The sequence below is a fragment of the Glycine max genome, chromosome 3 (assembly GCF_000004515.6).
Source record: "Glycine max cultivar Williams 82 chromosome 3, Glycine_max_v4.0, whole genome shotgun sequence".
In the NCBI taxonomy this organism is placed as follows: domain Eukaryota; kingdom Viridiplantae; phylum Streptophyta; class Magnoliopsida; order Fabales; family Fabaceae; genus Glycine; species Glycine max.
Window position 1 is genome coordinate 32,001,696 of NC_016090.4, and position 144,179 is coordinate 32,145,874.

General features: G+C 33.8%; 10 protein-coding genes and 1 pseudogene across 16 annotated transcripts in view; 5 read left to right on the plus strand and 6 right to left on the minus strand.

The window, feature by feature from the left end:
* The first annotated feature begins 13,809 nt into the window (after positions 1-13,809).
* On the plus strand, positions 13,810-19,406 carry LOC100779340 (nucleolin). 2 transcript variants are annotated; one of them, XM_003520367.5, is made up of 12 exons: positions 13,810-14,467; positions 15,491-16,050; positions 16,137-16,226; positions 16,357-16,596; positions 17,058-17,279; positions 17,356-17,638; positions 17,738-18,072; positions 18,177-18,286; positions 18,377-18,483; positions 18,561-18,637; positions 18,735-18,831; positions 19,006-19,406. In XM_003520367.5, exons 1-11 carry the CDS (start codon positions 14,137-14,139, stop codon positions 18,828-18,830), a joined length of 2,451 nt encoding a protein of 816 aa, XP_003520415.1. In that variant the 5' UTR covers positions 13,810-14,136; the 3' UTR covers position 18,831; positions 19,006-19,406. The 2 variants fall into 2 exon arrangements, with proteins under 2 accessions (XP_003520415.1, XP_006576704.1); XM_006576641.4 differs by having other exon boundaries at positions 19,034-19,406.
* Positions 19,407-25,785: 6,379 nt separating this feature from the next.
* LOC100305689 (cyclin box fold protein binding domain-containing protein) lies at positions 25,786-28,059 on the minus strand. The gene is made up of 2 exons (NM_001248402.3): positions 27,682-28,059; positions 25,786-26,234 (listed from the first exon to the last, which is right to left on the minus strand). The coding sequence occupies exons 1-2, from the start codon at positions 28,023-28,025 to the stop codon at positions 25,949-25,951; spliced, it is 630 nt and encodes a 209-aa protein (NP_001235331.2). The 5' UTR covers positions 28,026-28,059; the 3' UTR covers positions 25,786-25,948.
* Positions 28,060-33,690: 5,631 nt separating this feature from the next.
* Positions 33,691-34,973, minus strand: LOC100785599 (uncharacterized). Of its 3 annotated transcripts, none has more exons than XM_003521007.5 (3): positions 34,705-34,973; positions 34,396-34,518; positions 33,691-34,113 (listed from the first exon to the last, which is right to left on the minus strand). In XM_003521007.5, exons 1-3 carry the CDS (start codon positions 34,726-34,728, stop codon positions 33,805-33,807), a joined length of 456 nt encoding a protein of 151 aa, XP_003521055.1. In that variant the 5' UTR covers positions 34,729-34,973; the 3' UTR covers positions 33,691-33,804. The 3 variants fall into 3 exon arrangements, with proteins under 3 accessions (XP_003521055.1, XP_006576705.1, XP_040869915.1); XM_006576642.3 differs by having other exon boundaries at positions 34,396-34,473; positions 34,705-34,912; XM_041013981.1 differs by lacking the exon at positions 34,705-34,973 and having other exon boundaries at positions 34,396-34,698.
* A 121-nt stretch (positions 34,974-35,094) lies between these two features.
* Positions 35,095-52,465, plus strand: LOC100779874 (uncharacterized). The gene is made up of 6 exons (XM_006576643.4): positions 35,095-35,548; positions 35,641-35,732; positions 40,957-41,025; positions 42,798-42,878; positions 50,057-50,107; positions 51,695-52,465. The coding sequence occupies exons 1-6, from the start codon at positions 35,236-35,238 to the stop codon at positions 52,334-52,336; spliced, it is 1,248 nt and encodes a 415-aa protein (XP_006576706.1). The 5' UTR covers positions 35,095-35,235; the 3' UTR covers positions 52,337-52,465.
* Positions 52,466-54,825: 2,360 nt separating this feature from the next.
* LOC100780408 (pentatricopeptide repeat-containing protein At1g02150) lies at positions 54,826-58,922 on the minus strand. The gene is made up of 2 exons (XM_003520369.5): positions 58,439-58,922; positions 54,826-56,262 (listed from the first exon to the last, which is right to left on the minus strand). Exons 1-2 carry the CDS (start codon positions 58,835-58,837, stop codon positions 54,994-54,996), a joined length of 1,668 nt encoding a protein of 555 aa, XP_003520417.1. The 5' UTR covers positions 58,838-58,922; the 3' UTR covers positions 54,826-54,993.
* A 1,817-nt stretch (positions 58,923-60,739) lies between these two features.
* Positions 60,740-76,991, minus strand: LOC100786127 (dol-P-Man:Man(7)GlcNAc(2)-PP-Dol alpha-1,6-mannosyltransferase). Of its 3 annotated transcripts, XM_003521008.5 has the most exons (19): positions 76,666-76,972; positions 76,532-76,573; positions 76,390-76,435; positions 75,565-75,651; positions 74,881-74,936; positions 74,037-74,154; positions 73,849-73,907; positions 72,273-72,344; positions 70,328-70,391; positions 70,102-70,205; positions 68,606-68,677; positions 66,463-66,549; positions 66,303-66,370; positions 64,945-65,013; positions 64,787-64,869; positions 63,295-63,391; positions 62,324-62,389; positions 61,184-61,277; positions 60,740-61,091 (listed from the first exon to the last, which is right to left on the minus strand). In XM_003521008.5, exons 1-19 carry the CDS (start codon positions 76,888-76,890, stop codon positions 61,011-61,013), a joined length of 1,590 nt encoding a protein of 529 aa, XP_003521056.4. In that variant the 5' UTR covers positions 76,891-76,972; the 3' UTR covers positions 60,740-61,010. The 3 variants fall into 3 exon arrangements, with proteins under 3 accessions (XP_003521056.4, XP_040869916.1, XP_040869917.1); XM_041013982.1 differs by lacking the exon at positions 60,740-61,091 and having other exon boundaries at positions 61,202-61,277; positions 63,311-63,391; positions 76,666-76,991; XM_041013983.1 differs by lacking the exons at positions 60,740-61,091; positions 61,184-61,277; positions 62,324-62,389 and adding an exon at positions 62,785-62,924 and having other exon boundaries at positions 76,666-76,989.
* Positions 76,992-86,307: 9,316 nt separating this feature from the next.
* LOC100780947 (pentatricopeptide repeat-containing protein At1g71460, chloroplastic) lies at positions 86,308-90,833 on the plus strand. Of its 2 annotated transcripts, none has more exons than XM_041013984.1 (3): positions 86,308-88,954; positions 89,057-89,144; positions 89,243-90,833. In XM_041013984.1, exon 1 carries the CDS (start codon positions 86,373-86,375, stop codon positions 87,879-87,881), a length of 1,509 nt encoding a protein of 502 aa, XP_040869918.1. In that variant the 5' UTR covers positions 86,308-86,372; the 3' UTR covers positions 87,882-88,954; positions 89,057-89,144; positions 89,243-90,833. The 2 variants fall into 2 exon arrangements, with proteins under 2 accessions (XP_040869918.1, XP_014629172.2); XM_014773686.3 differs by having other exon boundaries at positions 86,326-87,897.
* Positions 90,834-105,383: 14,550 nt separating this feature from the next.
* Positions 105,384-106,307, minus strand: LOC100781482 (uncharacterized). The gene is made up of 2 exons (XM_006577567.1): positions 106,138-106,307; positions 105,384-106,071 (listed from the first exon to the last, which is right to left on the minus strand). Exons 1-2 carry the CDS (start codon positions 106,305-106,307, stop codon positions 105,384-105,386), a joined length of 858 nt encoding a protein of 285 aa, XP_006577630.1.
* A 16,429-nt stretch (positions 106,308-122,736) lies between these two features.
* LOC100782031 (pentatricopeptide repeat-containing protein At4g21065) lies at positions 122,737-125,142 on the plus strand. Its single transcript, XM_003520371.3, has one exon. The coding sequence runs from the start codon at positions 122,737-122,739 to the stop codon at positions 125,140-125,142; it is 2,406 nt and encodes an 801-aa protein (XP_003520419.1).
* Positions 125,143-125,807: 665 nt separating this feature from the next.
* On the plus strand, positions 125,808-131,051 carry LOC100786640 (elongator complex protein 4-like; annotated as a pseudogene).
* A 7,029-nt stretch (positions 131,052-138,080) lies between these two features.
* Positions 138,081-144,179, minus strand: part of LOC100787194 (tryptophan--tRNA ligase, cytoplasmic) — a 7,064-nt gene continuing 965 nt past the window's right edge. Inside the window, exons 3-11 of the mRNA XM_003521010.4 lie at positions 143,210-143,395; positions 142,722-142,839; positions 142,249-142,335; positions 141,800-141,892; positions 140,379-140,459; positions 139,673-139,744; positions 139,322-139,390; positions 139,122-139,232; positions 138,081-138,455 (exon numbers count right to left, since the gene is read on the minus strand). Coding sequence (XP_003521058.1) covers positions 138,405-138,455; positions 139,122-139,232; positions 139,322-139,390; positions 139,673-139,744; positions 140,379-140,459; positions 141,800-141,892; positions 142,249-142,335; positions 142,722-142,839; positions 143,210-143,395 — 868 coding nt within the window. The 3' untranslated portion in view covers positions 138,081-138,404. The remainder of the gene's footprint in view (positions 138,456-139,121; positions 139,233-139,321; positions 139,391-139,672; positions 139,745-140,378; positions 140,460-141,799; positions 141,893-142,248; positions 142,336-142,721; positions 142,840-143,209; positions 143,396-144,179) is intronic.

Consider the following 144,179-nt stretch of genomic DNA (forward strand, 5'->3'; position numbering starts at 1 on the left):
ACAGTTTTTAGTTAAAAACCGACTTAGAAATGTAGCCTTTTAAAACGATTTTTAGCTAAAAACCGTCTTTGAAGGATATCTTTTTCTAAGACGGTACTCTATGGAACTATTATAAAAAGTTCAGACTTTCTACGACATTGACTATGATGACGGTTAATAACCGACATAGAATGCGCAAATTAATAGACATAGAAAATGTTTTTCATAGTAGTGAATGATAATTTTGTTAAAAATATTGGCATTAAGTTGCAGACTTTGTTTATGATAGAGGGGAGTCCTGGTTTTCCAAACTTTTTGAAAATTTACAAAATATACATTATATAACATATACTTAAAGTGATAAAAAGTTTTGATTAAATGTTATTTTTTATCTATTATGTTTTCCGGTTGTTTCACTTTGTTATATTAAATTTTAAAAATTTTATTTTGGTCCTTTATATTTTTAAAATATATCATTTTTGTCTTTTTTTAAATTTTTTTGCTAGAAACGATAGTATTCTATTAACTTTAAAGTTTTAAAAAATGATCAAAATGATAGATTTTGAAAATATAAAAGATTAGAAAATTTTTTTTTAAAACTTAATATATCAAAATGAATCAATTGGGAAATATATTAAACCAAAAGTGAAATTAAGTTTTTTAAAGTAAGTAACTTTACAGGGTGACAACTAAAAATCACCACTATCTTTCTTTTATATTTTTAAAAAATAAAAAACTAAAAAAAAATCATCTTCTCTTACAATAGGGTTGGACAAAGACCAATAGCGCAAAGAGGGGTCGAATGGTGTGTTTCATTAGAAGATGATTCTGAGTGGCGTGACCGGTCAAACCTCAATCATAACTTGGTGTTGTTAGTCTTCTTCGCCTTCATCAATGCGTTGTTGCCGATGAGACAATTGTTGTCGTTAGGTGATACGACAATTTCAACCGTGTAGGGAGGTTGCAGTGGAGACGAAAGCGAGGGTGGACATCGATGTTTTTGGATAGATGGTGAGAGGTAAAGCGAGAAAGGAAAAATACTCTTATCCATTGTGATTGTAAATAATTGGTGAATGAAATTATTATCGTTATTAAAAGAATAATAATAATGATAATAATAATAGTATAATAATGAGAGTGAAAGTTGTTATTATTGGTGGTTTCAAATCCATCTTTTCTTTATTTACTTAGTGATTTTAATTTTTTAAATAAAAAATATATTGACATTTTTAGTCGTCACTATGTTAACTTACTATTTTAAAATTTTAGAAAAACTAATGAAATTTAAAAAAAAACTAAAGTGGTACATTTCAAAAATATAAAGGACAACAACTTTTAAAATATAATGTACTGAAGTAAAACAAATGTGAAACATAATGAACTAAAAATAACATTAAATTATTTTAAAATTTAAAAGTTAATAACACTAATATTTCTAACAAAAAATTAAACAAAATTGACCATAATAATGCATTTCAAAAACATAAAAAAAATCAAAATAAAACTTTTAAAGCTTAATATACCAAAATAAAATAACTAGAAAATATAATTAAACAAAAGTGACATTAATATAAAAGTTTGTAATTATATAATTTTATACTCTCCATTATATAACATTGATGCATTTGTAAAATGTATAACTTTCCGTTAGCTTTGGTCGATCGCCGCATGTTTTGGTAATTCGGGCTTGGAGGCTGGTAGGGGGATTTCATTGTTTTGTTTAGTATATATGTAAGTATATATGTTGCACTGGCTTTTATTTGATATTTTATATATATATATATATATATATATATATATAAGATAATTTATTAACAAAAAGAGTAATGGAAACATATTCTCTTTCATCTTTAATTTATATTTTACTAAGCACACTAGTACAAAAAGTATCTTTTACGACGGTTGAATTAGGTTTTTAACGACGGTTGAAAACCGTTGTTATAACTAATGTCGTTAAAAGTAAATTTCATTTAACGACGGTTCTAAAATAGAATGTTTTTGAAAATGTAAGTTTTCTAAGACGGTTAATATGTAACAGTTGTCTTAGAAAGCTCACATTCAAAGACGGTTACGACAACACAACCGTCTTAAAAAGTCTTTCAAACCCTATTTTCTAAGACAGTTCTTAGAATATCAACTTTCTAAGACAATTATTACATCATAACCGTCTTAGAAAATAAGGACAGAAAGACTTTTTAAGACGGTTGTGATGTAGTAACTGTCTTAGAAAACAATATTTTTTAATATTTTAATTTTTTCTCTTTTAATCATTTTATCTTTAAGCTGATAGAAACCATAATTAAAAAAAATACAAACTTAGAAGAAGAATTACTACAATTAAAAAAACACAGACTTATAAGACAAAATAAATTAAAAAAAGCTTACAATAATAATGAGTAGGAGAAATGCCTTAAAAAAGTTTCGAGTTTCTGTGTAATGCAATAGTTCATTAGTTGTTGCATAGTCACATAAAAGTTAATTAAGAAATGTCAAGGAAGCTCAAGGTTACTATTCTGCATAGAAACTCATCAAACAATTGCAACTTGCAAGTAGAAGAAAATACAATCTATTTCAGAAAAAAAAAAAAATTACCCAACATTTCTAGCAGTGGAGAACTGTAGCATACATCACAGTTCAGCAAGAAGATATGTGACTGTCATACAAAACATAAGATCATTTATCATTATTATTTAAAAAATAATCACATGTAAACTAATTGTGTATACCCTTTTACAAGCAGAAATTGGATGATGAACCATGGGTTGTCGTGCTAATGGAAAAAGTGGCTTGGGTACGTTGAATGACAATGGTCGGAATCTAGTACCTGTAAATGTAAACATAACATCAAAATACATAAAATCATTATCAAGCATAAAATGAATCATTCTCCAAAAATCACGTTAAAATACTAGTTTACATGATTTTAAGTAAATGTTCACATGTTTAATTTCAAATTCAACATATTTCTATTTAGGTGGTTGAGATTAAATTTGAAAAAAATAAAAGGCAACACAAAGTGAGAAAAATATTAACTATTTTCTAAATAAAAGAAAAGAAAATAACCACTTCTAATTATTGGGAGAAGAAAACAAAAGATGGGGACATGTGCTTCATAAGGGAGTTTTAAAATGCCTATTTGTTACTACTTAACAATAAGAATTTATGAAAAACAAATAAGAAAAACTTAAGTATAATTTTTAGTTTTTTAAGTATTATTTATCAATTAAAATTAGAGTTTTATCTTAATAATTAACGTTAAGTTTGAATATCAGTTTTTGTTATATGAATTATCAAAATAAAATTACAATTGCAATAAAGAATATCACTACAAAAAATTAAAATTGAATTATTGAACAAATAAACAAAGGCCATTAATAATATCCCATGTTTACTTCCACAATTTTTCACTACTGTATTTATACGAAAGATCTAAAATTGACTAAATGATTTAAAAAAAAATGATAAAAAGAGAAAGCACACATTCAGAATTGAAATATGGAAAAGAGCTTCATTTTCCTGTGATTATTTTGTCAAGTAGATAGAAATAAACATGATTTGAGATGACATTTTCATGTGATATTTTGTCTTCTTAATTACAAGAAATGCTATATGAGATACCTCTTTTAATGCCAATAAATTATCGTCATCGGTGATTTAAAATAATACCCTTAAATCCCTTTCTACGCAGCTCAGCCCAATCAACATGCCTGCATTGCACTAGCCTGCAATCTACCATCTACGTTACAAAAGCATCATCAAAATAATTAATGTTATTTAATTTTGAATCAGAATTTTTAGGACATCTTTTATAATTTATTTTTTACTCTATAAATTTTTCTATTTCTCCTTTATACAACTAATGCTGTAAATTTCAAATAAAAATGTCTTTGCCATCTATCTCTCTCTCTCTCTCTCTCTCTTTATATATATATATATATAGTTATCTAAAGGCATTTGCAGCAAATAGCAATTGCAGCCACAACACTACAATTTCAAAAGCCTCAGTGTAATTGCTATAACCCAAACACAACCGTGACTTCAATCTAAAATCACAAACAAATATCAACACTAAATGCAATTTCACTTCCAAATACATACTTATAAGTCAATGGGAGCAAATTATATGTGTAACCTGTATGTCTTTTTTTTTTCATGGGAAAACTAGTAAATTAAAAGTCTAGTGAAATTTGAATCAATTTTAAACATTGAAAAAGGCACCTCATTAGTGAAAAGCAATGCATTCACGCAGCCTGCTTCAACTTCCACATGGAGCTTCGCATCACATTCATCACAGGCCCCACCACTGCACGCTCGCTTCCACCCTCGTTCTCCTTTTGCCTATAACCCAAGAGCCACGAGTGGCAAATGGCAGCCACCATCAACGACGTGCCTACACCACCACACAAAACTCAATCAATCACTCTCCAACATTCCCGCATCACAATAAAAGAAATTATTTTCACTAATTGTTGGAAGGCCCAGAAAGCACGATTTGCGCATTTACATGTAACTCTCCGCTCAAGATTTTCTTCAACAAAATCCTCTACTCTTTGAGGAAACCATTGAGGCTCGCTTCCTCTCCCTTTGCAAGAACATGCTTCCACCTCCACACTACAATTATTAGCAGTAGCAGTGAGGCTTGGGTTCTCCCACCACCACACAAACCAAACCCACCTCCACACTCCACCCTCACTCACTCGCTCACCCTCCCTCTCGGGTCAATGACCCAGACCCGCAAGCCCGCGAAGCCCAACAAAGCCCTTCTTCTTCATTCTCTAGCAGCGGCATGAAACTCATTGTCCCCCTCCAAGGCGTGGTGCAGGGACACAGAGGGCTTCTCCTCGGGACCCTCGTCCCCTGCACGCTTTTCTACTTCCTCCAGCAGCACTCGCGACTACATGACAAGGAAGGAATAGGAAGAAGAAGAGATTGTGTCTGTGAGCAAGAGAGTGTTACGGTTTTGTTCTTTCGAAAAGAGGAAAGAAGCATTGCATTGGGAAGAGGAAGGAAGCATTGGAAAAAAGAAGTCACTGAAGCGAGGATATCGAGGAATTCAAATTCAAAATTTCACAAGTTTAAAACGGTTTTTTCTTGAAACCGTATTTGAATAGTATAAAATAAAAGTGGTTTGGTGAAAACCGTCTTTAAAATATTTTCGCTATTTACAAAAATGCCATTACCCATAAACAAAAACGGTTTTGTGGAGCCGACTTTAAATGCGTGTCATGGAATATGCATTTTTTAATTGAAAAATGTAATGACAGTGTAATTAAGCAAATAAATTATTTTATTAAAATAATTTTAAAATTAAAAGGAATATAATTAAAATATTTAATTCACATACATTTTCAATGCTTTAAAATTTTTAAATCCTTTATCCAACCTCTTTATAAGGTAATTTCTAATTTACTTCAGTGTTATTTGTTTATCATTTGTGTTTATATTGGAATTTAAAATTTAGACATATATTATGGCATTACATATTTAATTTAGCCGTTAAAAATTTGATTTAATTGTATTTTATCCTCAAATTTTTTATTTTTTTTTAAATTTTATTCTCAATTTTTGTACTTATTAATAAAAAAATGGTTGGGATAAAATTAACAATTTTCTTAAAAGTTGAGGATAAAATGTGTCAAACTAAAAACTTAGGAATGAAATTCGTCAAAAATAAAAAAGAAAAAAAAAGATTTTGGACTGACAGTGTAAAAAGTTTGCAATATAAAGTCAATCTCAATTCATCATATATAATAAATTTATTAATTTTTAAAATAATTATATTTAAGTAATTCAAACAATTATTTATGAATAGACAATGATATAAACTCTTTTAGTACATAGATATTACCGTCGTTAAAAAATTGAAAATAAAAAATGTAATTAACCCTTAAATATTTTATAGTCCCCCGAAAGTTTTTATTCAAGCTCCACGACTGTCAGTACCGATAAAACAAATCAAGATGTACTCAAACAAGGTCAAAGTTAATTCTGTCAAGTTGGTTTTCTGGTATGCAGGCGCTATAGTAACTTATAATAATGAAGCCCCACCATGAAGTATTTCTTCTTATTCTAAGTCATTGCTTTCCTTTCAAAACTGTAGGCGCCAAATGCCATTTCTCAACAAAAAAATGTTTTGCTTGATAGGATATTACAAGAAACAATGAAATTTTGAAATGGAAGCATGAAGTTTCTTCGTGAATTTTGAGCTGGTTTGCTAATTTGATGATTATTATAGTTGCCAGTTTAGATACCCACCCAACCGTTTTATATTTTTTCATGTGATAAGATGTTATTTATTATTTATATTACTTGTGAAAGCAAAAAAAAACATAGTTGCCAATTTAACATTCCTCCAAGCAATGTGTTTTCGAGGACAAGATGCAATTGAACATAAGTGTCTATAACTAAAAAAAAAAAACTTTTCCAGTAGTTGAATGCATGAATGCATTGATGGTTCTAAATCTTCAGGAAATATAATTTTGTGAAATTTCACCATTGTTACCAAAGAAACAAAATTGAACCAGTTTGCCCAGCAGGATATTGAATCATTGGATACAATCGGCATACGAATAGAATTGAATTGAATCAATAATAACAATTATTTGAATTGAATCAATAATAACAATATAAGAAGTGGAAATATAAGATTCACTTGGTGGTAAAAAAAAAGATGAAAGTTGTAGATTTGAATCTCTTTCACTAACATGTTGATAAAAATTAATAACTAATATTTGCTGATAAAAAAATATAATTAATTTTACAAAGAAAGAACCAATCTCAACCTCTGTTATCATCACATCATTGACAAGATAAACAATTTTGGTAGCAATAACCATGATCAGAATCAAACACCTAGGCAATACCAACTACCAAGCACTGCAATCTTATCAAACTGTTAGAATTGAAGTTCCTTCACTTCAAAAACTTCTCGTATGACTATTTACACATTGTCACTGGAGTGGTGACAATATGTGAATGGTTGTACAATTGCTAACATTGTTATTTTTTTATTGTTGAAAAATGGTCTTGATAAAGTATTCAATATTAGTCTTTTAATAGATGATTTTAATTAAGTGTCAAAATATAGTCTTTTGACTAATTGTATACTGATAGAAGAAATGAAGATTTGAAAAGCATTAAGACACAACAGTGGAGATTGAAAATACAAGTCATTAAGGGTGAAGATCAAAAACAAAAGTCATCGACAGTGAAGATGATGACTGCAAGTTACTGGAAGTAATTTGGGAAGTTATGGGTAGCTATAAATTATTGTCTATAAATACTAGTTTGTACCATGGTAATATGATATGATTTAGCAAGGGTCCAACAACTTCAAATATCTTTTGCAATGGAAGAAAGGCCTAATGATCAAAGTAAGATCGAAAAGAACTAAGAAACCTTTCCAAAGCTTAGTCATGCAAGTGCCCAAACCAAGAATTATCTCATTTGTACAACTTAAAGATAAATTCAGCAAACTTAAAGATAATAATTTGAAGAGCACAATGAGCCCAAGAGTTTATACTCAAGATGTAACACCCTGATATTTTGCTAACTGTAAATTGATGCTTAATGTATTTCTCATGTTATTTGATTATGTGATTGATTTGGATGAGTTGAGGTATTGTGTGAATTAGCCATATGTGATTTGCTTGATGTGGATGTTGAGTTATGTGGAGTTTTATTGACTTAGGTTGAAATTATGAGATTTCAAGTTTTACCTAAACCTATCCCGAGAAAACTGTGATCCCAGACTCGTTAACCATTGGATCACCTTCACATATGTATTGTAGGTTTGTAACTTGCACCTTCATGTTTTGACCGTTGTGATTTGTAAAATAACACTTTTTGACATCTCGCTTAGCGCAAGAGGAATTGCGTTCAACGTAAGAGAAATTACGCTCAGCGCGTAATATCACGCTTAATGCAAATTCCAACCTGAGAGGAATTGTGTTCAACGCGAAAAGTAGTGCATAGTGCCAAAACTGGATTACCGCTTAGCGAGAAAAGCTCGTTAACCAAGATCTGCATATTATAAATACATTCTTCTACGTGAAAAACACGATTTTATGCCTCTCTCTCTCTCTCTCTCTCAAAACTTTGCCCAAACCACCCTAGAAACTCTTCTTCCACCACCCATGACCACTAGTGGCCACCACGAGTTGTCGTTACTTGTCGTCCGACCACTGCACGAAGAGGAACACTTTAATCGGAGTGAAATCCTCAGAATCCACCTCAAGGATTTGATGGAGAACAAGCTCCACATTCTTTCTTTCATAGTTTTTTGAGGTAATCTTGACTTCTATGACTTTCTTCTAGTTAACTTGATCTTTTCTTAGTGTCCCTTGTGTTTTGGGTACCGTAATAGAATATTTTTACACTTTCTTTGAAAATTCCTTGAAAATGAGATCTTGTAGAAGTTACCTTTTTGTAAAATTGATGTTACTTTTGTGATTTTTGTTGAATCTCGGTCACATTGGTGTGGTTAGAATTTCAAAATGACGTCTCTTTGTAGTAGAACTCGAAACACCCCTTAGCCCTTTTTGTTTTGACAAGGGTAATTGACCTTGAATGTTATTACTAACTGTGTTTTTGAAGTCTATACTAAATTCCCTTCAATTTGGTTTATAAAATTATATGTTTGGACCAATGAACGTGAAGTGAAAGACCTTTGAGCGACGCAGAGAGGAGCTAATGGAGAACTCACGATAGGTGAGGGGAGTTTATTATAATTTACGGCTTTTGATACTACAGTTGGGGTCAGGGAACCTAACTATGAAGATGTATGCATGTCCCTATTGCATGATGGTTTTTAAAAAAAAAAATTGTGTTTTTGACGAATGAGATGTGATATATTTGTTATTGTTGAATGAAATTATGAATGATGTTATTGTTGTAACAATTGGAATTTTTTAGAAATTTTTTAATTATAGAGGAGACTATGCCCAAAATTTTGATATTTGTTTTTCTATTTACTTATTTATTAAATTTTAAATGTGCATAAGAGTTTGTTTTGAAAAACATAATTCTCCTCTTTAATTTAGAATTTTCTCCTAAAATATCAGTCTCGTGATATTATGGATTGTGTTGTATGAGACTCATGTTGTCTGAAGACTTGGGGAGTGTGAACCCCATGCATGAAATTTATATGTATATGTATGGAATATGATTATTGATGTTGTTATTGATGATAATATTAATAAAGAACGATGTTGTTATTGTGATAATATTGATATGAGAATGATGTTGTTATTGATGATAATGTGACATGAGGTGATGTTGTTATGGATGATAATATTGAAATGAGATGATGTTGGTAATGTCATTGAGATGAGATTATGATAATGTCATTGAGATGATATGATATTGATGTTGAAAATGACATTGAGATGAGATCATGTTGACATTGATAATGACATTGAGATGAGATGTTATTGATGTTGAAAATATCATTATGATAATGTATATTGTGTATGTACATGGAGGGTACAATGACCATGATGGATATCCCTAGTGGGGGGAATATAATGATTAAAGAGTTTTAAACATCTCTAGAGGGGGATGACTTAGAATATTTAATTATCCATGGTCAGTGCATTGATGATGTTTATGTTTCATACTTCATATTGTATGGAAATAGTATAAACTTTGTCAATAAGTACTTATAGTTTTTCATGAGGGGAAATACTTGTACACCGGGACGTGTCACTCGATTTGAAACTTCCTTGAGACTCGAGCTGATCACCATGGGGGGAGGAGTTGCCTTTGCATGACAAGGTGACTGTCAATGGTTTGACAAGTGTACCAAATGTCCAAGTAGTAAAGACTCGAAAGTTAAGTGTCGATTTTGACATGGACTTTATTTTGTACTTGCGTTGGATAATTTCGAATTTATAAGAGGAAAAGATAAGATAAGGTAAAAGATGAGTAAAAAAAATAGTAACTAAATAATAGATACCAGTAGACAAAGGAAATAATATAAGACAAAAGAATTAATAGGGAATTTAATGAGATGATAATGTTAGGACCTAGCATGCGCCTAAGATGTATTATTTTTTTATTTTTCTTGATCAATCAGGTGAATTTATCCTATCCACATCTATTAGATTACTTGTCTCTCATGTCTCATGATGACAAGCTTATTTTACCTATCTATCTCCCAAATGTCTTTGCAAAGATTCAATAGATAAAACGCATGAAGTTCTAATTCTAGATGTTTGCTTTGATGCATGAACATAATGCAATCACTCTATGTCTAGTAATAATTTTATTAAGATACCACTTTTTTTTAGTTCTATTAGAAATTACCCTCTATCGAGTAACTAATTTCTAAAACTGATGCATGCAAAACCTTCCTTGTATTACCCTTTGCCGAGCACCTAACCCCTAAAGATGATGCAATGATGAATGATACAAAAAATTAAAAGTAAAAAATGATAATAGGAAAGAAAAAACTTGTTTGCATTGATAAATATGAAGTGTACAATACATCTTTTGGTTTTTTAGACCTGTCAGACCCTAACTAAGGATTTAGCCTCTCATAGGTATAAGGGACCTTATACAACTAGAAATGGGGTATAGGAACCAATGGAAGGAAAGGGATGGAAAAAAGGAATAGCAAATGATGAGAGAGAAGAAAGAATTCTCTAAGGGAGAGTTCTCAGACTTTAGGTGTCTATTAGAGTGCTTTGAGACTCAGTGTGTCTTTTATCCTTGACTTGACTCTTTTTTTATAGTTGTTGGAATGAACTTGGGCCTGATGACAACAATCTTCCTTATTCATATTTTTTATATTTTCTGTATCTTTTTGGCTTTTAATCCCTCCTTTTCATATCTGCAAATCATAAATAAGAAAAATATCAATTCCTAACATTTAAACAAAAAATAACTGCTAAATATATATATTTAAAGATATTTCAATTATATTTTCATTATAAAGAACAACTCATATTTAACAGTTATCAGTGACCGTGACACTTGTTGCCTAATTTTCCTAAGTGAAAGTGTCGCATGGACACGCTTAGGCTATTTCCTGACTAATGGTACCACATTACATTTGAGAGTCAAGGTCAGGTGCATGCATCATATCAAGCATGATTGATTCAAATTATGAAAAAGTTGATGAATAGTTATTAAGTATATGTTATATTGATTGATAATTGTGTATGAGCATGGTACTTGTTATTGTTTATCTTGCTAATTATGGTTTTTTTTTATAATTGTTGGTTTCTTTTGTAATAAACTCACCCTTGCAATTATGTACCATATGGTTGGTACCTTGATGATCATGAGCCTTCGTTTGTGGGAGCAGATGGACAACAGTAGATTACATGGAGTGAGATTCTTTTGTTGGAGCCGCCAAGTCGACATGATAACGTTGGGATTATTTTGGGAGAGAGTTGTGTTTTGTCAATCAAATCCTTTGTAGTTGGTTCTGTAGTTCTTTTGATTTGAGGATGCATATTACAAATTTAATTATATGTATGAACTAATTTACTTTCAGTCATGTAAATGATGTGTATTGAGTTACTACACACACACACACACACACACACACACACACACACACACACACACACACATATTCATGTAAGTATTTGTGCATTGTTTAATGAACGTATATCGTGAAAAATTTATTCTCATTTTTCATAAACAAATTAATGGAGTTTTCATTTAAAAATTGAAATTTACGCGATTTAGAGTAGTGATATCATAGCGACAAGGCGGATCGTTACATAAGATGCAAGTATGGTCTGGAGTTTATTTGGGTGAATTACATAGCTTTTGATCTAAAGAACTAATTAAGGCCTATTTTATAATTTTCCTTTAACTTTTGTATTTTATTTTCATGTAATAAGTTCAGACATCTATTGACATCTCTTTAGGTTAGTTTTTATGCTTTTAGGTTTCCCTAGTTATTATAGTGGTTAGTCGGGTTTTATTGCTAGTGGAAATTTAATTCTAAGTGAGAATTAATTCCTAATGGGATGTTTAGAAGGAAGCCTGGCCTATAAATAGTAGAAACTTTGTAGCTTTGAGGAAATTTGAGTCTAAATGAAAGTTTGAGTTTTCTCCTTTCTTGAGAGCTTCCCTTGATTCTTAGGTAAAGAACTAAATCTAATTTTATCAAGGCAACTTGTGACAATCAAATCTATGACTTATCACTTACATTCTCACCTATTTCTTGAGTATGACATCAACATCTTTCTCTAAAAGAAAACTAAGTCAACTTCTAAGTCTGGAAAGTTCAAGGCGATCTGCCCTATATCATAATAAAGGTTGAAACATGTAACTCTCTCATATCCTCTTAAGTCCACATGACCTTTACGGATTGACGGGTTAAGACAATGTTTTTAACTACCATTTCAATTCTAGCATTTTACTTTTTTCATCAAGTAACTTTATTTAATTTCACTTACCATTATTACACATCTTATTCTCATCTCTTTCTCATTTTTATATTACTTTTTCTTTTCGACAACATCTTCTCTTACTTAATATGTATCCATAGTTTGTTTGATTGTACTTGCAATCATATATTTTAAATTAAACTAAACATAAAAATTTAAAACATAGACCCATGGTAAAGGGCCTACCCGGAGGATAAAAGGTCTCCAAAGGAAGAATTGTCTCTTTCCTCAAATATACCTATAAGATTATGTTTGTTAATGAAAATAAACATAATTTTCATCGTTAACAATTGTAAGGGTAAAATTTGGAAAGAAAAAAAGTTTAAAATGCTAATTTCTTACCGTTACATTTTTTATGTAAAATTTGTCTAAGTTATGAAACTTATATAATTTTGATGAACTTGTCTCGAAAGAAAATGAAGATGACATTAAAGAATGGTCAATATTTGGAGTAAAATTTGAGAAATTGTATTCGTTGAAAGAATTCATTAACAAAAATTGATGTTTTTGATAACTCTATTAAAGCACACATGACATTTAAAAGTGTTCGGAAGTAAGAACATTTCAAAATTCGAATTGTCGATTGAAATAATTATAGAAGAAGTTACACAAAGTCATCAAATAAACACGGTTTGTGTATTTAGAAATAATATTGTATACGTGTCAAAATCATAGAATTTGAAGTATTAGAAATTTATAAATAAGACCCATGACTGTGAATTTTAAAATTGAATCATCATCACTTAACTCTTTAAATACTGACAACGCTGCACATCAAAATTGGTATGGTTCAGAGGTCATCATGTTTGTATTCATTCCCATTTTTAATGAATTTGTGTTTCTTTATTTTAGTGGATATTTCTAAATCCTTTATTTTTTTAATCTCCAACCTTCATTATTTCAATTTCTACTTTTGGTTACTATTAAAATTAGTATCAAAATCTAATGATTGCGGAAATTATATTTTAAATAAAAAATATTATTATAAAATCTATTTACAATCGATCTTACAAACCATTATATATAATATTACTATAATTATTTATGGATATTACTATCACTATATGTATTAAAAATTATGAAATTACTTGTTTGATAAAAAAAACTTACAATCAAAAATAGAATATGTTGCATCTTTAAATATTTATTTATTAATATAATCATTTAATGAAAATTATTTTTTTATCATAATAAATTATCTTCGAAGAACAAATTATGAATTTCACTTAACAAGTTTTTTGAATTTGATGAAAGGATTAGAATTTTGGATGTTAAAAGAAAACTGAAGAGCTAAATGTTTTTAATTTAAAATAGATGAATTGAAATTGGAAAATTTTAAAAAATAAAAACATTAGATATCTCTATTAAAAAAAACCAAAATAATATATTTAAAAAAATGGGAGATGAAAATTGGAAGTAAGCCAAAATTTAATAAAGTAGTGTCAAATTTTCAATGGTTAGGAGGATTATTCGGGATCTTCCATTCGGAGGCTCTAGCATCTCTCATCATCTCGCTCTTTAATTTCTTTCTGCCTCCTTCGTGGGGTTTCGTTTTGTTTCGATTCTCGTTCTGTAGGGTTTTGTCATCCCTTTTCGATCCCCAATTACCCTTTTCTTTGATCATTCAGTGTTTTCTTCTCTTTCACTTCCTATTTCGATTTCCTCGTTAGGTTTTTCCTTGGAACCCTTAATCTCGCAAAACCAGCGGTTCAATTCAGTGTTCCCTACAATCTAGGGTTTCGTTTCGAAAATGCCTCCGAAGACGGCGAAGCGAGGGTCCGCGTCGAGCGCCTCGAAGAGGGGTGGCAGAGGTGGCAGGGGAACCCCGAAGGCTGCACAGAACCAACAGCAGCATGAAACTGCGGAGGAGACAGTGAAGGTTGAAGAGAAACAACAACCCGTGGTTGTTGTTGCTGCTGAGGAGGAACAGCAGAAGGTGGTGGTGGAAAAAGAGATTCCTGCTGTTGAAGAGAACGAGTCCGCTGTGGTTATTGAGGATAAGGCTATTGACATGAATCAAATGGCTCCGGAGGCTGTGGAAGAAACGTCCCATGCGGCTAGTGGGTTGAGCTTGGTGAAAAGTAAGTTTCTTTTCTTCACTCTTAAGTGATTAAGATTGATTTTTAGGGTTTCTTTTAGTTAGGATTGGGGGGGGGGGGGGGGGGGGGGGGGGGGGAATTTTAGGGTTTGGTTGTGTTTCCGGGTTGAGATTAAAATTTGGTTGTACTTAAGGTTTTAAATTTCAATTGTGGTTATGGTTTCATTGTGATCCTTGATATTCCGGGAAATTGGAACAAATGCGGCCAGTGCGGTCACTTGCGGTTGCAGTTTTGCCACGATCATTATTGGTATTTTACGGGAAATTAGGACAAATGCAGCTGATGCGGTTGCAGTTTTGCCCCTGTCCTTGATATTGGGACAAATGCATCCACCAAAAATTGGAATAATATGGCTGCATCGGCCACTTCTGGTTGCAGTTTTGTCTCAATCCTTGATATTGGGGGAAATTAGGAGAAATGTGTGGCCACCCCAAAAACCTTGTAGTTGTCGCCAAAATTATGGCTAACCTTTTATTAAAACCTCGGTCATAATTATTTTTGGGTTCTTTTCATGTGAAATTTACATTGTTTTAGTTCCCTTAGGATATATTAATCTGATTTTTTGTTTTTTTTGAAAATGTTAGTGAATATATGATGTTTGATAGATCTGTTCTCTCCTCCTTGTGTTTGCTTTTATGTTTTGGTTTGAAGGAAATGTACTAGCTAATAGCAGGAAAGCTATTACATGATGGATTTCTCCATGAATGTTTAAATGATAATAGTTGTTCCTTTGCCTCTCTGCTAGATGTTGGAAATTGAGTTGGGAGGCTATTGATTGGCATGCAACCCATTCATGTTCTTTAGATATAAACTTTGCATTTATTTTTTGGTTAAAGTTCTATTTCAGTTCATTTGTGTGTTAGTGTGCTGTCATGGGAATAGTTTCAACTAGGAATGGTGAGATTGATTGTGGGGTGTGGACTACCCTAATTTAATGAACGCTATGATGCTGGAAAAGTTTGGTCTGTTTTGACGGGGATCATTTGAAATCTTTATTTTTGACAGATGATGAAGAGGAGGTTAAGGAGTCCATAGATGAATATGAGAAAGATGAACGCTTAGATTTGGAGGATAATGATCCTGAGTATGAACCTGAGGAGTATGGTGGAGTTGATTATGATGAGAAGGAAATTGAACAAGATGAGGGTCATGAGGTAGGAAATGAAGTAGAGGAAGAAGAGGCTGAAGATAATGTAGGTGAAGAAGAGGGTGATACAGGTGAGGAAGAAGTCGAAGATGTTCATGACGAACTTGAGGGTGAAGAGGAGCATGAGCATGCTGGTGAGGAGCGTGAGCATCCAGACTTTGCTGACGTTGAGGAAGAGGAACACCGAGAAGTCGTGAAGGAGAGGCAAAAGCGGAAAGAATTTGAAGTTTTTGTTGGGGGCTTGGACAAGGATGCTACTGAGAGTGATCTGAGGAAGGCTTTTGGTGAAGTTGGGGTGGTTACAGAGGTCAGGTTGATGATGAACCCTCAAACTAAAAAGAACAAGGGATTTGCATTCTTGCGTTTTGAAACTGTGGAACAAGCAAAACGAGCTGTAGCAGAGCTCAAAAATCCAGTGGTAATTTTTTTTATCTTCTCAATGTTAGTGTAGACTTAAAACTGAAGCCGTATTAAATTACGTGTTTTTCATCACCCCAATTTCAGATTAATGGCAAACAATGTGGTGTGACTCCTAGTCAGGACAGTGATACCCTCTATTTGGGAAACATATGCAAGACATGGACAAAGGAAGCTGTAAGTTAATTTTTCTGGGTCTAATTTTTGCACCTTCTGACCTCAAACACCTTGGTTGTGTTGGATAGTTTTTTTTTTCTACATTCAAGTCTGCTGAGTTTCTGATTATGAATGAAAATTCTGGTGGCAGTTAAAAGAGAAGTTGAAGCATTATGGAGTCACCAATGTTGAGGATTTAACTTTGGTAGAAGATACTAATGATGAAGGAAAGAACCGTGGATTTGCGTTTTTGGAATTTCCTTCTCGTTCTGAAGCTATGGATGCCTTTAAGCGACTGCAGAGGAGGGATGTTGTATTTGGAGTTGATAAGCCTGCAAAAGTTTCTTTTGCAGATTCCTTTATTGATCCGGGTGATGAAATTATGGCGCAGGTATTTTGTAAATCCAATTCCTTGGTTTAATGAGAGATTTTTAAATGGAACCCGCATATATGGTTCTCTGGCCTTGCTGAAGCTTGGGTTGCTGTAAACATTGCTGCTAGGTTCCAATACCAACAGTGGTTTAATTTTTGGTTGTCTATATTTTGGATATTGTATCACTTTGTTTTAAATTGTAGTTGCATTGGCTAGGAGCATTTTCCCACAATTTTCTGCAGTTTTGTTGGTAATCACAATGCGCTTGGTAACCTCAGTTTAAAACTAAGCTCATCATTTATATTAAAGAAACCTCTTATGGTTGATCATTAAATTACTATATTTTGCAATTTTTATTGAATTTACTTTTAAGTGTAGTCGGACACTTCAGTAGTGACCAGCTATCCTTGTAGCGCAGTCTTTGGTGTTTAGATACTAGTAGACCTCTAATTTACTGATAAAGTGTGTTTAAGTTGCAGGTTAAAACTGTGTTTATTGATGCATTGCCTCCTTCATGGGATGAAGATTATGTCCGGGATCTTCTCAGGAAATATGGTGAGATTGAAAAGATTGAGCTTGCCAGGAACATGCCAGCTGCTCGGAGGAAGGACTACGGGTTTGTGACATTTGGCTCACATGATGCTGCCGTAAAATGTGCTGATAGTATTACAGGCACAGAGTTGGGTGAGGGAGACAAGAAGGTCTGTCTTGGATATTAATAAACTGTATATGACCAACAGTTAATGGGGCATTGTATAACGCTTTTGCTTCTTTCAGGCAAAAGTTAGAGCAAGGTTGTCTAGACCACTCCAGAGAGGCCGCGGAAAACACATTAGTCGTGGGGACTATCGTTCTAGTCGGGGATCTGGAATGATGACGCGGCCTTCATGGAGCCGACCTGCACCTCGTTCTTTTCCTTCTCGTAGTGTAAGAGGAGTTGGAAGTCGTGCTCCACCTGTCAGACCAGTTAGTGTGAGAGATAGACGCCCTATGATGTCCATACCTGCAAGAAGTAGGCCAGTGCCTCCTCCATCTAGATCTTATGATAGGAGACCAGTTGGTATGTGGTATACAATTATTTTACCAAATAGACTGATTGGTTGTTACTATTGTTCATTCTTTTTTTATAACATTATAAACTATTGTATTATCTTGTTAGCTCCTGCATATCCAAAAAGTAGCATGAAGAGAGATTATGGTCGGCGTGAGGATATACCACCTCCAAGAAGTAGAGTTGCTGTAGATTATGGCTCAAGGGTTGCTTCTGAAAGACGAACATCTTACAGGGATTATCCTGCTCGTGGTCCTGGCTACACCGAGCTCCCTAGAAGCACATCTCGTGCTGCACCAAGGAGAGGCTATGTGGATGATGGGTATGGCCAGAGATTTGAGAGGGCTCCTCCTCCTCCTCCTCCTCCCCATCTAAGTTACCGTGAAGGACGTCCCCGAGATTATGATGCTCTGTCTGGCTCAAAACGTTCTTATGCTGCTATAGTTAGTATTATTTCTGTGTATTTATTATAATTGCTCTGTTTTTTGATACTTGATTTTGTTCTCTAATTAGTAAATGAAATTATTTGCTTTTCATTTTTAATCAGGATGATGTTCCTCCACGATATGCTGATACTGGTGCTCGCCAATCAAGAGCTCGACTGGACTATGACTATGGCGGTAGTGCTTCACAGTATGGAGATGCTTATGGTGATAGGTAAGTTTTGTCTAATATTTAAGGTTTTATGCATTTTTCTTCCCTAAGCCAATTATTGTGTGCAAATCATTCCATGCTTTTGATTGGTAGACTTGGAAGATCTAGTATGGGATATGGTGGTGGCAGCAGAAGTTCTATTTCCAGTCAAGATTCACATGGGTTGTATAGCAGTCGGCAGGGCATGAGTTATGGAGGAGGTGGATTTTTTGCTAATAATTTATTGTCGTCGGCATCAGAATCTTTGTTTCTTACATTTTGACCTGTTCCATGTCAGGTTCTTTTGGTAGTGGTGATGTTGGTGGCATGTATTCATCAAGTTATGGTGGTGATTACATTTCTCGTGGAAGTGATGTAATGATTCTGGTCTTTCTTAGTCGCTATAGGAAGTAGTGTTATACATGCATATATTTTTGGTTTATTCTTATTTATTGTTTTTCCTGTGCTGTAGGTTGGTGGCAGCTCATATTCATCAATGTATTCTGGAAGGGGTGTGGGTGGTGGTAGCAGTTATATGGGTGGTGGCGGATCAGGATCTTATTATTGAGGTAAGTCGTCTGATAACTTCTTGGGATTGCATTTTGTGGTGTAAATCAGGATGCATCCAATATAAGTGTATATTTTTGAGAGATTTCTCTATCCTCGAAATAGCATCTCTTATTTTTTTCACAAGTGCCGGCGAAGGTTGCACTCTGGTCACCAGTGCATTTGTCTGTGAACAGATCTGATATGATAAAGTGGCTGCTGTAGGATGACTGTTGAAGCATGATGCCTACAATTTGGAGACAAAGGATTGCTATTTATAGTTTGTTTTTTGGAAATTATCACAAAATCTAGCTTACATTTCTGGTGGTGCTTACATTTCTGGTGGTGCTTACATTTCTGGATGGGATGTATTATCAGTACTTGAATTTATGCTGTATGGACTCAAGTTAATTAAAGACGGAAAAAGTATTGAGCAGTGATGTGTAATTAATATCATACTTGGACGGATAATGTGAAAGATTTCCCACTGTTCTATCTTCCTTTTCATTTGGACAGAGATCAGGCTAGAGATGCTACTTGTTTGATTAAGGCTTCTTGGATTTTTACCTCCTGAATTTATCAGTAAGTTGGTTCTTTATTTTGAATCTCTAAGAGATGTTTAGTTACTTTGGATGGATTACTTGTTTTTTACAGTGATATGATCAGAACAGAAGTGAACTATTTAGCCCTTTGTTGAGATAGTATTAATAAGAGCACTACTTCAGCAATTAATAAAGTCAAATGATTAGTTTTTTGGGATTTATTTGACTTGGTGCCTTTCTAAGATGGTAAAAAGCACAATGCACTGGTAATATTTGTTGCTGGAATGATTTGATATTGCAATTCAATCATTTGTACACAATTGGTTGACCTCCGCTGACTTGGACCTTAGAAGATCAATTGCCTTTGCAATATCTTGGGGAAATGCAACAATCAAGTGATTAACAGATTAGCAGAAAAGGGTTGAGTATAATCTGTTACTGAAAGTTTCTGAATTGGAATTTAATTATTAAAAGTTGGTTCTTTTTGTGCCTGGTTTTACCACCGTCCCTGCTTAATATAGCGAATCCCTAACCCGAAGGCAAAGGTTGCCGAAGTTTATGCTTGTGTGGATTTGATATTGATTTCATGTTTAAGTGGGTGTCTCCTATTACCATACAATGTTTATTGAGTTTCAAATACATTACTATTTTCATTTGGCTCTAAAGGCACTGGAAGCTATTGCCTATGGAATGGGGTATCAATTATGTCTTGTTGGTGGGCTCGTTTAAGACTACAAAGCTTTTAGGATTTATGAATTTTGCTAAATTAGGTGCTTTTACATATCTAAATTTCTCATGCATATAACTCAGATTTTAGATTATTGTTGCATTAATATTCTCAGGTTCTTAGGCTTTTCAAATTGTTAATCTTACAAGTGATTAGGTGCCAACTTGTGTTTCGATTCTCATCGTTCCCGGGTTTCATTTAATTATTCTTCACTCGGTGAGGGTTATATACTAACTTAAGTTTTAGTTTCCAGTTTGTTCTCTCTTGGTGCAGGGTCTAAACTCTCATTAAGCCTTTTTTTTGTAACTCCCTTTATATACAATATGGAAGTTTACCTTATATTTTTTGGTATCTTGTTTTATTTAGTTAGATGCTGTCACAGGATTTTGTAAATCAATGTTTTGTGGATTGGTTCATGCATGACATTGTAAATACTGGGCAAAGTAGCATGTTGCTTCAGATTCCTATTTATTCCTCCTATGTTGTGCATGTATGCTGATAATGTATTGTATAACTACAGAAAACAAGGTTTTTGGAACGTTAAAATATTCTTAGCAATACTAGCTTTTAGTTTTTGACATGGTGAGCTAGGTGTCAACTGGTAAAATGTAGGAAAATTGGGTGATTAGATTTGGTTGCCCCCTACCATTGACTTGGGTTTGGGTGATTAATCTCAATATTACATTAACGTTCAAAACAGGAACTAATGGTAACTATTCGTGCCTAACGTTTTTAATATCATTCATCTGACGGAGATGGTCAATGCTTGACTATAGAGGTGAAACATGCAAACAGAAATGTGAACATACCTTACCTGGCCTCGTTGAACTAAATCAGGCTACAACCGAAATGAGAATCCGATGTTTAATCGATTCAATATATAATTATAACTTAATTCAAATTTAGCCATATCATTAGAAACTCCCCAAGAATGAAAGATAATAATATACTTGCATCACTTATTGTATAATCCAATGCACAAAAATTGTGATGTATACAAAAGGAGTATCATATGTATTAATGTAACATCAAGTAGTCTCGTGACGTCAACTATCTTTAACTTGTTGGTATCACTACAAGAAGTGCCATACATGGGCAAAATAAACAAAGTAATAAGAGAATGGTTATGACAAATCTTGAAGATTAATATATGGAAAGTAGCAATATGGTGAGGTCTTTCACACTACATAAAGGCATATCATCTCATAGCCAAGCCAATCGCGTTTAAGAAAATAAAAAGGAAGGGATTAAGGACTTTTCCAAAGATTAAGGACTATAGTTTATCCATAATTTCTTAACTTTGTAAGCCATCTCTCTACCTCTTGTTGGCCAAATTCTCAAGCTTAGAGTGAAAGATTAATGAAAGAAGGTTACGTGGTGAAGGTGATTAGGGTGAAGAAGAGAAATAGCTTAAAAAAAGATAGCTATCTTAGCTAGAATAAGTTGGGGGATCGTACTTCAATGCTTGAATAATCAAGAAGAGTTGTTTAAAGTGAAACAAAACCGAGAAGAGAAAGAGAGAGGAGTAACGGTGGTAAGAGTAAGAAAGAGTAGGATATAGTATAAGCATGAAAGATATTAGGAAAAGAAAAGAAAAGAATTAAAAGGAGTGAGAGGCTCAACTGCACAAAGATAAAAATGGAGAAAAAATTCTCTTAAAAGTGTTGGGTGTAATATGTGGTTAATATTCTGCAAGTACACAAATGAAGTCAAACATAATAAGTGATGATGTTTCCTAATTTGAAATTGTCGTGTAACTTCTCAAATAAGTATTTTTTTTAAGAATATATCTTTAGAGAAATACTAGCAACATATTATGTGATACATTTTTTTAACACTTCCTCTCAGGTTGGTTGAAAATTTTTAAAAATCACACAAAATTGTAGATTTCATATCTTATTTAATGACTTTTTCTTATAATTTTATAGTTTTTAATAAATTTTAATCAATAATAAAGTGTGTTAATAAATGTATTATTAACAATTCTCACATCTCTATGGTTTGAAAACAAATTTCGTGGCTATTTCCTAAGGAGAAGAAAGTAAATCTTATTTAACTTACAAAATTTACCGTTAGTCAATCTAGATCCAAGTTGGTGTTATCTAATAAAGAACTAACACATTTATATATTTGATAAAAAAAAGTGTGTATACATATAAAGCTAAACATCACTTTAAGAGATAAAAAAAGTACACTTTAAGAGACAAAATTGTAGATTTCATATCTTATTCAATGACTTTTTCTTATAATTTTATAGTTTTTAATAAATTTTAATCAATAATAAAGTGTGTTAATAAATATATTGTTAACAGTTCTCACATCTCTATGGTTTGAAAACAAATATTTCGTGGCTATTTCCTAAGGAGAAGGAAGTAAATCTTATTTAACTTACAAAATTTACAGTTAGTAATATAGATCCAAGTTGGTGTTATCTAATAAAGAACTAACACATTTATATATTTGATAAAAAAGTGTATATACATATAAAGCTAAACATCACTTTAAGAGATAAAAAAAAGTACATTCAAATTGATATTAGTACTTAAAAAATAACAAAAAACATTACCTCGTAAAATATTCTATTTAAAATATTAAGTATAATAAAAATATACAAACTAGCATCTATTTTTTTAATCGAATAATACTAAGGAAAAATGAGGAAATTACACCTCGACAAGTTCATTTCAATTTTCAAAGATGTTATTCTAGCTAGGTATGTTTATGATGTTGAATTTGCAATCTAAAAGGCAACTAGCCTCTATCTTCTAGAAACTTAGTCATTTTTTATCCAGCTTAAATCCAGAGTTATTTTCAAAACAATAAAATTGCTCTATCTAATGGCAACCACGAGACCAACTTCTTATCAATAATTATCCTCAAGTAGTTTGTGTAAAATATGGCGGCGACCTTTCAATTCATATTAAATTTACTTTGTTTTATATAATAATAAAAGGATCAAAAGATAAAAAAATTTCCAAATGCTAACCCGTTATTGTTTTATTTTAATTTTTTTTTTACAGAAATCCACACAAATATTAGAACAATTTTTTCAAAAAATATTCATGAAAAACGTCATTCAATTTGAATTAATTGCTTTGATTATATTTTAATGATTTACACGGATTGTGTCTTGCAAAAAGGGGGGTGGGGGTGGAGGGAGACACGTTTTAAGTTTTAAATAAAATTATGCTGCCACACATTATTTTGCATTAATTCAAATTAACATTTTCCTTTATTTTCGTAAACAATTAAACATAAATTACTATTAAATCCTTCATTTCATTATTCTTATGTATGATGCAATTATTTTCTAGAATTTTTATTCGTTCATGTAACTCACGGGTTTTTATCTAGTTTGTTATGAAATTTGAATATGAAATGTATTGTTTATTCTTCTAACTATACGTGTTGAAGAAAACAGAAAAAAATATTTGTCTTGTAACTGACTTAGGCAATTTTGCTGCAAAACTTTTCATACTAAACTAAACACGATTTTCTTATGGAGAGGAAATGCTGTCAAGTATTAACAGTTTGTTATAGAATTTGACGAATTCAAAACCTACCGACGAAATTGTTGCATAACCATGCATGAGAGAGAAGAGAAAGCTAATTGATATTGGCCGATTAAAAAAAAATGTAATTGATAATTGTCTTCCCTCAAATTTTGTAATAATTTGTATAACAAATTTTTCTTCAGAGAAATGTTATTTAGTACTAATCCTTTGTCACGTTGATCAATTAGAAATTGATGCATGAGGTTCTCGCATAAACATACAGGACAGAGTCGATAAAGAAAAACATTGTATTGTAATTGACTTTTGACAATTTTCGTTGAAAGATAATTCTATAAATGATTTCCGTATGGGAGAGGAGTTTGTGATTGTATATTATAGTGCATCAATCTAAACTTAGTTCGTGGCTTCTATTACATTAGTATTCATGTTATACACACAATCGATTATTTAGTGATGGTTGGATATTAATTCAGGGAACTCCTACCACATATGACAAATTGGGATTGGTTTCAAACTTTCTTGTCAATTTATGTCGGTGGTGTTCTTATGAGAAATAGACAAATATATAGTATTAACATGTTTTTTCTATTATGCTAAATATATTAATATGTTTAATTACACATTACCTTTGTCAAGAGAGTCTAGTCCAAGATGAACGAGTTATTATAAATTTGTTAACATGGTCTTTGATTTATATTTATATTTTTTTTTTACAAATTAGCTTCTTAATTTAAAATTATAATGCAAGTATTATCTCAAAAAATTCTATATATGAATATTGACCTAAGAACTTTTTTTTTTTTTTTTTACATTTAAAATTCTGAATCTGTCCATTTACATTGAGGTTAGCACGACTGTTAGTGCTGGATCAGTATCATGACATGTTCTTTTGATTTGAATGCTGCTCACTTGTCACTTAAAAGTATGGGGTACATGAATGAGACAGGAAAGATGCCTATGTTGACCAAAGGTGGCTTAATTACTAACCGATTAGAAATTTGTGATCCAAAATTCTTGTAACCCTATGTCCTAAGGGAAACAAAACTTATGCCAAGTTTTTTTGGGTTGGTGCTATTACAATTGAACTTCTTTAGGACACTCATACACACCCACTTCTCTCTCTCTTGAACCAACTTGTTATGGTTGTCTAATTATTGCACATGTTCCTTATTCACATTCTAAGAATTAGCACAACTGTCAAGTAGCACAAAGTGTCGTCTCTTCCAAATCATCAACCACATAAGAATAGTGCATTCTCTTCTCCTATATACCCCAATGTCAAACTGGCTCTACGGTCACAATTCATTATGGATCAAGAATTCAAGATCCTCTAGTGTTCTACAATAACTGCAGTGGGTGCAGTTCATAATCTCATGCACCTTTCATTTTCATTTGTAATATTTTTTTGACCAAATAACCTCAAGTACTGTTTTACAGTAGAGATCGAGTATTGTTTTGGTGAAATTGTAGATGTTGTCAATATTCTGCCACAAATTTTGTCTAAAAGGAATGCATTGGTATCTTTGATTGCTCTTAAATGACAATAGAATATGTTGCTAGAATCTAAAGGTGGATAAGAATGAGAAATGACAATTTATAAAAATAAAAAAGAAATTAAATAACTAGTATTTTATAGTCGCAACTCTGAAAAAGATTTTACTTAACAACCATTCCAACTTGAGGTGATAGTGACAAATTTAGAAATTTTAAGTTGTGAAAACAATACTTGTATATATAAATTTGTGGACACAATACTTAAATATTATAAATTGACTTTTTTTTTCCTTCTCTTGTATTTTAAATAATTAAATTACAGGGACAATTTGTAATTACGTGTATATAACTTAATAAAAAAAGGTATGTGAGAGTAACTATACCCTCAAATGTGACAACGTAGATCCGTCCCAATTTGGTGATATTTGGTTAAAGACAAAAAAATAAATAAATTAAGAACCTTAGTTCAAATGGAAACAAGTTGTTTCTATGATTGCTTGGTCCAATACCAAGGAGGATGGTTTTCCTTCAATTTAGCCTATCTTATCCATCTTAACAACCAGTACTTAGGGCTTCTTTATAACAAAAATTAAAAATTAAAAAATACCAGACTTTTCTTGTGAGACTTTATTGAGACAAGTATGTCTACACTACCAAATACTATAACCAAACTTAAGAAACTAAAGAAAAACCATAATATTTTTTTTAAAAAAATAGCAAAAGAAAAAGTAGAAAGAATTAGAATAAAAAAGGAGCAAGCGGATTGCACAAGGAAAAGTAGTTTACTTGCCAGTCTGTAATAGAATCACTACATTTACAACTAGTCAACCATACTACACATGCACTGAGAAAATGCAAGGAATCAAACAGCTAGCTGTTGTTGTTGTTTCTGCTTTTGATGAGAACATTCATCCTCATTGAAGCACAAGTGAGCCTTTAGTGATTGTCCTAAATTTAGGGTGGAATCTGAAAAATTTAGAGGTTGGATCAACAACATTTCTCTTTGGAGATGGACACAATAGGCTTGGAAGGTGCCTGGGGTCACATTTAAATGGAAACCCAAACCAAAGAGGAAATCCAACTCAAGAAAATTCATCTCTACTTTGGTGATTCCTCCAACTTTGGCATAGTGAGCATTGTTGTAGAACCTGAAAAATATCAGACCACATGCACAAAAAGAGAACATTAGGTGAATATCATGTAAAGTGTTTTTCTTACAGAAAATTAGTAAGTCAAACATCAACAATAGTTGGCATTTGTTTTTCTTTACAATTCAATGTTTCACAATTTTAGATATTCGGAGTAAGTGTACTAGTGAGTGTATAATATCTTGAGAGGCTTTAATCTTAACCACATAATTAAAAAATCTAAATGAAAGATGAAGATTGGGTTTAAATAAAACCAATGCCAACTATTTATATATATTTTTTATTACAATTGGACTTTTTTATTTGGTTACAGTCAACTATTTATATATAGTCATACTATCAAGATTGATTCTTCTCTTTTGTTACATTTTCATTAACTAGCTCGCTCTTTTTTTTTTTTTTAATGTATATAATATATTAATTAGAAGATATTTGCTGGATATGTGCATTAAACTCATGGGACCACATGGGTAGATTGTCTCTTCTCAATGGAAACTGGAAAGCCAGCCTGGCCATAGTATTTTTCACAAGCAATATTATAATTTTTAGATAAATATTGTTGTCATAAACACAGTTTATTACGTCAGAGAGAATTATAGAAGATTAAAAAAAAACATCCCAAAAGGAGAAAAAACAAAAAATAAAATCGGGTAAGCTACAATTCACAATTTGGAGTTTTAATACACTTAAATTTTCTACTGGTACTAGAATACTTCAAAATTCAGAACAAGAAAAGTTCATGGGGACAATTATAGATCTCCAAACGGAGGAAATGCAGAGCAACTGAACCATCATTTGACTTTTGTCAAACTAACTGCACCATACTACACAGAATTCATAAGAAAAAGAGAAGAGTTCAAAGAAAAAGAATAAAACACATAATTCATAATTGTTTAACTTAATTATTATATAACAAAGTTTCAGAACCCAGAAAACATGAATTTGAAAGCTTGTTAAGGGCAAGGTATATTTGATTTCTATTTTAGAAAACTATTTTTAGGTTTTTTAAAAATTAGACGCCTATGCCATATTGCCATGCTCATACCTTACTACACGAAATACATATCCAGATGATCCACACTCAAGTTAGGATTACAAAACAGAGAAAGAAGACGGAAAAACCTACCAATTGTTTTTTTTTTCGTAACAGTTTAAACCTAATAAATTTTGAATGAAAAATTGATTACTAGGCAGCATGAAATTAATTTTTAAGAAAAAAAAGTTAGAATGAAATCAAACAAGCTCTTTGTATTTTCAGCTTACTTAGAAGTTAGAACAACAAAAACATGATATTCTAACTTTCCAAGCATTTAAACCACCCACGATTCATAACTAGTTAACTCAATTATTGTTACATACTTACATATACATCAAAGTTTCACAATCAAGAAAACTCAGAATTTGAAAAATTTCTCAAGGGTACTAACTAATTTATTAAGCCACTTACATGTCATCCATGAACTTGGCAGCTACCATGACACTAGTGATCAGTAAACGGTGCACGTTGAAGGAGTTGATGGGCAAAGAGGGTTGTCTCTGAGTGAATCGATCGAGGTAGACGTAGGCGACGACGAAGCATGAAGGGCTGCAATTCGCGTACTTGAAGATTCTCTCAAGATAGCACTGAATTGAGATGTTTGGCCTTGTCAGGCCATGGAACACTGAGATCTTCTGGTGCTGTTGGAGGTGTTGGTTGTGATCATTTGACTCAGCCACCCTCTCAAGAAGAGAGCAGAGGAAAGTGATCACTTTTGGCATCACACTTGGACTCTCCTCCTCTGCTATGGACATTTTGCAAAAGGTTTGATGCAACAACAACAACAATGTTTGAAATTATCATGGTGTGGGATATTTATATGCCACTTTTTTATCCTATGCTCCAAGGAATTATCAAATGATTTCTTTTTATACTTTTTAATGTAATAAATGAGTTGTTTTTAAGAAATATTTTTCATTTTTGTCCTCTTAACCTAGGGCATTTGGTGCATATGTGATGGAAAAATCTACACGCACATGTATAGAAAAAAGATCAATTGACCTGAGTTGTCAAATTCAATAAAATGACACTTTTAGTAACTTTGTTAAATTTATTGAATTTGAACAGAAATATCTTATAAGTTGAAATGTATTAATTGATGTTAAAAGTTAGACTTAATTCCTACTTTCTCAATTTTGCAAATTTGGTTTTTCTATTATTTTTACAAAATTGATCTCTTATTATTTTAATTGTATGCTAACCTACCATGTAATAGTGTCACATTAACATTTCATTATATATCATATATAAATGAATAGAAAAAACAGGAGATACAATTTGTAAAATTAAAAAATATACAATTAGGCTAAAATATCATACATAAAGAAAAAGAGGGTGGGGGATAGAGAGATCGGTAAGAGTAGGTGCTTTTCTTTATGCAAAAATGACCCTTGTAATTTAAATAATGAATTGCAAGTTGGCACATCAGTGGTGCTATGTTTCCTTTTTCGGCTATAAAAGTTTTGGGGTTTGAGTTGGGTAATGATTTTGATTTTCTCTTTAATTACAAAACTTGACTTGTAAACGAGGGAAGGCTGGTGCGTTTATTGTGGATTAATGTCACTTTCTCGAAATTAAGTAGTGGTTTTGTAGTTGTGATTTATTTGTGACCATGGAGATGGCATTCCATACCCTTCATGTGATTACATGTGGGGAATTTGAGACTCTAGTGTAAAGGTTCCCCTGTTTGGAGACCCTAGCATGTGTTTTGATTCTGGTACAAGTGGGTGACATAACATCGATTTGCTATGTAGGTCCACAGTATTACCATACTTTGCTTTTTGTTCATATATACTTCCTTGCTCACACATAATAAAAACAAACAGCATAGAGGTGGTGTTTTTTGTTCAAGATTGGTTCATGTGACCCAAATAAATCCAAAGTTTGAATTATAGTGTTCTTTTTGTGATAATATTAAATGCTTTTAAGGCATCCAACTTTGATTAGATTTTAATTAGATTTCGTTTCTGAAAGGTCAAGATTAATGTGTTTAAAAATCAAGGAAACTACTTTTTTTAGAAATAAATAAATCTCAATATGTTCGAGACACAGCCATACATCAAATATGAACATATCTTGAGGGGCGGATTCATGAGTGTAAGTATTAAAGTGGGGGATTTTTTTATATAATTTTTAAATATTTAATTACTAATAAATAATTATTTAATAAATAATATATTTTAAAAAATAATTTAGTATTAATTTTATGTATAAAACTAGAAATATGATCTATTACTAAAAGAAAATTAAACAAATATTAACTCATCAAAAACTTGTTTTTCTTATACATTTTTTTATTAGTATTTGTTTCCTCATGTATACATAAAAGATTCTAAGGGAGAAGAGAGTCAAGGCTCCTGCTTGGTCCCCCTTGAATTCGTTCCTACATATCTCTAATGGTTTGTCACATCATAACAGATTAGTTTTTTCTACTAAATTTAACTCTTATTTAAATTCTTGTTATGTTTTTGTTTTATCGATTAGAATGTTACTTTTTGTTAGTAAGAGGATTTGAATCCACCACTTTTTCTTCTTTTTCCTTTTTCACCGTTAGACCAACGGTATATTTCCTTTGTATTCTTGTTACGTTGATTGTTACATAGCATCCATCTTGATTTTGAGATAACATGCAGAAGAAGGATACCAATGATTTTGTCTTAAATCCAATATAAATTGAGACTTTAAATGAAAATTTGATACTTTGAAGATCGACAGTGCTGCAATCCCTTCAGTCAATGTGCCATTAATAGGAAGCAACTTTTCACAAAGAAACAACAGCTATAGAATGAAATGTATTTTTGCCATAAGCATCAAGAAACAAAACACAGTTGGAACTATCGGCTGTAATTGCAAATTTGCAAATACAAAATAGAGACACAAACCTTTTGCAACGTGACACCTTTATATGTGGATCCAATCTAACGTGCCATGAAAGCAAAATAGTGTAAGATTTCTGACCCACAATGTCATGCACATTGTCTAATTTGGTTTAACTATCTAAGCATTGATACTTAGTTAACCCTCGGAGGAAACTATTGTTTGGAGATGGATGCTTGTTAGTGAAGAAAGTAAATAGTCATAGTTCAAACTTGGGAGAAAGCATGTCTTCTGGTAAAAACTATTGAAATCTAATGTTTTGTAAAATTATAATTATGAGATCTTATGCTAGTTTATATCGTAAAGCTAGTAAGTAGCTGTTTGGTTGAGTACGTAATTAATTTCAACAGCAGGTGAATCATGGTTATCTTGGTATTAGATGTGTACGGAACAACATTTTTTTCCTCATAGAACCAATAATGCATCCCCGGGTCTGTGAGGGAGAACAAGATTCTACAACTACTAGCAAAGTTATACGATATAATAATGGAGACAAAGGTAGCATAACATTTAATTTATAATTGGTGCTACGTTTTAATTAGTTTAAATGGAACAAGATTTATATGGGATTAATTGGAGTTTATTGAGTATGTTAGCTTATACAATGTCATAACGTGATACACAACAGAGACATTTGCAATTCGATCTTGAGCAGCTTCCTATTAGAAGATTCGACTTGAACTTTTGTTTCTTGACAGTTACAAATTGAGTGTCATTCTATTGTTAAATGGCTTATTTTTGTTCGTTATTATTAAATGGCAACAACGACCTCTATATGTCTCACTCTCATAGTAAACTTAGGCAATCCCTCTCAAAAAAAAAAAAAAAACTTAGGCAATTGTTATATATACCTCCCTTAACTATTAGATGTAACTCCCTCTCAATTTGAAGTATGCTCCAAACAAATTATATTGCCTAAACTTACCTTTGATGCATTACTTAAGATCCTATACGTTTTGTTATTCACAAAGCCCATACTACAATTTCTAACCAGGGTCCATCCAAAGGAGACATTTATATCCTGCACCTTGTATTTCGCATCCTACACCTCCCAAAAGATTTCAAAGGACAAAAACAGCCCTTTACTAGGCACCTTGATTCTGAAATGGCTATTTTGGAATATAATTTTTTGTATTCTAGAGTAGATTTCTGAAGTGTTTATTCTATTATGAAATAGTTGTTCTAGAAACATATCCTATTCAAGAATAGTTGTTCTAGAATAGGCGGTGGAACCCTTCTTCCCTTCTTGAAACTCAAACCCTACAGGATCCACACAAGGAGGATGGCGCTGCGTTCAATGCCAACGATCCCAGAAGAGCCCTTCCTAGTTCCAAACCGAGATCATCCAACTCCATGCAGGTCTTGCTCCTTGTCTAAACTTTGTAGAAATCAATGTTTTTGGTTGTTGTTGTTGTTTGAGGATTCACATTATTAATTGGATCTGATATTTCTTGTTCGAGGAGGTGAACCTCTCGTAGGACCTCCACCACCCATCCTCATTGACAATGATTGTGACTTCACCACCCACCCCCTTGCCTTCTTCGTCGCCTCCAATGACATCGTCCTCAAAAACTCCGTTGCCTCCAATGGCATTGTACTTGGGTGGCATAGGGAAGAGGAAGAGGAGGTGTTAGGATCAAGGACATTTTTTGTCATTGAGATTTTTTGGGAGGTGTAGGATTCATATTGGGAGGTGCAAGATACAAATGCATCCAAAGGGTTGGGAGTTGTCAATTTAGGCCTAATTTTAAATGTCTGGGCTTTACTATCCCCATCCACATTTATGCTTTTTCAACCCCAAACTTTATTTGTTTTGTGCAATTTTCAAAAAATGCTCCTAGCAAAAACATGATTTCCTTGATCAAAATATACAATGGAAACATGTTTCAGTTGCATAAGAGGGATGCCAACAAAATACTCAACAAAAATGTGTTTTTGTTGTATATTTTAATAAAGGAAATTGTGTTTAATTTATGCATTGAATTTGTGTTTCTCTTGTATATTGAATTTGCACCTCCTAATTCAGCGAAAATACGCTTTCGTTGATTAAAATACACAACTAAAATTTTTGGTTGTGCATGTTTAAAAAAATACAAAACCTGTGATTGGTCACAAATAATTCTTGCCACCAATTTTTTATTCAACCAATCTTAATCTTAATGTTTGGGTCATGGATATTGTAGCATCGATGATTATTGATAAGTGCCAATTATACTTATACTTTGATCCTTTAACTTGACACTTATCTCACTTTTCTCTATCTTTTAACACTTATTTTACTTTAATTTTGTTAATAATAGAAACTTTAAGTTAGAATGTGGACTTTAACTGAAATAATTTTTCATTAGGTTTTGGTCTTTGTTTGTACGAAAATTTGAAGAAAAGAAGTAAAGTTTTGAAGAATAGAAGAATTAGAGAAGTTGAGTGAATTCAATCCGTGCCCTCCATGTTTTGAAGTTTTCATTAGGTTAGAATTGAAGTTTTCACATAGGTTAGTAGATTATCTCAAACACGTTAGCATTGTCCATTTCGTACATTTCAACAGTTTTGAAAAAGTAGACAAGTTGAGTGAATTCAATCCGCGCGCGCCTTCCATGTTTTGGATTGATGCTGAGAAGAATATGATGTCTTTGTGATCATCAATGTATTAATGTGTTAGTGCTTAATTAAGATGTACACTTACAAACCTTGTGAGAAGGTTTCTATCCTCCTCAAAGTTAGGATTAATGGATTTAATTTTAGACTAGGAGTTGCTTTGTTGGGTGATTTCCTTGTGAGAAGAATATGATATTATCTAGCATAATTTCTTATTATACTACCAATATGCTTTTTAAGATTCTAATTGAATTTAGAAGAGAGAAAAAAAAAATAAAAGTTCATATGACGGGTGTTCATCCATCCATATGTTAAGTAATAATCTTTCTTCACATCTGATTAATCGTTAATGTTGACATATCACGCACATAAAACATTGGTATGCTAATGAAATTCTGTAAATAACAAAATACAAGAAACATATATCTCATGTGTCCACGCAGCCTATAGAATTGAAAGCAATCCCATGCAAATTATACAAATCCCTATCCATCACTATATTCTAGTGGGTTAAGGAAGGGATATATGAAAACATGTGATTAAGCTAACAGCAGAGCGAAGAAGGCAACGATCATAAGAGTTATTTGCATATGAGTGAAGCGTGCTCCAACAACAAGCATAACAGAAACCGCAGACACAAACAAAGTAAAACTGAACATTCCTAGGATGGCAAGCCAAAGTGAATGAGATACTTGTGGTTGGAGAAGTGGTTTGCTTAATTTTAATGACAACAAGCACCAAAAAAAATCTGGGTTTGCCAACCACGATGCATATCTTCCTGTGATTTCTGGTGTTATTCTTTTAATATCTTATTGTATTATGCTTATGCTTCATAAGATTCTAAATGAATTTAAAAGAAAAAGAAAGAAAAGTTCATACGAAGGGATGTTCCTGTCATTCAGTGTTCCTCCATGAATATGTTCTGTCTATTGAATCGTCGATAGCACATACCCAAACATCGTTTTATTGTTATGCGAATGAAATTATGTAAATAAAAAGATTACAACAACTTTTTCCGCCATGGCTAAAGGAAACATAAGTACACATATGAAAACTGTCTAATTAAGCTAACAGCAGAGCCAAGAAGGCACTGAGCATAACAGTTATCTGCATACGAGTGAACTGTGCTTCAACAACAACCATAACAGAAGCAGCAGATACAAACACAGTAAAACTGAACATTCCTAATATGGCAAGCCATAGTGAATTGGGTCCTTGTGGTTGGAGAAGTGGTTTGCTGAATTTTAATGAACACAAACACACAAAAAATGTGAAGGTTGCCCACCAGGATGCACATCTTCCCATGATTTCTGGTGTTCTTCTTTCACCTTCAGAACTAATGTTCTTTGATGTTCTACTATCCTCTTTCACCTGGAATACACATGATATACATCACACCATATATTATTGCTCAATTAAATACCTCACTACACACAACCAGAACAAAATGCATAATTGTGTTCAATGTGTACTCAAAAGCTAAAGGTTGTCCTGATTTCTCATCGTGGACACTGCACATGGCTCTAACTAAGTCTAACATTGGAACATCTTGCTTGCTCTGCAGTTTAATTAGTATTAGCATATACAATGGCATTACATTTCTGCAATAATTATAACTTATATAGTTTAGAGGGGGGAAAGAAGGAAACTTACACTTAAACTATTCATTTGTCCTAATGATACAAGCTTGCCCTTCTCATCGTCTCCTTGCTCCTCCTTTTCATGGATATTCTGCCTTTGGTTCAAGATTTTCGCAAAAAGATTTGTCAATTCAAACTGCAAAATATAATCAATATAGCTATACATATGTCAACTGCTGACTTTGGCATATTCAGATTCCTCAAAATCGGTGTGAAAAAACAATAATAAATAAAAAAGATTAAGAACAATTTAGCTCGGTTTGTTTGAGTTGAATGGAGTTTGATCATGATGCAGTTCAGCACAGAAGCATATACAACTTACACAGGAGGAATTAGGCACACTCATGATTTGGTAGTAGTTCCCAGCGCATGAATCCAACTCTCTCGCACGGTAAATTTTGCTCCAACTTGATGATATGTGAAAGTCTGAAACCAAAACACACCTTAAACAATTTTTTCCAATGCTATCGTGGTGTTGATGGCGAAATTCAATATGAAACCGCGTTTTGCTGCACCGAAAGTTGAACGTCAAACCGAAATCTCTAGAATCAATTAACCGCGTTTTAATGCATGTGGTATAGAAAAATGCATGCATCGCTTTCAATGACACCAATGATCAACTTTAAAAGTCAGTTACCGTGGAAAACGATTCTGCTTTCTAGAACTGTGAGGCAATACTGATTATTATATTATTATAAGAATTGCGTGGAAGGTTTGTGTTACTGAAACTTTGAATTCAACGCGTATGATAATTGTATGGTATTAGGTAGAAGCAAGTTGTGTGTGTGTCTTGAGCAGAAACGAAAGTGATTATTAGTGTGTAAAGTTGCTGAGGCTGAGAGGAAGACAAGAAATGAAGGAGATCAATGACCCTGCAGCACCATCGCCTCCTAGAGAAGCCATTCTAATGGATCAGATGAAAACTTTTTTGCTATATATAGCAAAAATTAAAGAGGAACTGGAGAGTGACCCTCAATTATATTGGCATTCAATTTATCGTATAGAAAAAATGGACGTTAGCGGCGACGACTCTGTGGAAAAGCTCACAAGCAAAATTTTGCAATGCATAGAAAAAATGGACACAGGGCTTCGTTGGGAGAGTGTTCTTTTACTGAGACTCGAGAAAACTATAAAGGAACTGTATCCAGAACTCTGGGTTGTAAATGGTAAATTAATATCCAGATATTAGGATTGAAGTGGATGTAACTCATCATAATTTCTAACATTTATGTTTATTCTTTGTTTGATTTGTGTGCAGTGTGTGGCTTGGGGATTGTGATTGCTGATTCAGTTTTGGAATCCAAGTTTGCGCCTCACGCTGTGGATTTGTCTTTGCCGGAGCTTGAAAGTGTAAGTTATAACTCTCAGCAACTCTTAATTGCCATCACGATCCTGATTAGCTTTAAGTAGTTGAGAGCATATCTAGATTTCAGTTGGCAGAACTCAAAGGTAATTTTACTTCTAAAGCAATAATTTTTTCCTTCTTGCATTCAAATTTGCAATTATGCTAAGTAAATTTCTTTGAATTGGAAAATGATTTCAATAGATGTAACCTTTAATTTGTGAAATATTTTGAGATGTGAAGGGAGGTCTTAAAATGACATGTAAATGTCACTCTTTTGTGAGTTATTATTGTCTCCATTCAAATTGTTCTTGGTCCTATTAAGGACATTTTTTTTTTTTAATTTTAGAATTATCCTTTCCAATCATGATTTCCTTGTTATATGATTTTCACACTCTCCTTGATATAACGGAATCGTGATTTTGTTGTGTGACACTCTCTACCTCACACATATATGTACTAATAATAAAAGAAATAAGAAATTAAAATTAATTAATTTTTTTAAAACACATTTAATTAAAAGGATTTCAAAGGATAAAAGACTTTCATTCACTTTTCTAACATCATAATAGAATTTGTTCAAATAAATAATAAAATCATCTCGCCTTAAAACAAGATCATCCAAGATTTCATGCAATTAACATAGAAATCTATATCCCGATGTCACATCCTATCCGAGCATTGTGTTCTAGCGTTCTCTAGTATGTCCATATCAATTCCCCTTGCTCCCACAAACACAAAGTTTAAGATCATCACAGGACCCAAACACAAACAACACACGAGGAGTGAGTTATCATATTCCTAACTAATAGAGAGAAATGAGACAACATAGATATACATATCATATAAATAAAATACAACTCACTTAAACAAAGTGCATGTCATTCCACCACCTGTCACATAATAACACATCACAACACAACACGTCTTATTCATTTTCACATCATTCATGTACTCAAAGATCAAAACACAATATCACTAAATCAATCAATATTGATCAATACACAAGTGTTATGCAACAAATATACTAAGAATCAATCCTATATGCAATGTGGTATCATATCAGTGAAAAACCTTGTCGACACCTAAGAATACATGACAAGACAAATCACACACTAGTAAGTCAGGTCACTGTCACGAGGTAAAATCATAGGAAGACCAGTCAGGGTCTCGCTGTTTTGTGAGAATACTCCAACCATGTGGGATCAGCTCAAACTTAAAGGAACACTCAAACCGGGTGTATTTACCCCCAAGGCCTACACTCTGAAGAGTCCGTCAGGGTTTCTCCCTCCTAATTCAAGTCCAACCCAGAAAATATTTTATCACGTAGATTGTATCTATGAATTGTACAAAATACACGACTCCTCAATTATTCTCAAAACAATTGTATCTCGTCGCGCTTGTGATTAAACTCGTCGAGTCCCACAGTGGTTCTTATCACAATACTCGTCGTGCATAAACTTGTCGCCCTTAAAAGGTCTTACAGTCCTGTGATTGTATAGTTCATAGTTAATAACTCAATGTACAACACATCTCAATACACATATATATTACAATTTAATACATACTCAGTTGATCACATACACTCGGTCTCAATCACAATGGTATAATCCCAAAGTAGCATGTTATCACACCTCGTGAATCATATACACTTTTTCTATAAACTATGCAATACACACAATTACTCAATTATTTTCAAAATCATTTTAATTCGTTGCGTCTCAAAGTGATTCAACTCGTCGGGTTTCCATAGTGGATCCCATCACAATACTCATCACGCAAAAACTTGTCGCCCTTAAAGGGTCTTACAATTGTGTGATTGCACAGTTCATAGCTCACAACTCAGTACATACAACATCTTAACACACATGTATCTGACCATTCATCACAAGTTTAATTTGTCACTTGTTCACAATTTAAATCACTGTTTCATAATCTCAATATAACAATTTATACAAAATGTTTCTCACAACATGAAGAGTAAAACCTCTCAAACAATTTCACACCTTCATATTAAAATTAATGAATCAAAATCATAGGTAAAAAACACGAAAACACCAAGAGCACTTAAGTTTATCAACCAATTCGCATCAAAACATTAATTGGTCCATCAAACACAACAACATTGTATTTATAATCATAAAGGAAAATTATAATTCAATAAATATCCCTAAATAAACTCCAATTTAATCCTCTAAGGATCCCTACACATATTCATTCTAACCCCCAATTGCAATAAACTAATTTTTTACCTCTAAGCGGGCTCACGTGTATATTCCAGCAGTGATAGCGACATCTCTAGCGGTTCCCTGAGATTTCTCAAGTTTCTCCTCTGATGACTCTATTAGGGTTTCCAAGTGTTAAAGAGAAGGAGAAAGGACTGAAGCCTTCATAGAGAAAGCTATGATGATCCAATGGTTAAGGTTAATGAGTGGAAATGAATTTTGAATCTGATATCCAAATTTCACGATGATCCAACGGTTAATGAGTCCAATATCATAATTTTACTTAGATGGGTTTTGGATGTATGCGGGAAAAAGAAAGCTATGATGCGAAGGACATTTCTGAGACATGATCTAAAAAATCCCAACAGTGGATGTGTTAGGAAACAAGTTTTGAAGTTCAAATTTCACGACAATCCAACGGTTAACAAGTTCAGGATCGTTCTTCTACTGAGACATGTTTGAGTGCGGGATTTACTGAGACATGTTTAAGTGTATGCGAGAAAAAAAAAAGGTTTTGAGAGAAGAAGAAGAGAAAATGAAAATGGGAGGAAGAGAAAGGTAGAGACGTATCGTCACCTAACCTATCTCTATTTATAATTAGGGTACTCCCAGCATATTATTTATTCTATCTTTTTATTATTATTTTATAACACATGAACTTTATTTTATTTTCTATCAAATGAATAAATAAAATATCTTTTTTATTTTCTTTTAAACCATTATTTTAATTAATAAAGTTATTTCTCCTTATTTATTTAATTATAGAAATCTCATCATTTTTCTAAAATTATATTTGTTTTTATATAAAAATCATTTTTTATTTATTTACGAAAAATGAGATGTTACACATTGTATATTATTTTATGTCCCATATATAACAATGGAAACACTTTTCTATTGTATAAAAATGGGTGTGAAAAAATTACAGTATGGAAAGTTAATCAAAAAATTAAATTAATTTTTTTACTTGAATTAATTTTGATATAAATTATATTAATGACGACCCTCATTATTTTTTAAACAATAATCAAATTAATTATTACATAAATTATCTCTTTATTTAAATTTAAATTATTGATGACATAAATTATCCTTTTTAATTGATTTATTTATGTTTAATAAAGATAATTCTTATAATAATTAATTTGATTACTTTTATAAATGGTAACTTACATTTAATTAATTTAATTTTAATTAAAAAGATATTGAGTACCATTAAAAATGATAATTATATCACTATTAATATCTCTTTCTTAAAAAATAAAAAATATTCAAACATTATAATTATATTTTTCAGTTTTTCCTACAATATTTTTCATCTCTTCCTAAAGTTTCAGATTAAATTTTTGGAGATATGTCTTGAAATTATATAACTTTTTTTAACTATAAAACTTATATTGTTTTTTTAATAGTATGAAAGGCCACTTGGAATCACTGATAAATAAATATTCAGTTTTTTGCAAGATTATTAATTTGTGATGTGTTCTTTTATTTTCTGAATTTAAATAACCACAGTGCAATAAGTAAAAGACGTCCAATGGATTTATTACTAATATGATTGGTGGAATTAAAGTATTAGAACATTTATAATGTATGATTACTTAAATAAATTACTTATTTTATATTTGTAAGTCTTACAATGTCACACAAATTTTAAAATTTTATACAAAAATTTACTCTAATACTAAAGTTATCCGAGTATTTAACTGGAAAAACATTAAATTTTGTAATTGAAAATGATTCTTCAATAGGGAATAATAAATTAAACAATGATTATTTATATTAGTAATGATTCTTTATATAAGCAACTGATATATTATCTAAGCAATACAATGCTAAATTAGCTGCTCCAATACTAAAAACTTGTTAAGTAATGTTGCTTAATTTTAAACAAGTTATGAAGTATCTACATTGGAGATGCTTTTATAAGAAATACAACAGAAATTGAATTTATTTGATGAATAAGAAAGAGACATTATTTTTAGAGAAAAATATTACAAGAAATGAACTTATTTAATAAATGAGTGAGATATTTATTATTTTGATTGAAATTGAATCTAGTAATCTAAATAAGAAAAAGATAATAATTAATTTGAAAGAACTATTAACAAAGGTATAACTTATTTGATTAAGCAACATGTGTGAGTGTTGTAAACTTTCCATTTCTAGAGATAATTTTTTTTACAGAATTGTTTGTAATAAATATTAATATAAAAGGTCAATTAAGTTTTTAGTTGCTCAATTTTTCTAGATTCTAATTTTTAGTCTCTCAATTTTTTTACAACTTTTAATTCTTTATTAATTGTCTGTCAAGATTTTTAGTCATTTTAAAAGTTTTTTCTATTTTTAGTCTCTCGTTTATTTTTATTGTTTAAAAATAATTATTTTTCCAATTTTTACTCGCTCGCTTATTTTATATTTGAGACTAATTTTCTACAACAAAAATAAATGAAGGACTTAAAATAGGAAAAAACTTTTAGAATGAAAGAAAATTAATAGAAGACTAAAAATTGTCAAAAAAAAATTTGAGGAATTAAAAATTATAATATGAATTCGAAAAAATTGAAAGACTACAAACTTAATTAATTCTGATCTAAATAAGGTAAAAGAAAAAGTTATTAAATATTGTTACTGTGTGCAATGTTTGGGACATTAGAAAAGCCATTTCTTTTAAGTAAAAAATAAAAGACAAAAGTTTAATATATAGTATCTTAAAGAAATAATTTAGCTTTTAAAGTATCCAACTTTGTGAAACTTGTACCAAGCTACGAAAAGCAACCATTTTTCTACCAAGGGCAAGCCCTTGTCTGTGTCTGCTTTTTGTCCAAACATGGGAACGAAATAAACCATATAGCGCAAGTCATTGTCATTCTCTTCCTTTTGTCCATTTTTATGATCAATACTAATTGGCATAGAAATTTAATAAAGACATGCATGTTTTTCCTTAAAGAAATTGAATTGCACCTTCACTTGTTAGTTACCTAATTTTTATTGCTTTTTTGTACAGAGAAACATAATAAAAGGTTACATTGGCTCAAGATATCGTCGTCCGTATTATCCAATGGTGGGAAACCATGTAAGTATAGAACTAATTGATTCAACAAGTTATGCTCTCTTCGTTCAAAACATAATTTTTTGCAGTGCTATTCGTTGCTATTATTATTTTACTGTCAATTAGATCATTATAATAAAAAATTTGATATAGAAAAGATAATGCAGCCACTTTGTGAACAAGAAAAGCACAACCATTGTCTTGTTACTTGTATAGATGATTGGAAAATTCGTCTCACATTGAAGCAAATAGACATAATTATGTTTTCAGCAAAATGTGGTGCCATCATAACGAAACACGTGTTGCCTAACTCTACATTGTCAGGCACACTCCCCACACACAAAGGCTTGTGCCTGTTAGAAATAATAGCTATACCTTATTATGACTTGGTTGACAAGTAATTACTTTTTAACAAGTTTCCTAGCTAATTTCCTGTGTGTCTTTCAAAACCTCACTTTTTCTTTTAAATATCTCACATCTTTCAAATATCTATAACATATCTACCAATATTAAAAAAGAAACTATCGATAAAATGTCATATTTGCATTTTCTCCTGTAAAAGTAGTAAAATAAAGTTCAATGAATTAGCTAAATTACTGAGTTGCAAAATGATTTCAATATTTGTAACCATTAATTTCTGAAATATTCTGAGCTATTTCCCTATTGACACCTGTAAATGCCATAAAATGGAAGGTGCTATTTTTTTATTGTTTTTTTTTTCTTGAGTCATGATTGGTTTGAAATATGTTGGAATGGAACTAAACATGACTTTATTATATGTATTTTATTTCATATCATCCAATACTATTATTTTTTTCTTTTTTCTAATTTAGGTACTATGAGATGGAATCAATCTTTTTATCATTTTATCATTAAAATATTGATTTATTTTATTTCATTCGATACATTAAACTATTTTCTATTAATTTCATTCTATCCACTATTTAAGTACAACCATGTTTCGTTATTGTTAATTCTGTGGTTAGCTATCACAAAAAGACTAAGACCTTCTATTTAAGTACAACCATGGTTCATTATTGTTAATTCTATCCACTATTTAAGTACAGCCAAGGTTCATATTATTTTTACAAGTCTTGAAATTGACAAACGCAACTAAAATTACAAATTTAAAAAAGTAAAAAATGAAATGTTTCAATTAAAAATAGGAAAACTAAAATCTTGAATTTTTAAAAAATGGAAAATAAAATATCTGAATTAAAAAAATACAAGAACAAAAATCATGAATTAAAAAAAATAGAAAGATAAAAATTAAATTTTAACTAAAATAAACAAAAGTGTAGTATGTTAAAAGAAGTAATTGAGGATTAAAATATCCAAATTTATGAAAACTGGATCAAACTACGAAAAACACCAATTTTCTACCGATGGTAAGTCATTGGGTGTGTTTGTTTCTAAAGTTAGGAAAACAATTTTAAAATAAGCATTTTATAAGTATTTTTTAAGTAGATATAATTTGTTAATTAAAATAAGCAGAAACAGATTTTTTAATCATAAATAATTTAGACAAACACAATAAAAAAATTATTTATTTTAAGTGTTTATTTTAACAAATAAATTTAAAGAAACTGGTCTAATTTGTCTTTTTCTTCCATTTGTCCAAACACGGGAGCCAAATGAATCAAATAGTTTTCTTTCTCTTCCTTTTGTCCATTTGTTATGCTCGATACTAATTGACATGAGATTAAATATAATAAAGGCATGCTTATTTTTCCTTAATGTATTTGAATTGCTCCTCTACTAAGTGCCTAATTAACCTCTATTGCTTTTATGTACAGAAGCGGCTGCAAGTATATACTGACATTCACGTAGAACGTTGTTTAGCGAAGTGGCAAGAGAAAAAAAGATCATTATTAGAGGTACATATAGAACTAATTAATTACAGCAAGCCATTGTTATCTCTTAATCCAAAACATAATTTTTCCCTAGCCTTATCGATACCAATACTATTTTACTGACAAATGGAGCATTGTAATAACAAATTTGATAGAGATATGACCAAGAAAACCACTAAATTTTGTCTAGTGCAGGTGAAAAATCATCTTACATTTTTAGACAGAATTTCTATTCACATACAAAGTATATCCTTCAAATATCTCACATTTTTGTTTTTGACGTATCTCAATATAATATTGTTAGGAAATTCAACTATATTTTATAATTTTTGTTATTATTAGAGTTAATTGTATTCCATGATTCTTACTTTAAGTATGATAACATTTAGTCATATTAGAATGACTTGATTATAGGAATAGATTGTTGAGTTATAGGAGCAGAATCATCTAATTATAGATATGTATTTGTGTATATATTGACTATATGATTCTGAATGAAGATACAATCAAATTATTTTCATATTCTCTTTCCATTTTTACATAGCATCAGAGCAGTAACGATCTGTTCTCTCTCTCTCTCTCTTTCCCATTTTTTTTACCATTCAAACATTTTTTTGTTTCTAAACCATTATGGCCAATGATGGAAACAAATATGATTCCAATAGCTCTTACTCTCTTCACCATTCTGATCATCCTGGAATGGTTCTTGTTTCTAAATATCTCGATGGCGACAATTATTCAATTGGCATCGAGCCACTACCATCTCATTAAATGCAAAATCTAAATTTGGTTTTGTTGATGGAACCCTCAAAGCACCATCTGCCAGAAGACTAAGCAGCATGAAAAAAAATGCAATGATATGGTTTTGTCATGGATTCTTAATTCATCGACCCCTAATATTGCAAATAGTGTTATTTTTTATAACACTGCTCATGAAGTTTGGGAAGATCTTCAAAATCGTTTCTTTCAAAGCAACGCACCACGCATTTTCCATATTGAGAGAGAGATTACTTGCCTTACTCAAGATCAAGTGACAATTGCTGCATAATATACAAAGTTAAAAAAAATTGTGGGATGAGTTAGGATCCTACAATGATGTTATTTGCACATGTGGAGCAAACAACAAAAGACACAAGTTGATGCAATTTCTCATGGGGTTGAATGAATCTTATAGTGTTGTTCGTGGTCAACTCCTTTTGATGAATCCTCTACCTGATGTTTCACAAGCTTATTCTTCCATCATTCGAGAAGAAAAGCAACGAAATTTGGGTATAAGAAGAGAGACTATTGAAGTTTTTGTCATGATTGACAAAAGGAGGAACCAACAGCCCTTGCTATTCAGCACAAATCTGGTTAGTCTTCTCGTCCCAATTCCAATAATCGTATACCGCTACATTGTTCCCACTATAACAAAAATCATTACACAAGGGAGACATGTTGGAAGTTACATGATTAACCACCAGGACAGTCCAAGCATACCACGAATTATCATTTCAAGTCCAACGATAATAATCAATCTTCAGCAAATAATGCCAAAGAAACCCTATCAGCACATGTTTAGCCCCTTCTGAATGGATTGACTGAATTACAATTACAACAAATTTTGTCTATTATGCAGGGCAATGGAGCATCTCAATCATCTGTTCCCAAGGAAAATAATGTCAATCTTTCTTCAGGTTTGTCCATACCCAAGCTGATAATTGATAGTGGTGCAACAAATCACATAACTTCTTCTCCATCTCTACTTGTCAACAGTAAAGAAAACACTTCTTTACCACCAGCTGTTATGCCAAATGGAGATCAAGCTCCAATTATTTCTACTGGAAATTTACCTTTGAGTCCTATTATTTATTTGAAGAATGTACTTGGGGTGCCATCTTCTAAGGTGGATTTGATGTCTGTGAGTAGAGTCACAAGAGAATTAAATTGGTCAGTAACTTTTTTCCCTCAATTATGTATTTTGCAAGATTTGATGACGGGGATGACAATTGGTTTGGGTGAACAACGAGATGGACTCTATTACTAGGTTTCAATGAATAAGACACACAAAGTATATACCATCAAAGCTGCCTCCACTTCAAACACCTCAAGTATCTTATGACATAGATGTCTAAGACACTTATCCTCTTCTCGATTAGACTTTATGGCCAAAAACTTCCTTCATTTCCCTTTCAAGCAAAATAATGATTGTACTGTTTATGCTCTTGCAAAACAAACTAGGCTTCCTTTTTCCACAAGTTCAATTTCCTCTGATAAACCTTTTGAATTAATACATTGTGATATTTGGGGGTCTTTCAAAGTTTCTTCCCTTTCTGGTGCAAAATAATTTTTGATTATTGTGGATGAGTTTTCTCGTTTTACTTGGGTTTTTCTAATGCATCATAAAAGTGAGACAAAAAAATTTCTAACCAATTTTTTCTCTTATGTGAAAACCCAATTCAATACTACAATAGCAAATATTCGGGTTGACAATGGAGTAGAGTTTTTCTCTATGCGAGATTTTTTTTCCCAACAGGGCACTAATTATCAACATTCTTGCATTTACACACCTCAACAAAATGGGGTGGTTGAGCGCAAACATAGACATATCCTTGAGTCAACTCGAGCTCTTCATTTTCAATCTCATCTCCCTTTACACTTTTGGGCAGAATGTGTTTCCGCTGCTGTTCATATAATTAATAGGTTGTCCACACCTATACTTTCTCACAAAACTCCTTTCAAAAAAATTTATAAAAAAATTCCCTCTTATTCCCACCTTAGAGTTTTCAGATGTCTAGCATATGCTACAAATGTTCATGTACCCCATAAGTTTGCTCCTCGTGCCACCAAATGTGTTTTTATTGGTTATCCAGTTGGTCCGAAAGCTTACAAATTATATGATATTGAAACCAATAAAGTCTTCACTAGTCATGATGTTATTTTCCACAAGGATATTATTCCCTACAAAACCATTTCTCCTTCCCCAACTAAAATAGATTTTGTCCTACCCATTATTGTCTTAGATTCCTCACCCATCCAGCCAACACATGTAGAATCTAACCCTGCCACTACTGCTTCTCCAATAGCCCCTTTTGTGTCGTTCTCAAAGACCTCATGTTCCCCCTGTAGCCTTGAGTGATTATGTTTGTAATCAAGTAAGTTCTCCCGAATCATTGTCATTCTCGTAATCTTTTCCAAGTAAAGGTACACGATATCCTCTCTGCAATTTTATCTCATAAGATTGTTACTCACCACAACATTGATCCTTTATTGTTGCTATTACTAATGATGTTGAACCTACATGTTATGAACAAGCTTCTTCCCAATCCCATTGGCAAATACCAATGCAATCTGAGTTGGTTACTTTAAAGGCCAATAATACTTGGTTTCTCACACCTCTCCCTCCTGGAAAGCAAGCTATTAGTTGCCGTTGGGTCTACAAAATCAAGTGCAAATCAGATGGTTCTCTTGAACGCTATAAAGCACAATTAGTAGCAAAAGGTTACACATAACTTGAAGGGATTGATTACCATGAAACTTTTTCATCTACTGCTAAAATGGTTACAATACGTTGTTTATTAGCTTTGGCAGTTGCTCAAAATTGGTCACTTCATCAACTTGATGTCCACAATGCATTTCTTCACGAAGATCTTTTTGAAGAAATTTATATGTCTCTTCCTCCTGGTTTTCAGCGACAGGGGGAGAACCTTGTGTGTCTTCTCAACAAATCTTTATATGGATAAAAACAAGCCTTTCACCAATGGTTTTCCAAGTTCTCTACAACTATTCAAGGTGCTGGATTTATTCAATCAAAAGCAAATTATTCGTTGTTTACATGTAAGAAAGGCAAATCATTTACTGCCTTATTGATCTATGTTGATGACATCCTTATAACTGGTAATGATCTCAATGCCATAATTGTTCTCAAAAGGTTTTTGCATAATTAATTCTGGATTAAAGATTTGGGTGACTTAAAGTATTTTTTGGGAATGGAGGTTTCTCGGGCAAAGAAAGGTATATTCATTTCGCAAAGGAAATATGCTTTGGAAATTCTAAAAGATGGAGGATGTTTGGGAGTTAAGCCTATGAATTTTCCCATGGAGCAAAATGTAAAATTGTCATATGAAGGATAATTGTTGAAAGATCCATCCCCATATAGGCGACTTGTAGGACGCCTAATTTATTTGACTATTACTCGTCTGGATATCACCTACTTAGTGCACATATTGAGTAGATTCATGCATGCTCCTCGCAAACCTCATATGGAAGCTTCCATGCAAATATTGCGGTATCTAAAGAACAATTCAAGTCAAGGTTTATTTTTCTCTTTCCAAAATGATTTATCTTAATGTGATTTTTGTGACTTAGGTTGGGGAGGTATCCAAAAAATCAACTATAGGATATTGTGTTTTTTTTTATCCTCTCTAATTTCTTGGCGAACAAAAAGACAAAAGACAATTTCTCTATCATCAGCTGAAGCAGAATATAGAGCTATGACAAGCACATGTTGTGAGTTGTCTTGGCTACATTCATTGTTGAAGGATTTGGGGATATTGCACTCAAGGGTTGCACTGTTGTATTATGACAATAAAGCAACTCTTCACATTGTGTCTAATCTGGTATTTCATGAAAGAACTCGACATATAAAGATAGATTGTAATTTTATTCGTGATAAAATTCAAGATGGTTCAATTGCAACTGAGTTTGTTCCTTCAGCAGAACAAGTTGTCGATGTGTTCACTAAACCACTAGGGAAGGAATCCTTTCTTACGATGAAGCGCAAGTTGGGAGCTCTTGATATCCACTCTCCAACTTGAGGGGGAGTGTTAGGAAAGTCAACTATATTCTATGATTCTTGTTATTATGAGAGTTGTTAACAGTTTGGAAAATGCACCAAATGTCCAAGTAGTAAAACTCGGAAGCCCAAGTGTCGAATTCCACAGGGATTTTGTGTTGTATTTATATTCTATACTTTTGAATTTATAAGTGAAGAAATAATTAAGGAGAGTGTAAAAGAAAGAACAGTAAACAATAATAGGAATTGTAAATAGTAGAGAGCAAAAGAATTAACTAGGGAGTTCAATGGAATGCAAATGTTAGGACCTAACATGCCTTGTTTGCCTAGGATGTATGATTTTAGGATTTTTCTTTATCAATTCAAGTGAATTTATCCTACCCACATCTATTCATTTACTTGTCCCTAATGCCTCATGATGGAAAACCTATTTTATTTATCTATCCCCTAAATGCCTTTGAAAAGATTCAACAAATAAAATGCATGAAGCTTGAATTCTAGATGTGTGCTTAAATGCATGGGCATAAAGTTATCATCCTATGTCTAGCAATGGTTTCCTTATGATATCTTTTCTTTTTATTCTATTAGAAGTTATCCTCTGTCGAGCGTCTAACCCCTAAAATTAATGCATGCATACCTTCTTTATATCTTTATTAGAGGTTATCCTCTGTCAAGCACCTAACCCCTAAAAGAATGTAAAGATGAATAATGCATATGAGATAAATAGAAAAAACAATAGGATAGAAAACACATGTTGCATTGATAAATAGTGAGGAGTACAAAATACATAGTTTTGGCTTTTTAGGTCTGCCAGACCCTAACTAGGGGTTTAGCCTTTCATGGCCATTGAGGGCCTTACACTGGAATGAGGTATAAGAACTGATGGAAGAAAAGGGGTGAAAGAAAGAAGAGAATTCCTTAGGAAGAGTTCTCAGGCTTTGGGTAGTAGTAAGAATGCTCTGCGACTCGGAGTGTCGTTTCCCCTTGGCCTGACTCTCTATTTATAGTTGCTGAAGTGGACTTGGACCGTCGTGCGCATGCTTAGCGTGCTCCTCTTGCTCAGCACAGGTGCTGAATCTCGCGCTTAGCGCCTGCTTCTTGCTCAGTGCAGGTGCGGGATCTCGCGCTTAGCATGTGCTGTGCGCTTAGCGTGGGTAACTGTTTGTGCACTTAGCGTGTGCTGCTCGCTAAACGCGCTGTTGGGTTGGGCCTGAATGTTATAATCTTCATTTTTCTTCGTAATTTGTTGTACTTTTTGCTCTTAGTCCCTTCAATTGTTATATCTATAGCCAATATTTAGAAAAATATCAATTCTTAACAATTTAGACCAAATAATTGCTAAATAATTATTTTTAAAGATAATTTTACTTTATTTTTCATTATTAACAATATAATTATTTAGAAGCTATCAAGAGTTAATTGTATCCCATAATTCTTGCTTTAAATATGGTAACAGTTAATCATATTAGAATGACTTGATTATAGGAATAAATTGCTGAGTTATAGGAGCAGAATCATCTAATTAGAGATATATATTTGTGTACATATTGCCTCTATGATTCTGAATGAAGATACAATTAAATTATTTTCATCTTATCTTTCCATTTTTACAAATATATCTAACGATATGATCCATAAGCTAGGGCATGCAAATCATTGTCTTTCTACCTCTCCTTATGTCCATTTTTATGATCAATACTAATTGGAATGAAAATTTAATAAAGACATGAATATTTTCCCTTAATGTTGTTGAATTATGCACCTTAACTTACTTCTCAAGTATGAACGTTCCTTGCTTTTATGCACAGAAACAAGCATGCGAGAGTCAAAAGGAGGAAAACATGATACATATAGAACTAATTAATTGCAAGTCATTGTGTTCCCTTCATCTAAAACATTTTTTTTTCGGACTTATCATTAATTAACATTATTATTTTATTGTCAAATGGAACATTATAATAACAAATTTGATGTAGAAAAGCTAATGCAATGGCCTTGTCTTCTGACCAAGAAAAGTACAATTTTTGTCTCATGTAAATTATTTGTAAAATCGTCTTACACTTTGGGAGAAAAAACACATTATATCTTCTATGGCGCAAAATATAGTGTCGTCTTATAAAGAAACATCTGTTGTCTAAGTCCATATTGTTAGACAAACTTTCTACTCATATAAAAAAATGTGTCTTTCAAATATATTTTTGAAATATCTTTGTTTTTTGTTCGGCTTGAAATATCCCACAAAACTCAACATGGGAGAAAAATGAGCCATGCAGGGCAAATCATTGTCGTTTCCTTTAGTCCATTTTGATGACCGATACTAATTGGCTTGAAAATTTAATAAAGAGATGCATATGCATATTTTTCCTTAATGTAACTTAATTGGACCTTTACTTCTTGAGTACCTAACATTTGTTGCTTTTTTATACAGGAACTGGGAATAAATCATCAGTTCGTGAAGTGGCAAGGGAAAATATACGAGGTACATATAGAATTAGTTAATAATAACAAGTCATTGAGCTTTATACACACTTTTTGCTCACATAGAAAGGATATGTCTTTCAAACATCTCACAATTTTATTTTTGAAATATCTCACATCTTTCACATATCTCAACACATCTAAAATTATATATACAATGTGTGTGTGTGTCACATATCTCAACATGGGAGCGAAACGAGCCATGTATCCTTTTGTTCTTTTGTCCCCAGCAATGACATTTTCACTGCATGAGATCTAAACCATTGAAATTATTTAATTTATTTTACAAAAAATATTATAAACTCATATTTAACAGATATAGATGGATGTAATTAGTTCACATGTTCCTCTCATGTTAACTTTCACTGTAGGAGATCCTTTTCCATGCATCAATAAAATGAACCTTGGATCAAACCAAGACAAATTAAACTTAAACGTTTACCATGTGTTTGTCCTTTTTCATGTGCTTGTCCTTTTTCATTATGTTGATTGTCTGATATTGTTTTGTGCTTTTAACTAACATGTATTGTAAGAAATGATAATCAATATTAGCAAGTTCTTCAAGATTTTGAAAGTTGCACTAGTTAATTTTTTATAATACTTTTTTGGTTAAAATATACTTTTTGATTTTTAATAAATACTTGAATTTTGTGTTTGATTTCTAATTTATTTATTTTTCTTTGTGTTTCATCTTTTGATATTTAAAAAATTGTGTTCATAATTACTGTGCTAAGAATTTTTTTTCTGTCATGTGACCGTTAAAAATTTAAGATACATTTTTTTATGATTTAAAAAACAGTCATTGTCCTCTTTAATTTCAAATTATAATTAGTAAGTCTAATTTAATCATTTTGTCCTCCCTAGATTTCTCCTTTATGATTCAATGATCCTCAAAATTGATCTAGGGTTTTTATTCCTCCTGTGTAGACAAGAAAAATGCATGTTTAAATATAGATTTTCATTCAAAATCAGAAAACAAATAAAAAAATAATTAGATTGGCGAAAATGTTGCCTAAACAAACGCCCTCCTTTTGTTTTCCTTTGATTTCTCTCTTTGCGCTCAACTAATTTAAAAATCAATTGCGGGATTTTCTTTCTTGGAGCAAGACGAACAAAGCGTACCCTTCTCGATTTTCGTTGCCTGACTTGGGAGAACAAAATGGGTCATGATCCCAAGTTGTTGGTGTGCCTCACGCCCTCACTTATGCAAATTCTAGTGGTTTTTAGATGACATAAATTGTCATTTAAAATTTAAGGTGAATACTGACAGTTTTAGAAACCATTAGAAATCACTTTTAATGGACACTTCGGCACTTAACTTACCTAACCTAGTAGAAACCCAAATAAAAAATTTCAAATTTTAAGGATGAAACACAAAAAAAAATATTTATTAGGAAGTAAACATAAAATTCAAATATTTATTAAAAATCACAAACATATGTTAGCCTAAATTTTTAACATCATCTAAAAAAAGATGTTTACATTTGCATGAAAATACCAAAATAAAATTTCATAGAAAAACCATCTATTATTTCATCAAAATTCTCACTCACCAACCATATTTCTCCGTGTGATTGACTATCAACAGGAAGAAAAGGAAAATCGCCATTCTCATCCCCCCAACCATGCTGTGATAAAGATTGACGATAATGGGGTGTTGAAGGTAGATAAAAGAGAGACAAAGAGATTGAACACATTTTTGAAGTTTTATGGGAACAGAATATTCCAATCACATTCTACTGATGAAAATCGTGTTGCTAAATGGGCTGCATTGCATGGAATGCAATGGGCCCAACTATCTGTTTTGGGCAATCCCCTTGACAAGTTATCCCAATCCACAGGCATTGACACAATGGAATTAAGTATGGGAAAAGCATGTTCCATCACAGTATGGACATCAATCTTTTTCCTGAACTTTCTTTTTGCTGCAATGCTTACATGGTCATTGCCTCTTCGTATACCAGCATACTCAATGCTGGGATTTTCTTTACTCTATTACATTTTAGCGTTAATTGTTGCAATGTCTGGATATAGTGTTGCATGGGGTGGTTCAGCTAAAATGTCAGGCCTATTGTTTGTGTTTGGAGGGGCCACAAGCTTAGTGCTACTTCTTAGCATCATAATCATAGTTGTGCTCTATGCTGCATGGTGCTCCTCTCCTAATGAAGTTGGAGGAGAACTAACAGAGAAACACTCCCCTGAGTGTATCATTAAGTTCCAGGACAACTGAAATCACGCACTTGAATGTAAGGAAGAATCTGGCAAAATATTGTTGTTACTTGTCAACGGGGGACATCAACATAAGAGTATGTTTAATAAGCAGCCGATTATGAATGAAAATACTTAGGGTGTTTGGTTTGATTGTTTTTTTATTCATTTTTACTTAAATTAAAAAATAGTGATAAAAATGTGTTTGGTTTGAATTTTTAAAAATATTTTTTATTCAAAATTCTAATCTTTTAAAAATAAAAACCTTTCAACAAATGAAAAATATAAAATGAAAACACAAAATAAAAATGTAAACTCAGCGATTTCTCAATCATTCCACCAAAAATATATAATAAAATAATCACAAGCACTCGCATTAATTATTTATTATATATATAAAAGAATGCATGACATTAATTTTTTTATCATTATGCGTGCACTAATTACAATTATGGTAAAAGGCATGTATATATTATTTACTGTATAAAATGCATTCATGTATTAATTACAATTACAATTATATATAAGGCATGCTGCATGCAAGTATTTTTCATTCTATAAACATTTTTATCGTAATTTTAATTTTTTTACTGATATCTTAAGTTTTACTAAAAAAATTACTTATTAGTTACTTAATTATAACTTTTATCATAATTTTTTAGTAAAATATTTCTCGCTAGTATATATCCTACAACACACCTAATGGTTGTGCAAAAACAACCTCTATCATACACTCGAAAGTGCGTAATGTTTTTTTTTTTTGGGTACTACCAGTAATATATACATAAAGATATAAAATAGAATTACAAATTCCCTACATCTAGCCGCATCTGGTAAAAAATAAAATAAAGTTTTACTAGTACGAAAGTAAACTAGCAAAAAATTGCCACAGGAAAAAATCATGGAGAAAATCCACTAGATTTTTGTTACGCTAAACTCTATTTGAATACAAGACTAAACGTATTTTTAAGAGTTTTTCTACTGAAAAAAAATCAATATTTCTAATAGAAAAATTCTTAAAAATACTTCTGGCTTGCATCCAAACTTATCATTTTTACCTTATCAATTTATCATGTTTCTCCAAGGTTCAATCAAAACCAATTACACAGAAGATGCAAACATACACACTGAATAACATTGAGAAAGTTTCATAGTCACACATTCAAGAAAGGAAAATCCTAATTCATTCTCTTGTCTCTCACTCTCACTACCGAATACAGGGGAGAGAAGTTTCTCACTGTTAACTGTTTACAACACATCCAATCCTCAAGGGCCTAACAATTGTACATGTTCTGGCCTCTTGGGCCTCAGAACAAAACACAGAAGTAAAGGTTGTTGCTTCCTGCACCATAAAATTGCCTCCTGCACCTTTTTTTCCTGGATTGGTCAATCTGAAATGTAAAATTGGTTACACCTTTCGGCTTCTAGTATGACCAATCCAAAAGATAAAAAAATCCTGAAAGATGTGGGAAGCAATATTAGAGTGCAGGAAGCTAACAACCTAAAAACATATAACACTCTCAACACTATTTGGCTCCTTCCGCTTTGAGCCTAGGAAAATAATTTTTTTAACACCTAACCCAATTTTTACTAACCCACATCTACAAGACTATAATAGTTTATAGAAAGTTTTTCTTTTTTGGAAATGGCACCGAATTTAAATTTCATTTCAATGTTTCTCATGTCTATGTTGATCATTAAATAAAATACATATTGTCATTTTCTAAGTTTTACATGAGCAACACAATCGGAAGAGGTTTTATCTTGAAAAGATAAAAAATAAGTTTTTTGTTCAATATGATAAAAATTTGTTTTATTCTATTTTTTATTCATTTTGTTTCCTTCGCTTAAGTAATTGTAAAGGAATTTTTTTGCAAACTAAGCAATAATGTATTCGTGTGTATTCCTCTACATGTGAACATAAAATTGTGTAAAACCTCATCCTACTGCTTAGAATTATAAGCATCTATCACTTTATTCCTTAAATTTATAAAAAATTATTTTAGTTCCTAACTATAAAATGGCATTTACATTTATCATTTTGGGTACAAAAATAGTAGAAGAATATTAAGTGAAAAATGACTAAAATAAATTATTTTAAGCAACGTTAGGGGCTAAAGCAAATAGAGTTAATGGGTCCAAAAGCTCAAACCATCATTCCTCTCCTCATTATATTGAACCCAAACTACTATAGTTCAAATGAAGCAGGCAAGCCTGGGAGACCATAATAGCGTGGAAAAGTAATATTGTCAATTAGATTTATTAGTTTTATAAATTCATGGCTAAGATTTTTTTATTTTCTGATTTTTTTTCTTTTGTTCCCTAAATTTCCTAATGTATCCCTGCATCTTCCCCTCCCCGTACAGGTACAGGGACACCTGCATTTGCGGTGCAGCAGCAAGGATTTTGCAAATAAAAAGAAACTCCACTCTAATTTGCATCTCATCATACACACAAAAAAAAACTCTAGTTCGTTCACACTTCAATGCACATAATCAAATCACCAAATCGTTAAAGAAAAACACCAATGACATAGAAGCAGCTGCCACTTTCTAACTGTTATGAAGAGAAGAAGAGATAGAAGCCATGAAACTCTAATGACATCATATTTGACAAAAAATCCCCAGTATGTTCTAACTAATCATTTTCCACTAGTCAAAAGAAAAAAGAAATAAAGTATCAAAATCTACTATCTAGTTGGTTCAACAACATTTGAGAGTCATCATCCATGTTTTCACTGTCAACAGCATCATCAGTTCTATCAGTTATATCAATCTTGCTTTGCAATTCACCATTGTCAATGGTACAATCAGGTGAGCCAATGATAGATGCATAAACTTTAATTTTACTAAATTTTGACTGCCTCAGCAGTCCAATTAAAACCTCAGCACTTTCCATGTCATTTTGCTCCTGACAAAGCTCAAGGAATGCAGACAAGTATGAGGGCTTTGGTCTCCAACTCTTTGAACCACCAGCAACCATAAATGCTTCTTTCAAGCAGGACAGGGCTTCAGAAATCCTCTTATCTGCAATGTGGCCCTCAGAAAGAATCTCCCATGTATTTGAATTTGGAATGCAGCCATCATTTGATATCTGCTCAAAGAAACTCAAAGCTTTATCTGTGTCATCTTTCTTAACATACCAGCCCATGAGAAGGTTTCCAATTCTAGGATCATAACTTGACTTTACTGAAATCCATTCCTCATATAGTTTTTCTGCACCCTCGATATCATCCAATTTAACCAGAGAAGAAATAATAGCATGGTATCCCAAGTTTGGTATTCTTGGAAAAATTGATTTGTAAGTATTCCACACACGATAGACTTCGTCTTTCTTTCCAACACTTCCATATAAACTCAGGAGATAATGAAAAGGTATTCTATCTCGACCTTTAATTCTACCCTCAACCTTTCTTAAGCACTTTTCTGCCTTTTCATTCTGATTCATCCTAATGTACATCGAAGCCAATGTGCTGAATGTAGACCAGTTAGGGACAATGGTAGGATCCCTTTCCATTTGTTCAAACACTTGTTCCATCTTTTCGACTGATCCTTGAGATCCACACGAAGATAACCAGATATTATATGTATAGATGTCTAGCTGAATGTTCTTTTCCATCATTTCAGAAGCCAGCATATCAACTTTAGCATATTCATTAAGGTTCATGTACAGAGTCATCATTACATTAATTGGTAGGGCATGTATTACATACCCTTTACTCCTCATAGTATCAAATAAAGATTCTGCCTTCTCCTTCGATCTAGAATGCACGTATACATTCAACAGGGCACCATAAGTCCTCTTATCTTTTAACTTATCTTCCAGACTCAGAAAGAATGCTTCTGCACTAGAAACTCCACGAACTTTTGCAATTAAATCTAACTGAATTGCTGCATCACTCTCGGAAACTCTAAACCGCTCTGGTCTATTGTTCATCCAATCATATACCTGAAACATTTTCTCATTGCTTTCAAAAAATTGTGCATGGCTGATAAAGACATTTGAAGCAAATAAGTGAACATAATCAGAAATGGTAATTGATTTCATAATTCATAATTCCATACATTCCAAAGGAAGCAAGCCATTAAATATAGTGGCCCAAAAAATGGTTTTCCAGATTATTCAAATTTTACTGACAGTGTTTGCAAATCTAGAATTAACAACTAAAAATGTTATTACAGATTATGTTATTGTATACGTTCATTTATCCCATAAAACCAAGTGCCTTAAATAAATAATAAAGAAAGAACATTTCTGATATAGCTTCTATGGAATCAATCAGGTCTTGTAGTGTCATATAGCTCACCTCTACTCCTTTCCCTGGACTATCTTTTGAAGCATGCTACACTTTTCTGACAATGCCAAAGGGGGCAAAGCAATCTTTGTTTCCTCAGAGTGAATGATAGTCCAATGATGTAAAAACATATATATAGTTCCTCCACGCCATTGACAAAATAGAATTCTAGCTAAGAATATTCTGTTGCAGTTATTAGAAAATATGGGAAAGACAGCAGGGAAAAGGTTGAGCAGGGGGGGTGGGGGCAAGGGGATTTGCTAAATTTGTGGCATAGAAATTGGACTTTCCTTGCATCCAGTAAGATAAAATTACAAAGGATAGACGGTAGGCAAAAGTTTCTTCAGGAAATCTATTTTCTTTTATAAACTGTTGTGGAAGAAGGAAACCTCATTTCACAGATTTCAGTTTCCTGCTAATGCTCTGATATACCATGGAAAGCTTATGTGAGAAGGAATAAGAAGCATACCCAGACTCAGTAGGCCTGCATTATTAATGTTTGTATAGCATTTATGTCTTTAGGAGGTTACGGATCTGAATTAGTATGTCTTTAGGAAGTCATGGAATTGTGTAACAATTGTTGTGGTATTTTATATTCCAACTTGAATCACATGCAAAACTTAAATCAAATGGCAATGCTGTATAGCAAAATCCACTATCATGAACAAATAGCAATGCTATATACTTCAACTCAGGTGCTATTTAAAGCTGGCTATCAACTACTGAACATGAAGAATGCAGCCTATTTACACGCAAATCTGTATAATATACTCATGTCATGTCACAATGAAAAACCAGAAATGAATCAAGCTGTTAATCACCCTCAAGGACCAGAATTTTCCTAAAAAGAAGAACGTCATCTAAATTCTAAACTAGCAAGGTCCAAAGAAAATCAAACTTCTTAACACAGAAAAGGAAAAAATCCTTGAATATTAACCATTCATAAAGCCTACTGAAACAAACCCAAACACCCAACATTCAACCCTCCCACCACTCAGTAATTGATCATATTAGCTTAGCAGTTAGCACAAATTAATTCGTAGAAGCTCTCTTCATTTAGCTTCTCCAAAAGGTGTTTTTTCACCTATGCACATGGTTTTAAATTGGGGTTTGCAACGTCAAGGTATTTTGACACTCCACAATCGCATCACGACTGCAATTGCGGCCGCATGAGCCGCATTTTCCCATGATATGTGAGTGCGTTTGGATAGAGGATTTTAACTGAGGAAAGTAATTTATCAAAGAATTTGAATTTCTGTAATTTAGAATTTTTTGGATACTTTTTATGAAGAATTTAAAATTTTGGAATTTTAAAACAGAATTTTAAACAACTAAAAATCTAGAATTTCAATTTCCTTCTAAAAGGTGAGAAATTGAAATTCTCTTCTTACAGTCTTCTCCAAGAAACACCTGAGGTCCTAAAATATCGGTGTGAGCATGAAGGAAAACGTATAATTAACACACCAATTATATTTTTTCTTTTTTTTTTTCATTCTCATAATTTTAACTTTTTTTTATCCAAACACAAAATTTTGAAAATAAAAGAATTTTAATTGAAGTATTTGAAATTCTTAAAATTTAAAATTTTTCAAAATTTTAAATTTCTCCATCCAAACACACATGCTAGAGCTAAATAAATTAACTTATTGGAGAAGTTAATTAATCTATCCTTCTTATTTTGTTCTCCTAAAAAAGTACCTATAGAGAAAAGTTTATCCAAAAACAGACAGATATATATATCAAACATTCCATCAGAAAAAGCAAAAACACACAAAGAAAGAGACCCAAATGAAAAGAAGAAGAAAAAGGTTTTAAAGATAGAATTTTGACCTCGAGGGCTCTTGGAAATCTCTTGTACTTCCTCAACTCTTTAACGACTCTTGAAAGCTCCCACTTCGTGAGGTGCCTCCCTTCGTTCTCCCACTGGTTGAGCACCTCTGCGGACCCCACTTGGGGGTTTTGGTTGAGAGATATCCTGCGGTAGACGTCGTTCCAGCGCACGATGGGGCGGCGCTCGTAGTCGACGGTGCCGTAGCTGTGGATGTTGGAGATGGAGCACGTGACCACCGAGAGGCGAGGGTGGAAGCACGTGTGAGCATGGGTGAGAGTGGTGGAGGAAGAAGAAGAGTGGTTGAAGTGGAGTGAGGAGGAATGGGAGAGGGAAGATGAGAAAGAGAGAGAAAGGAGGGTTTGGTTATGAGGAGAGGATTGAATTTGAAGGAGACTCATCTTAGTTCTCTAAGGGGTAGTGTGATAGTAGATAGCAGCAACTAAGTTTGAAGATAAATAGGTTAAGGGGTGAAAAAAAATCATCATTCTAGCAACTAAATGCTTAAATTGATGATAAATTAGTAAATGAAACTTTTTAAAGTTAAAAGTATAATCATTACGCCACTTATTAAGTTTATTATATCATTTGCAAAACTAATCGAAAAATGAGTTGAAAGTTGAAAAGTGAGTTGAAAAATAAAAAAATAAATTGATAATTAAGAGTTAAAAAATTAGTTTATTAAATGAGAAGTATTTAGTTGAAAGTGTAAAATAATTAAAAAGATAATATTATAATTTATTTAAAAAATATAACAATGAAAATAAATAAATATATCAAGGATAAAAATTAAAAATAATATAAAGAACTAGAAGACTTTTTAAAAAACATTAAAATTAAATGGCTGAGATTAAATAACTATAGTTTGGTTTTGGAAACAGTTATTCAATTTTATATTGTTTTTTAGTGCACAGATTGTAGGATGTATCTAAATTGTACAAGTGAAAACTAATAATGAATAAAAGAATATTTACTTCAAAGTAGATTATATTTCTTTATTTCTCTTTCCCTCCAAGATATTATTACTTTAGTTTGTAATCTCTTTTTTCTCATAAAAAAAATTATTTATCTTTAATTCTTTAAATCAATACATTTTTTAGTCATATATTGTTTCTAAACCGATTTTTTTTTTTAATTTAAGATACCCATTAATCAAGTTTTTTTCTAAATCCATACACATTTAGTGTAAAATATGTTATTTGAGAGAGACAAAACTATATTTTTCTTTGTTTTTGTTCAATATTTTTTATGAAATTATTTTTCAATTGAATAAATATTTAAATTAAAAATAAGAATATATTAATCAATAATTTAAAATATTTAATATTTCTATTAATAACATGATAACATTAGATATATGGAATAACTCTTAACGCCCACTGTATTTTTTTAAGATAAAGAATTGAATACGATATCATAAATTTACAACATTCAATCATTCTACTCAATACTTAAACATCCTTGATACTTATTGCATGTTTAATTTTGACTAATTGTGCTCAAAATATTTTTTTTTTATTGTAATGGACTGAATTTATATTGTGAATCAGTGAGGATGGGAACATGGTGGGTATACCCAACCCCTAACGGAGACGGGTGGGAATGTGGTGTTAGCACAAGAAATGACATGTCCATCGACACCTATGCTCTATTGTCATGTTCATAACTTATACATTTTTTTGTTTTTACATATTTTTGTATTAAATAATTATATATTTAGATAAAATTAAAATACACTTTTATAAGTCTCATTCTATTTTCTATTTTAATTATATTTTCTAAATTTAAACAAAATTCACTTTGATCCGTTAGGATGTTTTTATTAAATCAATTTATCATATATTATATTAATATATACAAAACAGTTTAAAAGTATAAACATTATCATAGTTATTGATCTATACTGTATTTGAACTCCATCTATGGCTACTTCTATTTTGTATGGTATCATGTTTTCTAATATTGCACCAAAAAAAAAAATGGTCTTCTAATATACAAATTCACATTGTCTTTGCCCCTACCCAAAGGTTTTCATCTTATTGTTGTCTGACCACAAAAAAATATATATATATATTTTAGACTTTTGTAAACAATATACTCACCACTTAAAACATTGATTCCTTATTAATGATGGCATTAATAATTCGAATATATATTATACTATTTATTTGCCTATAAAACGTGCGAAAGCGCAGGTATCATGCCAGTTAACCGAAGATTCTGCTCTAGCAAACAGTATACACCAATTACCAGAATTGAGCCAAAAAGTTTTCCAGCATAAATGAAGTTAATCCCAAACCAGATTGTTGAACCGAATATTCTATATGAAATTAAAAAATCAGACATAGCAACATCCGAGAATCAATGTTTGAAATGCTACAAGAAAAGCTATTGTACCCATATGCACATTCTAATTAATACTGAAGACACGGGACTGTTAGTAGGGGTCACAATACCAACTTTCACTTCCTCCCCACTCCTTACTCATTGGTAACTAAGAAAAAAGGGCGGCAAAGGATACCCACACCCTTCAAACCTGATGATTTCAAATAGACTATCATACCAGACACAGCATTATGGGCAGCCAGGCCAATTTTGGCTGAAAATATTCTGGTTTTCTAAATTTCCATGAACATACACTTTGGGCTCTTTAACCTGCAAAGGGTCAAAACATAGATCAATACTTTTGGAATGAACAAAGCATTCGTTGTTTGAGCTGGTTGGGAATACTAATAGCAATTACCAACCAGTAAAATTGGTGGATAGCCAGGTTTCAGGCGGACTCTTGAGAACCCATCTTCAGTAAATAGGCACTTGAATCCATTGATCGCAGGATGTTCACTGTTAAAGATCAACAAGGAGGTCAGATAAAGGGGGAAATTTCTTGCAATTAGTCAGTGTTGACATGTGAAAAATCATATATAAACTTCCAATTCAATATCTCCAAACATTCATTTCCTCTCTCTCTCTCACACATTCTACACATGCAAGCACAGAAAGATGACAGAAGTCAAACAAAATTTATTCATCCAAGTGCCAAATTGTTAAATATTATGGCGGTTAGAGATGTAATATAAAATCATCATGCGTCTTACTTGAATAGCTCAAGCTTTTGGGACAGTAGGTCCATTACATGCTAACAAAGATTCTATGACTTAGTGTTCTAGATTTCAATCTGAGCTGCCCCTATTCTTGTAATAAAAAGTCAAATTTCAGCACGAGGTTTTTTTTGCTCAGCAAAAAATAGATAGTATATTAATTGAGTATCAGAGGTACTATTTTCAAGTTTTACATTTTACATTAGGAGTTCATGGACCATTGGTTCGATTATCAGACTTATGTAGACTTGATAAGAACCAGAAGTCAATAATACAAATGACCTGTATTCTGCATATAAGTACCGAACAATCCTCAGCTAGTATACAAAACCCAATCTAAGATTACTCACCCAATGGTTGTGACTTATCCCAAAGTCCTTTTCTAAGCTTCGTAGATCTGCACAAGGTTGGTAGGCTTGCACACTATCCACGCTTCAAGCCATAAGGGATTTTGCATTAATGGGTGTAATTGAGATGTAATGTAAAACTATTCATGTGTCTTCACTTAAAACTAAAGCTTTTAGGATAGTTGGTTCATGGCAATGACCATTATGCACACAACACATGCTGATGCAGTCCTTGCCAACAACACATACTCTTCAAGGGTGGATCTAATGTACGAAGCTTATCAATTTTATTTCACACACTTACTCACTTGACTATACCAACCCTTTCTGTCAACAATTTGTAGGATCTCTCATCATAAACATAGCATGTGCTATACCATTTATATGTTTGTGACACAAAGTACTGGAAATAACACTAGCAATATGTTAATGGATAACTCACTTTATAAGAAAAGTAAAATTTCTCTGATGAAATTCTTGCAAGCTAATTTGTTCTTCTTTAGAATACCTGCGCCAGAGAATAGTAGATAAGTAACTTGTAGTCAGAAAAATAGTGGAAAGCAGCATAGTCTGGTCGTTGAAAATTGCAAGCAATGAATGCAGAAATAATGAGAAGTATACTGCTAATACCTCGTTAACACTTAAATCTTCCCCATAACATGCTATCTCATTCTTATTTAATCATTTGTATATGTAGTTTTTCCACAATTTTTCCATGTGGACATCACAGACCATGTAGCAAATCCAGTATTGAACTTGCTACAGCAACAAATGGTATAGAAGACACTTACAAGTTGATGTTTAAAAATGTAAGGTGCTAACTAATATGGTGAGCATCAGGAAAATAGATCAAGGTTTATTGTTTGTTTATTAGTGCAATAAGAAACACATTCACTAACCCTAAATAGCTCCAGCTCCTTGTCACTCTAAATAGAAAAGCTGGACTTGAGAAAGCAGATTACATACTTCAGCAACATTATCAAGGCCTCCACTACCTGCCTTCCCAACAGGAAGGTATCTATGTCATACCGAATTACAGTTTACTGTGGAAATATAAAATCAAATAAACAAATACACTCTCCATTATTTGAAGGAGGGAACCAAAAAATGTGAATGTGCAAGTCAAAGAATTCGATGAAGTTTTTCTTTGCATCAATTTATTACTCAGCCAAAGAAGCGATTCTGATGATAACTTTGAAAACATAACTTCTGAAAACAAATATAGTTGATCTCATTCCAAGTAAGACAATGAAATTAGAGAACCGTAACTATCTGTGGATACTGAATCATAGATAAAGGCTCAGAAAGGCATGCCTTCATTGATCCATAAAAATGAGATTTAGTCAAAGAAAGGTTTGTTTGGATGCATGCAATTAACAACTTGATGCATCATTCGTACACTGCAAAATATACCTCCATGGGAACTCACTTTCACAAAAGCGAGATATTCCATTCATGGCAGAAAATGTATCAATGTGCACCCACCGTTCATCAGTATCATTATGAAAGCCTGCAACAATTAAAAAATCAAAACAAAGACAACAAAAGTAATGACAAGGGGCAGTATCAAAAAGATCAAAACAAAAAACTTGTTACATTACTATCTTCTTTAGTGGTCAATTTTTTATCTTTTATTGAAATTTCCTTCTTTTTATAATTTAAATGAGGGGGTTTTTTGGATTGGAGTTGTTTTAGGTCTCAATGACTGCTCATTTGATTTCTAATTCAGATGAAAGGAATTCTGAGCAAGAAAAGCAATTGTACGAATCAAAACAAATCCTGTTACATCAACCAAACACCAAAGAAAACTCTTCCTTAATACCACAGTAGCCATAAGCACAATCCTTTATCTTTTCCGAAAATTGACCAATTGTTCATGGAGAGAGATAACAAAAGCATATGCCCATAAATGTGTTTCAACTACACCACAGACTCCATATTTATATAATAAATGTAATAATAAAAAAGATACAATCTTTCTAGTTGCCATTGAATGGACAAAGAATAATAAATGTTCCTAACACAACCCGTTAAAGCTAGGGCATTAGCTCATATGTGACCAGAGCTAGTTTACAAAGATAACAAGTAACAACTTGTCCAAGTTCCACTCAAAAGATTTGGTAAGCATTTGGATTGACAAAACAAGTTATGATGTCTCCAGAATGGATCTTTTCTGATAGAGTGACAATCTACATCATTGTGCTTGGTCATCCCCTAGAAAACAGGATTGGAGACAATATGGTGCATCTTGGTTATCACAATAAGTATGAGTATCACAAACACTACCTTTGTATTGTCCTTGAGAAAATCAGAAGGACCAGTACCAACCAGTACTGCATATTGGTCCATGCATAATTTAGCCAAAAAATAACTCATCAGCTCTATACACCAAAGGGAAAGCTTTGGCATATTTATTATGACTATGACATGCTGATTTTTTTGCTCAAACCACTGCCCGAAGAATAATGTAGTTTATTCTAGAAATCCTTTTGAGTATTGAGATATATTTTTGGAATGTGAATAAGCGATTCAGAGAATGTCATGCAACACATCATTTAATAAAGCACCCGAAAGTCACAAATCATTTAATTTAATCCAGAATGTCATACAATATGAACACTCAGATAGCACGCATGGAAATAATTTTTAGAACAATAAACCATGACCAAAATATCAAGCTCAGTACTGACCCATATTTAAAATTGATGTTTAGTAATTCATCAGAGGATCCGACAGTATTACCAATTTTTAACAGAACTTGCCACTGTTGATTATGAAAAATAGAAACAGCAACTCCAATATTTTACCAAATTATGGGACAAACAAGGAGCAGTTTCTCTCAAGGAAAATTCTAGCAAAATACTTTGCAGCCAATGCATGGATATTTCAGGACTCATGTACTCACCAATTCCATGCAATTCTTTTAAGGCATGCCCACTAGGATAGTTCCAGTATGATGCCATGAAACTTGTGATGGTGCCTGCAAGACTGCAAGATAGAGACTAAGTACAAAAAAAGAAGGATGTATTCATCACAATGTAACAAAATGACTGGTGAACCAACCTCATTAAAAGTAATCCCAACAAAATGAGGAAAAGCAAGTTCCAAATCATCTTTTTCTTATTGTTGTAACTGAAACATTTCAGGATGCATATTACTGAATGTTAGTAACTTAAAAGGAAAACAGATATAATTCTTCAAAGAGGGAAACATCAGAAATTTTCATATCTCTGCTCAGATTGTAAATACAGTTCAGTTCAATCATCACTCTTGAAATTTTTGGCATTCAATTCACAAGTCACAGTAGCTTCAACTTCAACAGTTTGTGTCTTGCATGGAGAAATTGAGCAGCTGTGCTGCATTCGTAGCTTTCTCTTTTCTATTCTCGATTGGTTTTAGATTTCTAGTTTAGATGGATCTATTGTAGTCATTATTCCATTGTTTTTATATCTAGGTAACTTTTTCCTCTATCAAAATGGCTAGATGACAATGATCATAATAATGTACCCATACTATATTGCCTCACCACCCAGTAGGTTAAGGGTTGTTTTCTGTTGTCATATTGAATTTAAAACTAAATTACCAATAAGCAAAATGAAATTTCATGTAAATGACCTCAAACCACCTAATGCTATGAATGCCATCAAAATGTCAAATACCTTTGGATCATGCAATGAAGAAAACTGTCTTGTCGCATTCACTTGGTGACTAACAAAATGAATAGAACAGCCATATTGTATTATTAGAGCACAACCTATATTGTATTATTGGAGCACTAAATTAAGCCCAGTTCAGAAGAACCAATATATACAGAAGACTGAGGAAGATGCTTTGTATATTGAACTAACTTGCTCCAATATATTTTAGCAACTGCAAGTTATTCAATTTTTTGAGCTACAAAGGATGATGAAGAAAACATTGCTTCTCGACTCAGAATTTACATAATTTAAACAATTGCATGATCCTTGATAAACCACGCAACAACCTTACATGAACATCCTTAAGGCAAAATTCAAGTTTGTCTGAAATAAAGCAGGGGCAACTGCCACTCAGGTGCTCATAATCAAGTATTGTCATTTGAGAGCAAAACTTAATCCCTTGGTCTAATGAGCTTCCTGACAGGTTACACAGTTTCATCATTCTTGAAGCCAAAACATAGGTTGACAAACATTAAAAAAGTTACAAATGTGGTTCATAATCCAAAAACAAATGAGAAAGAATGCATACTAATGCCATAGAAACAAGGAAAGGAATGTGCACATTCATTCGTATTTCAAAATCTCAACTACTTGCTTTCCCATAATATCCATTTTCAGTTGTATTTTAGTATATAAGATTACACAATGCAATAATTTCAGAAAATACAAATGGAACCCAATTAGTTTTGACAGACCTACACAATACTCATTAGGAGAACTTACATTCTGTTAGAAGCAATTGAAGCAGACAAGTTAAATATTGGAACTGAACTTATGATAAAACGAAGCTCCTGCAATATCAATCAGAATAATACTAACTACATATTTCAATTTGAAGACAGACACAAATTAAGCAATGGATTTCAGATTATAATTGAAATACCTTGTGGGGAAGCTTAGAATAAAGCAAAATGAAGGCAAGAACTGGAAAAGTGAAAGATCGTACCCTTCTGTCTACAAAAAGGCCAAACTGCAAAGAAGACAGCAAGTCAATTATCAAGTAACTGAAGTTAGGATGAAAAGGAGGCTTCCTTCTTTTTCTTTTCCCAGTTCTTTTCCTTTACTTATTTTATTTTTTTCCGTTCGAGGAAGGTAGAAACAGTGACATATACTGTAGGGCATGTGATGTGGATCAATTCACCTAAAGAACTCTTCTAAGGCAAGAGTACTCCTCTGGTTGAGTTTAAAAATATTCTCTAAAGAAAAGAAAATTTAAATATTGTAGTATAATGAAGTCCAAATAAAATAAGAAACTCAAAAGATGTTTATAACCCAAAGATTATGAAAATCCCAGTTTAATATAAAATCCTAGCTAGATCCTAATTAGATAGTATTAATTTTCTTAAATGTTAAATCCTAATCAAATTAAATTAAACAGGAAATTTTGGCATGACAATATTTTCTTAAGAACATATAACGAAGAATAAAATCCCTATAAAAGTAAGACATCTCTCAAATAAATGGAAATTCAAAACTTTATGAGAATAACAAAAAAAATTGTAAATAACAAAACAATCCTTAATGCTGCTTCATTGTGCATCAGTATGCTAATTGTTAAATAATTAAAAGCATTTTCCTTTACACCTGAGATCCTAATAACAGGAATGAAATGTTAAGCCAATAATGTGAATGAAATAACTCAAAAATTTTAATTGTCATGGGTATATAATTCTCCTAATCTAAAATAATTTCTTTCTTTCCTTCTTTAAAAAATATTTATGATACTGTTAGGAACCAAGAATTGAAATGAGAAAGAAAATAAAAGATTTTATTAACTAGTAAGAAAAGAACAGAAAATAGGAGAAAACTCTCCTCCAACGGTTTCCCCTTCACAAAGGATTTCTCCTTTCACAAAGAACTATGCTCAATTTACAAATGATAAGATCTCCCTCTCTCCTATCCTTCTTCCTCTATTTATATCTAATAAACCCCTCTAACTAACTAACTAACTCATTAGTAGTCTAACTATATTTACTAACTCTTCCTTCTCCTTATATCCTAACAATACACTCCTCCTAAAAATCAACCTTGTCCTCAAGGTGGGAATCTGAAAACTGGAATTGCACACTTAAACTTCCTAAAGTTTTGTCTGATTGTTGGAAGACAACTGCACCCCTTGTAGCTTAACTGGGAACGACCCACTGCCCCTGCATGCAAACTGAGGTCTGGTGGCTTCGGTGGTGGGAGGGACAAGGGTGGACTCCATATAACTTTAACCAGCTTGACTGGCTAAGTACATTCCTTCTGCCTTAGCTCCATGGCTAAGCTGTCAGCCATAGATGCAACAAAATTTAATGCTAAAGGCTCACCCAACAAGTTGACATTCCAAGATTCCAGCACCATTGTTGTTCCAACCACCTTCATGAATGATTTTCGTTTCACCATAACAATCTTTTTATGGAAATCTGAATCTTGAAAACAATGTGGCTTGGTTGGAAATCTTGAACTAATGCTCAATCTACAAATGATAAGATCCCCCTCTCTCCTATCCTTCTTCCTCTATTAATATCTAATAAACCCCTCTAACTAACTAACTCATTAGTAGTCTAACTATATTAAGTAACTCTCCCTTCTCCTTATATCCTAACAGATACATTTTTCAAGGGCAACAGCTACACTAATCATACAACTAGCCCGATCTTCAGTGCAATATACCATGACTATCCACAACCCAAAATCCTATTATCTTTTAAACTGGATTTTCAAGAATATACATGATTAAGTGTATGCATTTTAGATATTTGAACTGGCTGAAAACAAATAGGGAACAAATAGTTTCCAAAGCTAACAGGTAAGAAATATTCAATATTGATTCATAGTTCAAACATAAATTATAGGGAAAATATTAATCTTTAAGTACTACCTTCAGACAGTTCAATTCTAAGGAGAAAACCCAAAATATTTCATATTTAAGTTACAAAATATTAACTAGATCACTGGAAGTGGAAGAAACCACCATGTCAGGCTAGAAATCTACATAAGTAACAATGCAATCGTTAGAGGATATTTGGTAATCCAAGACTTACTAGTGAAAGTGGATATGCAGCAAGTAGTGAACGAGGAAGTGCTGAGGTGAAGTACCAATGGAAAGCATGTGTCTAACAAAAATATTGTCAAGGAACATAATAATTTATCAAATACAAATAGGACAGTGTTATCAAAGGCAACAGACAATATGCAGATTTTAGATGATGTCATCTAAATAAGCTCAGTGTGCCTTGTCCATGGGCAAAACAGAGAAAATTCACAATGATCAATGAAGAATACAAGTATTAGCCACTAAACATACAAACCCTAATCCCAATACACCAAAATCCTCTTGTTGCAGAAATTTACTAATTCCTCTATTTCATATTATGTCTTTTAAGGTAATGCACACTTAAGAAAATTATTAGTTACACAAATTACTATGATAAGAGAACTTTCTTTCAGAAAACTACCCTTATTCAAAGAGTTAGAATGTATTTGTGAATTCATTCAAGTATTTAGGTGAGATACTTATAAATGAGTGTATTGATGGAAAAAAGTAAATAATGCTTTCCTGATTTTCTAAAAGTGACATATTTTGAAGCAAACTAAAATACCCCAAGAGACATATAATATGAGACAAAGGAAGTACAAATCCCTTCGAACAATCCTTCTTGGGTTTGGTCACAAACATGGCTTTCAAAGTCAGCCAGCACAGAATTAGATACAATTTAGTATTCACTTCAAAACAAAGATCTGAGTAATCCCAGGATTTCCAAAAGAAGTAGAAAAGGATTACCACCCAAAGGAACTCCCAAGTATGTGAAGGGGCACCATAAAGTTTCACAACATCCAGAGAAACAATGGAAGAAACAACATAGCTATCCACAATTAAACCAGCCAAATCACTCTTAGAAAAGTTAACCTAAAAATCAAAGATGACTTGCAAAAATTTAATAGAAAGAACATTCCCAAAGGTATCATTATCCTCTAAAAAGAGAACTGTATCATCAGCAAACTTAAGATGAAGACCATAACCTCCTCTAAATGGTAAACCAACTCTAATATCCTGAATGATATCCCTTTCCACAGACAGCAACTGAAAGTATTCAATTCAGAACATCAACCTCTAAAGTGAACAAGAAAGGTGACAAAAGATCTCGTCTCGTAGCTCCCTGCTAAACTAGGGCTTAAGCCTAATCATTCAGTCATATATGAGGTAGCAAACAAAGGCCTGTTTGGTTAAAATGTTATATGCTTTCCCAAATTAATACCTCTATTTTCACTTTGCATCCTGTTTTCAATGATTTATACAAGAAATAGTGAAAATGGGTTTTTGTTCTCTTTTTTCCTGTACAAACAGATGTTTGGAAACAGGAAAGAAAGGGAAAACAAGGTGGGATTTTTGTAATTATTTGTGAAAACAAAAAATGTTTTTCAAACCAAACAGAACCAGAACAAAATTAAAAAATACCCTGGTCATGAAATATGTATAACATGTATTTTCATATTCTACATCTATAAAGTTGTTCAATATAAACTTGGTGAAGGATACTCCCCATTCAGAGCTCTTGTTTAGTACAGAGTTAAACCAAAAGACTTCAAATTCAGGCCACAATAACCTTTTCCACATAATTGAATCAACCAATATGGTTAGACCTGTAATCAGAAGACCAAAATGTTAGAATCAAATTTTAATAATAGCATCCTATCATGCATAAATTTTGATTTTTTTTTATATAACAGATTAAAATTAAAGTAAAAAAGCATATGTCACCAACCTATGCAGAAGAGAGCCATCCCAGTGCAGTGTTTTAGAGCACCCCACACTGAAATTTTTTTTGTCTTCCCTTCAAGAGATGAATTTTATTAGGCACAAAGCATGACCATGTTACCATAAGTATGGAATTTTCAGAATAAATTTCAATATTATAATAATTCAACCAAAATTGCAAGGTCAGAAAAAGAGGATAAGAAAATTCATCAAACAGCACAATTAACTTTAAATGCCAAATATAATAAACATTGTTCTCCAAAGATTGATAACAACACAAGCATAGTTAATGCAATGAAGTTCTATATTTAAATGTTAAATAAAAATAACGCATAGAGTCAATAGGGTCTTACAAATTAGCTTAGAGTCTAACTCAACTTTACAAAACTAACTTGTAAGATGAGGATTGCCCAAGCTTAAGCCATATCTTTAGTCAATGTGAGACTAAGCAAATCCCCACGACGCCACAATTAAGGTAGCCCAAAGAGGCCAGGCCACAATTAAGGCAGGTGATGAGTGGCCACAATTAAGGCAGTTATCCAACACACTCCACACGCCCAAGATTGGACATCTAGAGCATGGACAAATGCAAGTATCACAATAATAACACCCACTCACACCCAAGACACATCTGGCTGGAGCATGGACAAATGTGGGTTGGCCAAAAATTGGATTTTAGAAAGGACCCGATACAACAACAACAACAACAACAACGTCTTATCCCACTAGGTGGGGTCGGCTACATGGATCAACTTCCGTCATACATGGATTTTAGAAAGGACCCGATACCATCTTATAAATTTATAATTTGGGTTTAAGGCTTAACTCAAACCCACAAAACTGGTTTGTAAAATGAAGATTGCTCAAACTTTATGAGCTCTCTTTAAGTCATTTCTCTAGTCAATGTGAGATTAACACCCCGTCGAGGCTACAATTAAGACAGCCCAAAGAGGCCGCAATTAAGGCAGGCCAAGGGTGACTGAAATTAAGACGGCTTTCCAACATAGGGATTCTATGGTGACCCAATTGAACATTTCAAACACATTTGCCAATCATCCTATAGTCTGAGATAGTGGCAAAGCAACAAAAATTCTCATGAATGCAACAATGAAATTAAGGCAGCTTTCCAGCATAGGGATTCTATGGTGACCCAACTGAACATTTCAAACACATTTGCCAATCATCCTATAGCCTCTGAGATAGTGACAAAGCAACAAAAATTCTCATGAATGCAATAATGAAATTAAGGCGGCTTTCCAACATAGGGATTCTATGTGACCCAATTGAACATTGTAAACACATTTGCCAATCATCCTATAGCCTCTGAGATAGTGACAAAGCAACAAAAATTCTCATGAATGCAATAATAACCAACTCAGAAATTGGAAGCCTTTAAATTGAAATATTTGATAAGATAAAAGTCCAAATCAATTTAATTTAAATTATGCTGGGGAATGATGATATCAATATTAGAGCTGTTGCCAGGACAGATCAATAGAATTTCTTATCTGATTTTACAGAAAATGTGATCTGCATTTCATTGTCAAGATATTGACATCAGAAGTCCAAAGTTGATATGGAATAAATATATTCCAGTACCAGGAAATACTTGCTCCACTTGTCAAACTTAAAGCATAGCATTATGAAAAGCAAGATAAAGAATAGGATGCAATAGTTTAATAGACATGGAGAGTGGTGTTGGAAAATAAGAAATTCAAGCATCCAACAGAAAATAACAAGAATGGCCAGATTTTTTCCTCTTCTTTTTAAATATATAGAAGAAAGTTTATCAGGAAAACAAGAGCAGGTACAAGTAGGGGGAAGCACCATAACTTGTTAGATATCCTCCAAACCAAATAAATTAAAGAATTGACAAGCTCTCTATCAGTAGCTCAAGGATTTAAGGAGAAAACGAAAAAATGAAAAGCAAGTTACAGAAAAGCACAGCGTACCAAAAGAAGTTGCAGCCCAATGGGGCAAAGAAGTAACAGCATGTCACATCTGAGTACAGCTGTAGCAAAGATCTGATAATCCAAATGTGCAAAGAGATTATTTCAGAAAAGGCAAAGCATATCAAGCATACTACGATATTAAGAATTAAAAGGGCCAACTGATTCCAGAAACCATTCCTTCCTGTCAAACTGTGTGTGTGTGTTTGTGTGTGCAAAAGGATGATATATTTAACTAGTACAAATATTTTTTAAGAAAATCACTTTCATAAAATGATTTCATTTCAAACTTATCGACAACAAATTGACAAAACAATGCTAAAATATGTACCCAAAAAAATCCTACTAAATTCTATGATTTTAAATAAATAATAACATAAAAAATATAAAGAGTAAGTGAGCTATTAATCAAGAATGTTATGCACATTGTAAAATCCCCACATCTAGTTCAAATTTTAAAAAAATATTTCAGGAAGGCTATAGGCCCTGACAATTCAGTATTCTTGTGTTTCAGCTAAAGACATTCTGAGTGAAGGAGGGAGGAGGGTTTTGTTTCGTTATTGAGAATGGAATGTATAGAGAGACATCATCGATCACCCCTTACCATTTGCCCCTCCACTCTAACCACACACCACTGACACTGCACTACTGTCATCACACCACAACCTACACTACTCTAACAACCCTCTTTAGGAGCTCATGAATTTTTCTCACACAGTTGATTAGGAGAAATATATATTCACAAGATATTCTTGCCCTTGCAAGTTTTCAAAAATATCTAAATGCCATGTACAGTCCACTTTTATCACTTATGAAATATTATAAAACTGCGGATAAAATTTATTTTTCCCTCTATACTGGTCAAAATGGACCTAGAACATTTCATTCTCACCTTAATTGTACCTTCACCCCTTTCTTTCTAATTTCCCTTTCCTTTAAAAAAGTTGGGGCTAAGAAGTTGCTTATATTTATATGCTTAAGAAGTTAATTTCAAAATCTCTTTCATTAAATTATAAGCTATTAACTGAACTTTGCAGCATATGCAAAAGGAGGAGTCATTTCGTTGTGCAAGAGACTCCAATCATAGAAATTAAAATCAAGGGCATTGAATTTGTCTCTGAGAACAAAATGACAAACATAGATGCCGATACAGAATTCACATGTGTTATTACACGGGCAACTAGTTCACATTGGCATACACAACACACAATACACATACAAATGAGAATTAAGTTTTGTTAATCTAATTGAATAGGTTCAGAATCAAATATTAAATAAATATCTCTGAAAACATAAAGAAATAGTATCCATGTAACTGGCCCCACCTAATGGAAAAAAGCTTGGTTGTTGTAAACTTGATAATATGAGAAGTTGGACTTTTCTTTTTAAAAATAGCAATTTTACGGTAAAAGACTAGTTTAAAAAACTAATTCTGACACAGAATGCTTAATCACGAAATTCTGGCTTGGCAAAATATGTATATTATATGAAGTGAAAAAAAAAAACATAAGAGCTTATAATATTCAAAAGAAAAATTTTGTATTGAGTTGAACCTGAAATAAAACCACAACATACATACCAGAGAGTTTAGAGCCGCATAAAAACGTCCCTCGAACCAGTATCCATATGCTAAATTCACTGCAAAATAAATCAAGAGAAAGTACAGCACCATGACATTGAGTAGAAGGTTTCACACCGCCATTCATCATTAGAAACAAGAAAAACACTATAAGAAATATTAAGAAGCAAAACAAGCTAGGTAGTTACCAAGGCTCAGAGCAAGAATGTTGGGAAGCGGACGGGTACAATAGAACAGAAAATGAAACTGAGTGGCAGTTAATATCACAAAGAAGGCTTCTACTTGATGTCCAAACTTATTCCTTATCTGCATAGCAAAGATCATTATTAGAATGATAAGAAAAGAAAGTTTATTGCTTACTTATGAAACTTGGAACAATTCTACAATGCTCTCAAATTTGGTGCAGCACCCCTTTAGGTTTTTTTCTCTCTCAATATTTTACCAGTTTTATCCTTTTCCAAAGTTTTAATCAATGGTCAAAGTTTTTCCAATGCCGGCAGGCACGACAAGGTGAAGGAGGCACATGAACCAGTCCTTCGGTGACACCTAGTTTAGCTTTTATAGAGATGAATTAGGACAGCTTGAACAAACACTGATAAAAGATAAGCTGTCTACATAACCAAGATTTTTGCCATTGCTTGAGAAGGTTCAACCACATTTGAGTTCCTCACTAAATTTTCCAATTTACTCCTTTGTTTGATTAATCTCCTTTTCATAGTCATGAAGCTCTGGTGAAGCTTTAGTCTTTAGAGAACATTTTCATAATTTTAAAAATTTTAGTACCACTACCACATGCCAAATAAATTGAGATAAATTATCTCTACTGTTGAATTTTATTTTTTTAATATGATCAACAGTAAAACATCTTTGTGCATCCATGCACCAAATATGCAAGGGTGCATGATAGAAGTCTTGAAACTTGAGCTTTAATTGGATAGGTATAATATCAGAGAGTTGAATAAACACTACTTCATAAATAAGTAAAATAAATAAATAAATTTACTAGCTTATTGATGATCCAAAGGTACATACCTGATGTCGAAAGAATCTTAGCGTGTATAGTACTATGCCCCCTAGGGCCATCCGAACTAGACATCAACAATAAGACATATTAATGTACTTCCCACCACATTCTCAAGTAACAGAAAGCACAGGAGAACGAAAATTGACACCATCATCTTGGTAATTTTGAGCATTTTGACATGGTTCATGACTTTAAACCCAGCTATGAATGGTAGATTATTTGATTTGATTTGATCAGTCAATTCAATTATGTACATATAACACAGACATTTGCCTGTAATGAATGCTTGAGACTAACAGAATGATGCAAAACAACATAGAGACCAATGGCTCAGTGAAACAAGTACATTATCAGAATTAATTTTCGAGCTATTGTTTTCCAGCTAAAGACAGTGTTTTAGACTTTAAACTTCTAGTGTGATTGGTTTCTTTCTGCACAAATTCCCAGGCATCCAAACAAAAAAGTAATAACTAGATACTTCTTGGCATATGTACGTCGGGCTCCTCCCAACAAAAAACCAAACACACATTTGATCATTAGTGCCAGTCTTTTTTTAAATTTAAACCAAAGTAAAGGAGAAATCCAGAGGGGGAAAAGAAAAAGATAAAAACAGCATTCTCTGAAATGAGGAAAACTAAAATAACCAAAAATCAATATGCTCTGATTGTCAAGTATGAAAGAAGGATACATACCTATGAGAAGAGCATAAAACTTTGGCAAATGCAGCAAACTTGCAGTTAACACAAACGGTGATGCAATTATGGACACAAGCAAAGCACCTAAAACAAAATAACAATAACACAATTAGATAACATATAACAATTAACAAAAAGAGAAGTACTACACTAGCACACACCAGCTTATACTGAGGAGGCATGGCCATTGCAAAAAAGCAATCTTAACAATCCAACTGAACATCATCACGGTTAAATTTCCAGCACTAAAAACTAAACAAACTTGAATAACCGTCATAACACATGCTAGTCACAAATCACAATCTCAAAGATTATCAAATGGATTCTTCACATCAGGCACACAAGCAATGCAACTGTATAAACGAGTCTGTAATCCTTATTTGCTTAATTCTTCACAAAGTAAATTATTATTTTCTATAATAAATCACAAAGGTGTGACTAGTGCTAAATATGAAAACATAAACCAACCAAAAAATTCATGAATAAATAAAAGGCTTAAATATGTTTTTCATATAATATACTTTTTTTTTAGTTTACTACCTAAATTTTTTATTTATTTATTTTACCACCTAACATTTTCAAACTTTTACTCTTGGTAATTACCGTTAGTTTAAGTCCGTTAAGTGATGATGTGACACTCTGTTAACTTATCACATTATCAGTTCACCGATGATGTGCTACTGTGTTAATTTGTCACGTGATTACCCAACGGATCAAGGTAAACTGAAAAAGAGATATTAAAAATATGAAAACCATATTTAAGCCTAAATAAAAATACATATTCTGAGGAGAAAAATGGCTACAAAATACAAAAAAACTTACCGAGGAAAGTTCGAGGAACCACCCCAGGAAATTCCAGATGATCATACTATTAACAAAAATATTAAAAAAAAGATCAATTATATACAAAATACAATAAACTACAAATTAACAAAAAAAAATAGCAAAGACACAGTGAACTCACATTGTCTAAGTTCAGCCTGTGATGGAGAATATCGTGCATTGCCTTTAGGAAACACAAATGAATTATAATTTAATAAATAAATAAAAAAACTAATAAAAATAAGCAAAGAGGTCGAAGAAGATGAAGAGAGAGACCTGAACGTTGAAACTCTCTTCGACCTTAGTGTAAGGCACAGTGATTACGTAGACAGCAGCGATTGATCCCAACAGAAAATCGTAACCGTATCGCTGTAGAAAAATCTTCGATTTGGAACTGGAAGCCATTGTTGTGTGGTTTGTTTCAGAGTGGGTGTAGAATGCCAGAGGCGATACAAAAACGAAATGGGCTTCGTGGGCCTTACAGAAGTATTGGGCTTTCATTTCCTAGCCAATTCGGTCATCTTTTTAGACAACTTCTGATACACCCAGTAACTTAGATAAAGTGACAAAAATGTCCTTCATCCTTTCTTTTAAAGCGTTCCAAATTTCCCCCCTGCTACAGTAATCTTTTTCACTTCTCCCTTTGCGTTATCTATGGCACCTCCTTCTCTGTTGTTGGTGCTGCCATCGTGTCACCGCCACTCGTGCTGTCATCGCGCCGCCGCCATAGTCGCCTTGTCATCATTGTTGTCGTAAGTGGCTTTCTCCTCCTTTATCTACACATTCACGATGGGAGGATTAGAGATCCATATAAGATATATGGACTGTCAGTCGATATGTTTCATACATATTACTAATTCATATATTTTATTTAATGTTTTTTTCAATTTGAGTTAAAATACTAATTTTATAATCATTTTAAAATTGTAAATTAAATAATATTTTTGTTTAAAATTTACTTTTGTAATAAGTAAATATTATTGTAATTTTTTGTGTAATTTTAATTGATTAATTATATTTATTTTTGAAGTTGATTTTTATTAAGAATTTAAGTAATTTGTTTATTTTAAAACAAATTTATATATATAATATTGTGATTTAATTATTTTTAAAAAGTATTAGTAAATTACAATTTTTTATATTTGTTATTTTAATTACATAGTTATTGTAATTTTATTTAAGAAGTTTAGTAATTTTGTTATATTTGATATTTTAAAAAGTGTTTTATAAATTTGTTTGATATGATAAATTTCAAATGTTTATTAGTATATATTTGACAATTTAGTATTAAATATTCATATGGAACTATAAAATAAAAAAAATTCATCGGTAAAAAAAATTAAAGTTATTGTGATAGTAATTTGTTGAAAAATGAAAAAGTTATTTGTTAGAAATAAAAACAAAAATTGTAGTTTATTTTTGTCATTACTTTAAGTTTTTATTAGAATTAGTGTTGTCAACTCTATATATTTGGAAAAAAAATCTATATGCATTTATATTAAAGTAATAAAAAAGTTAATGAAAAAATAATAATTTTTTTATGAATTATTAGATTGGGATTGATTGAAGTATTGTTTGAACGCTTACATAAACTATTATTACTCCTTTAATGTGCATATTATGGTTAGAATCAGAGGTTTGGGTCGGGCTTTAGGAAGGGTTATAAGAAGAGCCCTAGGGAGAAAAGTCAGTCGTGATGCAAATGATGCCCCCAACTGCGAAAGCCCACAACATCCATATGTAGGCAATGGGACGTTGCACCTGTTGCTGAGGATGTTCACAATATGGATCATGTGGATGAAGAGGTCCATGAACAGCCTGAAGAAGCAATTATTGATGATGTGACGACTAATGTCAGGGTTTTCTAGGCGGACCCCACAACACATCAGTGTTGCAAGATTATGTTTATCATGTGGCCGCGAATGTTTGAAATTGAGAGGTACTTATAAATTTAAATAAATGTTATTTCTATAAGTAATTGTTATTTTTGCTTAAATGATTTAAATTATCATTTTCAAGAATGTCTTGAGCTGAAATTATTCTCTCATGGAAGAAAGGTTGAAAATTTTGGCAAGCCTACCCCAGAGATCAAAGGCTTAGTGGCTGCCATAGGATTAAGTTCTTTGATTACATGTTCGTTGGACACTAGTGATCTAAGACTTATGTCTACTTTCATGGAGATGTGTCATAAGAAAACCAGTAGTTTCCATTTGTCGGTACGAGAGGTGACTATCACCTTAGATGATGTGGTGTCTTTGTTGCATTTGCCCATTACAGGCGTGTTCCATACTTTGAGCCTTTTCATGTGGACGATGTCGTCTTGCTCTTAGTCGAATTGCTTGAAGTATGTGCTAAAGAGACAAGAACTGAGATAGTACAATGCCATGGGGCATGTGTTCGACTATCCTCTCTGCGAGAAGTATATCAAAGCAAATGTGACACAACATAGTGGACTTTAGCAGCTTGAGCGTATTTGTTGCATCTTTTTGGTTGCACACTCTTTGCTAACAAGAGTGTCACACACGTTCATGTTGTGTTGTATGCTAGATTTCGTATGGTGACCATCTGGGAAGTTGTTGCATTGGTGAATATGTATGACAATCTGAATGATGTGTCAAAGAGCACGGTCAAGCAGCTTGCAGGATATATCACACTTTCACAGGTAATTTGAAATTTTATTAAAAATATATTTTGAGTTGTTTACTCTATATTGAAATTTGTGTTGAGTTTATTTGTTTTTAAAATATGTGCAGTGTTGGATCTACGAGTATTTTCCCTCTGTTGGTTCTGTTGTTGTTGTTGAGGATTATGATGAGAGGAAACCACGTGCCTGGCATTGGAAGTCTGGGAAGGCATTACCAGTATCGACTTATTGTAGGCGGTTGGATAGATTGACGTCTGATGTTGTATGTTGGATTTCATATGGTGACCACCGTGCATTTAGAGAGTTTGAGGTTATCTCTTTATTTTCCGAACATATCAAATGTGGTCCGTCTATTGTCATACATCGACTGGAGAAGGTTGTACGATAGTTTGGGTATGTGTAGACCATTCCTCAACACCATGTTACTCCTTCTCTCTGTATAGAAGGCATTGATGATAGATGGATTTGGTTTTCCGAATACATTGCAATAGTAGGTCAGATATGTGTAGCACCTGGCCAATGTTCGCTGGACTACATGGATTGGTTCTACTTGATATCTCATCCCTTCATGAGTCCGACACAACTTGGGGATCCTCCTAGACATCCGCCCATGCAACACCATGACACATTTGTTGAACCAGATGTTGCTCAGCATACAGTGGTGACAATGGCTATGAATGAAGCACCTAAAGATGCACATGCTGATATAAAGCAGTCTCGACATGTAGTGGTAAAATATATTTTCAAATGTGATTGTTGCTCAATTTATGTGAACATTCATTAACCCTTAACATTATTTTGTTTTTGTTTTTTATAATGTCCTAGGAGGCTTGCCAAGGAATAGTTGAAAGGTTGGAAAAACTGCTGAACTGAAGGAATAGAAGCATACACTGTCACCGAAGGATGCTTGAGGATCGCAAGAGGTGTCACTGCGCAAAGAAATGTCTATGTTCGATCAAGATGAAGGCGACGAATGGAAGACGCATGAATTTTTTTTTTATTTACCTGGTTTTATATAATTTATGGTTTTATATGATTGAACAACGTTATTTGAGTAAGTTGTATTTGAATTTAAAATTAATGACAAATTTACATTATTATGTTTATCCTTTAATAACCTTAACTAGTGAAACCAACTTAATTATTTAAGTAACACTAAATCTTGATTAGTGGATTCAATGTGACATAAAGACACTAAGTAAGTAAATGTGAAAATTTAGTAAAATACATAATTATATCAACCTCGAAGGAAACACGCGTATATTATTGTATTAAATCACAAGCGCACAAGTAAGTAAATGTTCAATCTTCACCTAAATCAACAAATTATGTGTTCAACCTTAACAAATTTGTATACCGTTGCATTCTGCTAATATATGGCGTAAGACATTGCTTTGCCTGATGATGACAATGTATAGACCATAACAACGCTACTGGTGGTAACGGACAACGGTCTCTTAGAAATATCAGTTACATAAGAACATACACATTGAAAATACCATGGGGCAATTTTTTTTTACAATAATTACACAAAGAGGATGACTCATGCATTTACCTTAACAAAATGATTGTTATACACATGACCGATACATATCACGCAATGCACAAAAGAATCTGTTGGTGGTTGACTTTAAGAGGAAAAATGTCATGCTTGGTCGGAGTGAAAGAGAAACAAGGATCAAATTATACCTTGATGTAATGACATATCCCATGTCAGTTATATTCATCCACTTGTCCATGATAACTTGCATGTAATAGTCAACAAATTGGATATAGTTAAAGCAAATTTAATCAAACATAACGTAACAATAAAGTTATATACCATGGATAATTCATCAACAAGTAGGAACCATTTTAATTCCTCAAATCGGTCTATGCCACCAACCAAGTTCATATACTCATCAGACCATTTTGTAAGTTCTTTAAGCAAATGGTTACCCACCAATGATCATGAATCTTCACCCATACCTAATATGGCAACAATTGCACAATATCCATAGTTACCATTAGCTTTGACATCAACAATGTTTATAATGGAAACATAAATGCATGAATGAAATTGATCCAACATCGACATGGTCCTTCTTTGAATTGGTTGCTCAGATGATGATGCACTATGTTTCACTGACGAATTACTATTCTGCACAGAATGTAATGTATCAACATACTCCCAGTATAACGGATCATACTTTGTAGATCTTTGTTGCTTGGTCATTGGCCTCTTCTGAGCACCTTTTGTTCTCACATTTTCTGGAGGAGCACACATAGAGTTTAGATCAAGGTAAGTAATTTCCCAAAGTTTACTCTTTAAAGTAACTTTGCCACAAACATCAAGCTCTTCAAATCGCTTGGATATGGTTTTCATCTCTTCGGTTATACTTACTTGGGGCTCAAATAACCCTTGGTCTGAAAAACTTAGCCTCCACCAAAACATATGGATTGTCTCGAGTGGTATGGTACTAACAACATATTTGGATAGCTCACATGCACATGGAAGACTGTGAGTAGTTCTCATCACACATCCACAACGAGAAGGGTTTTTGCCAGCATAACATACACACTCAAACTCAACAACAATTTGATTTAAAACATACCTTGATACCATGCCAAATAGTCTTTTGTATAAGGTAAATTTAAAAACATGTCTAACCATATGTGTACTTGTCTCAAAAGATGCCTTAATTTTAGTGTGTTGTAGTGTGATCATATTGTTCATGGCTTCCCAAACACTACATAGTAAACAAATCTTTCTTTGTGAGGAATCAACCTTGTTTGGTTGACATAGTAAACAAACATTGGTCATGGTGAGCAAACAATTTCAAACTTCTTAAGGCACTCATCAAACTGTTGCTCAGAAGAACAGTCCACCAAACTCCCCCAGGCTTCCATTACATAATCTCATGCATTTTTTTTACCAACAAGGGTTTTACACTTTGTCTTCACATTCTTATTGATGTGAAACCGACACAACAAATTCGTAGCCTTAGGGAATACAATTTTCACTGCATTCATTAATGTTATATCTTTTTCGATAACAATAACTTCAAGGAGTGCATCACATCTGAGGAAAAGACCTCGAAACCTTTGTAGAGCCCAAAAAATATTATTCAAACATTCTCCCTCCAAATAGGCAAAAGCAGCAGAGAATGTCATCCATGTTGGTGACACGCCAACAATCTCAAGTAACGTCAGCTTGTACCTATTTGTTTTGTATGCATTGTCTATCAAAAATACCAAATTACAGGCATTGGTTAATTTGACTGCATTAGGATGACTCCAAAATATGTCACGCACAACATCTTCATCCTTTAATCTATGCCAATGAATATACTGATCCCATTCATGAAGCTTCATTAGTTGTTGCATTTCAGTATTATTGCCTCTTATGGAAGAACGATAAACATTTCTTGCATTGTATATTTGCATGATTATTGTATAACTATTGACATTGTGCTCATTCAACGTTAGAAGAATATTTCTTAGTTTCACCATTGACTTTGTCATATTAGCAACAATGATTTTCTCATCCTTAGTCAGTCAACCAGTATATGGATATCCCACTAAAGAATTTGTCAATTCATGATTGTGACTCACATATTAAATTCACCATCCATCATTCACCTTCCACAACTGGTTTTGCATGCAGCTTAAAGGAACACCCACATTTTCTACTACAAGTACATGTTCTTACCAAATCCTTCCTCTTGGCCATATACTTATCACTCCTTTCACAACCAATTAAAACAAATGAGGTCCTTCCTCTAATACCATTATTTGTATCTAACCTCATAATCATCGCCACAAATCCAATTTCCTAAACAACGGATCGAGCCCATTGCAGAACATCATCAAGGGTAGCAAACACCTATAATGCAATCCATACAACTTTAGTCTTCAACAAACATTCATTTAATTACTATAATAACAATAAATCATATTAACATCTGAGAAGTAATAAACGCATCAGAACAATCAATATATTTTTTATTCACACCACCTTCGTCTTCATTTTGGTCATTTATATAAACTTCTTCAGACATTACATTATCATACATTCATTGATCTTTGTTCATCTTAACAAAACATTCAAAAATTTCAATGACAAACAAAAAACCCCTAACCACACCATAATTATACTATCATATAATTTTTGTATTTTTTACTACATTTATTAATACAATACATTAAACTAAAATAAAAATGAATAAAAATTTATGTATACATTTTTTAACCCTAAAGACTACTTTCTTACTATACAAACTATAACGATCAAATGAATATTCTGATTATATCTATTTAAAAGTTTTATAATTATTAGTTGTAATTTTTTCTAATTAAACAATTGAATACATTTTAAAAAAACATTTAAATTAAAAAAAAAAATTGTATCTGTATGCTTCGTACAGATTAACAATATGTATACTTCTTAGGGATTGGTATCGGTAAGAATCATATGGATTCTCAATCCGTAAAATTAATTTAACTTACGGATTACCAATCCATATGTATTACGCAAAAAAAAAATGAACACCTTACCTCTGCCATTAATGACCAAACCAGCCAACACCATGACCACCACTTGTCGACCAACCACCAAAGAAGACACAACAACAAACAAGAAACTCTCACAAATTACCTCTCACGGAACGAACGACGGTGAACGAAAAATGAAAACAAGCTCAGACAAAAAATGAAGAAGGAAATAGCTACTTATAAGATAGTGGTATAATAGGCATTTTCAAATTTTTGTTGGGTGTACCAACAAATCTATTGGTGCCCGGAGCAAAATCCTTAGAGGTAACATGGTAAGGCCTAGTTATATTCATGAGAATAATTTTTTCACTGAAAAATGAATTGTGTTTGATTTCCACCACATTTTTTTTCGGGTTAGCGATAGCCACGTAATACAACCTGAATCAGTATCTAATCCTTGGAGATAGTTGTGTCTCTCACTTAGAAAAAAAAAACTATTTTTTTAATCACACTACTTTTTAATAAAATTGGATCATGTGAATATTTTATCATATCTTCTTAAATGTCAATACGATATGGCGATAAAGTAAATATTTATATAAAAAAGTTTTATATTGATAATATATACAATTAAACTCTCAAAAAATAAAAACTAATCTTATCTAAGCAAACTTCCTTTTTGCTCATCCTTTTTTTAGGTAAACAAAACTTTTTTTAAACCCAAAATGGTTGATGTAATGGTATAAGATTTCACATCTTTACATGTAGATGAACGATCTATTTAGTAGGAAAATTCGTATACGATTCCCACCTTATACAAAATTTTACTGGGTTAGTGATATTCACAAATCTTGAGGGAGATTAGTCTTTGACCCAATAGGTTGGGAGACACATGTGATTTTTGACCCACAACAAAAACTCTTCCAATCATAGTGGTGAAACTCGGCCCGATTATTGACCTGATCAAGGTAGTGGGTCAGTGGGTCGGTGAGCCAGTAATTGGTCCGATTTGACCCAGTATATATTAAAAATTTAAATTTATATATGTATCTATTATATATAAGTATATAATTAACATTATTTGAGTAACAAAAGTTCACCCATACTCCAAAATCCAAAATAACAATTGATAATAATGATACATCAAGACGACGTTGTAGAGGTGGTCCATTTTTTTTTTAATTTTTTTATAAAACCAGCCAAGTCAAACTAGTCCAACCAGGATCCGGTACCTAACTGACCGGGTCAATTGCATAATCGATCCAATAGTGGAATCAGTTTGGTTAGGCCACCGGGTCTCGGTTGGATCGGGTCAAACAGGGTTTCACAACTATGCTTCCAATTCCTCTTACAATAATAGTTGTGAAACCCAGCTCGGTCATTGACCTGGTCGAGGTAGTGGGTCGGTGAGCTAGTTATTGGTCCAGTTTGACCTAGTACATATTAAAAATTCAAATTTATATATGTATCTATTTTATATAAGTATATAATTAACATTATTTGAGTAACAAAAGTTCATCCATAATCCAAAATAACAATTGATAATAATGAGACATCAAGACGACGTCGTAGATGGTGGTCCATTTATTTTAAATTTTTTTATAAAATCAGCCAAGTCGAACTAGTCTAACCGGGATCTGGTACCTAACTGGTCAGGTCAATTGCATGACCGATCCAATAGTGGAACCAGTCTGATTAGGCCACCGGGTCTCGGTTGGATCGAGCCGAATAGGGTTTCACAATTATGCTTCCAATTTCTCTTCCAATCATAGTTGTGAAACCCGGCCTGGTCATTGACCTGGTCGAGGTAGTGGGTCAATGGGTCGATAAGCCAGTAATTGATCCGTTTTGACCTAATATATATTAAAAATTCAAATATATATATATATATATATGTATATATATATATATGTATGTATATATATATATATTATATGTATATAATTAACATTATTTGAGTAACAAAAGTTCATTCATACTCCAAAATCCAAAATAACAATTGATAATAATGAGACATCAAGACGACATCGTAGAGGTGATCCATTTTTTTTTAATTTTTTTATAAAACTAGCCAAACACACTGGTCCAACCGGGATTTGGTACCTAACTGGACGGGTTAATTGCATGACCGATACAATAGTGGAACTAGTCCAATTAGGCCACCAGGTCTCGGTTGGATCAGACCGAATAGGGTTTCACAACTATGCTTCCAATTCTTCTCTATTTAGAAAGTTATCTTTTATGCTTCTAGTTGAGAAACTAAAGATTTAAATCATTAGTTTGTTTAAGTAACTTCTGAAGTCAAGTCTTATGAATGAAAAAAAGTGATCTAAAGGAGAAACTCACTGAAGGTGTCCTTACTAAACTTAGTAAGCATTTCATATCAATATTGTGGTTTAAAAAAAAAGTTTAGAGACCATACACATATTTAAAATATATAATTTTTAACAATTAAATAGTTAATTTAAGTTTTGAATTTCTATCTTGTTATTTTAGTTTATAAAACTAAAGATAAAGAGAAATCAAATAAGTTTCTCTAAATTTTCTTAATTTTTTTTAAACATTAAAAATAACTTCTTTTTTTCATTTTTATCTTTAATTAAGAGACTTAAATAACAACAATAACAAAAGTTTAGGGACCAAATGAAAAAAAAAAACAAATTGATTAATTTCAATTACTTAAATGAAATCATAAACAATTTCAAGAAACTTATGTGAAATTTGTTAACCAGATATAATTTTTAGGGATTAAATTAATCATTTAATTTATATCATTGATAATTTTCTTGTCAAAAAATGAAACCACAATAAGTGTTTATTTTACCGCTACTATTCCTTTCTGTAGAGTTTCTCCAAAACCGCTTCGATGTTCTGCGCGCGTCCCACCAATACGGTGACGCATCCGTCTTTCAAATCTTCTTCTGAAATGCAAACCTCCATTTCCCCTTTTCTCTCTCTTCACCCTCAGTCTCACTCGTTCCTTCCTTCCACGCGCCACACTCTCTCACTCTCCGCGCCACAAAGCTACGCGCCTCCCTCTTCGCCGCCGCTACTGATCCACCCCAGACCGCCGCGTTTCGATTATGCCCCTTCCTACGAGACGCGTCCGAACGGTATATACCTCAAGCGCAGGAAGGTAGAACTTGCGCGCCAAGTGTTTGATGAAATTCCCAAACGAGACGTTAATGCGTGGAGTACCATGATCACCGGTTTCGCGCGCAATGGAATGCTGAGGGAAGTTTGGGAGTACACGAGGTTGATGTTAGAGGAAGGAATAAATCCAAATTTGGTGGTAATGACAGTTATTCTTGATGTCATAGGAAAATTTGGTGGTCGAAATTTAGGTAGGGAGGCTCATGGTTTTGTGTTGAAGATGAATATTTATTACAAGGAATTGTCGATTCAATCGGCGTTGATTGATATGTATTGGAACTGTGGTGATGTTGGCTCAGGGAGCCGGGTTTTGTATAGTGTGATGAAGAGGTATGGTGATTGTTGGATTGGATTGATGTCGGGTAGACTTGAGGTGGAAATGAGGTCTATTGTTCGGTTGAAGAGGTTCCGGCCTGGTGCTGTTGCGGTTGCTTCTTTGCTTCCGATTTGTGCACAATTGAGGGCTCTGAAGCAAGGGAAGGAGATTCATGCTTATGCTTTGAGACATTGGCTTCTGCCTAATGTGCCGATAGTGTCTTCCTTGATGGTGTTGTACTCCAAGTGTGGCATGATTGAGTATTCCTTGAGATTGTTTGATGGAATGGAACAGAAGAACGTGGTTTCATGGACTGCCATGATTGATTCGTGTGTTGAAAATGGACATTTGTGTGAAGCAACTGGTGTCATGAGGTCAATGGTATTGACAGAGCATAGACCGGATACAGTTACCGTGGCTAGGATGTTGCGTGTTTGTCAGGAGCTGAAAGTTTTAAAGCTTGGGAAGGAGGTTCATGGGCAGGTATTGAAAAGGGGGTTTGTGTCGGTCCATTATGTTGCTGCCGAACTGATTGATATGTATGGAATTTGTGGATATGTTGATAAGGCGAAGTTGGTGTTTCGTGCAATTCCTGTAAAAGGTTCAATGGCATGGAGTGCTCTTATAAGGGCCTATGGGTACAAAGAATGGTATCAAGAAGCAGTTGACCTTTTTGATAACATGATATCAAATGGTTGCTCTCCAAACCGCTTCACTTTTGAAGCTGTTCTATCTATTTGTGATAGAGCTGGATTTGTTGAAGATGCTTTTAGGATATTTGATTTGATGTCCAGATATAAAATTGATGCATCCGAGGAACACTGCACTTGCATGATTCGACTTCTTACCCGCTATGGCAAACTAGATGAGGTTCAAAGATTTGTTGAAATGAGTTCTTCCTTATAGCTGAGGGCGAGAGGCAGTAGGACTTTCTTTCTCCTTTGAATGTTCTATAGATTATTAACATTCTTAACCTATGTTTATTGATGAGTTACCAGTAGCTGTTCAAGGTGACAGTGAGTAGAAATGTAATTTTCAGCTAGTGATCTTTAAGTTGTAAGTATAGTGTCATACTCAATAGCATAACTGTATCAAAATTGTAAAGTTGCTTGAATTAAACATAGAATTGGTTAAATGGTTTGGTTTGCTAGAAGCAAATCTATTTTTTCAGTTGCCATTTGCCAATATTTAATGATAGACTATACCCGGCAGAAACATACTGGACTGATGCAATAATCCAGGAAGAGGAATTTATAACTGAATATTATTATGGATGATAAATAATATCATTGGTATTATATATGCTTCAAAAAGATTCCTAGAGAGGAGTTTATATCAGAAAACCTTAGCTATTTTTAGATAAAGGATTTAACTTTAGGAATATAAATTTTTAGCAGTTTTAAAGTCCCTTGAGAATTTGTTTGGAGACACAACACAGTCATTTGAAAAATTCCAAAGTATTTTAGTAAGGCTTTTCATTACTCAAAATAAAGATTCAAAATTCCATCACGGACCTCATTCTTCTCTTGATATATGCTTCATCTCATGATGCTGCAGCTTCTAAATTCACCTTCATAAATCTAGAAGTTGAGCACTGAATTTTTATCTACTCGCCAAGAAGTAAAATAGTATTTTACAATACGGGTTTGACTGCATTTTTATTTTTCTCTTACTATTATTTTCTTTTTCCTTTTTGTAATCTTTGTTTGATAGCTGTTATAATCTTGGTTTAAGCTTGATCTATACCATCATCTTTGATCAGCTCTCTATGCCATCATCTATCATTCTCACTTGTCAAATGTATGACCATGACTACGAAATCAAATAATTCTGGAATAATTTTTGTATGTTTTATAATTGCTGTTTTCCTGTGATGATGATTCATGGATACTTAATATGCTTGTTAGTTGATTTGAGGAGTCCAATATGGTTGTGAAGATGATACATGGATACAACCCAAGCCTTCAATTTGCATTTAGGTTATCTCATTTTCTGATGGTTTAGCCTCCGCAATCCTTCCATTTTTCCCTCTATTTGGTCCTGTTCCTACTCTTTGATTTCATTGTTTTGCTTTGTTGCAGAGACTATCCAGATTTGTGTCCTTGCAAGCCAGTGATTATTCCTCCAAAAGAAGTCTCAATAATTTACCCTCAAAGAAATTGTCACCTGGTGATTATCTCTTTCTGCATAGTCCTCTACTTATTAGTACCTCAGGTGGTGGGAGGATTTTTTTTATCAGCAAATATTAATTATTAATTTGTTAACAGGAGGAACAAACTGGCGACCATTTCATCCTTCTTAACGATCCAGCCAACATTATATCTCTTAAAGGAGGGAGGGTTGTGATAAACCCTGCAGGTAACACAATATATTGAGACAGAGTACAATTGCATTTGTAAGATGAAGAAGAACAAGGAATGACAGGAAGGTATCATGTGGTCGATGTTACTTCTATTCTATTGTTCCATCCTCTGTTTTTTCTTTTTGTTACAATCAAGCAGGCCATTGTTAAATACTGCGTGTAATTGAATATGATTTTGACACCAAGATAATGTTCCACCCTTCATCTTCAGCTGCAAAATTTGTCTGCTACATGTGAGAATCAAGAAGAAACTCGTTTAGTTTTCATTATCTACAACAAAAATGATGGTCTTGAATGGGAGACTCATTTTTTACTCCATGATTGTGCCGGCCAAAGAAGATAGTTCTTGGGAGACTAAAGGTCTGTTTGAGTAAGTTTTTCCAAAACTACTTCTAGAAGAAGAATATAAGAAAAAGAAAAATGAACTTTTCCATAAACTGAAATAAGTTTTCCATTAACTAATTTTATAAATATCCTCTCATCTGAAGCTATATGAAAGACTTTCTATAGATTAAATCATGAAAAACTCATTTTAACTTATAAAAAAACTCTCTTTTTTTCTCTTAAAAGTGCTTTTAGAAAAATGCATCCAAACAAGTCCTAACATCGAGGAAGGTAACTAACCGAATACCAAACGTACAATCCAAATCATGCGTTTCAATTCACATTCAATCAGGCGAAATATGTTGAAACACCCAACACAATTCTATGTTTGAATCTTCGTTGATGGTGACCAAATACTAAATTATGTGAAGTGAGGCCTACGCGTTTGAATTCTTCTAGGTCAATCAACCAAAATTATCGGGGTTAATGACAAATATTTAAATTCCTTTTAAAATCAGTTTTAACCAAAACAATTATAAATTCAAACACAATCGCTGTAAGAAAAGAAGATAAAAATGGCTAAAGGGTAATCATAAAATGAACCTGCAATTTAGGGTTTATCTCCTTAAAGCCCGCACTACTAACCCTAGATAAAGGCAACACATAGCAAATTCAGAAACAGCGTTGACCTAAGAATCGACCAAAAATAAAAAGCGAGATGCGTGTATGTAAATTAGTGACAAAGATCACACAAAAATAATAATAAAAAAACTCTTACAGTAGTGCGTAGGTACATAGTAACCTAAAACATTACACACCAAACAACAACCTTTGCTGGATTGGATCCCTCGTTTTTTTTATTTATTTTAAAAGCCTACCCCCAAAGTGGTGGGATTGGATTGTTCTTCAAGAGTCCTTTGAGGAAGGCGCGTCTTGATCGGAGGACTTGGCGGCGGCGGCGGTGGTGGTGGGAGGAGGAGGAGGAGGAGGGTTGCGACCGAAACGCGTGACGAAGATGTTGATGAGGCTGTAGAAGTGGTAGAATAGTTGGGCACTCACCAGCACTATCAGGCACAAAACGACAAAATCCATTTTGAAACGCCAAGAGGACGAAAGCACCAAAGCGGAAGGTGAGGGGAAGCAGCAGCACCAAGCTTTTAAAATTGGGGAAAGACTTAATTGCAGTTTTATGTCATGTATTTGAATAGACAAATACCGTCATTAAATAATCAAATTCGTTTATGAAGATATGATGTGTGCATAAATTAGTCCTTCTCAGAAATAAAATTTTAAATTTAATATTTGATAATTACTCATATAAAAAATTTAATGATAAATTAATCTTTAAATTTTAAAATTTAATATCAAATTTATTTTAAAAAAATATAATTTATTATCAAATTAGTTCTTAACAATTATAATTTAATGATAAAATAATCTTACAAATTTAATAATATGATTAATTCATTCAGAATCAATTTATCACAACATCACACATTGAAAATAAATTTAACTATTTATCCAACTAACATTGAAGAAAAAATTTGTAATATATTTTGTAAAATTCATATTGAGTAATATTTTCCTTCCACCACGACAAGATTACAATAGTCATACATGTGACACTCTCTATCCTGATATACATATTTATATAATAAAATACATGGAAATGTGAAATTACATAAAATGATTTTATTCAATAAACATAAAGGAGTTCACATGGGTAAAAGGTTCACATTCGCGTTAATCACAAAATTAAAAATTTATCAATTAAGGATATGAAAACATTTCTGGCTCAAAATAAGGTCGTCCAAAATTCTAGAGAATGAGCTAAAGACTCAACATGTGAAACAAAAATGATAAAAACTACATGTTCAAAACTTCATGTAATTAATACAGAAACTCATGCCTCAATGTCACATCTTATCAAAGCATTGTATCCTAGCATCCTCTAACACGAGGTTCTTTAAAGTCATTCAACTAACCATTTTCTCCCACGAACACAAGGTTCGAGATCATCACATGATTCAAACACAAATAACACACAAGGAGTGAGTTATCACATTCCTAAACAGGTGGAGATAAAGGAAAGCGCGCACACACACATAATATAAGTATAACAAGCTCAACTTAATACAATTCACATCATTTTACTACTCATTGCATGACATCACTTGTCCCAAGGATTTAATCACAACATCACATTCCACACCTTCATATTAATCACATGTTTAGAACAACACATCTCAAGTACAACATAACATCTCACACTCATATAATTCATTACCCACCAATCACCATCACATAACAAGTCATAATGATCATTGCACAGACGTTATGAATAGATACACTAAGACTCAATCTTATATACAATATGATACCATGTCAGTGAAAAGCCTCGTCAGGCGCCTAGGAGTATATGACAAGACAAATCACACACTAGTAAGCCAGGTCACTTTCATTGGGTAAATTCGTAGGGATACCAGTTAGGGTCACGTTGTTTTGCAAGAATGCTCCAACCATGTGGGATCGACATAGGATTAAAGGAGCACTCAAATCGGGTGTATATACCCTTAAGGCCTAGACTCCGAAGAGTCCGTCAGGGCCTCTCCCTCCTGATTCAGGTCTAACCCAAAAAACTTTTTAACATGCAGACTCTATCTATGAATATACAAAACACACAACTACTCAGTTGTTCTCAAAATAATTTTAACTCATTGTGCCTCAAAGTGATTCAACTCATCAGGTTCCTATAGCGGATCCCATCATAATACTCATCGCGCATTAACTCGTCGCCCGAAAAGAGTCTTACAGTCGTGTGATTGTACGGTTAATAGCTCAAAACTAGGGGTGGGTAAACGAGCCCAGGTCCATGGACTGGCCCGCAAGGCCCGCGGTCCGCACGGGTTACAGACCAATTTTTTTAAATGGTCCATGGTTATGTCATATTTTTGGACCCGCCCCGCTTAACCCGCGGACTATGCAGGTTTGGCCCGCGGGGTTTGCGGGTTGCCTGCAGCCTGCATTAGGTTTGATTTGTGTGACCCTGATCCAATTATATTAGGTTTGATTTTCTCTTTTTCACTTTAAATTTTTCTTTTAAAATAATAGATAAAGAAATATATTAGATAAGAGAAATATTTAAAGATAAAAATAAAAGATTTAAATTAAAAGATGATAAAGATAAAAAAGGATAAGATAAGAAAAATAAAAGATAACAGAAATAAAAGATTAAGATAAAAAGATAAGTGATAACCTGCTAAAAATCTTCCTTTTTGATATTTTCTCGATCTTTTTCTCTTTTAATCTATCCTTTTCATATCTACAAGTCATAAATAATAAAAATATCAATTCTTATTATTTAAGCCAAAAATAATTGTTAAATAAATATTTTTAAAGATATTTCAATATATTTTTATTATAAAAAATAGTTCATATCATATTTAGCAGTTATCATTGTAGCAAGCTAAGAACACTTTTTCTCCACTATGTAGTCATGCACGCGCGCAAGTCATATGACTCTTTCCCTTACAAGGAAAACAAAATGCGACTCACACTCACGCAATCATGCGACACACCACAACGGCACAACCTCGGTCCACCACCGCGCCACCACACAAAGTACATCTCTTCTCTCTCTAGAATTTGTTTTTATCCTATTTTTGTTGGGACTGATTCATTGTTGTTGCACTCTTAAATTCTATGCCTCTTTTCTTAATTCTGTTGCAGAGATACTTTTGTTTTCACAAATTTACTACACCCATCACACTTCACTTGTCAATTATTTATTTCCTTTCTATTTCTACAATATTACATAGAGATCAACTGAATTATACTTAGTTGATTCTTTAATATGTTCTCTATTACTAGTGATTCTTTAATTATTATTATATGATAAAATCATGGGATAAGGGAATGAACCACGAAACTCTTGATCTGCAAGTTATGAACTTGATGAATTGAGTTTTTGTGTGATTTATTTGAATTAAGAATTGAGTTCATTTAATTTTATTATTTCAGATTTTAAATATGGATTCTTTTGAAGTTAATGTTGATGAGAATGACAATGAGAGTATTAATGTGGATGTGCATGAAAATGTTATTCATGAAGATAAACCTATTGAGTCTAAAATGCCAAAAAAGAGGGCTAGAAATTATTCATCACATGTGTGGAATTTTTTTGAGAAACCTATTATGCATAGTGATGGAAAACTAAGGAGTAAATGCAAATATTGTTTGAAAGATTATGTGGGCGGTGACAATAAGAATGGGACTTCAACCTTACAACGTCATATGGGGAAATGTGATGTATATTTGAAGACGCGTTCTAATAGTGATGTTGGAAATATTATTCTCGATCATGCTTGGAGATTAAGAAATAAAAAAATAGATCAAAGTGTGGTATATGAGATGATATCTATGATGATTATTGAGCATGATCTTCCATTCTCTTTTGTTGAACATAGAAGGTTTAAAGAGTTATTACAATATTTGCATCCTGATGTGAAGGTACCCTCTAGGCATGTTGCTACCATGAATGTGAACAATCTATATGAATCTGAAAAGAAAAAAATGAAATGCATGTTGTCTAAAGTCCCTAGTAGAATAAGCTTAACATCTGATGTATGGACATCTTGTACTTCTGAGGGTTATATTTCATTAACTGCACATTATGTTGATGCAAATTGGAAGTTGAATAGTAAAATGCTTAATTTTTCTCATTTTCCTCCTCCATACTCGGGGCGTGAGATGGCTAAAGTTATATATGATTTTTTGGAAGAATGGGGTATTGAGCAGAAAATATTTTCATTAACTCTAGATAATGCTTCTTCCAATGATAAAATGCAAGACTATTTGAAGGAAATACTTTTTTTGCATGCTAATGGTTTAGTAAGTGGCGGTGAATTTTTTCATATCCGATGTTGTGCTCACATTTTAAACCTTATTGTTCAAGAGGGGTTGAAAGTAGCTGGTCTTGCTGTAAACAAAATTAGAGAAAGCATTAAGTATGTTAAGGGATTAGAGGGTAGAATGCAAGTTTTTAAAGCTTGTGTTGCAAAAGTTGGTGGTATTCATACAAAGATGGGTTTGCGCTTAGATGTCATTACCAGGTGGAATTCTACTTTTCTGATGCTTGAGAGTGCCCTTGTATATCGACATGCTTTTTGTAGTCTTGTATTTGATGATAGGAGCTATTCAAGTTGTCCCACTAATGAAGAATGGGAGAGAGGACAAAAAATGTGTGATTTTTTGCGTCCTTTTTTTCAAATCACAGAGTTGATATCTGGTTCCTCTTACCCAATGTCTAATTTGTATTTCATGCAAGTATGGAAAATTGAATGTTTATTGCTTCAAAATTTGAGTAATGAAGATGAGTTGATTAGAACAATGACAATTCATATGAAAACAAAGTTTGATAAATATTGGAGAGATTATAGCAATGTGCTTTCCTTTAGGTGCATTCTAGATCCACATTGTAGAATCAAACTTTTGAAGTATTGTTATTCAAAACTTGGTCTTGATCCAATATCTTGTCAAGCAAAGTTGAAAATTGTGGAGCACAAGTTGTATACTCTATATAATGAGTATGTTCAAATGTATTCCAAAGAAACAAGAAGCAATGCTGGTTTAAGTCAAGGTTTATCACAAGAGACTATGGAGACTACTAGTACTATTAGTATTGCTCAAGTTGATGTTATGGATGGAAGTCAAGGTTTCTCTTAATTTTTTAAACTACCAATCATTTATTCTTATTTACTTTGACTAACTATTTTTTTATTTTTGTGGAATTAATATAGGAGTTTATACAATTTGAAGATGAAGATATGTCACAAGTGGGTAAATCTCAACTAGATACATATTTGGAAGAGGCAAATCTTTCAAATAAATATCATCCCAATCTTGATGTTTTGCAATATTGGAAGGATAATCAAGCTCAGTTTCCAGATCTTTCACTATTGGCTTGTGATATTTTAAGCATCCAAATTACAATGGTGGCTTTCGAATCAGCATTTAGTATTGGCTCACGGGTGCTTAACAAATATCGAACTAGGCTTCTTGTTGATAACGTACAAGTCTTGATATGTACTAAATATCGATTACTAGGATTTGATATGCAAGGTAAATAATATGTAATAATTATTGTCTTTTAATCACTTAACTTGAATTTATTCCAATATTTATTATTATTTTGAGTTTTAGGAAAAGAAGATGAAGATGTGGAGATTGAGAAGACTCAAGCCACTTCAAATATGGAATCATTTGTTGTTGGAGATGTTTAAATTTCATATTTTAGATTTATTGCTTGAATTTTATTTTCTTAAGACATTATTTATTTTATTGATGTAATTGACTAATTATTGAGATTTTATTTACATTTGTATTGAACTTAATTTGATTGTATTGTATTTTTATTAAAATTGAAATTCTTTTAAAACTATGCCCACAGACCGGCCTGTTTGACCCGCGGGGCAGAGGCGGACCAATTTATTTGGTTCATGTAAGAAGTGGGGCGGACTGGCCCGGTCTGCTGCCAATGCAGGCTTATGAGGGCGGGCCTTACTCGGGGTGGGCCGGCCCGCTTACCCACCCCTACTCAAAACTCAATGCACAAAACATCTCAATACATGTGTGATCTTACAATTTAACACATACTAAACTTGTCACTTACACACAATTCATCACACTTTCATAATCCCAAGACATCATGTTGTCACGCTTCATGCATCATATACATATCACACAGTAATAATATTAATGTTATGTTCATATGATTAATCATCTCATTAAAACAAACATTTAAAATCATGTATGTGTCGTTGGAGTTTGAACTATGAAATACACACAACTACTCAATTATTTTCAAAATCATTTTAACTCGTTACGCCTCAAAGTGATTCAACTTGTTGAGTTACCACAGTGGATCCCATCACAATACTCATCGCGCATTAACTTGTCGCTCTTAAATGGTCTTTGTTAAGCTGGTCGACAAGTGTACCGATTCACACAAGTAGTATAAAATGATAAGACCGAGTATCGTATCCTCAGGGAATTTGTTTCACTCAGACCATGTACATTCAGTATGTAAACATTTGTATGGATTAAAAGCAAGGTAAATATCAAGTTCTGTACTAGAAAACATATTTAAACATAAACAAATTATCTAAAGTTATGAAGGTGAAAAACTATCAAGTTAAGAGCGTTGGGTCGTTCTACTGAATTTTTCTTGATGTCTAATATGTATTTTTCTCTATTTAAACTTCGTCCTTGATCCCTCAACAAACTTAGTCTAAAAGAGTTGCATTAAGCCTACAACATAATATAGACTAGATCACTGCACTCCATTCCTAGACATATAGATTTCTAGCTTGCTCTACCAAGTTCTAAGGCTTTAAAGCATTTCTCAATGCTAAAAATCCTAACTATACATACAAATGGGTGATCAAGCCACGAGCATGTAAAGTAAGCATAGATAGAGGCAATGAACACATAAAAATAACATTAAATAGATAGTGTAAGAATGTTACATCAAGGTTTTTCAGCAAAACTCCCCAACAAATAGGCTTAGCCTTCCATTACAAGCAATGAAATCTCACAATACAAGGAAGGAATAGATTTGAGTGGAAGAAAATGGCAAAAGATGGTTGAGGATGTCTCCTACAACCTCTAAACCCTAAACTTTACTCCTTTTAACCTAAGCTCTCTCTGCTGCTCTCTTTCTGTCTCTTGTTCTTCCAAAAACATGCTCTCTTTTGTTCTCTATGTACTCTCTTTTTCAAATCCGTCAACCTCAGTGTTATAAAGGCTCTTGGACCTTTTAGCTTCTGAAGGCTCACTAAGCAAGAGTAAGTGAGTTTTGGCTTAGCGAGACTGGGCACACTGAGCGTGAGAAGAGACAACGTCCTTGCTGGGCAGGCTGGCTGCGCACTGAGCGTGCAAATCTCTGGCTTATCTTCTTCTAGGGTTTCCCAATCCACTAAGCGAGCTGTATGCCTCATTGAGCGGATGCCACTTGCTGAGCGGATCTGCCTCGCTGAGCGAGTCATCAGCTACTTGAACCTTCTCTTCTTTGGCCTGAAATTGAGTTGGATTCAACATAAATTCCCAAAATTGGAGTATCTACTGTATAAAATCACATTAAACAGAAAAATATGTACAATTCCTACAAATAGAACCATAAATTGGAGGTAAAGCGCTAATTCCTTGCAAATATTAGATATCAGACTAACTCATGAATACCAACTAACAAACTCCCCCAAATTTACAATTTTGCTTGTCCTCAAGCAAAGAAATAACTTTTTACTTGTCCTCAAGTGACAGAATTCACAGTGGTTAGCCAAAAATTGTGTTTGTTACAAATGATTCAATCACATGAACAGAGATAACTAGCAATGCTTCAACTAACAACCCTTCAGAAGATATGCAATATTTCAAAGATATGAACATGTTCATTAAACAACACAAATGAAATAAGCTAGCAAGCAAGACAGGTATCAAGGAAGGTTCATCAAGCTCAATCCTCACAACCACTATTTCTCTCATAAGCACAAGTGTTTAAGGTAATTCTTCAATTCAACAACCAACATAAGTCTCAACTTTTTCATTTTATCTTATTCCATACAATCACAAACACACAAATTGAATATGAAGGACTTTCTTGGCTTATAATGAGGCTGGGCTACAAACAATTCATGGTTTTTCTAGGATGCAAAACTTAGGTTCTAGGAGAACATTCATCCTTAGATCACCTTTTTTCCTTAAATTCCCAACTTCTATTGATATGCCACAAGCATAGAAGACACTTAGCTCAAGCAACAACACACACAAAGCTTTACTTATTCTTGAAACTTTCATTTTCTTCTTTTTATTTTATTATATTAGCAGTTTATGATTACTGCCACTTTATACAATTTTTTGTGGCCGTTGTTTTCCTTACTTGCAATCAACATCACCCAATGCACTCCCCCAAATTTGGGCCAAATTTGTCTTGAATCACAATGCTCTCCTATAGCCTAAGAAAAGGTAAATGGAGATTATAACTTCAATTAGGCTTAAGGTTTAGACTCATTCAATCACATTCAAGCTCAACATGGGTGCAAGGGTTTCATCATTCATGAACAGGGTAAGGCTATTTGGCTAAGTGGCTAAATCAATCAATCATGACCTTCATCATTTCCAAATCATGCATTCATTCAGTATTGAGAGATTCGTGCAAAAATCGGTACTTGATGCTAGTCGTTCTCTCATAATTTAGATTCACACATCTCATCGGGTTATAGCCAATGATTACCTTCACTATTTACCTATCAAACAAACTAACATTTTCACTCACACCCCTAATTCATGTTCTTTCTCTTCTAACTGCCGCATACTTATTCAAGGCATGTGATCTACTATCGCAATTCATTTAGTTGACGCAATCAATCCAATTCAAAACAATAAACAAACACCAAAGATATAAACCAAAAACATGTTTCAAAAACCAAACCACTACATAAAGTTTAAAAACTGTAAATTGTTCCAAAAAACTGCAAAATATGCTAAATAAGTAAATAAAACTAAACTAAAATTGAAATTTAAAAACTGTATCTAAATAGTAAGAAAATAAATAAGTCTTGTCTTCAATCATCCTGTGCCGGTGTTGGGTCATCCTTAGGTGTGGAGGGGGCATCCTGGGCTGGCAGAGGTGTATCCTGTGCTAGGGTAAGCCAGGGATCCCTGGTGCCCTGCACTATTGTCATGTCTGCAACATAATATGTATCTATAGTGGCATCTCCCTCCTCAGTGGCATTCATCGGTGTGGCGACAGGCGTGACCTCGGGTGTCTCCTCTGGTGTCACCTCCGGCTCTGGCTACGGCTCCTGGGCTGTAGGAGCCTCACCTCCCCCCGCAGGAGAAGGTTGGACTCCTGGTCAGGCCACCTGGGCCATGAAATCCTCCATGCTGATGATGGGCCAATGCTTACATCACCAGGCATAAACCATGGTGAAGGCTCTACAACATCGGCACTATATTGTCTGAGCTCTGAGTGGAGGGGCTAGATGGTGCTGTGAGTGCTGGAGGGGCTGGAGCAGGAGCTGGTGGTGGTGCTGGTGCTGAGGTAGAAGCTGGAGTAGAGGTGGAGGCATCAGAAGGTCCCCGAGCCCTAGTCTTGGGGGTCCCCGAAAAGGTGATCGTGGGATCATCTGGGTTCCAACAATTCTTTCGAATATATGCCAAATTAATGGCAAGGCACATAGACTCAAAGGTGAGATAGTCAGGGACGACTCCTTTAGTCATGCACAATGCTGTGATAAGTGCAGGGAATCCTAGCTAAGAGGAGTTGGACTAGGCCATCTGTGAGATCTGGCCTGAGATGATGGAGCCTAATTCCATGTCTATCTTCATCACCAACCTCGCCCTGTCCATATTAAGATCGGACGTGTGAGAAGTGGGGGCGAGGTTGGAGTATGATAACATACTCCAGGTCTACGCCAATGTGGTGAGATCATTCCTCAGGAGCTTCTAGGGTGCTCCCTCAACATTCAGTACAAAACCTCGCCCTGGAATAGACAATCTGGCGGCGAGCTCCTAAGGGTCTGGGTGCATGCGGTAGAAACTGGAGTATGTGAATTATCTCTCTCCTGGCTCTAAAACCTCAGGGGTCTCTAGGAAGGTGTTTAGCATCTCAACATCGAACTTAATCAATTTTCCCCCCACTCTACACTACCGAGGGGACTTATCCTCTGGATCATACAAATTCACATAAAACTCCTTGACTAGGGCCACATCTATGTGGTTATCAGGCTGCCTGGTCAAGGCTTTATGCCATCTCCTCCTCTCGAGCTACTTGCGGAACTCGTTATATTGGGTCACGTACAAGTCAACATTCCTCTTTGGGAGGATGTTTCCGGAATGCACGTTCTGCTCATAACATTCCTAGGCGACCTCGGACATAAATCTCGTCGTGTCATATGGCTCTTGAGGTCGAGAGGTGGATGCTTTTCTCTTTCTGGAGGCCATATGTATCAAAAGAATCACAGGGAAGAAAATTAGATAGGTTTTATTGAAGAATGAAAACAAAAAAATAAAACAGAAAAAAAAGGACTGGGCGCTTAGTGAGACAGGCTCGCTTAGCGAGACAGGCTCGCTTAGCGAGACAAGCTCGTTTAGCACGCCTTCCAAAAATAACATGATATGCTTAGCGCGCAGGGCGCGCTTAGCGCGACTACTGAAAATTAAAGAATATGGCTAAGCGAGACACCCTCAATTAGTTGAAACAAGACAATGGCTAAGCGAGCATGGCTCGCTAAGCCTTATTCAAAACCAGAGAAGAAATTACGCTTAGCGAGTATGACTCGCTTAGCACCTGAACAAAATTCAGCAAAACTAAATTGCCTTCGGCTTAGCGAGACAGACTCACGTTGCCCAAGCTTATTCAAACTTTAAAGGTATGGTGGCTTAGAGAGATAGGCTCGCTTGGCCGCAACCAGAATACCAACAGCCTCTATGACTCAGACCTAACTAAACTGACTCACTGAGCGTGGCATGTTGGCTTAGCAAGTTCATATGAACTCTGAAATTAAAAACTTGAAATTTAAATGCTCGCTAAGCCGTGGTGCAGTGGCTTAGCGAGTTCATACATATATGCATAAATTTAAACAAAAATGATGAACTCGTTTAGTGGGACAGGGTCCGCTTAGCGTGTTCATCAGAAAACCCAGAAATTCATCCAAAATGGATGAACTCGCTTAGTGAGCAGGCTTGCTTAGCAAGTACATCGAAATTTCCAAAAAAAAATTGGGGCTTCGAAGCCTCAACTCCCTAGCCACTTTCAGGCATGGGAAATCTAAAGCACAACCCTTCAATCAGCCTACATTATACGCTAAACTAAAGCCCTAACAACATACAATCAAATAGCTAACTACTCAGCAGCAGCAACAACAACAACACAGAATCAAAATCATAAAGAAATTAAAATGTCTTCTACCCTAGGGTTCAAAAATGAAATTCAAAATGACAAGGGACTGAAGCACTTACTTGGATTGCAGAGATTAGTGAGTTGAAGTCGAGAAGTAGAGAAGCAAGAAAGGCACAATGCAAAATGAAAATGATTGCCAATGAGTGAGAATGGAGAGGTTATGTGTTTGTGCAAAAGTAACTGCCTAAGGCAATTATGTTTTTTTTTTGGCAGTTTCGACTGACTCGCTAAGCGAGCACTCAATGACGTTTGAATTTTTCAGGATTTAAACTTATGTGCTTATCGGGACAGGCTTCCTTAACCCAATTTGGAATTAGAAAACCCGAGAAGGTTTTAGGCTCAGCGCACAAGTGCGCGCTTAGTAAGTTATGCAACTCTGATTAGTCTGCAACTTCCGCTAAGCGGGACATGGTCGACTTAGTGGATTAAATGCCTCAAGAAGTAGTAGTGGGGTCGCACTTAGCGACATGGTCTCGCTTAGCACTATGGCATTCCAGAGAGAGTTTTGGGCTTAGCGGGTATGACCCGCTTAGCCCAATTAACATGAGGGTCCAGGCAGAGAGTCTTTTGCACTTAGCGTATAGACGCGCTTAGCGAGAGACTATGTCACACTTAGCGAGAGACTATGTCACACTTAGCGAGATGGCTCGCTTAGCCCTATTCCATTAAATGCAATTCCAGAAAGGTTTTGGGGCTTCGTAATTGTCTCGTTTAACGAGACCCTTTCAGCTAATGGGTGGGGGTTGACGCCCTTAGTGAGAGATGCTACTCGCTCAGCACATGGGGTATATCTTGTTTAGCACATGGGGCAGGCTGAACGAGTGGATGACTGAAAAATTTTCTAAGTTCCTTCCTCATCGAATGCTTCAGAGAAGCTTTTGGCCAACCCATCTATCATACAAAACATGTTGAAATCTTACTCTAGCAATCACAAATAAGTTGAAACCTAACTATATGCAATGATGAATAGAAAATTGATAAAGAAAATAAAGAAAAATGTTGGGTTGCCTCCCAGTAAGTGCTTCTTTAACGTCACTAGCTTGACGTATGTTACCTCTAAGGGTCCTATAATTGCAAAATGGTGGTCATTCTCTCAATGTTTCCACCATGGTATACCTTGAATCTCTGGCCATTTACTATCCATGTTCTATCCGGAGTTTCTGACTGAGTCTCAAATAATTCCACTGCTCCATAATGCTTGACATCTTTGATGGTGAATGGTCTAGACCATTTAGATTTTAACTTGCCTGGAAACAGCTTCAATCTTAGTTGAATAATAGAACTTATTGACCTGATCGGAAATCTTTATTCAACAGCTTATTGTCATGTTAAGCCTTTACTTTTTCTTTGTACAGTCTTGAAGACTCATAAGCATTCAATCTCATCTCTTCCAACTCCAAGAGTTACAACTTCCTCTTTTCCCCTAACAGAGCCTTATCAAAATTCAAGAATTTCAAAGCCCAATAGGGGTCTTAAAGGCAGTCTTGTAAGCCCATAGTGCATCATCCAGCTTGCTTGACCAATCGTTCCGAGTGGAGGCCACAGTTTTCTCTAGGATCTTCTTCAGTTCTGTGTTGGAAACTTCAACTTGACCGTTTGTTTGTGGATGATACGATGAAGCTACTTTGTGTGTGACATGGTAATGGCTCAGCACCTTCTGCAGTTGGCTATTACAAAAGTGAGAGCCCCCATCACTAATTAGGACCCTCGACACCCCAAAGAAAGCCAAAATATTCTTCTTCAAGAACCTCACTATAGTTTTGGCATCATTCTTTGGGGCAGCCACTGCTTCAACGCATTTGGAGACCTAATCCACAACCACAAGGATATATTCATTGCCAAAAGATGGAGGGAGAGGACCTACAAAATCAATTCCCCAGCAATCAAAGACTTCCACCTCCATAATATTCTGCAAGGGCATTTCATTTCTTCTAGAGATTCCTCCCATTCTTTGACATTGATCACCTTGAGTGGCATGTTCATGAGCATCTTTGAAAAGTGTTGGCCAAAAGAATCCTGATTGCAGGACTTTGGTTGTTGTTTTGTCTCCATAGTAATGACCTCCACATGGTGAATTATGGCAATGCCACAATATGCTCCTTGCTTCTTCTTTTGTTACACACTTTCGCAAAAGGTTGTCAGCACCAATTTTAAACAAATGTGGGTCATCCCAAACATAACTCGCAAAATGTGGGTCATCCCAAACAAATGTGGGCATCATGCAAGAATTTCTTCCTTTGCTGCCAAGTCAAATCTTTTGGAATGATTCCAGGTGCCTTGAAGTTGGCCAAATCAGTGAACCATGGTCCATGGCCTTTCATTCACCATGAACAACGATTCATCAAGGAATTCATCTCTTATCTCTAGCTCCTTCAAAATCACCTCTTCATTGACTAATCTTGACAAGTGGTCAACCACAAGATTTTCAGATCCTTTCTTGTCTTGGATCACTAGGTCAAATTCTTGAAGTAACAAAATCCACTTGATTAATCTGGGCTTGGAGTCAACTTTATTCAACAAATACTTAATGGATGTATGATCAGTGTAAACAATAACTTTCGATCCCACTAAGTATGATCTGAACTTCTTCAAAGCATAGACAATTGCAAGCATTTCGTTCTCTGTGGTGGCATAATTCATCTGAGCATCATTTAAAACTTTGATGGCATAATAAATAGCATGGAAGACTCTGCCTTTCCTCTGGCCCAATACAGCACCTACAACATAATCACTTGCGTCACACATGAGCTCAAATTCTTGACTCCAATTTGGTGCTATGATAACAGGAACATACACTAGACTGGTCTTTAGAGTGTTGAATGCTTTCAAACACTCCTCATTGAATAAAAACACAGTGTCCTTATTGAGCAAATTACTGAGTGGTTTAGCAATCTTTGAATTTTTTTTTTATAAACCGGCTGTAGAACCCAACATGCCCTAAAAAGCTTCTCACTCCCTTAACATTCACTGGAGGAGGTAGCTTGTTGATCACATCAATTTTAGCTTTGTCTACTTCAATCCTCCTCACAGAGATTTTGTGGCCCAACACAATTCCTTCTTGAACCATAAAATGGCATTTCTCCCAATTAAGCACCAAGTTTGTCTATTCACATCATTGCAAGAATCGCTCTAGATTTGCTAGACAGTAATGAAAAGATGAGCCAAAGACAGAGAAGTCATCCATAAACACTTCGATACATTTCTCCACCATATCAGCAAATATTACAATCATGCATCTCTAAAAAGTTGCAGGAGAATTGCAAAGACCGAAGGGCATTCATCTATAAGCAAACACACCGAAAAGGCAGGTGAATGTTGTATTTTCTTTGTCATTTGGGTCCACTACAATCTGATATTAGCCAAAGTATCCATCTAAGAAGCAATAAAATGATTGTCCAGCTAGTCTTTCAAGCATTTGATCCATGAAGGGAAGTGGGTAATGATCTTTTCTTGTGGCATCATTCAATTTTCTAGAATAGATGCAGATTCTCCACCCAGTGACGGTTCTCAAAACATTCTTCTCATTCCGAATTATCGTCATGCCACCTTTCTTGGGGACTACTTGTACAGGGCTAACCCATGCACTGTCCGAGATAGGATAAATGAGGCCTGCTTCTAGTAGTTTAAGCACCTCCTTTCGTACTTCTTCCTTCATAACTGGATTCAATCTTGTTTGCGGCTATCTTACAGGCTTGTACTCATCTTCCATATTGATCTTATGCATGTAGTAAGAAGGGCTAATTCCTTTGAGATCAGAAATGTGTCATCCAATAGCTGCCTTGTGTTTCCTTAGAACTTCCATTAGCTGAGATTCCTCTTCCTTTCTCAAAAAGTTGCTGATGATCACTAGACTTGCTTCATTTTCTCCCAAGAATACATATTTCAAATGTTTTGGAAGAGTCTTTAATTCCACTTTGGCCTTTTCTGCCGGAATGTCCTTCTTCAATTCTTCAAATACAACTTTTTCAGAAGGATTTTCTTCTAAACCCTTTAATTCTTCCAAACAGTTTTGCAATACTTTTTCTTCCTCTATTTTCAAACACTCCATAGTATTAGTCAGTGCTTTTTCCAGTGGGGACTGTAGCACCATGGCTCTAGCTACCATGTCTACCTCTTGTTCAACCTTTTTTACTTTAAAACAAGCCTTGTGGTCACTTGGGTGCTTCATGGCTTCAAACAAATTGAATGTAACCTTCTGGTCATCCACACTCATTTCTAGATTACCTTTCTCCATATCAACCACACAATTGGCTGTTAACATGAATGGATGGCCTAAAATCAATGGGATTTCAACATCCTCTTCAATGTCCATTATCACAAAATCAGCAGGGAAAGTGAATTGACGCATTTTACCAACACATCTTCCACTACGCCGTATGGCCTTTATGATTGAGGGATCTGCCAGCTGTAATGTCATTCTTGTTGGTAGGATTTCCAACTCTCCTATCCTTCTGCACATGGATAGGGGCATCAAATTAATGATAGCCCCTAGGTCAATAAGAGCTTTTCCAACTTACACAACACCAATTGAGTAAGGGATTGTGACACTCCCTGGATCCTTGTACTTTGGTGGAGGGGTTCTCTGAATAACAACACTACAATTTCCCTTCACCACAATATTATCACTGTGGATATATTTTCCCTTTTTGGTCAGTAGATCTTTGAGAAACTTTGAGTAGAGTGACATATGTTGCAAGGCTTCTCTGAATGGAATAGTTGTCTCCAATTTCTTGAAGATATCAAGGAAACGAGCAAAGTGTCGTTCCTTGTCATTCTTAGACGGCACCAAAGGATATGGTGCTTTCTTCCCTGTACTTGGAATAGCCTCCTTCTTCTTTTCTCTGGCCAACTCACTCTTTGTCTTTTTCTCATTTTTTTCTTCCTCCTCTGCATTTATTTTTCTCTCCTTCATCTGATCTCCCTCATTTTCTTTTTCTCCCTCGACTTCTAACTCCTTCTCATCACTAGTCCTACTCTTATCCTCCACCATGGTCTCCCTCTTGCTTCTAGTAATGATAGACTTACATTTTTCTTTGGGATTTTTCTCTGTATTAGCTCCAAAACATCCATAAGAATTATAAGCTATTTGCTTAGCTAGCTGTCCTACTTGGATCTCCAGATTCTTGTTGGCTGACTCAGTGCTCTTATGGTTAGACATTGAAACTTGCATAAATTGAGCCAAAGTTTCTTCCAGCGTAGTGGTCCTCTCATACAAGCTAGGCCCTTGATTCGGGGGTCTGGTTGAAGGTCGTCTTTGGTCTTTATTGAACTAATTCCATGGATGTGACCTCTATCCTTGCCCCTGATTTTGATTGAAATTTCCTCCTTGCTGGTAACCTAAAAAACCGCCTGCATGGAATCCTTGTCTGTTTTGATTCCACATGTAATTTACTTCTTTTGTAGCGTCATCTAAGGGTATGCAACAACCAGATTCATGCGCTCTTCCACATATACTACAACCTCTAACCTGCATAATTGATGAATGGGAAGGCTAAGCCGCTTGTAACTATGTTGGCAGCTTGCTGAGTGTCTAGTGAGTGATTCCAGCTGCTTAGCTAGCAGCTTGTTCTGTGCCAACAATGCATCTTGTGAAGAAAGCTCTAACATGCTTCTCTTGGTGGATACATGACTTCTATCACGCAAAATAGCATGATCACTAGTAGCCATATTCTTAATGAGTTTTATTGCTTCTTCAGGAGTCTTCAACTTAATCTTTCCCCCAGTAGAAGTGTCTAACAATTGCTTGGACTACGGTCTCAAATCATCAATGAAAATATTCAGCTGAATATTCTCAATGAGTTCCATTGCTTCTTTAGGAGTCTTCAACTTACTCTTTCAAGCGGTTCACTCAAGGACTCATCTGGAAATTGATGGAATGAAGAAATTGTTGCCTTGCCTTCAGCTGTCTTTGATTCTGGGAAACACATCTTCAGAAATTTCTCTACTACTTCTTCCCATGTCTTCAAGCTTTTTCCCTTGAGAGAATGCAGCCACCTTTTTACTTCTTCAACCAAAGAGAATGAAAACAAGTTGAGTCTCACTGCATCTTCCAGCACCCCTGCAATTTTCACTGTATTGCAAATTTCTATGTATGTTGCAAGGTGTGCATAAGGGTCTTCATTTGGCAAACCATGAAACAGATTTCCATGGATCAAGGAATGTGGATATGTGATGTTGTGAGCTTGGACTTCCAGCCGCGCAATACTTGTGAAAAATTGCGGCACGGTAGAGCTGGAGTAGTCTTCAAGAGTAACCCTTTGTGGTTGATCTTTCGCCATGATATGTGCTTCAGATGTACCAACTTCGGATTCCCTCAAGTCTATTGGAAATGCAGAAGATGATTCGGATGAACGAGTTCCCTCAAAAGTTGCCTGTGTTTTCATTTCTTGTAAAGTTTTTCTCCTCCTTTCTGTGTTGTTTCTCCTGCAAGTAGCTTAAATCTCCTAATCTAATGGAGCTAAATCCCCTACTGAAGAATTACCTCGTATACAAGAAGCAACTAAATAGAGCAGCAGTTAACCAAATTAAGAGAAAAAATTGAATTCTAACTATCTATTCACAAAATCAATAAAAGAATAAAGAATAAATGTTTCCAAACTGAATTATACTATCTAAGTGGAAAGAAATTCCCCGACAATGGCACCAAAAACTTGTTAAGCTAGTCGGCAAGTGTACCGATTGACATAAGTAGTATAAGACGGTAAGACCGGATATCCTATCCTCAAGGAATTTGTTTCACTCAAAGCATGTACATTCAGTATGTAAACATTTGTATGGATTAAAAGCAAGGTAAATATCAAGTTCTGTACTAGAAAAGCTATGTAAACATAAACAAATTATCTAAAGTTATGAAGGTGAAAACCTATCAAGTTAAGGGTGTTGGGTCGTTCTAGTGAATTTCTCTTGATGTCTAATATGTATTTTTCTCTATTTAACATTATCCTAGTGTTCTTATGCTGAGACATTACTCAAACCAAGATCCCTCTAGTGAATAAGCCTAACTCTCTTTAAACTTCGTCCTTGATCCCTCAACAAACTTAGTCTAAAAGAGTTGCATTAAGCCTACAACATAATATAGACTAGATCACTGCACTCCATTCCTAGACATATAGATTTCTAGCTTGCTCTACCAAGTTCTAAGGCTTTAAAGCATTTCCCAATGCTAAAAATCCTAACTTTACATACAAATGGGTGATCAAGCCACAAGCATGTAAAATAAGCATAGATAGAAGCAACGAACACATAAAAATAACATTAAATAGATAGTGTAAGAATGTTACATCAAGGTTTTTCAGCAGAACTCCCCAACAAAGAGGCTTAGCCTTCCATTACAAGCGATGAAATCTCACAATACAAGGAATTAATAGCTTTGAGTGAAAGAAAATGGCAAAAGATGGTTGAGGATGTCTCCAACAACCTCTAAACCCTAAACTTCACTCCTTATAACCTAAGCTCTCTCTGTTGCTCTCTTTCTATCTCTTGTTCTTCCAAAAACGCACTCTTTTTTGTTCTTTGTGTACTCTCCTTTTCAATTCCACCAACCTCAGTGTTACAAAGGCTTTTGGACCTTTTAGCTTCCGAAGGCTCGCTAAGCGAGAGTAAGTGAATTTTGGCTTAGCGAGACTGGGCGCGCTGAGCGTGAGAAGAGACAATGTCCTCGCTGGGGGGCTGGCTACGCGCTGAGCGCACAGATCTCTGGCTTATCCTCTTTTAGGGTTTCCCAATCCACTAAGTGAGTTGTATGTCTCGCTAAGCGAATGTCACTCGCTAAGCGGATCTACCTCGATGAGTGAGTCATCAGCAACCTTCTCTTCTCTGGCCTGAAACTGAGTTGAATTCAACATAAATTTCCAAAATTGGAGTATCTACTCTATAAAATCACACTAAACAGAAAAATATGTACAATTCCTACAAATAAAACCATAAATTGGAGGTAAAGCGCTAATTCCTTGCAAATATTAGATATTAGACTAACTCATTAATAACAACTAACAGTCTTATAGTTATGTGATTGCACAGTTCATAACTCACAACTCAGTGCATACAAAATCTCAATACACATGTATCTTACACTTCAACACATACTCAATTTATCAATGTTATAATCCCAACGCAACATATTATGACACCTCATGAATCTTATAAACATCACACAGAATAAACATTTACATGATACAAAACATGTATATATATATATATATATATATATATATATATATATATTAAATTGAACTATATTATTTTTAATTAAAATGAGTTAAAAAATAATTAAACTAAAAATACATTGAAAATATTTATCGTTGAATCTTAATATGGTAATTTCCTTCAATTTAATTTTATTATTGAAACTATTAATTCCTAATATATTTTAACAATTCATATACACACACACACACACACACACACACACACACACATATATATATGTGTGTGTGTGTGTGTGTTATAATCATCATCACATAATAAAGTTATGAGACCAAACATGACAAAGAACGTTTCCAACAATCTAATTCTCACGTTAATCTAGTAAATCTTGTCCAAAACACAAATGAACTATACATAAATGCTTCTCACAACATAGGGAGTAAAACCCCTCAAACAATTTCACATGATCATATCAAAATCAAAGGAATCAAAACCATAGGTTCAAAAACACAAAAACACCAAGAATACTTAATTTTATCAACCAATTTTCATTAGGGCATCAATTGGTCCGTCAAACATAACAATCTCGTGATTGTAGTCATAAAGATAGAATTACAATACAATAAACATCCCAAAATAAACCTCAATTTGATCATCTCAAGATCCATACACATGTTTATTCTAACTCCAATTGCGATAAACTCATTCCTAACCTCTAAGTGAGCTCACATGAGTAGTTTGACAGTGATGGTGGCATTTCTAGTGGTTTTCTAAGATTCCTCAAGGTTTTCCTTTGGTTGCTCTACTAGGATTTTCAAGCATTAGAGAGAAGGAGAAGGGATTAGAGCCTTAATTTCATTGTCATTGTTTGAGGGTCATATCTCTCTCTATAAAAATTATTTTGCAAATCCAAACAGTGTAAATATGCTAAAATCAGTTCCAAAGGTGGTGTCAAAAGAGAGGGGTTTTAGACATGAAGACGAAAGAACGAATTTAGGAGGGAGAGAGAAAGTAGAAATATATCGTAAATGTAAAAAATAACCTAATATGTCTTTATTTATAGTTAGAGTACTATGAGCCTGTTATTTATTCTATTTTTCTTTATTTTATTATTTAATAAAAAGGAACTCTATTTTGCTATTTCATTAAATAAACAACCAATTAAAATATCACTTTGTTTTCTAAAATATCATTTTAGTCTATTTATTTTCTAATACTATGAAACCCTTATTTTAATTAAAAAATTATTTTCTCATTTATTTAATTTCTAAAAACTTTATTAATTTTTAAATAAAACTCTTTTTTATTTATTTTATGAAAAATGGGATATTACAATACTTAATATTATTTTATTTATCCAAATACTTCATGGAGATATAGTATTCTCTTTGAAATATAAACATTTTCCAGACTACATGATGCTTAATTTTGGCCTAAACTATTTGTCGTGTAATATATGTTGGACAAGTGACCTTAATAATTTAGGAGGGAGGTGAATTAAGTTTCAAAATTTTCACTAACAAACTTTTAACTCCCTTCTAAATGATAGGCTCAAAATGCAGAAGAAGAAACAACAATCAATTTAATAATGTTCTTTAAACATGCAAGACAAAATTGATTGCAATAACATAAATGAGATAAGGGAATAGAGAAATGCAATCTCGATTTATACTAGTTCGACCACTTCCCGTGCCTACGCCCAGTCCTCAAGCAACCCACTTGAGATTTTTCACTATTTCTGTAAATTCTTTACAGACTTTGAACACACCTTGAGATCCCTCACCCTTGCGTTCAAAGATTCTCCAAGAGACAACTCGTCTCTTGATTACAATTCTCACAATCCAAGAGACAACCAACCTCTTGTTTACAACAGACTTTCTGATGAACAAAAAGATTTTTCTCCTTTAGAGTTGATGATACAAATTGAAGTTCCTAGAGGAATTTCTTTCTTTTAGAGATGATAATACAATTTGAAGTTCCTAGATGAAATTTCAATAGATTTGCAAGTGTTTGCCCAAGAGTTGTTGAGAGAGCATTTGGCAATGAAGTTCTCTTAGAATATGTCTCTCTTGCTTTTCGAAGTTAAACACACATATATATAAGCCCTTCGTGTCTTTTCAAAATGGTTTGAAGAGATGTTTCTTTTTCAAGAAGTTTTTTCTGAAATTCTTTTCAAAGTGTTTTCTGAAGTGCCATTGCTGGTAATCGATTATAAACATATGGTAATCGATTACATAATTCAAAATTCAAATTCAAAACCCTTTTTAAAAGTTGATTTTTAAAATTGTCTTCTGTTAATCGATTACACTGCCTGGTAATCGATTACCATAGCCTTGAACGTTGGAAACAATGTGTTTTGAGGCAAAAGCTTGATCAACCAATGAGATTGTTCGTGGCCTTATCTTTTTCTTGATCTTGTTTGCTTTGACCTTGAATTATTCTTGAAGCAATGCTTAACCTTTGAATGTTTTTTGAAACAACCTTGTTGTTTGATTCTACTTTGGCATCATCAAAATCCTATATTCATATATTCACAATATAGAATTCTGAGAGTATAGTTGTTGCACTTGCATCAATCATAGGGTCAAATTGTTTTTTTAGCTTTTATTGTGTTGTTTTGTCCTTTAACTTGATCACTATGTAATTTTCTATTCTTTTACTTTAGTTGGACATAAGCCATCATATGTGCTATACAAAGACTCAAGAATTTTAGTTTATGATTTCAAAAGCTCCAAATAAAAGAGTCTCATAGACATAATTACATATAGTCCATCACAGACAGCTTGAAGAATAGTTATAACTTGTGTGATGTTCCAATACAAATATTTGATGAATGAGGAGTAAAAAAACTCCGTCATATGAAGCTATGGCATTAATGTGGTCATCATCATGCATAATCTTCAACTTTGTTATGTCCATGGCTAAGTCGTAATTCGTAAGATTGTTCCTATAGTTGAACGAAGGATCAACCCCTTTGTGGTGGTGAAACCTCATATTAAACTACAACTTGACTAAAACTAGCAGGATTGCTACCACTACAATGGTGCTCATGCAGAATGTGCAACAAGATTTGTACTTTGAGTTTCGACTTCCTTCCTTTAGTTGATGGATCCATTGGCTGAAACAGAAAGAAAAACTAAGGTTAAAAGATGCCTCAATATATGAGTTTAACAACATGGTGTTTGGTGAACAAATTATTGTAATTGAACATCAACTCAAAATCCCAAACTTGCTTAGAATTTAAACACTTATTTATGAACAACAAATTGTTTTTGTGAGCCCATAAACCAGATGAAGATTCTTATCATCTAGTGTATAATGTTTTATAAAGTCACGGAATAAAATTACTTATGTTTATCTTAAGAATTATATGATGGTTTACTCATTCAAAATTATAGTTATAATAATCAAAATAGATGTGGCAATAATCTTATGATAGTGAGAAAACAACAAGAGTAGTTGTTGTGCAATAGAGAGGGGTAAACATAAGGGAGATTTTCATCAATGGGCCATGAGCATACAACATAAGTGAACCTGACACCACACTTTAACCTAAAACCTTAAGGCTAGGATCTATGGTTCTTTTTCTCACTAATATAGTGCTTAACTTTCCCATTTCTACCAAATATGTAAGACTTTATCTCACACTTGTATTCCAACAATCTCCCCTTCAGGTGTAAACCCCTTCCACATGGTAGTCTCCTTTAGAGCATAATCCTTTTTCAATTAACAAGTATCCAATGGTGGCCCTTAGAGCCTAACCATGGTTGCCTTAGCCTACCTTGCCATTGCCACCAACATGCTATAGTACCTTACACCACCATGCTTTCCACCAAGTCATGATCGCGGGGCACACTGCCTGGGCTCCATGCATGGACTTACCCGCCAGGAAGACTTTCGATACAAGGGATTCTTGTGTCCATGGATCCCGCCAATTCCATTATACTTGTCTGAGATGGTCACTAAGTCGAACCATCATCTATGATACCAATTGTTGTATAATCAAGGGGATAAACTATTAGTTATATAGAAGTGTTCCCAACACTTGCAGTAGAAAATTATGATATATTTTGCATTAAAAAATAGGTTTGTGTACCCGAATGTGCATTCTTGAAGCAACAAAATTTTTCTTCAATAATGTAAAAACTCTACGTGTATCCAGACCGAGACCAATCTCTGCTATCAACTCTTTGATGAATGGAACTCTAAAGAGCAAATCATCTTTTTACTTTTCAGGTCTAAAACTAAGCTTGAACTTTTCTAGTTTGTGTTTGGTGTACTTTGCCTCAAGTAGATGCTTTTATTTATAATGTTAAAGATATATGGATTTGGACCCTTTTTCAAAGAAAAAAAGGAAAGATTTAAAATAATTTCATATCTCTTTACCTTTGTAAAAATAAAAATTACCTCATATCTTTTATTTTAAGAAGCTTCCTAATATAAGACAAAGATATTTCACAATTAATCATATGACTAATTATGACAATTAATCACATTTTTGATATGTAGCAATAGAATATTATTTTTATTTTATGGACAACTTCCACATTCATAAAATAATATTCTCCTTTTTATATTAATTATATTCTTGGTGCTAACAAAAAATATAATAATATTCCACTAAAATATTTATTTGATTAAATTTAATCGTCTAATTTAGTTATCAAATAAATTATTTTCTTTTGCTAAGATTGTAACACTCGTTTGTGTGTAACCCCGTAGGTTCAATACTAAACCGGTAGTAAATTAATAATAATTAATTTACTAATCAAGGTAAGCGTCTAGCAACACTTCTTAACGCCCAGATAGCATGAAGTAATATATTTTACCTTCAAGAACCAATAGAAGAATAATGTAATATTTTCTTCCATCATTTATAGCTCAAGGTTAACTCTGAAGTATAGTATTATTGTCAAACTCTAATAAGCTAACACATTTAATCAATGAATGACTTAAGAAACTCTTTTCTTTTTTTATTCAATTGCCCTGACCAAAGGACTTATTTCTCATTATCATAATCTCTATCATGATAGCAAACCTTTAATTTTAATCAAGGACTTGTCAAATTAAAAATTTAATAAAACAATAAATATGATAATAAAATAAAGAATAATTCTTTACTAAAATTGATAATATGATGGATTGGATCTTGGACATACCTATTTATCCCCAACATAAACACTAGAGAGATTTTACCAATGAGTCATGAACAACCACATAAGTGAACCTGACACCACACTTTAATCCAAAACCTTAAGGCTTAGGTTTATAAGTCATATCCTCACTTATATGGTTCTCAACTTTCTTGTTGCTACTCGATGTGGAACTTCACCTCACACTTGTACTCCAACAGTTTTCCCTCCAAGTATGAGTCTCTTCCACATGGTAGCCTCCCCCTCGAGCAGTAGTCATTTTCAATTCACGAGTATCCAATGGTGGCCTTGTAACGCCCTGAAATTTCGCTAACTGTAAATCGATGTTTAATGTATTTCTCGTGTTATTTGATTATGTGATTGATTTAGATGAGTTGAGGTATTGTGTGAATTAGCTATGTGTGATTTGCTTGATGTGAATGTTAAGCTATGTGGAGTTTTTTTTTTTTTTTACTTAGATTGAAATGATGAGATTTTAAGTTTTACCTAAACCTATTTCAATAAAACTGCAATCTCGGACTCGTTAACCACTGAATCACCTTCAAATTTGGACTGTAGGTTCCTAACCCATGTCTTTATGTTTTAACCGTTAGGATTTGCAAAATAACACTTTTTGACATCTTGCTTAGAGAGAAAATCACACTAAGTGCAATTCCAACATGAGAGGAATTGTGCTTAGCACAGAAAGTCGTGCTTAGCACCAAAAGTAAATTCTCGCTTAGCGAAAGGAGCTCGCTAAGTGAGATTTGCACATTATAAATACGTCTAACAACGTAAAATTATGTGTTTTGAGTTGTCTTTCATCTCAACCTCAGCCCAGAAGCTCTGACTCTTCCTCCTCCTCTACTACCTACAACTATCGGTGGCCACCACGAGCCACCATTGCTTGCTGTTGGACCACTGCACGAAGAGGAACACTTTAATCAGAGTGAAATCTTGAGATTCTATCTCAAGGATTTGGTGGAGAACAAACTCCCAATTCTTTCTTTCGTAGTTTTTCTTAGGTAATCTTAACTTCTATGTCTTTTCCCAGTTAGTTTGAGCTTCTCTTAGTGTCCCTTTGTTTTGGGTACCGTAATAGGATGTTTTAGCATTTTCTTTGAAAAACCCTTGAAAATGAGACATTGTAGAAGTTACCTTTTTATAAAATTGATGTTATTTTCGTGATCTTCGCTGAACCCTGATCACATTGGTGTGGTGGAAATTTCAAAATAACGTCTCTTTGTAGTAGAACCTAAAATGCCCCTTAGCCTTTTATGTTTTGACAGGGGTAATTGACCCCAAATGTTATTATTAACTTGTTTTTAAAATCTATACTAAATTTCCTTTGATTTGCTATATAGAACTCTACGTTTGGACCGACGAACGAGAAAGAGAGAGGTCTCTGAGTGACACAAAGAGGAGTTGACAAAGAGCTGACGATAGGTGATGAGAGTTTATTATAATTTATGGCTTTGATACCATAATTGGGGTCAGGGAACCCAATTATAGGAATGTATGTATGTCCTTGTGCATGCTGATTTTTAAGAAAAATAATGTTTTCGACTAATAGGATGCAATACATTTGTTCTTGATGAATGACGTTATTATTTTTATTAGACTTGCGTTGTTTGAAGTCCTGGGGAGTGTGAATCTCAGGCATGAAATTTATGTGTATGTATGTGCGGAATATGATTTACTGATGATATTGTTATTAATGATATTAATTGATATGAGATGACGTTGGTGTTTATGATAATGTTGATAGAGAATGATGTTGTTATTGATGATAATATTGATATGAGATGATGTTGTTATTGTTGGTAATGCCATTGAGATATGAGGATGTTGATGTTGATAATGACATTGAGATGAGATGTTGTTGATGTTAAGAATGCCATTGTGATGATGTATGTTGTGTATGTACATGGAGGGTGCAGTGACCAAGTTAGATATCCCTGGTGGGGGAAATAGAGTGGTTAAAGAGTTCAAACATCTCTGGAGTGAAGGTATGACTTAGAATCTTTAATTATCCATGGTCAGTGCATTGATGGCGTCCATGTGTCATACTTCATGCTGCATGTAAATAGTATAAACTTTGTTAGTAAGTACTTGGGGGAATGTCACTAGGTTTGGAACTCCCTTATGACTCCGGTTGATCACCATGGGAAAGGGGGAGGGAGTTGCCTGTGCAGGATAGGGTGACCTCAATACTTGTTGCCTAGTTTTTCTGAGTGTGAGTGCCGCTTGGGCATACTCAAGCTATTTCCTAACGAATGGTACCACATTGCATTTGAGAGTTGAAGTCAGGTGCATGCAGCATACTGAACATGATTGATTAGAATTATGGAAAAGTTGATGAATAGTTATAAAATGCATGTTGTCTTAATTGATAATTGTGTATGAGCATGGTACTTGTTATTGTTTCTCTTACTAATTATGGTTATTTGATAATTGTCGGTTTCTTTTGTAATAAACTCACCCTTGCAATTTTGTATCGTGTGATTGGTACCTTGATGATCGCGTACCTTCGTTCGTGGGAGCAGATGGACAATAATAGATTATGGGGAGTTAGATTTTTTTGTCAAAGCTGTTAAACCGATATGATGACATTGAGATTATTTTGGGAGAAAGTTGTGTTTTCTTAATCAACTCTTTCGTAGCTGGTTCTATACTTCTTTTGAATTGAGGATGTAAATTACAAATTTTATTATATGTATGCACTAATTTACCTTCCGTCATGTGAATGATGTGTATTGAGTTAATATATCTATTTATATTCATTTAAGTATTTGTGCTTTGTTTGGTGAATGTATATCACAAAAAATTTACTCTCATTTTTCATAAGAAAATTAATGGAACTTTCATTTAAAAATAGAAATTTACGTGATTTAGAGTAGTGATATCGTAGCAACGAGGCGAGTCGTTATAGGCCTAACCTTAACCATGATTTCCCTGACCTACCTTGCCATTACCACCGACATGCTCTAGTACCTTGCGTCGTTGCAGTTCCTATGGGACATGCTGCCTGGTCTCCATTCATGGACTCACCTATTTGGAAGACTTTCGGTACAAGTGATCCCTATCTCCATGGATCCCATTGCTGCTATTTTACTCGTCTGAGTTGATCACCAAGTCGAACCATCGACTCTGATACCAATTGTTTGGAAATTCGAAGGGGTAAATAGCGGGGAGATTACACCAATGGATTATGAACAACCACATAAGTGAACTTGACACCACACTTTAACCCAAAACCTTAAGGCTTAAGTTTATGGGTCTTATCCTCACTTCTATGGTACTCAACCTTCTCATTCTACCCGATGTGAGACTTCACCTCCCACTTGTATTCTAATAGTCTCCCTCTCAAGTGTGAGTCTCTTCCACATGATAGTCTCTCCTTGAGCATAAGCCTTTTTCAATCCACAAGTATCCTATGATAACCCTTAAAGCTTAACCATGGTTGTCTTGACCTGCTTTTCCATTGTTGCCAACATGCTCAAGTATCTTGCACCACTGCACCTTGCACCATCATGCTCTCCATTAAGCCATGGTCACGGGACATGCTGCATGACCTCCATGGATGGACTCACCTACCAAAAAGACTTTCGATACAAGGGATTCCCATGTCCATAGATCCCGCCAACTCCATTATACTCGTCTAAGCTAGTCATTAAGTCAAACCATCAGTTCTAATACCAATTGTTGCGTAATTGAATGGGGGTAAACTGATAACCGTGAAATTTGGGTTTAATTGATTGTCAAATTTGACTAAGCATGATTAGAATTCCTCTACCTGAATATTGTTTTAAATAGGATAATAAGGATTTTAATGTCATTTTAATTCTTGACCAGTAAGATTCAAAAGGAGGGAAATTACAAGTGCTTTGGAGGAAAATTGATGCAAAAACTTGAAGAAGAAGTTGAAGATTGGGGCATCTCGCTTAGCACGCAAGATAGGCCCAGTGTGACAACTCGCTTAGTGGCAAACCCAAGCTTAGCGCAACGAAGGCCAACGAAGAAACCTGAAGGCTCGCTTAGCGCGAATCCTGTGTTAAGCGCACAATCACCGCCATACTCGCTAAGCCTAGAATGGCGCGCTTCTTAGCGCGAGGTCACATGAATTTTAAGCTACCTTAGGCCTATAAAAGGAGTAGAAAGCAAAGGAGAAAGACACACCGAGACTCAAAGTTCTCTATTGAATACACCCAAAGTCTGAGTATCTCTAATAAGGGAAACCCTCTTCCTAGAGCCATTCTCCCATTCTCTTCTTCTATCCATCTCTCTTCTTCTTCCATCTCCATCAACCCCTAAAGTGTAAAACTTCTCATGACTATGAGAGGCTAAACCCCCAGTGTTGGGAACCTAGTGGTAAAACTCTTATAATGTAACTCTTCCTTACTATCTATTTAATGCAATTCCAGTTTATATTGTCCTTTTTTGTGTTTTATTGTTATTGATTATGGTTTGATCATCCATACTCATGCATTGTTTAGGAAGTAATGCATTGGAAAATGGTTATTTTCTAAAGAACTGGGAAAATGGCATCTAGAGGAAATCATGTCTAGGAATATAGTGATATTTGTTTAGCCTATTTCATACATCTTTATTCTTAATGTGATTTACTATTTTATCTTTGCAAAGAAATTTGGAAGAGAAAATAAAGAAAAACTGGGCTAATATTAGATAGAAAAAAACTATTAATATTGCATCACAAGTAATTTTGGTATGCTAGGCCCTAACATATTTGCATTCTAAATTCATCTTTCACATTCAAACTATTATTTTGTCTTTTTATCTGCTACTTTTTCCCTTTTTATTTCACTTAGAATTCCTCATCTCTTCTATTATGCCTATTGCTTAAAAATTGGGTTTACACCAATCCAAGTACAAATAAAGTTCATGTGGACTCGACACTCGAACTTCTATTTTACTTTACTATTTGTGACAATTTGGTGCACTTGCCAATGGGTTAACATAAACACATGCGAGATTTTCACCAATGGACGATAAGCACATCACATAAGAGAATTTGACACCACACTTTAACCCAAAACCTTAAGACTATTTACAAGATAATGTTGCAAGACCTTTAAAGTAAAAAAGAATAATCAAGAACAAACAAAAATTTCAACTTCTACCATTCAAAGAGATGCAATATTTTTTAAAAAGATAGATAAGGTAGCATGGAAATAGAAATGTAGACCTAATTACTTTTTAAACTACTAAAATACTTACTTAAAGAAACCAAATAGGGAGGAGAAGCTGATGTCAGAGAAAGAAGAGTACACAAACGATGGATGCAGAGACCTCAACACGGGAGAAGCAGGGAAAATCCTGGCAGGTCTCACTGTCACCTCCACGCCGGTGTAAAGGTTATATGAAATGCGAGAAGCAGGAGAGGCGAGAGAAGAGAGTTTGGGTGTTTTCAAAACTTTACTCCCGTTTGTGTTTTTTCTAAATTATTATTTTGGTCTTCTAATTTATTTTTAAAGTTTAATTTGATCCTCTAATAATTAAATATTCAATTTAGTCATGCAATTTAATAATTAGAGGATCAAATCGAATTTAAAAAATAACCTAGAGAACCAACACATTATTTTATCCTTTTCTTTGTGTCCCTCTTTTCATTTTATTATTTATATCGTTTAAATTAGAGGTCTATCCATCTATACATTAATCTTGGAGCAAACCCGGCCCTAATCATCTGTTTGATTGTTTTCATTTTTTGAGTTTTATCATTGCTTAATTTCTTCTTTAGTTTGAGCATTTTCATTTTTTTAGTCCGTCACATTATGTTTTATCTTGTCTAAGAATAATGAAAAAATGTGTTACCATGCATGACATATTCATTTAAAAATACTAACACTTTATATTATTTCTTTTATTATAGAATAAACTATCATTTTAATTATTAACTATTTTTTTAAATATTCTTTAAAATAATAAAATTATATAAAAAATTCTTAAAATATTAAAAATTTATTAATTTAATTTCTAAATTGACATATTTTACTAATAGTTAAGAGCTAATTTGAAATATTTTTCTATGATTTCTAATTCTTGAAAAATTATTTATATTTTTTTATTCTATAAACTGTTTAGGAGAATTAGTAATTAATTAAAGATGAAATTGGTGGTTTATGCTTTATCTAACCTATGTTATGTGTGTTCTGGGACTTGCTCTTCCACCCAACGAGTGCAGTGATTCAGTGACTAGTTAGTATTAGTAATGTCTATGAACACACGTAACATAAAAAAATTATCAACATTTGATCGGGAGATATGTGTAGTTATGAAATGTTAGGGTAAAAGTTATCATATGAAATACTAGGGAACAAATGCTAAGTACTCGATCATTTTAAAATATAAATATATGTTCGAATTGTTCTACTATATAGTTTCGTTATTTTGATGAGTTCCAAGAATAAATATTTCATTATTATTTTAATGAAAATCTGTTATTCTTTAATTTTCCAGCAATTTGTGCAAGACAATTTTTTCGTACTATATGACAGTTCTTAAGGGGGACAAAAAAAAACCCGTGTTTTACATTTACTTGTCTGCTATGATTTCTTATTTGTTTCCTTTTTACTGAATGCAGTAGCAATCTTCCATCCTAAATGTGTTTGCATTACTTCTTTTTCCTTATCATTTGATATTTTTAGTCCAAAAAATAGCAAATAATCTAATCTCTTTGCTCTCTCTTGAATTGATGCAACATAAACCTTCTCACAAACTGATGAAAATCATTATCAAGGTTGGGACAGAAATTTGCCAATCCTTATTACATGATGGTGTAAGTGAGCCAAGTCTCACATAGGTGTCGATGAATCGAAACTCATTTAGTATAATATTGTACACATTCTCTCACCACACACTATGTATATATTCTTATCTACATGTTTAGACAGTAACCTACTATAGTAAAAAAAATGATAAAATATGATTTTGATTTTTAATAAATATTCATGTGTTTTTTTTTAATATTTTTTTATTGAATTCTTAATAAAATAATAATTTTTTTTATCATTGACACTTTATTTAATCTTTTGATAAATTAATGAATTTAGTATTTACTCTTTAATAAAAAAAATTATTTCTTATTAGTCTTTTTCAAATGAACTAATAAATGAAATTTCATTTATCATGAAATAAATATAAATTTTACTAATTTATCATAAACTAAAAAAAATATAAAGATCAAAAACAAAAAATTTATTTTATATAAAAAAAACAAAAAAATATAAAAAAACAAATACAAAATTCACATATTTATTAATTAAGAATCAAAATAATGTTTTATCAAATACTTAAAAAAATGAAAATAGTGATTGCACAGCTTAATCAAAAGAATAAATACAAACAAAACAGATGAGGAAATTGTCTAACAAGAATTTGCTACTAAATGCAACATTTTAGAACGAGACATTATTCTCATCATCAAGTTATAGATACGAACTCAAGGTTGCCTGGTCCCCTATGAAAATAAAAACAAAAGGGTGGTTCTCTCAGACTCAGCAGCAAACCAATAAAATGGGATAATCCTTCCTTCCTTATCTGTTTTCTATAGCATAACAACCACAGAAATGAACCTCTCTGGCATTTACCCCTAAACAATACACAAATGATTCACTCTTTGTCACTGCCATTAATCCATTGTTGAACCAACTTGGTCACTCATCTTATGGACAATAGGATGAAGAACCTGCAGCTGAAGTTTAGTGTCTTTCAGGAGATTGGTGTGTGGGGGTGAGAGAGATCTTTCTTAAGCTTAATTTTGAGTATTCAGTGTAAGAAATGAAAAGGGGCATGCAAAAACTGAAGGGTTAAACTAAGATGGTTACATGCAATTCCCATCTCTCTAGTGCTCCTCCTTCACCCCTTCCAATCTCAATTCATAGTTTTCAAAACACTAATCAGTACCACTCCCCCACTTTGAAATTCACTCAATCCCAACCAAAACCAAATGTGCCTCACATCCAACAAGAACTTCACATCAACCTCAATGAAACACAACAACTCCATGGCCACTTCATCAAAACCAGTTCCAATTGCAGTTATCGAGTCCCTCTTGCAGCACTTGAATCCTATTCTAGCAATGCAGCAATTCATAGCTTCCTAATAACATCTTACATCAAGAACAACTGCCCTGCAGATGCGGCGAAAATCTACGCCTATATGCGTGGGACAGACACTGAAGTGGACAATTTTGTCATACCATCTGTTCTTAAAGCATGTTGTCTTATACCTTCATTTCTACTAGGACAAGAGGTGCATGGTTTTGTGGTGAAAAATGGATTTCATGGGGATGTTTTTGTGTGTAATGCTTTAATCATGATGTACAGTGAGGTAGGAAGCTTGGCATTGGCACGCTTATTGTTTGATAAGATTGAGAACAAGGATGTTGTTTCTTGGAGCACTATGATTAGGAGCTATGATAGGAGTGGGTTGCTTGATGAAGCATTGGACCTTTTGAGAGATATGCATGTTATGAGAGTGAAGCCTAGTGAAATTGGAATGATAAGCATCACTCATGTCTTGGCAGAACTTGCTGATTTGAAATTGGGGAAAGCCATGCATGCTTATGTAATGAGAAATGGGAAGTGTGGAAAATCAGGAGTTCCTCTATGTACTGCTTTGATTGATATGTATGTTAAATGTGAAAATTTAGCTTATGCAAGAAGGGTTTTTGATGGCTTGTCTAAGGCTAGTATCATTTCTTGGACTGCTATGATTGCAGCCTATATTCATTGCAATAATTTGAATGAAGGTGTGAGATTGTTTGTCAAAATGCTAGGAGAAGGTATGTTTCCAAATGAAATTACGATGCTTAGTTTGGTCAAAGAATGTGGCACAGCAGGAGCTTTAGAATTAGGCAAGTTGTTACATGCTTTCACATTAAGAAATGGGTTTACCTTGTCTTTGGTTCTGGCCACTGCTTTTATTGATATGTATGGCAAATGTGGTGATGTTAGAAGTGCAAGATCTGTTTTTGATAGCTTCAAGAGCAAAGATTTAATGATGTGGAGTGCCATGATTTCATCTTATGCACAAAACAATTGCATAGATGAGGCTTTTGATATCTTTGTTCACATGACTGGTTGTGGAATAAGGCCAAATGAGAGAACCATGGTTAGCCTACTTATGATATGTGCAAAAGCTGGATCACTTGAAATGGGTAAGTGGATCCATTCTTACATAGACAAGCAAGGAATTAAAGGAGATATGATTCTTAAAACATCTTTTGTGGACATGTATGCCAACTGTGGAGACATAGATACAGCTCATAGATTGTTTGCTGAGGCCACGGACCGAGACATTTCAATGTGGAATGCCATGATATCTGGTTTTGCAATGCATGGTCATGGTGAGGCAGCATTAGAACTCTTTGAAGAAATGGAAGCACTAGGTGTTACCCCTAATGACATCACATTCATTGGAGCTCTTCATGCTTGTAGTCACTCAGGATTGTTACAAGAAGGAAAGAGGCTGTTTCACAAAATGGTTCATGAATTTGGGTTTACCCCAAAAGTTGAGCACTATGGTTGTATGGTGGATCTTCTTGGTAGAGCTGGATTGCTTGATGAAGCACATGAACTAATTAAAAGCATGCCAATGAGGCCAAACATCGCTGTATTTGGATCCTTTCTTGCTGCATGCAAGCTTCACAAAAATATCAAACTTGGGGAATGGGCAGCAAAACAGTTTCTATCATTGGAACCCCATAAAAGTGGGTACAATGTTCTAATGTCTAACATATATGCATCAGCAAATAGATGGGGTGATGTTGCATATATAAGGAGAGCTATGAAAGATGAGGGAATCGTTAAAGAACCAGGTGTTAGCTCCATTGAAGTGAATGGATTACTTCATGAATTCATAATGGGAGATAGGGAACACCCAGATGCTAAAAAAGTTTACGAAATGATCGATGAGATGAGAGAAAAACTAGAAGATGCTGGATACACCCCAGATGTATCTTGTGTTCTGCATAACATAGACAAGGAAAAGAAAGTAAGTGCACTCAACTATCATAGTGAAAAACTGGCAATGGCATATGGACTGATTAGCACAGCTCCTGGTGTTCCAATTAGAATTGTGAAGAATCTTAGAGTTTGTGATGATTGTCACAATGCAACCAAGTTACTGTCCAAGATTTATGGGAGGGAGATCATAGTGAGGGACCGCAATCGTTTTCATCACTTTAAAGAAGGATCTTGTTCTTGTTGTGATTATTGGTAAGAAAAACTATACAAACAGAAGAGTGTTCTAGACTTGAGTTTTCAAAAACATACAATAGGCAGCATGGAATTGTTCAAACATCACAGATAATGCAGTTGAAGCATTCTAAGAGAGGTGGTCAACCATATATCTTGTAACATAACCGTATAGTAAAATGTCCATTTTATTTATATTTCCTAGTGTTTTTTGGTAGAATGTCCAATTTATTCATAATTAGCAAGTTAGACATTAGTTCAGTATGCCATTTGGTGGAAAGAGCAAAAGTGGCAACTGAAAATCTGCAACAAAATAACTGCAAGCTTACGAGTTACGACTTACAATAACCAATAGTTGTGTAGTATAAAAAATAATCCATATGGAAGGAAAAAAATTAGATGATTACAATGATTTCAATGGTTATACTTAAAAAAATAATCCATATAGAATGCACTAACATAACTAATCCTTAGTTCAGCTCTTAGTTATACTTCAAAAAATTTATTTCTCACAAAAATCAAACACAGTTTTCCCAAAGTGTTATGTTATCAGTTAAGCCACATCTATTAATTAATCTTATTAATAAGTTAACTACAAATAACACAATAATATTTATAACCTATTAATTAAAATTAAAATTATTTTTTTAATAATGTAAAAAAAAATTAGGAGCTTGAATTGAGGCCTAAGCACGGCCCTGGTCATCTGTTCAATTGCTTTCATTTTTCTGTTTATTTTGCTTGATTTCTTCTTTATTTTAAGCATTTTCATTTTTTAAGTCCCTCTCATTTTGTTTTAGGCTCAATCTTTTTTTTTTAATATTTGTCCTAGAATAATGAATAAATTACTTTAACACTTTATACTATTTCTTTTATTTATAGAATAAATTATCATTTTGAATATTAAGTATTATTTTTCTCCTAATTAGCCCTTAAATTAATAAGAGTATTATACAAGTAATTCTTAAAATATTGACTACCTATCAATTTAATTTCTAAATTAAGTTCAGTAAGTAAGTTTCTAACCGAACAACTATAGTTGAAATCAAAGTAGCAAATCCAACAAATTCAAATCGTGCGGAAAAAAAACCCAGCAAGTCCCTCGTTTTGAACTAAAACTCCGAACTCACTGCTTTCAAACTTCAAAGTAAGACCCAACTCTATCTAGTTCTACTTTCAGGTTTTCTACTAACCCACTTCTCTCGTTCTCTTCTTTTGGTTTAAAATTTGGTTTCTTCGTTCGTATTTCTTGCGTGTTGCTAATAATAATAATTAAAGTGCTTAATATTCGTGTATTTATATTTCTGAATTGAGAAATTTAGATTGGTGTGCTTTGTGTAGGGTAAATCAAAATTTATGTTGCTTGCACAACATGTGTTTGATAGTATGTGTGCACAAAGCTTCATTCTTAGTTTTGCAATTTCTTATGAAGTTTTGTTTGGCTTGAAAGTTATTGGATATATCCCTGTATTTGAACTGAGATGTAATTGCTTCCTTACATTTCTGTCCTGTGATAAAACGTGGATACTGTTATTGCTTTTAATTAATTAGTTTGTCTCTAAGCTGCTTTTTATAATGGTCATAGGATGGATTTAGGGTCAAATATGTTTTTGTTCCATGTAAATATTATGATATTTTCTATTGGTCTCTTATTTTTGAAAAAGTTGTAATCTAGTCTTGGTAAAAAAAAATCTTTTGGCATATAGTCCTTTATTTTGTAAGAAACACATCCCAATGGTTAAAGTTTCCCTTATCTTGCTTGGACAAAGGCACTATTGAGTTTCTTCCCTTTTATTGTTTGCAATTGGCAGGCTTCAATTCCTTAAGGTGTGGTTTATATTAACTTTTTGGTTTTGATAGAAATTGAAATTCGAAGCAAACTCATTTACGCATTTAATATTTATTATGACTTTGAGGTTAATAAATTGGTTTGATCTCTTTTTTTGCATTTTATACATCACTTTTTTTATGATGTTTGCTATTTGCTCATGTGGTATATGAAAACGTTTTTTTGACACACCAGTTGCCACCTGTTGGGTGGACCCACATAAACATGTACTCTTTGCTTCCTCAGGTCTCAGAGTGGCATATTATAAAGTATTGATGCAGAATGGCTGCAACCAGGGCTCGAGTTAGTAGTTTCTCTCGCAATGTATCAACTGTAACATCTCAGAATCCTGGACTTAAGCATGGCCCTAATGGGACAATGTTCATTTCATCTGGGATTCCAGATCTGGACAGTAATTATCTCTTTGACTTCCTTTTAATAGACCAAGTAGTAAATGAATGAGTTATGTAGTTTTATTATATTCACGTGTAGTGTCTTTTGGTAGTAGATTCTCATGCTTGCTTCTTTTTTCCTTTTGAATAGAGATTTTAGGTGGTGGTTTTTCTCTGGGTAGCCTTGTCATGGTAATGGAAGATCCTGAAGCACCTCATCATATGCTTCTATTGAGAAATTTTATGTCCCAAGGACTTGTGCAAAAACAGCCACTCTTGTATGCCAGTGCATCTAGAGATCCTAAAAGTTTTCTTGGTACTTTGCCTAGTCTGGTGTCACCCAAAGGCGATAAATCTTCAGATCTCGGCCAGGTACTTTTCTTCAACCTTTGCAGTTTGCACTTTGTGATATGCATAATTACTTTTTTTGTGGTAATATGATTTATTTATTGCACTTATAATTACAGGAAAAGGATCTAAGAATCGCTTGGCAATACAAAAAGTACTTTGGTGAGCCTCAGCTAAATCTGAACACTAATAATGGTAAGTTTGTCTATGCTCTTCTTTTCATTGTTTGTTCTTCAATTATCATTGTGTTATTGTTACTTCATTTGTGGTGCTAGTTTTTTTTCCTTCTTGTGACTATCTAAGTATCACTATGGACCATTTATTATACGTCAATTTGCATTGTAGTTATTTTAATTATGTGTTAAATTGAAATAATGTGGTTCTAGGTATAGAAGGAGAGAAGAGAGACTTTACATAATATTATATTATGTAATGAAATTTATTAGAGTGTAGTGATATATTTTCATAAAACCTAGAAACCTAGATTACTAACCCTTATTTATACTAATTATAATCCTAACTAATTAAAAAAAGTCATGAGGAGATAATAAAATATGATAAACGATCCTAAGAGATAATGAGGACTTAAGGAAACTAATTCTAAACTGAACAATGGAAAGAATATAGGACAAGCATTTGTGATCAATTTTTATGATGTCCTATGGAAATGGAACATTTGCATATTAGTGAATATGCCAAATCATGTAGTGTATTACATTGCAGGTGGTCATCATGATTACTGTAATGATTTTGACTTGAGAAAGCCCCTGGACCGGCATTTTTTTAGTGGCATTAATGTAGATTGTGTTAGCATCAAAGATTCTCCTAACCTTACCAGTCTTCAAGATCGTTGTGCTGGATTTCTAGCTAAATTCTCAAGGTGCGGTGATCTATAACACTATTTTGGAAATGTATTCTTAGATATATAAGATGATTCCTAGGCCTCCATCTTATAGATACCGATTTTAGGAGAACAATATTTAACTGTTTGTTCATATTGCCACACCTGGTTGAGTTAAGTTTTTCTGAGTAGAATAAAATAGAATGAAATTAAATAGGACAAGGTTTGTTATTTGGATTTGACCGTAGGTATATAATGCTCTTTCTAAACAAAATTTAACTAAATCTGTTATGGATGTTTTTTTAGCATGTGCAGTTTAAGATTTGATTTTTAATAGAATACATTGGTGTCATTTGACCCATGTAGCCGTCTCCGTCCAGTGGGAAAGGGCTTTAATTGTTGTTCTAGTGTGCAATTTAGGATTTAAAGCATTCTGCTCTATTTTTTAGTACTTGTGTTTTGCTCTAGTTGGCACTTCATTGTTATGATTGATGGTGGTCTTACATAGGTAGCTGTCTGGTAGGACCTTTTTTATTTTTATTTTTTATTGGCGCTTTGTGATCATATATGCAATATAGGGTTTATGCATTTGGGAAGCAATCACCGTTTGCAAGTTTTGCATATGCATGCAATTGTCACATTTGGCTTTGAAAAATAATTTTTTATCACTATGCTAGAAACTCCTCCAATGTTATTGTTTTGACTGCTGGAGTAAAAGGGTTTCTTAGTATTGCACTATTGGTAATTTTGAACTACATTTGCTGCTGATTCTGGACCCTTGCATTAGATACATGAACACATGATCAATATATACAAGGTAATTTTTGTCGGACTGTTTCTATAGAGCCTTTCTTAATTCCTTCTGAATTTCTTGTTTTGCATCAATTAGGTTGAGATAAAGACTACTTTGTAGATTTCTTATAATTTTCTTTCTATCAACCTCTTCATATACAAACATTATGGATGACATAAACAGAAATGAAGGCAGCATTTCCTCTGCTGGTCGTATTGCAATTCAATCATTCTGTTCTCCACAATGCAAGTATTCAAATGAGGTGAGCTAATATATTTTCCTTTTGTTTCTTTTTTCATATAATTTTGTACTGAGTTTCTCTTTTGTCTTTGAACTATATGCTCTTTTTTTTAATGATTTTTATATACCCTTCCCTCTATAGGAATTAGGAAATTTACCTGCTTGCAGATCCTGTTTTGTGATCCTTGAATCTCAGCTATTGATATTGTTCTTCATTCTATAAATGTTTAATATTTTTCTAATTTGAAATGTGTTAATGTTGTTATTGTAGGAGTGGCATATGCTTTCTTTTATTAGGTCACTAAAGGGCTTGGCCCGGTCTTCAAATGCTGTTATTGTTGTAACCTTCCCACCTTCACTTCTTTCTCCATCTTGTTCAAAGAGATTGCAGCATATGGCAGACACCTTGCTTTCTGTCAAAGCCATTCCAGGTTCATAGTCAGCTCTCAGATCTTACATTTCATATGTTTGTTTATGAATTATCTCTAGTTTCAGTACTAGACTTTATTTGTTACAGATGAGGACCAGGAACTTGCAAAACTCCTCACTGGTTACCAGGATATGATTGGGCTTCTAAATGTCACAAAGTTGCGCGGTTTAATACACAGGTTATATTCATACTTCATTTTGATTTATCTATGGAGGGTATTATACAGTTGGTTTACTTCTTTTTTGCACCTTTAGTTCACAATGTGACATGCATACAACTGTTTACATCCATTTACCCCATTTTATATCCCTTTCTGGTATGCTTGTATGCTCTACCTATCTTCCTTTTTGTGTCACTCATAAAGTCATAAGCACCTGCATTTATGTCCACACACATAATATCTTAAGCAATAGCTTTTAGCATTATGTGCATTATTGCCCTTTATTAATTTATTTGATAACTGGTTTCCATATTGTACGTGTGATAGATCTTTCCCCTGCCTTTTTGTAATGTTAAGCAAATTGGAAACTTTATTGGAGGAACAATGCATTTCTAGAAGCTACCTTTTTCTTTCATTCTGACATTTAATTTTCAACATGCAGGTTCCAGTGATTCTGGACGCCACAACATTCTCAATAAAATTACAAAGACGGAGGTTTTTGGTTTTAGAATGTCTAAATCAAGCCCCAGTTGATGGTTCAAGTGGCAGTTCGTATGGCACATCTGGTGGTTGTTCTGGGTCAACTAAAGCTGGGTCACTTGATTTTTAGACTATACCTTTTTTATAACAGAAGACTTGTTTCAACCAAAAATACAATAGCAATGGTGAGTCAGGCTCAGTTTTTCTTAGTGCTTGAAATTTTGTTAGTGAGTCAGCCTTCTAAATTGTTACTCCTTTTCTTTTTGTTCTTTTGATGATCAACTGGTTTCACCATTGGTTCGTCTGCAATGTACAGACATTTTCTTTAAAAGTTAGTGTAACAGTGAGAATGGCGAGTGTCAGGGGAAAAAACATAATGAAAATAGTGAATATAAAAAACACTGTTAACGATTATTGCCTAATTATGTTGTCACTTGACCTTGGTCATGGCACACTTGATACTAGTGTAACTACATGTTTCTTAGTTTTCCATTATGTTTGGCAAAAAATATTGATTACTGTAACTTCCCCTGGAGATTCTTGTCTAGTTACACAACCATGGGTCCCAGACCACTAAGGACAATTTAAAATGTGTGGGTTAGGGTTGTCATCCCATGGGGAATGGGTATTTTGTATACCTGGTATTAAATCTTCATATAAGATGCATGGGTATGATCCCCTCATTAATATTATATCTGGTGCAATTTGACGAGTTGGTCACACTCGATGATTGTGTTCATGCAAGAATTATTATCTGAAATTTTGTAGAAGCCTATGGGCCTGTTTGAATACAAGGTAAGTGCTTTTGAGATATTTTTTTTATTGAAAATATAGTTTTTTTTTTCTCGTAGAGAATCTTTTAAAAGCTGTCAAACTGACTTTTAGTCTTGTATTCAAACAGATTATATGGAGTGTAGCTTTAATTTATTCACAACTCAGGAAGTTTAGCTTTCACAAAAACCAACTGGAACTCAACCTTTACATGCTATGATTTTATTTAATATTTAGAGGAATAGATATTTTTTTAGAATGTTGATTAAATTTAATACTGATTATTTAGTTTAATTGTTACCAATTAATATATAAAAAAATAATTTTCTTAAATTGCAAAATTGAGCCTAACATATAAGGCTTAAAATGTTAAATTAATACTCAACATTTGCTCAACAAAATTTAGTTGATTAATACCATGTTCACTTGTTTTTCGAAATGTTAGTGGCAGAATAGCTTATTTGTATCTTTTTAATCACAAAAATTGAAGTCGCAAAATTGCTACCAATCAAAAAAGTATACCATGACATTGCATTGTAAGATTTATATGAATAATTAACATGACAATGTAGCCCACTTAGTAAGAGAGAGAATGAGAGGGAAAGGTAGAGAGAGAAGCAAAGAATGGGTGAGAGAGATAGACAGAACGTTGATGAGTGAGGGATCCCAACATAACTATGCCGGGAATGGGTACGGCCAACAAGCTGCGGCGAAACGTACAAACAGGAGGGATGCACTTGATGTCGTTTCCTTTTACTTCACAAGATTTTTAGAGGAAATGAGTGAAAAAGATTTGTGGTATGAGTTCAAGAAATGGGGGGGGGGGGGGTCTTTATTGCGAAAAACAGAAATAAGAGTGACATGAGATATGGCTTTGTGAGATTCAACGGAGTGGGGATGTAGGGAGGCTTGAAAGACAGTTGGATAATCTTATAATTGGGGGTTTGAAACTACATGTCAACATTCCAAAGCATGGAAGGGAAAGGATGCTAAATGGTGAACCTAGTTCAGAAGAGAAATACAAGGTGGGGATAGGCTCAGAGAAAATAATCGAGGGTGTGAAAGATCAACATAGGAACAAGGTGCACTGAAACAACAATCCCATAAAATGATAACATCAACCTTATATGCGAGAGCAGTGATGACAAATAATTGAAACATGGGACGAAGGTGGACACCAAGGTAGACGAATCCAATGGGAGCAACTTCTCACTCATCAGTGCAACTGAATATATCTATGAAAGAAAAAAACATGGCTCAATAATGCTTGGGTAGGAAGACTGAGGAACTTGACGATGTTTGATAGAGTGGAAGATGAACTTATATGGGACGGAGGAGAAGATATCACGCCAAAGTATCTAGGGGATGACACGGTATTGTTATTGAGACTTACTGATTCCAGAGTTGAACAACTGTGTAGGGAAGCAACTTAAAACGAATTGTCCTTGTTCCATAAGGTGGAGAAGTGGAACTCGAGAATGTGGACTGGATACTGACTGATGTGGATGTTGTGCTGGGGAATCCCACTACATGCATGGGATATGGAGAACATTAAGAAGATTGCATCGACGGTAGGGGAAGTGGTGGAGGTGGATGATGATGTGGAAGAACTCCAACGGCTAGATAGGGCACGAGTGCTAATTAAAACACCATGGTACCCTATAATCCAACATGTTGTAGCAGTTTCGATCAATGGGGAGGAATACAGGGTTCATATGGCTGAAGAAACATGCTATAACTTTGGCAGATGTAAATGTTGGACAAGGAGTTTAATAGGGTCGCTAGAAGAAATAAGCTCTGAAAAGAGCGAAATCAAGACTCCATTACTAGTCGATGATGTCTCATCGAAAAATGAGTGTTCGTCGATAATTACCAAAGTGATTGCAGACGAAACAGAGTTGTTAGGGGAAGTTGGAGAGTTATGATTAACTGATGGACATGGTCTCTCATATGGACCCCAAGGTAATAACCCAAGGTTCCTGACACAATGACTATACCAAAATAGGTACAGGGAAATAGGATGTGGACAAAGCGAGGCACATGGGATAGCCTATGGCATCCAACACAAACCTACCTAACAAAGAAGGTCTGGGGGTAAGTGCACGAAAGAGGCAACACATACTGGTCACGAGGAAGACACACACTCGAGTATGGTAGAAAAGGGGAAGAAGGAGGTTGCATCGGAAGGGATAATTTTGAATTAAATAGGAGAGGGTCACGTGATTATTCAAACAATGAAGGTGGTGACAGCCCCTTATTGGGCCTTACTAAACACACCCTTGTTGAAACAAAAGAAAGGGCAACAAATAGCCCGAATTGTAAGCTAAATGGGCTAGCATGCACGTGGAAAGTCTATTCAAGAAATAGATGGTGTAAAAAGCAAATGGGTCACAACATATCTGATGGGCCTAATGCTGGTTTCTTAACAAAATCAAACAACAATGTGAAAAAATAGGCCAACAATGTTTTGGGGAAGTGTGACATACCTTCACCAATAACAATGGGTAGAGGACTGAAGGAATTGGTTGGATGGAAAGACCAGAACCATGAACATCACATAATAAAGGTTCCAACAACAACCAAAAGTCCTAAAACCTATGAGCATGTAAAAGAAACAACATCGTATTGGGCCATGGCAAAAAATCTGGGAGCAACATGTGCAAAATGGGAGGACTCACTAGTCTCTAAATTGATTATTATGAAAGAAGGGGACACAAATGAGGTTGAAAGGTTGTGAAATCGGGAGGGTGTTTTATGAAGATCATCTCATATAATATAAGGGGGCTGAGAAAGGGGGTAAAGAAGGCAACAATCAGAAAACTGGTAAAAAAAAGAATATATATGTTGTGCCTACAAGAGACTAAGAAGGAGCAGATAGATAAAGTTGTGTGCCAAGCCCTATGGGGTGATTCAAAGGTCAGTTGGGAATTACAACTAGCATGCAATAGAGCAGGGGAAATACTATATGTTTATGGAGTGAACAAACTTTCAAATTGGAGAAGAAGCTCAATGGCCATGGTTTCATTTATTTGGATGGCATCTGGGTTCTTGATGGCCAAAAAGTAACTATAGTTAACATATACTCACCATGTGATATGGCTCAGAAGAAAAATATGTGGGAGCACATCAAACAGCTGAGAAACTCAAACTTTGGAGGACTATGGTGCAATTAGGTGATTTTAATAACATTAGAAGGTCATCAGAGATAGTAGGTAATTGTCATAGGGGGCTAGATGAGAGAAGTGCAAAGGAATTCAATGAATGGATTACAGACATAGAGGTTGAAGATGTGCCTTGCGTGGGAAGAAAATTCACTTGGTACTAACCGAATGGGACAACTAAGAGTAGACTAGATAGAGTCCTTGTATCTACTGAATGGTTTAACAAATGGCAAGGCAACACCTAATTTATTCTAGAGCGAAATTTCTGAGACCATTGTCCAATTCTGCTGAAATCTGCAATGGTTGATTGGGGCCTGAGACCCTTCAAGGTTCTAAACTACAGGTTTCAAGATAAATCATTCAGGAGAGTTGTTCAATGGTGCTAGACAACCAACCCGATAAGGGACTGGGGAGGATATGTGCTAAAAGAAAAAATAAAACAAATTAAGGTGAGGCTGAAAGCGTGGAACAAAGATCAATTTGGTGATATGCAGAAGAAGCTAACAAGGATAAAGATGGATTTAAACAAGCTGGAAATTGAAGGAGATGAAAGGAAGTTGTCTGACCAAGAGTTAATGGCACCCAAATAGTTGCAGGAGGAGCTATTGGTGGCAGCTCAATCTCATGAATCGTTATTAAGGCAGAAGGCAAGGTCATGATGGATTAAAGAAGGGAATTGTAACTCACATCTTTTCCATATGATGGTGAATTTTAATCACATATACAACACCATGAAAGGAGTGTTTGTTGATGGATGCTGGATTGATGATCCTGGCAAGGTGAAAGAAGAAATTTGCTTGTTCTTTAAGAAGAGATTTGAAGAGGTTGAATGGGAGCGACCCAAATTAGATGAGGTTAGATTTCAGGTCATTGATCACCATCACAGTGACTTATTGATGATGCACTTTGATGAGAAAGAAGTAAAGGTTGCAGTGTAGGAATGCGGGAGTGACAAGAGCCCTGGGCCAGATGGGCTTAATTTCAAATTCATTAAGAAATTATGGGAGATTATCAAACCTATTGTGCTCTGTTTCTTGGACGAATTCATCGTTAACGAAGTTTTTCTAAAGGGAAGCAATACTTTATTCCTAGCACTGATTCCTAAGGTTCATGACCCACAAAATCTTAATGAGTATAGACCTATTTCACTAATAGGTTACATGTATAAAATTATGGCCAAGTTACGAGCAAGAAGGTTGAAGAAGGTGCTACCAATAATCATAGATGAAACACGATTTGCCTTCATTGAGGGCAGACATATGTTACACAACATTCTTATTGCTAATGAAGTGGTCGAGGAAGCAAAAAGGTGTAACAAGTCATGCCTGGTGTTCAAAGTTGATTATGAAAAGGTATTAAGACTCGGTCTGTTGGGATTTCTTGTTGTACATGCTGAGGAGGATGGGTGTTTACTCTAAATGGATCAATTGGATTGAGGGTTGTCTCAAATTCACTTCCATCTCAATATTGGTTAATGGAAGCCCTACGACTGAGTTCACCCCACAAAGAGGACTCAAGGGGATTCGCTAGCTCCACTTTTGTTTAATATCATTGTAGAGGGTCTAAATGGCATGATGAGAGAAGCAATGGAGAAAAAGTTGTTTAAGGGCTTTTTAGTTGGAAGAAATAATGTAGAAATCGGTATTCTACAATATGTAGATGATACAATTTTCTTCAGGGAAGCCTCAATGGAAAATGTGAAAGCAATTAAGGTGATATTGCGGAGCTTCGAGTTGGTATCAAGACTCAAAATTAACTTTGCAAAGAGTAGTTTTGGGACAGTTGGGATGTCAAATCAGTGGATGAAGGATGTCGTAAGGTATCTAAACTGTAGACTATTAGTTGTACCTTTTCCCTATTTGGGTATCCCGATTGGGGCAAACCTAAGGCGTTGTGAGGTTTGAGATCCCATTTTCAAAAAATGTGAGTGAAAGCTATCAAAATGAAAACAAATGAATATTTCCTTTGGGGGGTAGGATGACTCTCATAAAGTCAGTCCTAAACTCCATTCTCATTTACTTCTTTTCTTTTTTCAGGGTACCTAATAAAGTATTGGACAAGCTAATGAGACTACGGTGACGATTTTTGTGGGGTTGAGGCTTGGAGTAGAAGAAGATTGTTTGGGTAAAGTGGGATTCAATGTGCCTACCAAAGGAGAAAATGTGGTTGGGATTCAGGGACTTGAGGACATTTAATTATGCCTGTGGGCTTGGTTGTTGGATTCAAAATATAGCGGATGAAGAAACTTGGATGAGGAAAGAAGGGTCAAAAGTGAATCCTTAAGGTGGCAGGACATTAGATTCATTACTCATTCTACTGAGGAGGGTAATTGGTTTGAAAAAGGGATAAAATGGAAGGTGGAGTGCAGAGCAAGGGTGAGATTTTGGAAGGATGGTTAGGAGAGAAGATGGCGTGCCATTCATGCTGAAGTACCCTAGGCTATACATTAATTCTTATCAGCAAGAACAGTTTATCCAGCAGATGGGGAGTTTATTAGATGCAGGTTGGGAGTGGAGATTTTAGTGGAGGCGACCACTTTTTGATGTAGAAATACATATGACTGCTAAGTTCGTGGAGGACATAGAAGGTATCACAATACATCCTGACTAACAGAACAAGTGGGTTTGGAAGGGAGATTCAAATGGCAACTACACAATGGGGAATGCATACATGTTGCGTATTAGATCAAGATGGAGCTCTTAATGAAATGTGAAAATTAAAGATCCCAAGCAAAACCTCCTTCTTCGCTTGGAGATTAATCCGGAACATATTGCCAACAAAGATGAACTTACGTAAGAGAAATATCAAAAGTATTGATTCTATGTGCCTATTCTGCAAAAACAAGGAAGCAGACATAGCACACCTATTTTTCAGTGGCAGAGAAATTCTACTGCTTTGGTAGGAATCGATGTCCTGGATAAACATCAGGGATGCATTTCTACAAACTCCAAGACAACAATTCCTCCAACATACTTTTGGGAGGTCTTCCGATGTCAGGATACAACACTGGTATATTTGGTAGATTTCCTTAACTTGGAATATTTGGCAGCATAGAAACAAGATTGTCTTTTTAAATGAAAGTTTCTGTGTTAGTAGATTGATGGAGGGTGCTATTTTCTTGTGCTGGACATGGCTAAAAAATCTGGAAACGGGTTTTGACATACCTTTTCAACACTGGTCCAATAATATTAGGGATGGTTTTTGAAATCAGGGAGGAATAAGTATATAGACACTGGGTAGTTTTGAGCTAAGCATACTGTCAGATATAGGGTCTCCTAATTCTTGAGATATAACTTGTATTAGGATACCATATTTCTGTTTATCTGGCTCAAGATCACACTCATCAGTACCACTTGTACTGAATTATTTATAATATAATATTAATTTTGCTGATAAAAAAAATTACCATGACAATGTGGTTGCAAGTATGAGAGGAGATAAATCAACTTATTGCTTACTAGTGATTTTATAAGAAGTTCCGAATACATTGCCAGTCACAAAATTGCAGTGGAGCTCTGATTTCAAATTGAAATTGACAATAGCATAATCCATTATAGCATTTTATAGAACTTCATTCATACGCTAAGCAACTCGAGCCAAATCAAAATGCAAAGTCACTAAGATGGCAATGTTCTTCCGATCTATTTTTTTTACTCAACTAAGGTCTTACTTCAGCCGAACTAAGTTTCTTGGCATTTGAATTATCAGGTGGTGGCAAAAAAAAGGTACACATATATAGCAATACCGTTGCATAGAAAACCCATTTTCATGTTGAGAAACAAAATAAATCCAGTTATCCAGTGATCTCCGAGCAATATTTGGGCAGACGAAGGTAGGATAATTTCAGTCAAACATGTGGGGAAGTGGTCTGATAGCCATAAATGCATCCACCATCTGAAAGAATTATGGAGAAAGAGAACATGTAAGTTTTGCACCATATAATAGAGACAATAAACATATATAACTGCATTCTCATCTTGCTCCCATAAAACAAGGTTGAAAACTCTCTTCTACCCACCAAAAGAATGTTTATTTTGAGAAAGCCTTGATTGTCAAATTCCACTAATTGTTCCCCTTCGATTTAATGAAAAATAAGAGCACAGAAAAAAGTAGAGTGAGATTTTTTTTTTCTCCCTCTCATTTCCATTATAAAAGAGCCAAACAACAGAGTTTGGTCCTTTTGCTAGTTCAGACAATCAAAGTGAAATACTTGTACATGTATATATATATATATATATATATATATATATGTATTAGTTTTCAAAACTTGATGGCATATGCTCAATCTGCACACTACGAAATTGGTGGAGGCAGATATTCATTCAACAAAACCCATGTCAGAGTAAACCAATGTCAGCTGTTCTATCAATATTCAACAATATGGGCTTTTCTTAATTCCACTCGATAGACTGTCCTCTCACCCAGGTTAGTCATTGCTTTTAGCAATACTTTAGATGATGCAATTAACAATAAAAATGTCAACTTAATTTCCCTGTATTATTATTTCACTCTTACAGCATAGTCATCTATGCCAAATATTTATTAGTGTTGAATGTGTACCTCTTCAGTCACAGAAGCCCGAGCTCTGCGATGCCTCTCCACTAGTTCAGTCAAAACTTGAATTAGCCGCTGCTTTACCTCACCAGTTAGCATGCGCCCTTCTCCATATTCCTATGAGAGAAAAAAGAAATCAACACAAAAAGCCTTATTATGCTATTTGTATCAAAACAATAATTTGGGGGAATAAATAGAAATCAGACCTTCTTTATGTGTTCAAGTTCATCATCATCTTCTAGGAAAAAAGTAAGGTATTTGACTGGTATATCTACCTGAATCATGTTACAAAATGTCAACATTCTTGGGCTATAACTGGAGGTGAAGACTAAAGAGCACCAAAGAAAAACAAAGCAATTATTGGACAAAAATGGAAGGGCTTTAAATTAATCTTTCATTTTTATTTGATTGGGTATATAAATGCCTGCTTAATCCTTCTTCATTCTATCAATTCAGGTTTTAGGAGAGGAAAACATTGAGTGAATGTTACATGTTCACACATCTGCAACATGTAAACTGTACTATACATCAAAATAAAGCAATAAGAAGTTCATTACCTCAAGATTTGCTCCTAATTGCCTATGTTTCTCTATAGAATCTTGCCCACCAGAAAACGCATGTTTGTTTACCTGCAGAGAGCCGCACATACAGTTGGTGAAAATAACCAAGTGGAGGTAGGAAAAAGCAAGACAGATGTTGCTCAGAGAAACAGAGAAATGCAGCTTTGTGACAGGTGCAAAATATTACCTACCTGGATTTAGAAAATGTTCTGTTTTCATTTCTTATTTTAACAAACAATTACAAAAAAGAACACCTTGTTTTTATTGTTTCCTGTTTACAAAAATTTCTACATTTCCATTGTTTCCCATACAAATCTTTGAAAATAAAATAAAAAATAAAGTGAAAACAAGATGGCACTTCATAATTATTTGTGCAAGCAAAAAAGCAAAAACAGAAAATAATATTCTCAAACCAAATATCCAGTAACGTAAAGCAATATTTACTTAAGGAGCTCTAGTATATGGTAATAAGTTGGAATGAATAATTTCAAGGAAATGAGAAAGAAAGCCTTTCAATATCTTGCTTATACACATTTCGTGGAAACTAGTGTCAACCAGTAGATTTACCATGCCACCCAAGATTCCTCAGCAAAAAGAAGATTCTACTGCTAATTTTTGTCACAATGGACAAAATCTATAAGAATTAAATGTAAGCAACATAATAATACAAAAATCTTTGAATAGAGTAGTTTCATTAACAAACCTTGTTCTTTATATCTTTTGCAGAATCGGTCACATATATTGCAGAATTGGGATCACTGGCAGACATTTTTCCTGTTTCCCCCTGCAAGAATTTATATTATAAAGATGTGAGATAACATCTACATAAGAATTTAGACCTTTTTCAGAGAAAATTTCAAAACCTATATGTAACTTCAGTTTCCAAAACCAAGATACATGAATGTCTGTTGACTAGAGATCATCATGACCCCTTTTATGTACTTTTCAGTGATGATCTCAACAAATTAACCAATCATTTACTGCAAACAGCACTGTTAAAGACAGTATTACTCTTATGGTAGTTACTTTATTCTGTTGTATCAAACTTGTCCTGAGTCAGCTAGGCTGTTAGAACTGCCTTCAGGTAGTTCTGTAGTTAAGAAGTTACATAGTTGCAATGTTATTTCTGTCCTTGATTATCAGTCTACAAATGTATACCTGATCTGTATTGCTAATCAGTTAATTCATCACATTCATTTTTCAGTAATAAAATTCTCTCAGAATAGTTTTTCATTTTAATTTCTATCATTATATGAGCCTCTATGATCAAGTGGCAGAGTGTTGCCCTCATTCTTCTAATAAAAAATTAAATTTTAATACAGTAGCTAGGTCTGTGCATTACGCATGCTTCAAGCCCAATCTCCCAAGGTGATGGAACACCACCAATCGATAACATGATAAAATATAATATAGAACACTGGAATCACAACAGTACAGCAATACACTTGCTGTTCCAGAGACAAAAGTCCCCTACAGAGTGTATTATTTGTCCACAAACTACGAATGACTTCACACTGCCTAATTACACAACCTACAATCAGATATATACTCCTAATAAACTGCCATCCTACAGATTCTAATACATAACTAACTACCAGTAGTTACTGTATACACATAACTGTAATACATGAGTTTTTAAAACAGAACTTATTTCTAAAGCAGTTATTTTCTACACAACTGTCATAACTGCCCCTAACTCTCAGTTCCTATCAAAAGGACTCTTGCACGAGTGGGCATGTAAAAGATATAATATAAAACCATTTATGTGCAGCACCCAACAGCTTAAGCTTTGGTGAAAGATGGTTCATAATATAAAAAAACTTCGTACCCCATTGCCCAGAGGCTCTTCGCTATGCGAAGGTATGGGGGAGGGATGTTGTACGCAGCCTTACCCTTGCATATGCAAAGAGGCTGTTTCCGGATTCGAACCCATGACCAACAAGTCACCAAGGCACAACTTTACCGCTGCACCAGGGCTCGCCCTCTTAAAGATGGTTCATAATATAAGAAAATAAATTAAACTAAAGGGAATTAAAAGTTTAATTAGATTAGCAGCATGTAAAATATTAGTTGCTCTCTTTAATCAATTTGATAAAGTAGCATGGTTTTGCGACATAAAAATACCTGTAATGCTGGGAAGAATAATGATTCAATCAAGGCTGGCTTGTGGAAACCCATTTTAGGAGCAACATCACGTGTCATTCTAAAATATGGATCCTGAATATATCAGAAAGAAAAACTATTACTTAATTTTTTTTTAAATGCACATGGATCCTATATCACATGCAATACCAAGAATAACAATGAATGCTTGCATAGAAAAAAATAGAACATGATGTTCACATGCATTTGTGATTGCCAGATGCTTTTATTACCTGTAATGCCAAATCCTTTTTATGGCATTTCTCTTTCTTTACGTATCTACGTATGAAGAGAGTTTGGACATAAATGAAATCCCAAAAGCAAAGGATGAAGTTTACAGATATACACAGTAATCAGATCTAGCCATTGCCATTGAAGTTAATCTTCAAATAATATCAACTAGCATATAAAAGCATTGAAGACCAACGGACCTGGTCAATTGCACAAGGAATTAAACAACGAAGATTCTCTTTTCCAGAAAATAGGTGAGGAAACGAACTAGGAAATGATGGAACTGCCTGCATAAACAAGTGAAGCACATGCAATCAATACCATGCAAAAATTTCAAAATATGTATTATAGTTAAATGAATAGGACTAGAAAAAGCAACTTATACAATGCATTAAACACACACATACATATATACACACATTCTGTACACTTGGATCCATTGACAATAATTTAAAAATTAAGTTAATGTTCCATCATCAAATAACTTGTAAAGGACAAACTTTACAAACTATTGTGAACAAAACATGCAAATGGTGACAGTGCGATAGTGCTGCTATTGCATGAAACATTATCCATTGGCAAAGAAGAGATAGTGACTAAGGAAACCAACTAACTAAAATAACCAAAAAGTAAAGGCAGGAACCACTATATGCAGGGAAGAAATGGACCATACCTGCACAGGTGGAAAACTAACTTTTCCAATATGATCTTCACCAACAAAACCAAATATGCCGACAGCCTGGTTATAAGTCACACGCTTCCCAACCTCACACATGTTCTTGTAGAAGGAACTGGAAAGGAAAATTATCCTCAGAAGACAGAAGATTTGTTTTTTTATAAATTAAAAAAAAAAGAGTATAATCTTGGACTTGAAAACATTCAAGGTTGTTGAACTTGAAATTTTTATGGGAAAGCGCATCATCTTGGAAAGGAATTCTGTACAACATTCTGGATGAATCAGAGAACTCTTTACTGAATAGAGAAAAGCATCCGAGATTAAGCTAATTTTATGAATGCCCAATTTATAGTATTGTATTAATACACATTCTCTATAGAATTCCTAAAACTTTAACTAACCTATGATTTAACAAAATTTCCACATACAATAGGAAAGCATAATTGAAAATGTATTATCAGGGCAAACCTGCATTCAAAACTCACCCGCCAACATAATTGAAATCAGAGAAGATGAATGTCTTTGAAATGTCAAAACCACAAGCAATGATGTCCTTTGCATTCTCCCTTGCAAGTCTTCGGCACTCGTCTATAGAAAGATTTTTCCAGAAGAACTTCTCATCATCAGTGAGCTGTATAACCAAAGGAACCTTAAACACATCTTGCAAATACCTACACACCATTTCCACCACATCAACAAACATCCCCAGCAATCACAACAATTTAGAACTCACCTTCATTTTCAAGCTTGATCCAAAACAAAAGCATCTAATTTCAATCAATTATCACTGTATAACTCTCTTAACCTATCATTTATGAAAATTACTACATCAGTACAAAAATCAAACTACTCTGACACGGAAATTCTAATAGCTATTGCCCACACAGTTGAGATGACACACTCTTTAAATAATAAACTTGTAACTTGATAAATAACATACCAGAATTATGAATTTCTATCAAATTTCTATTTAAAAAAGGAAATGGAGTAAATATTTACAACTCAGTCCTAGAAACAAATCACTAGTGTCAGCCAATTCAAAGAAACAGAAACTTTTGGAGAGCAAAGCAACACATGTAACATACCAAATTCTGAACACCTCTTTAAACTCACTTGTAATTGGAAAGAGAGAGAAAAAAAAAGCACGTAGATTTACAAATTGTCATCCACTCGATCGTAGAAACAAGTCACCACTAGTCTCACCAATTTGAACAAACAGAAATTAGTTGAGACTTGAGAGCAAAGCAACGCAAGTAAAATACAAAATTCTGAACTCTCTTTAAAACTTACTTGTAATTAAAAAAAGGCTTAAATATGTTTTCCATGCTTGTAATATACTCCTTTTTCAGTTTCTACCTATAAAATATTTTATTTTTATTTTTCTTCATACCTGTAATATACTCCTTTTCCTTTTTCACTTAACCGATGATGTGACACTTTGTTAGCTTGTAACGT

What these genes read in the sequence shown, in the direction of transcription:
- LOC100779340 (XM_003520367.5), top strand. Translation starts at nt 14,137, where the DNA reads ATGCCTCCGAAGACGGCGAAGCGAGGGTCCGCGTCGAGCGCCTCGAAG. An exon ending in TGGGTTGAGCTTGGTGAAAA is followed by an intron (nt 14,468 to 15,490) that starts GTAAGTTTCTTT and finishes TATTTTTGACAG; the next exon opens with ATGATGAAGAGGAGGTTAAG. An exon ending in ACATTTCTCGTGGAAGTGAT is followed by an intron (nt 18,638 to 18,734) that starts GTAATGATTCTG and finishes CCTGTGCTGTAG; the next exon opens with GTTGGTGGCAGCTCATATTC.
- LOC100305689 (NM_001248402.3), bottom strand. Translation starts at nt 28,025, where the DNA reads ATGTCCATAGCAGAGGAGGAGAGTCCAAGTGTGATGCCAAAAGTGATC. An exon ending in GCCAAGTTCATGGATGACAT is followed by an intron (nt 26,235 to 27,681) that starts GTAAGTGGCTTA and finishes GATATTTTTCAG; the next exon opens with GTTCTACAACAATGCTCACT.
- LOC100785599 (XM_041013981.1), bottom strand. Translation starts at nt 34,548, where the DNA reads ATGTATAGCTATATTGATTATATTTTGCAGTTTGAATTGACAAATCTT. An exon ending in GACAAATGAATAGTTTAAGT is followed by an intron (nt 34,114 to 34,395) that starts GTAAGTTTCCTT and finishes TGTGTATTCCAG; the next exon opens with GTGAAAGAGGATAGTAGAAC.
- LOC100779874 (XM_006576643.4), top strand. Translation starts at nt 35,236, where the DNA reads ATGAAGGAGATCAATGACCCTGCAGCACCATCGCCTCCTAGAGAAGCC. An exon ending in AAAAAAGATCATTATTAGAG is followed by an intron (nt 42,879 to 50,056) that starts GTACATATAGAA and finishes TTTTTTATACAG; the next exon opens with GAACTGGGAATAAATCATCA. An exon ending in GGCAAGGGAAAATATACGAG is followed by an intron (nt 50,108 to 51,694) that starts GTACATATAGAA and finishes GACTATCAACAG; the next exon opens with GAAGAAAAGGAAAATCGCCA.
- LOC100780408 (XM_003520369.5), bottom strand. Translation starts at nt 58,837, where the DNA reads ATGAGTCTCCTTCAAATTCAATCCTCTCCTCATAACCAAACCCTCCTT. An exon ending in GATTTCCAAGAGCCCTCGAG is followed by an intron (nt 56,263 to 58,438) that starts GTCAAAATTCTA and finishes AAAATGTTTCAG; the next exon opens with GTATATGATTGGATGAACAA.
- LOC100786127 (XM_003521008.5), bottom strand. Translation starts at nt 76,890, where the DNA reads ATGAAAGCCCAATACTTCTGTAAGGCCCACGAAGCCCATTTCGTTTTT. An exon ending in ACAGGCTGAACTTAGACAAT is followed by an intron (nt 76,436 to 76,531) that starts GTGAGTTCACTG and finishes TTTTGTTAATAG; the next exon opens with TATGATCATCTGGAATTTCC. An exon ending in CATTCTTGCTCTGAGCCTTG is followed by an intron (nt 73,908 to 74,036) that starts GTAACTACCTAG and finishes TTTATTTTGCAG; the next exon opens with TGAATTTAGCATATGGATAC.
- LOC100780947 (XM_041013984.1), top strand. Translation starts at nt 86,373, where the DNA reads ATGTTCTGCGCGCGTCCCACCAATACGGTGACGCATCCGTCTTTCAAA.
- LOC100781482 (XM_006577567.1), bottom strand. Translation starts at nt 106,307, where the DNA reads ATGTCACTCTACTCAAAGTTTCTCAAAGATCTACTGACCAAAAAGGGA. An exon ending in CCTTACTCAATTGGTGTTGT is followed by an intron (nt 106,072 to 106,137) that starts GTAAGTTGGAAA and finishes ATCCATGTGCAG; the next exon opens with AAGGATAGGAGAGTTGGAAA.
- LOC100782031 (XM_003520371.3), top strand. Translation starts at nt 122,737, where the DNA reads ATGGTTACATGCAATTCCCATCTCTCTAGTGCTCCTCCTTCACCCCTT.